The sequence below is a fragment of the Bufo bufo genome, chromosome 2, assembly GCF_905171765.1.
Source record: "Bufo bufo chromosome 2, aBufBuf1.1, whole genome shotgun sequence".
Classification (NCBI taxonomy): domain Eukaryota; kingdom Metazoa; phylum Chordata; class Amphibia; order Anura; family Bufonidae; genus Bufo; species Bufo bufo.
The window spans coordinates 551986994-552131172 of record NC_053390.1 but is presented as its reverse complement, the minus strand read 5'-3'; the positions used below and the strand labels follow the sequence as shown (position 1 = coordinate 552131172).

Here is a 144179-nt window from a genome sequence, read left to right as displayed (position 1 = left end):
CGTCCCGGCCCCCTCCACCGCCTACCTCATCTGCTCCAGTCCTGACTAGTCTAGTGTAGTGGGCGGGTGGTCCGCGGCTCGGGCCTGGCTGCCTGTGTGTGTGTAAATAAAACTTTTTTAAAAAAAATCAACAGAAGGCGGCCCGGACGGGCCCCCAGTGGCGTAGGGCCCCATAGCCACTGCTATGGTTGCTATGGCGATCCCTACGCCACTGCTGGGCAGTCCCTCTCAAGAGTTTGTGTAGCGGACCGGCGATCTTTGCAAAGCCCTTTATAAATCTTCGATAGTAACCAGCCAATCCTAGGAATGCCTGCACTTCTCAAAGAGTCTTAGGTTGTGGCCACTTACTCACTGCCTCTACTTTTCTCTCTGCAGGGCGAACTCCCTCTGCTAATACGATGTGTCCCAAATACTCTAGACTAGTTTGGAAGAGATGGCACTTCCTCGGTTTGATCTTAAGGCCATGAGCGCGGAGCCTACCTAACACTTGTCTCCTCAAATGTTCTTCAAACGTAGTTGCATGGACTATCACGTCATCCAGGTAGATAAGAATCTACTCAAAGTTCAGTTCACCCAGGCAGTGTTTTATTAGGTGTTGGAATGTACCCGGAGCATTAGTCAGCCCAAAGGGCATTCTGTTGAACTCATACAGTCCCATGGGTAGGATAAAGGCTGCCTTCTGTCTATCCTTCTCTGCCACAGGTACTTGCCAGTAGCCACTCGCCAAGTCCAGAGTTGAGAAATACTTGGCACGCTGTAGTGCCGTCAGTGGCTCTTCAATCCTAGGCAGGGGAAAAGCGTCCTTTACTGTGGCAGCGTTTAACTTCCAGTAGTCCACACAGAATCTCAAGGACCCATCCTTTTTCTGCACCAAGACCACTGGTGCGGCCCACAGCCTTTGGCTCTCTTTTACCATTCCACTATCTAACATCTGTGACAGCATCATTTTCACTTCTTGGTAGAGAGAGGGCGGAATCTTCCAGTACCTTTCTCGAATGGGGGGAGTATCCCCAGTCGGTATTTCGTGTTTGATAGCCGTTGTGCACCCGAAGTCCTCCTAACATCGGGAAAAGACGAATTGAAACTCTCATAGCACTGCTTCAATCTTCTCTATCTGACCGGAGGTGAACTGGTTCACATCAATCTCCATTTGTTCAAAGATCCGCCGGCCATTCCACTCAGATGTGGGTTCCCCCACAGAGTTCTGGTCCACTGCCAAAGTCCAGACATCATTTTCAGCAGCCCGTAGGGCGAACTGGCTACCTGCAAGTGGTTCTCCTGGCAGCACATACAACTCAGCCACCTTCTCTCCAGCATGGAAGGTAACTTCATGATCGTGTACGTTGACACACAGGACTAACACATGCGCCTCCGTGACTGTCACGATAGTCCTGGCGACCACTGGGCTCCGGCTGGCTTCCGACATGCCCAGGGGTTCTATCAGCATGTCTATCCCATTCAGTTTCTGCTGGCTCCCCTCACTACCGTGAGGGGTTCCCATTTAACGGTGGCTGTTCTGGATTCAGGGTCTTTTGTGGGCATTGACAGGAGATATGTCCTCTTTCTCTGCAAATCCAACTCTGCGGCCCTTCCGGTCTTTCGGAGGACCACACCTATGTGCATCTGTAGGTGGTGATGGACCAGCCCAGTGCCTGGGAGAGTCTCTCACTCCAGCCTCTGGAATAGTTAGATATAGAGGGGGACCCATGGGGGCAGCACCACTTTTCCAGTAATCGGAATGAACTGGGGCCATCGATGGAGCCTATAACTGGGCCAATTGTCTCTAAATTTCTCCCAGGGATACACTCAGTGCCTTCACTGTCTCTTGCAGATCCTTTTCATCAGAGGGAGTTTTTTCACTTCCTGCAGCCTGCATCCTTACGATGTAAGCCCCATAAGCCTCTTCCTTGTCTCGCGCCACAACCTCAGTTTGTATCTTCTGAAACTGCAACATAGCATCCACCAGGATACATTCCCTGAGAGCCTGGTGAAGAGGAAGGCTACGCAATCCAAGTACGAACTTGAAGAATTTCCAAGAATGTTAGTACCTTTGGCCTCTCTCTTCTGTTCATGTGACCAGATCTCCTGAGGGCGTTGGCAAACTGGGGAATAGTCTCATCCTCACACTGGAAGCGAGTGAAGAAACGGGACTTAAGGCTGTCGGTACTGGTCGTTTCTCCATAGATATACTCGAGAATCGAGGATATAGCATCCAGTGTCTTCCTTTCCTCTTCTGGACGTAGCATGACAGTGCATCTAGCATTCCCTTCCAAGGCTTTCAGTGCCACATCTGATTGTAAATCCGGAGCCAAGTTGTACAGCCTGAGGGTGCTCTTAAGGTATGCGGCCCAGTCTTCTAGCAGCATATTTTGGCCATCAAACTAGCTGATTCAATATTGCCCCTGCGGGCAAACACATGATCGGAGCTACTCCCATGGCAGGAGGGGTGATGGAGGCCACAGCCAGAACTGCCTCGGAACTGGTTAGGTTCTGCATGGCGATCAATGTACCCTGCTCGAAGCGCCAAATGAAAGAGGACCGAGGGCTGAGCCCACAGGTACAGAAGGTACCCGATGCCACACAGACACAAAAAACGGTTCTTTACCAGCAGTTGAGTTTACTGAACAATATAGTGAGCAAGAAGCTGAGAATATATAAAACAGATTGGTACACAGAGAATAAATCAACAGTAAATTTAACACAGCCTAACAACAAACCAGTAAATGTAATGTGTTCTCCAAAGTCTATTAAGCAGCCTAGCTGCACTTGTATGTTCATGGAGGAGTTCCTCGTTGGGGTGCATCCTAAGTATTGCGCAATACTATTTGTAATCCATAGGTAAATGTCTGTCTCTTTAAATCAGACTTTCCTATTTGTAATCCACAGGTAAATGATGCCTGTTCCTTTGATTGCAGCTGTAATCCTTACTCCAGCTCCCAGTATATAACACACTATGAGCAGGCAGTGAGATAGGAAGGTATCAGCGTATAAGTAGAGATGGCCCGAATAGTTCGCCGGCGAATAGTTCCCGGCAAACATAGCTTGTTCACGTTCGCCGCGGCGGGCGAACATATGCGATGTTCGGTCCGCCCCCTATACATTATCATTGAGTAAACTTTGACCCTGTACCTCACAGTCAGCAGACACATTCCAGCCAATCAGCAGCAGACCCTCCCTCCCAGACCCTCCCCCCTCCCGGACAGCATCCATTTTAGATTCATTCTGAATCTGCATTCTCAGTGAGAGGAGGGACAGTGCTGCTGCTGCTGCTGATTCAATAGGGAAAGCGTTAGCTAGGGCATTGTTCTGTGTCCACAGACTCATCTGCTGTAAGGACAGCATCCTGACAGCACCCCAAAAAGCCCTTTTCAGGGCTGGTACATCAGTCTGCTTTTTAATTTTTTTTTTATATATACATATATTGCAGTTGCCTGCCCGTGTGTGAGAGGAGGGACAGTGCTGCTTGCTGCTGCTGATTCAATAGGGAAAGTGTTAGCTAGGGCAGTGTTCTGTGTCCACAGACTCATCTGCTGTAAGGACAGCGTCCTGACAGCACCCCAAAAAGCCCTTTTCAGGGCTGGTACATCAGTCTGCTTTTTTTATTTTATTTTATATATACATATATTGCAGCTGCCTGCCCGTGTGTGAGAGGCTGCAGGCTCAGTCACAGACAGTACTGTGTGCACACCATTCATACAGGGTGTGACAGAAAATACATTGCAGATAAAAAAAATTCTATTTAATATTTTTCTGTGATCTAATCCCATTTGCAAGCCCGTGTGTGTCAGGCCTACACAGACTGTATTGTGGCCACTGGCTAGTGGCTAGACCTCCACTTATACCATTACAGGGTGTCATTTACTCACAAATACCTCGCAGATAAAAAAAAAAATTCTATTTAATATTTTTCTGTGATCTAATCCCATTTGCAAGCCCGTGTGTGTCAGGCCCACACAGACTGTATTGTGGCCACTGGCTAGTGGCTAGACCTCCACTTATACCGTTACAGGGTGTCATTTACTCACAAATACCTTGCAGATAAAAAAAAATTCTATTTAATATTTTTCTGTGATCTAATCCCATTTGCAAGCCCGTGTGTGTCAGGCCCACACAGACTGTATTGTGGCCACTGGCTAGTGGCTAGACCTCCACTTATACCGTTACAGGGTGTCATTTACTCACAAATACCTCGCAGATAAAAAAAAAATCTATTTAATATTTTTCTGTGATCTAATCCCATTTGCAAGCCCGTGTGTGTCAGGCCCACACAGACTGTATTGTGGCCACTGGCTAGTGGCTAGACCTCCACTTATACCGTTACAGGGTGTCATTTACTCACAAATACCTCGCAGATAAAAAAAAAAATCTATTTAATATTTTTCTGTGATCTAATCCCATTTGCAAGCCCGTGTGTGTCAGGCCCACACAGACTGTATTGTGGCCACTGGCTAGTGGCTAGACCTCCACTTATACCGTTACAGGGTGTCATTTACTCACAAATACCTCGCAGATAAATAAAAATTCTATTTAATATTTTTCAGTGATATAATCACAGTTGCAAGCCAGTGTGTGTCAGGCCCACACAGACTGCACTGTGCCCACTGCCCACCACTTATATAGGGTGGCACAGTACCTTGCACGCATAGTAACACTCATCTAATAAAAAATGACAGGCAGAGGCAGGCCACGCCGCAGGGGCCGTCGTGTTCGTGGTGCTGTGATTTCCACTGGCCCTGGAATAATGCCCAGTGTTCAGAGGCCACGTACCCTGAACCCAAAAAATTCTGAGAAAATAGTTGACTGGCTTACACAGGACACCCAATCTTCAACAGCTTCCGCTAAGAACCTTGACGCACCATCCTCCTCCAGCTCAGCTTTGGTCACCTGCTCTCAAGTTACCACTCTCCCGCCCGCCACCACCACCACCACTACCACCACAGCCACCACAACCGCTTCACTTGATCCCTCAGAGGAGTTATTTACACATCATTTGGATGAAATTAGTGATGCGCAACCATTATTGCCAGAGGATGGAGATAACAAGGATATGTCTCAGTCAGGCAGCATTACACACATGGACGTACAGTGTGATGATGATGATGATGTTGTACCCGCTGCTGCTTCCTTTGCTGAGGTGTCAGATACAAGTGAAGTGGTTGATGATGACGATGTGTCCGTGGATGCCACGTGGGTTCCTGCTCGAAGAGAAGAAGAAGAGGGGGAAAGTTCAGAAGGGGAGACAGAGAGAAGGAGGAGACGAGTTGGAAGCAGGGGGAGGTCGTCGCAAGGAGCTAGTGGTACAGTCAGACAGCATGTATCGGCACCCGGGGTCAGCCAGACAGCACGCCAATCAACACATGCTGCTGCCACCACCAGAATGCCATCATTGCAAAGCTCAGCAGTGTGGCATTTTTTTTGTGTGTCTGCCTCTGACAACAGCGATGCCATTTGCAACCTGTGCCAAAAGAAACTGAGTCGTGGGAAATCCAACACCCACCTAGGTACAACTGCTTTGCAAAGGCACATGATCGCACATCACAAACGCCTATGGGATCAACACATGATGACGAGTAGAAGCAGCACACAACCTCAAAGCCACCATCCTCCTCCTGGTCCAGCATCTTTAGCCACGTCAACCACTGCTGTCCTCCTTGCCCCCTCTCAACCACCCGCCACACCGCCTCTCACCTTCAGCAGTTCCATCTCATCTGCCCACAGTCAGGTGTCTGTAAAGGAAATGTTTGAGCGTAGGGAGCCAATGTCCCAGAGTCACCCCCTTGCCCGGCGTCTGACAGCTGGCTTGACGGAACTCTTAGCCCGCCAGCTTTTACCATACCAGCTGGTGGAGTCTGAGGCCTTCAAAAAATTTGTCGCTATTGGGACACCACAGTGAAAGGTACCCGGACAAATTTTTTTTTTCAAAAAAGGCAATCCCAAACCTCTACTCAGTGATTGAAAAGGAAGTCATGGCATCTCTGGCATACATGTTGGGGCAAGGGTCCATCTGACCACTGATACCTGGTCTTCAAAGCACGGTCAGGGCAGGTATATCACCTACACTGCGCATTGGGTCAACCTGCTGACTGCTGACAAGCATGGAATGTGTGTCTCTCCAGCGGAGTTGGTGACACCGTCACAACTTGCAGGCAGGCCTACTGCCACCTCCTCTACTCCTCCTACTCCATCCTCTTCCATAACCTCCTCGGCTGAGTCCTCTTCTGCTGCGGCGTCTGGCTGCACATCAACTGAATCCCCCCAGCTCCCCAGGGGCTATTCCACATTCCGGATACGACAGTGTCACGCTGTCTTGGGGTTGACTTGCCTGAAAGCAGAGAGCCACGCCGGACCAGCACTCCTGTCCGCCCTGAACGTACAGGTGGATCAGTGGCTGACCCCGCACCAACTGGAGATCGGCAAAGTGGTGTGTGACAATGGAAGCAATTTGTTGGCGGCATTGAATTTGGGCAAGTTGTCACAAGTGCCGTGCATGGCACACGTGTTGAATCTCATCGTACAACGCTTTGTGTCTAAGTACCCAGGCTTACAGGACGTCCTCAAGCAGGCCAGGAAGTTGTGTGGCCATTTCAGGCGTTCCTACACGGCCATGGCGCACTTTTCAGACATTCAGCGCCGAAACAACATGCCAGTGAAGCGCTTGATTTGCGACAGCCCGACAAGTTGGAATTCAACACTCCTAATGTTCGACCGCCTGCTCCAACAAGAAAAAGCCGTCAACGAGTATTTGTATGACCGGGGTGCTAAGACAGCCTCTGCGGAGCTGGGAATTTTTTTGCCACGTTACTGGACGCTCATGCGCAATGCCTGTAGGCTCATGCGTCCTTTTGAGGAGGTGACAAACCTAGTCAGTCGCACCGAAGGCACCATCAGCGACCTCATCCCATTTGTTTTCTTCCTGGAGCGTGCCCTGCGAAGAGTGCTGGATCAGGCTGTAGATGAGCGTGAAGAGGAAGAGTTGTGGTCACCATCACCACCAGAAACAGCCTTGTCATCATCGCTTGCTGGACCTGCGGCAACGCTGGAAGAGTAGTGTGAGGAAGAGGAGTCAGAGGAGGAATGTGGCTTTGAGGAGGAGGAAGACCAACCACAGCAGGCACCCCAGGGTGCTCGTTGTTGTCACCTATCTGGGACCCGTGGTGTTGTACGTGGCTGGGGTGAAGAACAGACCGTCAATGACATCAGTGAGGACGAGGAACGGGAAATGAGTAGCTCGGCATCCAACCTTGTGCAAATGGGGTCTTTCATGCTGTTATGTCTGTTGAGGGACCCTCGTATAAAAAGGATGAAGGAGAACGACATGTACTGGGTGGCCACGTTACTAGACCCCCGGTATAAGCAGAAAGTGGCGGAAATGTTACCAACTTACTGAAAGTCAGAAAGGATGCAGCAGTTCAAAACAAAACTAAAAAATATGCTTTACACAGCTTATAAGGGGAATGTCACAGCACAACGGGAATCTAACAGGGGAAGAGGTAAAAGTAATCTTCCTCCTACCACGACCACGGCGGCAAGGACAGGATGCTTTACAGATGTGTTGTTGATGGAGGACATGCAGAGCTTTTTCAGTCCTACACATCGCCACAGCTCTTCGGGATCCAGCCTTAGAGAACGACTCGACCGACAGGTAGCAGACTACCTCGCCTTAACTGCAGATATCGACACTCTGAGGAGCGATGAACCCCTTGACTACTGGGTGTGCAGGCTTGACCTGTGGCCTAAGCTATCCCAGTTTGCGATAGAACTTCTGGCCTGCCCCGCTTCAAGTGTCCTGTCAGAAAGGACCTTCAGTGCAGCAGGAGGCATTGTCACTGACAAAAGAAGTCGCCTCGGTCAAAAAAGTGTTGATTACCTCACCTTCATTAAGATGAATGAGGCATGGATCCCGAATGGACTGACAGTGGGGGATACGTTTGACTAACAAAGGGCCTGATGACATGCCTTGGCCTCAAAATGGTCCCCACGCTGCTGTATTTAATGTCTGCATACCGGATGACTTTCGTGAATTCTCCGCCACCAACTAGGGTTCAAGCCGCAATGTTTTAGTCACCTTTCTGCCTTGAAAACATCAAATTTTCCGGCCGCTGCTACAACAGCGGCTGCAACAATAACATTATTTTTCAGGCATGTGTAAATGCCTAATTTTTCTGGCCTCTGGTACTGCACTGTGGCTGCAAAAACAAAACAAAAAAAAAAAGGCACATACAAGTGTCAATTCCCCTTCGTGATCGTTACCTTGTTGTGGTGAAGGGGCTTGCATATCACAATGAAGCGATCATCACCTCTATGAGTGTGTTGGCAATGTTGCCACACCCCAGATGATAAGGCCATTGCTTCATTATGATCAGACCAAAAGCGATCGGCTGGATAATTTTTCATAGAAAAAACATACATTTTTTTATATTTTTTTTTAAGTTGTATGGGTGGGTTTTTAATACATAAAATAAAAAAATCATAATAAAATCTCTTAATAGTTTATTAGAAATAATGCAGACAATTTAAAAAATCCCCATCAATTCCAATACAAAGCAAGTACAAAGCTCAGAACTAAATTATTCCAGGATGTCGTAATGGTTCGTTAATTCGACAATGGTTAATCAATTCGACACACGTCCCCGGATAGGGGACGTAACAGGGATTAAACTGATAGGAATAGTACTAGTTAAGAAACCACTCATATAGGGTGTCACAGCACATTGCTCCGTGCACGCGCAGTACCCCAACTTGGGACTGAGTAAGAGGACCGACCAAGCTGCTTTTTCCATCTCCAGGTTCCTAAAATCAATTCATTTTGGTGTATCAGAGTTTGGTCTGTCACTGTGAAGGCAGTCGAAGGTACCCGGCCTAAATTTTTTTTCACAAAAGGCAATCCCACCCTGATATGGGACGTAACAGGGATTAAACTGATGAGAATAATACTTCAGAAAATACCACTCATATCCGGTGGGGCAGTAAATTGCACGGTGCAGACCCAGTGACCGTGGCGTGGATTCAAACAAAGGGGCAAAGGGGAGGGAGCCAGTATTTTTTTAACCATCTCCCCGTTCGAAAAATCTATTTAATAATTTGACCCCAGATTGGGGACGTAACAGGGATAAAACTGATGAGAATAGTACTACAGAAAATACCACTCATGTCCCGTGGGGCAGTAAATTGCACGGTGCAGACCCAGTGACCGTGGCGTGGATTCAAACAAAGGGGAGGGAGCCAGCATTTTTTTAACCATCTCCCCGTTTGAAAAATCTATTTAATAAATTGACCCCAGATTGGGGACGTAACAGGGATTAAACTGATGAGAAGAGAGAACTACAGAAAATACCACTCATATCCGGTGGGGCAGTAAATTGCACGGCGCAGACGCAGTGACCGTGGCGTGGATTCAAACAAAGGGGAGGGAGCCAGCATTTTTTTTAACCATCTCCCCGTTCGAAAAATCTATTTAATAATTTGACCCCAGATTGGGGACGTAACAGGGATTAATCTGATGAGAATAGTACTACAGAAAATACCACTCATATCCGGTGGGGCAGTAAATTGCACGGTGCAGACGTAGTGACCGTGGTGTGGATTCAAGCAAAGGGGAGGGAGCCAGCATTTTTTTAACCATCTCCCCGTTCGAAAAATCTATTTAATAAATTGACCCCAGATTAGGGACGTAACAGGGATTAAACTGATGAGAATAGTACTACAGAAAATACCACTCATAACCGGTGGGGCAGTAAATTGCACGGTGCAGATGCAGTGACCGTGGCGTGGATTCAAACAAAGGGGAGGGAGCCAGCATTTTTTTTAACCATCTCCCCGTTCGAAAAATCTATTTAATAATTTGACCCCAGATTGGGGACATAACAGGGATTAAACTGATGAGAATAGTCCTACAGAAAATACCACTCATATCCGGTGGGGCAGTAAATTGCACGGTGCAGACGCAGTGACAGTGGCATGGATTCAAACAAAGGGGAGGGAGCCAGCATTTTTTTTAACCATCTCCCCGTTCGAAAAATCTATTTAATAATTTGACCCCAGATTGGGGACGTAACAGGGATTAAACTGATGAGAATAGTACTACAGAAAATACCACTCATATCTGGTGGGGCAGTAAATTGCACGGTGCAGACCCAGTGACCGTGGCGTGGATTCAAACAAAGGGGAGGGAGCCAGCATTTTTTTAACCATCTCCCCGTTTGAAAAATCTATTTAATAAATTGACCCCAGATTGGGGACGTAACAGGGATTAAACTGATGAGAAGAGAGAACTACAGAAAATACCACTCATATCCGGTGGGGCAGTAAATTGCACGGCGCAGACGCAGTGACCGTGGCGTGGATTCAAACAAAGGGGAGGGAGCCAGCATTTTTTTTAACCATCTCCCCGTTCGAAAAATCTATTTAATAATTTGACCCCAGATTGGGGACGTAACAGGGATTAATCTGATGAGAATAGTACTACAGAAAATACCACTCATATCCGGTGGGGCAGTAAATTGCACGGTGCAGACGTAGTGACCGTGGTGTGGATTCAAGCAAAGGGGAGGGAGCCAGCATTTTTTTAACCATCTCCCCGTTCGAAAAATCTATTTAATAAATTGACCCCAGATTAGGGACGTAACAGGGATTAAACTGATGAGAATAGTACTACAGAAAATACCACTCATAACCGGTGGGGCAGTAAATTGCACGGTGCAGATGCAGTGACCGTGGCGTGGATTCAAACAAAGGGGAGGGAGCCAGCATTTTTTTTAACCATCTCCCCGTTCGAAAAATCTATTTAATAATTTGACCCCAGATTGGGGACATAACAGGGATTAAACTGATGAGAATAGTCCTACAGAAAATACCACTCATATCCGGTGGGGCAGTAAATTGCACGGTGCAGACGCAGTGACAGTGGCATGGATTCAAACAAAGGGGAGGGAGCCAGCATTTTTTTTAACCATCTCCCCGTTCGAAAAATCTATTTAATAATTTGACCCCAGATTGGGGACGTAACAGGGATTAAACTGATGAGAATAGTACTACAGAAAATACCACTCATATCTGGTGGGGCAGTAAATTGCACGGTGCAGACCCAGTGACCGTGGCGTGGATTCAAACAAAGGGGAGGGAGCCAACATTTTTATAACCATCTCCCCGTTTGAAAAATCTATTTAATAAATTGACCCCAGATTGGGGACGTAACAGGGATTAAACTGATGAGAAGAGAGAACTACAGAAAATACCACTCATATCCGGTGGGGCAGTAAATTGCACGGCACAGACACAGTGACCGTGGCGTGGATTCAAACAAAGGGGACGGAGCCAGCATTTTTTTTAACCATCTCTCCGTTCGAAAAATCTTTTTAATAAATTGACCCCAGATTGGGGACGTAACAGGGATTAAACTGATGAGAATAGTACTACAGAAAATACCACTCATATCTGGTGGGGCAGTAAATTGCACGGTGCAGACCCAGTGACCGTGGCGTGGATTCAAACAAAGGGGAGGGAGCCAGCATTTTTTTAACCATCTCCCCGTTCGAAAAATCTATTTAATAATTTGACCCCAGATTGGGGACGTAACAGGGATTAAACTGATGAGAATAGTACTACAGAAAATACCACTCATATCCGGTGGGGCAGTAAATTGCACGGTGCAGACGCAGTGACCGTGGCGTGGATTCAAGCAAAGGGGAGGGAGCCAGCATTTTTTTAACCATCTCCCCGTTCGAAAAATCTATTTAATAAATTGACCCCAGATTGGGGACGTAACAGGGATTAAACTGATGAGAAGAGAGAACTACAGAAAATACCACTTATATCCGGTGGGGCAGTAAATTGCACGGCGCAGACACAGTGACCGTGGCGTGGATTCAAACAAAGGGGAGGGAGCCAGCATTTTTTTTAACCATCTCCCTGTTCGAAAAATCTATTTACTAATTTGACCCCAGATTGGGGACGTAACAGGGATTAAACTGATGAGAATAGTACTACAGAAAATACCACTCATATCCGGTGGGGCAGTAAATTGCACGGCGCAGACGCAGTGACCGTGGCGTGGATTCAAACAAAGGGGAGGGAGCCAGCATTTTTTTAACCATCTCCCCGTTCGAAAAATCTATTTAATAATTTGACCCCAGATTGGGGACATAACAGGGATTAAACTGATGAGAATAGTACTACATAAAATACCACTCATATCTGGTGGGGCAGTAAATTGCACGGTGCAGACCCAGTGACCGTGGCGTGGATTCAAACAAAGGGGAGGGAGCCAGCATTTTTTTAACCATCTCCCTGTTCGAAAAATCTATTTAATAATTTGACCCCAGATTGGGGACGTAACAGGGATTAAACTGATGAGAAGAGAGAACAACAGAAAATACCACTTATATCCGGTGGGGCAGTAAATTGCACGGCGCAGACACAGTGACCGTGGCGTGGATTCAAACAAAGGGGAGGGAGCCAGCATTTTTTTTAACCATCTCCCCGTTCGAAAAATCTATTTAATAATTTGACCCCAGATTGGGGACGTAACAGGGATTAAACTGATGAGAATAGTACTACAGAAAATACCACTCATATCTGGTGGGGCAGTAAATTGCACGGTGCAGACCCAGTGACCGTGGCGTGGATTCAAACAAAGGGGAAGGAGCCAACATTTTTATAACCATCTCCCCGTTTGAAAAATCTATTTAATAAATTGACCCCAGATTGGGGACGTAACAGGGATTAAACTGATGAGAAGAGAGAACTACAGAAAATACCACTCATATCCGGTGGGGCAGTAAATTGCACGGCACAGACACAGTGACCGTGGCGTGGATTCAAACAAAGGGGAGGGAGCCAGCATTTTTTTTAACCATCTCCCCGTTCGAAAAATCTATTTAATAATTTGACCCCAGATTGGGGACATAACAGGGATTAAACTGATGAGAATAGTCCTACAGAAAATACCACTCATATCCGGTGGGGCAGTAAATTGCACGGTGCAGACGCAGTGACAGTGGCATGGATTCAAACAAAGGGGAGGGAGCCAGCTTTTTTTTTAACCATCTCCCCGTTCGAAAAATCTATTTAATAATTTGACGCCAGATTGGGGACGTAACAGGGATTAAACTGATGAGAATAGTACTACAGAAAATACCACTCATATCTGGTGGGGCAGTAAATTACACGGTGCAGACCCAGTGACCGTGGCGTGGATTCAAACAAAGGGGAGGGAGCCAACATATTTATAACTATCTCCCCGTTTGAAAAATCTATTTAATAAATTGACCCCAGATTGGGGACGTAACAGGGATTAAACTGATGAGAAGAGAGAACTACAGAAAATACCACTCATATCCGGTGGGGCAGTAAATTGCACGGCACAGACACAGTGACCGTGGCGTGGATTCAAACAAAGGGGAGGGAGACAGCATTTTTTTTAACCATCTCCCCGTTCGAAAAATCTATTTAATAATTTGACCCCAGATTGGGGACGTAACAGGGATTAAACTGATGAGAATAGTACTACAGAAAATACCACTCATATCTGGTGGGGCAGTAAATTGCACGGTGCAGACCCAGTGACCGTGGCGTGGATTCAAACAAAGGGGAGGGAGCCAGCATTTTTTTAACCATCTCCCCGTTCGAAAAATCTATTTAATAAATTGACCCCAGATTGGGGACGTAACAGGGATTAAACTGATGAGAAGAGAGAACTACAGAAAATACCACTCATATCCGGTGGGGCAGTAAATTGCATGGCGCAGACACAGTGATCGTGGCGTGGATTCAAACAAAGGGGAGGGAGCCAGCATTTTTTTTAACCATCTCCCCGTTCGAAAAATCTATTTAATAATTTGACCCCAGATTGGGGACGTAACAGGGATTAAACTGATGAGAATAGTACTACAGAAAATACCCCTCATATCCGGTGGTGCAGTAAATTGCACGGCGCAGATGCAGTGACCGTGGATTCAAACAAAGGGGAGGGAGCCAGCGTTTTTTTAACCATCTCCCCGTTCGAAAAATCAATTCAATTCACCTTTCGGGGACCCTTGGTGTTGTACGTGGCTGGGTGGAGGAAGAAACCTTCAATGACATCAACGGGACATGGCTAGCTTGGTATCCAACCTTGAACGAATGGGGAGTTTGCAGTTGGGCAAATGGACTGTTTGCGGTTGTTTGCGGTGCATTAAAAGGGGAGTTTGGTCTGTCAATGTCTGTGAAGCGGGCGTAACCCTTACACTACCTGATCGATACAACATCATACCTGATCGTATACACACACTGGATGTTTTAAACCACGTTGTTCAAAAAAAAATTGGATTGTTAGGTGATTTATGCCCTTTATGGATTAAAATCCAACTCTGCGTCAACTACATCATTTTCCATGGGAGTTTTGCCATGGATCCCCCTCCGGCATGCCACAGTCCAGATGTTAGTCCCCTTGAAACAACTTTTCCATCACTACTGTGGCTAGAAAGAGTCCCTGTGGGTTTTAAAATTCGCCTGCCTATTGAAGTCTATGGCGGTTCGCCCGTTCGCGAACATTTGCAGAAATTTGCGTTCGGCGTTCACGAACGGAAAATTTTATGTTCGCGACATCACTAGTAACCACTAAAGTATTTAAAATATTTAGTTGTATGTCAAGGGTGTCTATGGGCTTAAAGTTATAATTCTAAATATTGGGATGCATCTGTCAATGAGCCACTTTTCATAATATAGTATATAAAGAGTTGAAAGTTGGTGCTTGTAATGTGGTATAATGAAGCTTTTGCAGGTACAAGATGTTTTAAGGAAGAGTAGTAGTTAGTTATACTAAAGCATGTAATGTAGCAATCTATTAATGTGATGAAACTGTTTATTCTCTTTATATATTTGCTTCCCACAATATAGAGACCAGAAATATCTTTCCCAGCATTGTAGTATGATGTTTTCTGGAAAATGGTGTTGCTCAGTAATAGTGATAATCTTCAAGAACGCATGTAAAAAACATACGCCTTGCTATTTCATGTAGTATTTATGTACCACCACCTGGTGGCACTGCATCACTTCATCATAGTGCAATGCTATGAGTCAGTATCCAGTCTGATGGCCAACTGGGATCAGGAGGGAATTTTTTTTTGCTTTTTGAGGGCAGATTGGCTCATGACATACTGTATGATCAACAGGAGGAAACATGTATTCAAGTTTAGCCACACCCCCTCCATTCTACTGGATTCTCTCCATTAATTTCTTGAACTTGATTGACATATATCTTTTTCAACTGTACTATGTAACTACTTGTATGTAAGTAAGTAGAGGAGAACAGACCACAAAAAATGGCCAAAGATTAGCGCTTTATATAGTATTTGGGCAAGACCCCTTCTAGCATATTTGCTGATGATAAGCAATTTGCATTAGCTATGTAAAGTTCCCATGCCTCTTTTTTATATCTATTATAGGCATGGTGCTGAATCTCCACCCCAGTATAGCCAAATACCACAGTGCAGCACAATATACTGCCCCAGCAGAACTGAATACCATAGTGCATCACAAAATCATGCCGGAACAGAAAACATTTCCTTCCCAGTAGCTGCCCCTTTGAGGTGGACAGAGCCACCTCCACCTGCCACGTTCTGTCTTACAACTTGTTTCCTCAGAATGACAATACAGTTGAATTCAAGAGTTGGGGGGGGAGGGTGTTAACGTCAGATCACTACTTACCTGGCTGGCTATCTTGAGGAGTTCAGGTGGGCCCCTGGGCCTCGGCCCTCCATGAACTTTCCCTGTAAGGTCTGTGGCCAATCCGTTCTTGAGATAAGTCAATAACAGATCAGTGGGGGAACCGACTCCCGATACCTCTGCCGATCAGTTGTTTGAAGAGAAAGAAGCGCTCATACAAGCTTACGTACTATTCCTACTATATTACATTATGCAATTAAGTGTCTGCAAATCATGGGCTTCTTAAGAATTAGTGTATTTTTAATCTACGGACATTGTTGTTAAAATTCTTATGCCAATTTTTTTTTACATTTTCTATATTTTACATTTTCTATATTTTCTATTTTTAATTTTTCTTTGTGCATTTTTGTACATTTTACATATATTTTTATTATTTTAATAATTGTTAAAATGTACTAAATAAATAACTTTGGGTATTTACATATTGCACGTTTCCTTGCAAATCCAGATATCTGAGTGCCCTCCAGATTATCTATTTCTTTATACTATACCGGCAAGGGGTGTGCTATGGAGAGTGCTCCTAATCCGTGAATTAAGGCCGGCAGAGCCACTGTAGCTAATTATAATTTCCAATTTACGATACACCCAACAGTTAAGCTCCCTACCCGAATATCATGGATATCTGGAGCTGTATGGAAAATAAATGTAAGAAGGTAGAATCTTATGTTTTTGATCAATTAGGAGACAAACATTCAAAATAATTGACCAAGATCCACTATAGACACTTTCAGAGATTTAGAAAAGCTATCATATAGGCAACTTAAACAAAGATGGGAGATTAAATCACTTAATAAATATTTAGAAAGTGGAGTAATACCAAGAGGTTTATTAATCACCAAAGACCCAGCACAGGACTTATATAGTGACGAGTTCAACAAGGAATGGGTCAAATCTCCACATTAAGAGAGACAATTGACACATTACCACAAGATGATACCTATAACAGATGGCAAGGCACTGAATATGTAAAGGATTAGACACTTTAGAATGGGAAATTATCAATAAAAAAAATCTAAGAAATTAAAACAGAGTATACAGAAAAAAAAAAAAAAGAGCACGAATAGGAATCAAACATATAATCAATATAATGTCCCCACATCTAATCGTTTTGAGACTCTGTCAAATCATTTGTGCGTTGCGTGAAAATCGCAGCATGTTCTATATTCTGCGTTTTTCACGCAATGCTGACCCCATAGAAGTGAATGGGGCTGCGTGAAAAACGCATCAATGTGTATTTCACCCGCGCAAAAAAAACTGAACCACTGAACACAATCGCAGACAAAACTGACTGCAATTGCTTGCAAAATGGTACGAGTTTTCCTGAACGCACCCATAACACATCCGGACCTAATCCGGACCGTTCGTGTGAAAGAGCCCTAAGTCAGATACAATTATCAGATGCACAGACTAATCTTTTAAATAAAGGATAGAAATTTTCATCTACAACCACATTGGATAAACTTACCACCTATATAGGCATAGAGAAATTAGTTAGAAAAGTATGTTTAAAGAAGTATTATATGAAGAACCCAATAATACAAGAAACTACAAATTCGGTCACCTCTTATGACAAATATGTACATACAGATTTAAAAGAAAAATCTAAGAAATACCCCAAATCAGAAATATGACATGAAATAGCGACGTTTTGAAAAAAATTCGAAATGGATATAAGGAAATTGAAGAAGAGGACGGTATCTAATAATCTAACCAAACAAGAAATAGATGCTATTAAGCAGTTACAATTCCTGCACAATATTACCATTAGACAAGCAGATAAGGGAGGAACAATTGTAATTTTAGACATGGATCAATACGACAAAGAGTGTAGAAAAAAACTTACAGATCAATTAACTAATAATAAATTAAAATATGACCCCACTAGCGAATATCATAAAGAATTAATAAAATACTGTGATATAGGATACAGTAACACGCATAGGAAATCTGCTGTGGTAGTGAAATAATACTGTGAGTCAGTATGACATGCAGATGACAGGTGTCGCTCTTAGAATCACTGCACACTTCACTTATTTGGGCAGTCACGGGGCCAAAACTGACCAAATTACTCAAGTATGAACTCAGCCTTACAGGTCAATGTTAGCGCCAAGAAGAAGCGCACTCCTTTTACACAGTCATCAGCTGATTTCACATAGATGTCTACAGAACCTGTTTGATTAAACGCTTATACAAGTAGAGCCCCCCCGACAATGTGGAGAGGGTGTCAGCAGTAAGTTTGTGTTGACATCACTGATTATTTTGCCCTTCCTCTGATCCATCAGAACAATAACTCCCAAAAACGGATCTTGTCTGTTGAGCATCCGCCTTCACTCGGTCAGCATTTGGTCAGTAATCCATCCATCGCTAGTGCCAAAAAAAACAGGAGTGATTCCAAAACAGAGATGACACGTGAATGTAATATTTGCATGTCTTCTGTTTTATGTACCCACTCCTGCTTTTGGCTACCAAATCACAAGCCAATTCTGATGGGACCATACAGGCCTTACAGCTGCTACACAGACAGGATCCGTTGTGCGTCTAATTTTTCCTTCCATCTTACAGATCAGAAGAAGGGTCAAATAAATGATGATGTCAGCCAGGCCGAAAGGCAAAATAGTGGCCCAGTCATGAAGTGGGGAGGGTGGGAACAGCATGAGAAGTCCAGAGAGTGGCCCTATGACATAGTGGTGAGGTGGAAGCAGCATAAGGAGACCACAGAGTGGCCCAATGACAGTGTGGAGGTAGCGGCAGCATCAGGAGACCACAGAGTGGCACACTGAAAGAGTGTGGAGGTGGCGGCAGCATCAGGAGGCCACAGAGTGGCACAATGACAGAATGTGGAGGTGGTGGAAGCATCAGGAGGCCACAGAGTGGAACAATGATAGAGTGTGGAGGTGGCGGCAGCAGCATCATCAGGAGGAGGCCACAGAGGGGCACAATTATAGTGTGGAGGTGGCAGCAACAGCATCAGGAGACCACATGGTGGCAAGGTGACATAGTGTGGAGGTAACAGCAGAATCAGGAGACCACAGAGTGGCAAGGTGGCATAGTGTGGAGGTGACAGCAGCATCAGGAGACCACAGAATGGCAAGGTGACATAGTGAGGAGGTGGCAGCAGCATCAGGAGACCACAGAGTGACCCGATGACAGAGTCGGGAGGTGGAAGCAGCATCAGGAGACCACAGAGTGGCAAGGTGATATAGTGAGGTGGCAGCAGCATCAGGAGACCACAGAGTGACCCAGTGACAGAGTGGGGAGGTGGGTGGCAATACGAGTACCAGGTGAAGATGGTGGGTGAAAGAAGGAGCACTTTGCATCAGATGTGTGGCATCTGATGGAGGGCAGCATCACTATGGTAGCTGAGGCAGGTAGCCAGAAGATACCAGTCTCTTTTGTCAAAGTGTTAGTGTGGCACCATGGATGATCTAGTCTGATGCATCAGGCATTGGTGTGTAGAAATCCTGGCTGATCCACGCCTGATTTATCTTGACAAAGGTCAGTCTCTCCACATTTTGGGTGGACAGGTGAGTTCTTCTTGGGGTAACTATCGCCCCCGCCGCACTAAACACCCGCTCTGATGACACACTATTGGCCGGGCAGGACAGCTTTTCCAGGGCAAACTCTGCTAGTTGCGGCCACAAATCCAGTTTGGCTGCTCCAGGTCTAGCTGCTGCTGCTTGTGAGTAGTTTCTTCACTAGGCGGGTGCAGAAAGCTGCTCATCAGCAACTGTAGACTCAAGTTGCTGCTGATGGAGCTGGAACTGCTCCTACCCACACACCCTGCCACAGCAGCCATGGCAGATGAACTTGAGCGCAGAGGGCCACCATGGTCAGACCTGCGAGAGGATGGACGATAGTGCAGATAGGCAGCGGCCAACTGACTACATAGGATGTCTCTATAGTAGTTCAGTTTGTCCTCCCTCTCAGCGGGTGTAAAAAAGGACCCCATTTTGGACCGGTAGCGAGGGTCCAACAAGGTGGAGAGCCACAAATCATCCCTCTGGTAACAATTCGGCTGTCACTACCCAAGCAAGTGAGCATGCATTGGGCCATTTGTGCAAGTGACTCGGAGGGACTCCCTGCATCCATCTCCACTGCATACTGCCACAGTGTGTCTGGGTCCTCTGCCTCATCATCCTCATCGCCCTGTAGCTCTGCTGGCTGCTTCTGCTCCTCCTCTCATGTCACCTGTGTGTAAAAACTACCCATTTCGCTACACATTGTTTGTGCTCCAATGTCCTCCTCCTCCAGTTCAGCCCCCAGAGGGCTCATGTGGCTGTGAGATCTAGGCGCCACGTCTCCAGACCCCTGACCAGCCAGATATGCCAGCATCTGTTCCAGGGAATAAGGCAGTAGAATGATATTGTTCATTCCATAGTCCTGGCGACTGACAAATAATGTGGCCTCCTCAAAGGGCCTGAGCAAATGGCAGGTGTCACGCAAAAGCTGCCACTGGCTGACATCGAAGTTACACAGTGGAATACTCCTGTCCACTTGGATCATCAAGAAATCGTTTATGGCCTTTCTCTGTTCGTATAGTCGGTCCAACATATGGAGGGTGTAATTCCAACGGGTGGAAACGTTGCATATCAGCCAATGTTGGGGGATGCCGTTCTGCCGCTGCAGCTCAAGAAGGGTGTGCTTTGCGGTGTACGAGTGGCTGAAGTGCATGCAACGTTTCCTGGCCATTTTTAGGATGTCTGGCAGATGGGTGGAATACGCTTGACAACCAGATTGAACACGTGCGCCATGCAGGGCGCATGGCTCAGCCCTCCTGGACGCAGCGCCGACACATGTTCTTCCCGTTGTCGGTCACCATGGTTCCGATTTTCTTGATGAAGGACACGGAGCAGTTCACCCAGGCAAACTAGGTGCAGAACAGCGTGACACCGCCATGCCCTGCACATGTGGTATGCTGGAGGGGCACTGTGAATTGTCCTTGCAGTGGAGGCTGAGGACACAGTGGAGGATGAGGAGGCAGAGTCGGACATTGTCGCAGGACCAATGTCATATATCTTCTATATAAAAAGAATCTTCATATAAAAGAGCAGCCACCCCTTTATTAGTGACCTCCACAGTACCCCGTCTCGTTAACAGTGATTTCCACAATAACCCGCCCCCTTAACAGTGACCACTACAGAGCTCTGTTCCCTTAAAATCTGACCTCCACAACACCCCGCCCCCTTAACAGTGACCTCTACAGCACCCCCTCCCCTTAACACTGACCTACATAGCGGACCGTACCCTTAACTGTGATCTCTACAGTTCCCTGTCCCCTTAACAGAGACCTCCACAGTGCCCACCCCTTTAACAGTGACCTCCACAGCAGCCCGCCCCTTTAACAGTGACCTCAACAGCATCCCGCCACCTTAACAGTGACCTCCACAGCAGCCTGCCCCTTAAACAGTGACCTCCACAGCGGCCGCCCCTTTATTAGTGACCTCCACAGTACCCCATCTCCTTAACAATGATTTCCACTACACCCTGTCCCCTTAACAGTGGCCTCTACAGCAATCTGCCCCTTAACACTGACCTCCATAGTGGACCGTCCCCTGCCCCTAGGGTTGCCAGAGGTCCGGTTTTAGGCTGGACAGTCCGGCTTTCAGACTCCTTGTCCTCTGTCCAGTGCAGGGCCTGGACAGACACAGGGATGTTCTTTTGAACAGCTCACTCTCAGACAGCAGCACAGTGCTGTCTGAGCATGAGCTGCAGGGAGAAAGTCACCCTCCCTCCCACCCCTGCAGCTGACCGAAGTTGATTTTTACCTTCATTTTTTCAATCCCTGTCTGCTGCGGAGTGGAAGGGAACATGGCATAGCGGGACCTGGGGGCGGGGTTTTTAAGTCTGTGTTTTGAGGGTGGCCTGAATGGCCACCCTACCTGCCCCTGAACTGTGACCTCCACAGCACCGCTCTCTTAACAGTGTCGTCCACAGCGCCCTTTAAAGCTGACCTACAGCAGTGCAGAAAAATGGCTGGGTTGTTATGGAAACCTGGAGTAAAACTGTGTGTATGTGGAGACTAAGGGCCTGCGAGCTTCTATTGGCTGATAAGGGTCATGCGACCAGGCTTCTATTGGCTAATTAATTTTTGGGGAATATCTCACGCAGGGATGTCCTTTTGAACAGCTCACTCTCAGACAGCAGCACTGTACTGTCTGATTGTGAGCTGCAGGGAGAAACTCAGCATCCGTTTTCCCCCATGCAGCTGACAGAAGTAAATTTTTGCCTTAATTTTTTCAATCCCTGTCGGCTGCAGAGTGGGAGGGGGCATGGCCTAACCAGATCGGGGGCGTGGATTAGTATAACCTGGGGGCGGGTTTTTTAAGTCTGTCTTTTGAGGGTGGCCCTGAATGGCCACCTGCCCCATGAACTGGGACCTCCATAGCACTCCCCTCCCTTAACAATGTCATCCACAGCGCCCTGCCCCTTTAAAGCTGACCTGCAACAGTGAAGAAAAATTGCTGGGTTGTTATGGAAACCTGGTGTAAAACTGTGTGTATGTGGAGACTAAGGACCTGCGAGCTTCTATTGTCTGATAAGGGACATGTGACCGTGTGTATGGCAGTTGGGATATGAACAGAAAGACCTGCAGGCTTCTATTGGCTAATGTAGGTCATGTGATGTGCCATATTTTCATTTTTTGTGAATATCTCAGGAACAGTATGTGCTAGAGAGCTGAGACCCCCACAAGATTTATTTCCAGGTAACAAGGGATGTATATAGCAAGATTCATTGAAATCGATGGTTGCGTTTTTGAGTGATCGCGGAACATACATACAAACTTCTTTTTATATATATATATAGAGAGAGAGATGAAAGTTCAGGGCAGCACTCCTGGTAGTGAGTGTTTGGGTGCCAGCGGTGAAAACACCTTACCAAGGTGTATGATGTAGAGTGAATGAATGACACTGAGGCACATCCGTTGGTGAAGAAAAAGTGGAATCCTTTATTCACCTATGCGATGTTTCGGTCCGCTTACTGGGACCATTCTCAAGCAATACAACATTGTGAAAACTGTGAGTATTTATGAAGTCATAACCAATTAGCATACATGAGTGACAATTAACAAAACATACAAAAAAAGGTGTCTAAATACATCTCATATAAATATAAAAGTGACAGGCCCGGAAGATAACTAGAGTCAAAACCATAAATTGGTATATTCAGAGCTTCCAGGTATACACATTCAGTAGTATTACAGTAAGTTACAAAAGTGACAATCAACAGTGAATCATCATCACCTGCAAATGTGTAGACATAACAGGACCGGACGTGGAGTCAGGCATGCTCAATGGTGGGAGGATACAATGTTGCGAGTTGCACCGCATGAATACTGCGTCCCGGAACTGCAGCTGCGCATGTCCGTGATGTCACACTAAACGACTCACGTGATCTCACAGTGAGACATCACCTGACACGCAGCATTATACGTCACTTTCATAAAAGAATTGTGCAGATACATGCGTGCTAACAGAAAATTCTGAAAGTAAGAAAGTAATTAAGGATAAAACACCCAGGGTATAACGTCGGATGACGTGCTATCTTACGATGCACTGTCCTCCGGCGTGTGCGGGCAAAAAGGGGGAGGGGACAGCGGCAGCCATCGCCCTCCCACTGCGCTCGTCACAGTTTAACCCTTGTCGGGTGAAAATCCTCCACAGTAACTATACAGATGCGCATGTAGCAGTAATAAATATATGTAAATGAATACGCAGTAGTCAAGGGATGAGCTGCACATGTCCAAAAAAGCATCCCGCCTCCCGTTGAGCAAAGCCCTTCCAACTGAAGGTCCTGTAAGTGAAACAATAAAAGAAATATATTATCCAGATATATTCATTAAAAACAAAAGAACAAATTTTTCAACACATACACCGGCAGGAACAGAACAGAGGGAAATCATATGAAAAGCCATGGCCTATATTCTACATTCAAGCCCATCGGTCTAATGGTTTGTAGCTTAAAAATCCATTCGGACTCGCGTTTTTTGAGCATTTTTATGCGATCACCACCAGTCCACGGTAGTGGAACATGATCAAGGATCATAAACTTAAGATCTCCTTCAACATGGTCCATATTCGCGAAGTGGTGTGAAACAGGCAGGTCCTTACGTTTTTTCCGTATGGAAAAACGGTGTTGATTGAAACGGGACTTAAAGTCACATGTGGTTTCACCCACGTATAATAATTTACAGGGGCACCATAAAACGTAAATCACAAAACACGAATCACAAGTCAAATAAAATTTAAGGGGGTAAGGGATCCCTGTTTTTGGATGAATAAATTCACGTCCCTTCACCATGTATTTGCAATTTACACAGTGAAGGCTCGGATAACTACCACTGTTTTTCGGGGCCAAAAATGATTGGCATATGCTTTTTTGTGAGCCTATATCATTTTTGACTAATTTATCTTTTAAATTGCGGGCTCTCTTATAGGATATGAGCGGTCTACTGCAGAATTCGGGAATGTTTTTGTGTTCAATTTTGAGAATTGACCAGTGTTTATTAAGAATTTTACTGACATGTGGACTTACTTCACAAAAAGTGGAAACAAAGGGTATTCTCTGGAATTGGTCCCGTTTAGTGCCTTGAAATAAATCCCTTCTTTCTTTTTGATTAATACGTTTTAGTTGTTGCTGCAATATAGAAGCTGGGTATTGTCTTTGTCTAAAACTTTGTGTCATAGTTTCCAAAGTTTTATTTAATACAGAAGTATCGCTGACTATTCGTTTAGCTCTGATAAACTGGCTATAGGGTAATCACCGCACCATCGTCCGAGGATGAGCACTGTCAAACCTCAGGACGGTGTTGCGGTCAGTGGGCTTAGTATAAACCTCAGTGCTTAGTGCACCTCCAGTGCATCGAACATTTACATCTAGAAAGTGTAAAGTATTGGTGGAAAATTCCAAAGTGAACTGTATATCAGGAATCAGGCTGTTTAAGTAATTGTGGAACAAGTGAAGTTCAGAGGCAGTACACGTCCAAATAACAAAAATATCGTCTATGTATCTCCACCACCCCAGCACATGGCTGAAGTGGTGGGACACATAGACGTTTCTGTTCCTCCAAATGGGAGACTATCATGTTGGCGTAAGTAGGGGCCACATTCGTCCCCATGGCCGTCCCTCTGATTTGCATATAGTAATCGTCTCTGAAAAGGAAATAATTATTATGTAAAATCATACGTAATAGAGCCAAAAAGAAAGTTTGTGCCTCAATAGTATAGTCAGAGTTAACCAGGGCGGATTCCACAACTGCCATCCCTATGTCATGCTGTATAGAAGTATACAGACTGACGATGTCGAAGGAGGCCAAAATGGCGTCCCCCGGCATCGTCACGTCTGCTAACTTGGACAAAAAATCTGTGGTATCCCTCAAATACGATCTGGAGGTGACAATATACGTCTGCAAAGGGACACAATGGACTACACCACGGGCCACGTTTATAACTGGAATGAAAGTAACCGACCGAATCCAAATCTGAGTCAAAAAAGAACAAAAAAGCGGGATGATTCCAACACCAGCAATTCAGCCTTTTTTTAGGGCCTCCACCACACCAGTTCACGGAAAAAAGCTACAAGAAGGGGCGGTCGAAACAGAAATCGATACCGTAAAAACAAGGAGCCAAAAGATGTTGGGAAAGACCAATGCCTGACTGAACGAACGGTGGTAAATATATCTTCTCACATATTGACACCGTTACAATTACAGTTACTTGAAAAGGGTTTAAGTTTTTGTCCAGCTAGTGTCATTAATTGGTATGAGTTAGAAGCTAATCTACTGTATTTTTTTAGATTGATTAAACTCAAGATCCATTTTCAAGATGCACACAGTTCTACCATTCAGCCTATGCATGAGCTACGCTTATCTGATTGGGGGTTGAAGGTTAAGAAAGATTTTTCCCCCCAAATATCTTCCAAGGCCTTTGATGTGTTTTCTGATGCAGTGCTGGGTGATATACAAGAGTTAAAACAATCTGGACTCTTGGATCACATCCAGCACCCTAATGTTTCTAAACAGGAATTGCAGGCACTTGAACAGTTAATCCATGACCACTCCCTCACCATCAAGTCTGCTGATAAGGGTGGTGCGGTGGTGGTCATGGACACTGCTATGTATTTGACAGAGGCAGCCCGCCAGTTATCTGACTCTGCGGTTTATGTTAAACTCCAAAGGGATCCCAGATTTGACATACAACGTGAATTTAAGTCACTGGTCAATATCTATACACAAATAGGCCTCATCGATGAGCAACTGAGCGAGTTCCTGCAGATAGAACATCCAGTCACCCCTTTATTTTACTTATTGCCAAATATCCACAAAAATCTACAGTGTCCTCCCGGCCGACCTATAGTTTCTGGCCGTGGTTCTTTACTTAGTAATGCTTCTATTTTTCTGGACAAGATTTTGCAGACATATGTTGTCATTTTGGCCTCCTTCGACATCGTCAGTCTGTATACTTCTATACAGCATGACATAGGGATGGCAGTTGTGGAATCCGCCCTGGTTAACTCTGACTATACTATTGAGGCACAAACTTTCTTTTTGGCTCTATTACGTATGATTTTACATAATAATTATTTCCTTTTCGGAGACGATTACTATATGCAAATCAGAGGGACGGCCATGGGGACGAATGTGGCCCCTACTTACGCCAACATGGTCGTCTCCCATTTGGAGGAACAGTACGTCTATGTGTCCCACCACTTCAGCCATGTGCTGGGGTGGTGGACATACATAGACGATATTTTTGTTATTTGGACGGGTACTGCCTCTGAACTACACTTGTTCCACAATTACTTAAACAGCCTGATTCCTAATATACAGTTCACTTTGGAATTTTCCACCAATACTTTACACTTTCTAGATGTAAATGTTCGATGCACTGGAGGTGCACTAAGCACTGAGGTTTATACTAAGCCCACTGACCGCAACACCGTCCTGAGGTTTGACAGTGCTCATCCTCGGACGACGGTGCGGTGATTACCCTATAGCCAGTTTATCAGAGCTAAACGAATAGTCAGCGATACTTCTGTATTAAATAAAACTTTGGAAACTATGACACAAAGTTTTAGACAAAGACAATACCCAGCTTCTATATTGCAGCAAGAACTAAAACGTATTAATCAAAAAGAAAGAAGGGATTTATTTCAAGGCACTAAACGGGACCAATTCCAGAGAATACCCTTAGTTTCCACTTTTTGTGAAGCAAGTCCACATGTCAGTAAAATTCTTAATAAACACTGGTCAATTCTCAAAACGGAACACAAAAACATTCCCGAATTCTGCAGTAGACCGCTCATATCCTATAAGAGAGCCCGCAATTTAAAAGATAAATTAGTCAAAAATGATATAGGCTCACAAAAAAGCATATGCCAATCATTTTTGGCCCCGAAAAACAGTGGTAGTTATCCGTGCCTTCACTGTGTAAATTGCAAATACATGGTGAAGGGACGTGAATTTATTCATCCAAAAACAGGGATCCCTTACCCCCTTAAATTTTATTTGACTTGTGATTCGTGTTTTGTGATTTACGTTTTATGGTGCCCCTGTAAATTATTATACGTGGGTGAAACCACATGTGACTTTAAGTCCCGTTTCAATGAATGACACTGCGGCACATCCGTTGGTGAAGAAAAAGTGGAATCCTTTATTCACCTATGCGACGTTTCGGTCCGCTTACTGGGACCATTCTCAAGCAATACAACATACGGAAAAAAACGTAAGGACCTGCCTGTTTCACACCACTTCGCGAATATGGACCATGTTGAAGGAGATCTTAAGTTTATGATCCTTGATCATGTTCCGCTACCGCGGACTGGTGGTGATCGCATAAAAATGCTCAAAAAACGCTACAAACCATTAGACCGATGGGCTTGAATGTAGAATATAGGCCATGGCTTTTCATATGATTTCCCTCTGTTCTGTTCCTGCCGGTGTATGTGTTGAAAAATTTGTTCTTTTGTTTTTAATGAATATATCTGGATAATATATTTCTTTTATTGTTTCACTTACAGGACCTTCAGTTGGAAGGGCTTTGCTCAACGGGAGGCAGGATGCTTTTTTGGACATGTGCAGCTCATCCCTTGACTACTGCGTATTCATTTACATATATTTATTACTGCTACATGCGCATCTGTATAGTTACTGTGGAGGATTTTCACCCGACAAGGGTTAAACTGTGACGAGCGCAGTGGGAGGGCGATGGCTGCCGCTGTCCCCTCCCCCTTTTTGCCCGCACACGCCGGAGGACAGTGCATCGTAAGATAGCACGTCATCCGACGTTATACCCTGGGTGTTTTATCCTTAATTACTTTCTTACTTTCAGAATTTTCTGTTAGCACGCATGTATCTGCACAATTCTTTTATGAAAGTGACGTATAATGCTGCGTGTCAGGTGATGTCTCACTGTGAGATCACGTGAGTCGTTTAGTGTGACATCACGGACATGCGCAGCTGCAGTTCCGGGACGCAGTATTCATGCGGTGCAACTCGCAACATTGTATCCTCCCACTATTGAGCATGCCTGACTCCACGTCCGGTCCTGTTATGTCTACACATTTGCAGGTGATGATGATTCACTGTTGATTGTCACTTTTGTAACTTACTGTAATACTACTGAATGTGTATACCTGGAAGCTCTGAATATACCAATTTATGGTTTTGACTCTAGTTATCTTCCGGGCCTGTCACTTTTATATTTATATGAGATGTATTTAGACACCTTTTTTTGTATGTTTTGTTAATTGTCACTCATGTATGCTAATTGGTTATGACTTCATAAATACTCACAGTTTTCACAATGTTGTATTGCTTGAGAATGGTCCCAGTAAGCGGACCGAAACATCGCATAGGTGAATAAAGGATTCCACTTTTTCTTCACCAACGGATGTGCCGCAGTGTCATTCATTCACTATATATATATATATATATATATATAGATTGCTGATTCGCATCTTATATATGATACTACTCATACATACTCTATCCACCTAAAAAAACGCTGATTTGCCTTTCTTCCAAGATATACTATATGTTGACTTGATACTCAGTAACTACACTGTACTATTCCTACCATATTACATTATGCAATTAAGCGTCCACAAATCATTGGATTTTTAAGAATGGTACATATATTGTAACATTATAAGATGTGTATATAAACCTTCCTTTTCTAGTGTATTTTTAACCTACGGAAATTGATTTTAAAATTCTTATGCCTATTTTTTTACATTTTCAAATTTTTTTTTTTCTTTGTGCATTTTTGTACATTTTACATATATTTTTATAATTTTTGAAAAAAAAATTCTAAGAGTATTGTTAATATGTACTGGATAAATAACTTTGGGTATTTACATATTGCACGTTTCCTTGCAAATCCAGATATCTGAGTGCCCTCCAGATTATCTATTTCATTATGCTCATACAAGCGCTGCCTGCTCTGTACTGTTTACCTGCTCAGGATCGCAACCCCAGTGGTGAGCAGGTGTAATTACACCGAAGCTGTCCCATTCAGTTCAACGGGATGGCTCTGTAGCATTCACTTGGATAGGAGGGAGCTGTCCCATTTAGGTGATTGAGACAGCTAAGGCCGAGTTCACATCACTGTTTAGCTTTCCACTCTTCTGATCCGTCAGAAGAAGAGGAGAAAAATAAACAGGATCTTGTAAGAAAACGGCTCCTGTTGCATCAGTTATGCATATGATTGCATAGGATCCGGTATTTTTAGGCTACTTTTGCTGGATCCGGCAGGGCTCAGCAAAAACGCTTCTGTTACTGATAATACAACCATCTGCATCCGTTATGAACAAAACCGGTTGAATTATCTTTAACATACCCAAGACGGATCCATCATTAACTCCATTGAAAGTCAATGGAGGACGGATGCATTTTCTATTGTGTCAGATTGTGTCAGAGAAAACGGATCCGTTCTCATTGACTTGCATTGTGGGTCATGACGGATCCATCTTTCTCCACATCCAATGACATAAAGAAAACCACAGCTTGCTGCGGCTTGCTCTCCGGTATGGGAACGCAACCAAACGGAACAGAATGCATTTTGGAGCATTCTGTTCTGTTCAGTTTTGTCCACATTGACAATGAATGGGGACAAAACGGAAGCGTTTTTCTCCAGTATTGAGATCCTATGACAGATCTCAATACCAGAAAATAGGAACCCTAGTGTAAAGGTAGCCTTAGGGTACTTTCACACTAGCGTTATTCTTTTCCGGCACTGAGTTCCGTCCTAGGGGCTCTATACTGGAAAAGAACTGATCCGTTTTATCCTAATGCATTCTGAATGGAGAGTAATCCGTTCAGGATGTCTTCAGTTCAGTCTTTTTGGCTTTTCAGGACGGAGATAATACCACAGCACGCTGCGATTTTATCTCCGTCCAAAATTCCGGAACACTTGCCAGAATGCCGGATCCGGTATTTTTTCCCATTGAAATGCATTAATGCCGGATCCGGTCCCGAGTGTTCCGGCAAAACGGATCCGGCATTTCGGTCCGCGCATGCTCAAACTGCAAACAATTTGAAAAAAAATAAATGCCGGATCCGTTTTTCCTGATAACACCGGAGAGACGGATCCGGCATTTTTTCCCATTAAAATGCATTGATGCCGGCCTCCGAGTATTCTGGCAAAATGGATCCGGAATTGCGGTCTGCGCATGCTCAGACCGCAAAAAAATGTGAAAAAAATAAATGCCGGATCCGTTTATCCGGATGACACCAGAGAGACGGATCCGGCATTTCCATGCATTTGTCATACGGATCAGGATCCTAAACCGTCTGACAAATGCCATCAGTTTGCATGCGTTTTGACGGATCTGGCAGGCAGTTTCAGAGAAAAGTATTGCGTGCAGGACTTTTTTCCCCATCTAAAAAAACGGATCTTAGACAGAAATGGATGACAACTGATGCAACAGGATCCGTCTTTTTACAGGATCCTGTTTTTTTTTCTCTCTCTCTTCTTCTGAGGGATCAGAAGAACGGAAAGCCAAATGGTGATGCGAACTCGGCCTGATATGTATTTACACCTACTCACCGCTACGGTTGCGACGGCGAGCAGGTAATCAGTCTGGCTGTGACACTGCAGTCTTCAAATCTAAAAAGGTTGTATGTGTATTATATTTAAACTACTATGTTGAAGAATACTATTACTACTATTTTATTATTATTATTATTAATATTTGGTCATTTTCTCACTGTAGAATATAGAAAATTGGGCTCCTTAAAGAGTAACTCTGAAGAGGGTACAGTGATGCCAAGCATACAGCCTGTGCCAACAGGAGAGATAGTGGAATTGGCAGCTCAGAGATTCAAATGCTGATTAGCATCCTGGAGAATTAATGGAGAAAAGATTTGCTGGAGTCTAGCCGGCAGGTGGCAAGGTACAATTTATCTCTCCTGGGAGGGATGTGCCCGCTTAGGTATATGTGCAGTGCAGAGCCTGGCATCTCGCCTCACCCCTGCATGGCACACGTCTGAAGCAGCCTGAGAAGCATGATCTTAGAGGTATGCTGGTGTGCGGTGCCGCTCTTCATGAATGCACTAGTGTTTCCTGTGTGTATTCCCTGCAGGGGGCAGTTGCTAGGGTGACCGGCATTCCCACTAGGCTGGTTACTATTGCTTCTATTGTATGCAGACTGGAGGTGACAAGCACAGGCGGCATCCAATACACTCCGAATACTAACCACACGTTACACACCCAGCACCGCTTCACATTCAGCCATATCAGCACTGCTTCATGTCTCTATCATTTCCATTGGGAGCCGTCACACGTTGGGCACATATGCGAATATTTCTCCTGACGCTGGATTAGTTGCAGAGAATGCTGCAGTTCTGCACTGGGATCCTGTGCCAGCCATGGATTCTTCCTTTGTCTTGTGACTCTGAATGAAGGAGCCTGATGCTTATTAAGAAGCCTTAGGTAGGTGGCATGAGTGCACAGAACAGAAAAGCCTTCCCATGCTGCATGCTGCGTATGTCAGCCTTTCACTTCTACTATTGCATCTATAGCTAGTGATGTGGGTTCATTTTGCTACCTCGTCTCCATTCTGCTTGTCTAGTACAGACAGAATCGGAAGAATTCTCTTAGGCTACATGCACACGACCGTATGTGTTTTGTGGTCCGCAAATTGTGGATCCGCAAAAAAAAAAACGGATGACATCCGTAAGCCATCCGTTTTTGTTTTTTTTGCGGATCCATTGTGACAATGCCTAAAACGGACAAGAATAGGACATGTTCTATTTTTTTTTGCGGGGCTACGGAACGGACATACTGATGCGGACAGCACGGTATATTATGAAATAACAAAGTCGTTGTAATGTGAATAGACGGGATATCTTTAGTGAGGTTTTTTGAACATTGGGGGAAATGTATTAAAAACTAATTCTAGCACTAATTGTGGCTGAGGGTGGAGTGCAAGGGATGTGCTAAATGTATTACAGTAGGCGTTTTAGACACTTTTTGCGCCTATCTAGAAAATAGGGCGTAAATATGATTTGTAAAATTAGCAAAATCTATTAATGACAAACGCCATTTTTGACACAGCATATTGGTGTAACATCCATGAGCTGAGGCCGAAAGGGTCTAACACGTCTAACAATTTGTGTCAAATTTATCCTCATTTATCACACATTGTGCCATATTCTCCATCTCCTAAAATGACGCTCCTTAAGACAAAATGGATAGATTGTCCCCATTGTGTTTGTGTTAAAATGTATGGGGTAAATTTACTATGTATACTGTGTATTTTATATACAGAACAAGTACATTGGAGTAAAATGTGCCATTTACTAAAATACAGATTTGCTCTATAATTTATGGCAATTTTTGGCAAAAGCTATAGTAAGCCTAACCCTGAACATTTTTCTTGCTACTTTTCAATAGTGATGAAAGAAGTTAAAAGTCATTGCAAATTTTACATAGATAGATAGATAGATATGAGGTAGATATAAGAAAGATAGATATTGTACATAGATAGGTAGATAGATAGATAGATAGATAGATAGATAGATAGATAGATAGATCGATAGATATGAGGTAGATATAAGAAAGATAGATATTGTACATAGATAGATAGATATATGTAGACAGATAGAGAGATAGATAAATAGATATTAGACAGATAGATATGAGATAGATAGATAGATAGATAGATTATAGATAGATAGATAGATAGATATGAGACAGATAAATATGTAGATAGATATGAGATAGATAGATAGATAGATAGACATTAGATAGATAGATAGATAGATAGATAGATAGATAGATAGATAGATAGTAGATAGATAGCGATAGATAGATAGAGATATTAGATAAATAGATAGATAGATAGATAGAGATATTAGATAAATAGATAGATAGACATTAGATAGATGATAGATAGATAGATATGTAGATAGATAGATATGAGATAGATAGATATCTAGATAGATAGATAGATAGATAGATAGATATGAGATAGATAGATAGATAGAGAGATATTAGATAGATAGATAGATAGATAGATAGACATTCGATAGATAGATGATAGATAGATATGTAGATAGATAGATAGGAGATAGATAGATAGATATGTAGATAGATGTGAGATAGATAGATATAAGATAGATAGATAGATAGATAGATAGATAGATAGATAGATAGATAGAAGATAGATAGATAGATATGAGATAGATAGAGAGATAGATATTAGATAGATAGATAGATAGATAGATTAATAGATATGAGATAGATAGATATGTAGATAGATAGACATTAGATAGATGATAGATAGATAGATAGATAGATAGATAGATAGATAGATAGATAGATTAGATAGATATGGGGAGGGGTGTCATTAGGTCAAAACTTTCTGGGCTTGTCCAGTGCCCCGAATGTTATGCTGCCCTGGTAGCATTTTTTTTTTATTTGGATATTCCCCACCCCCCTTGTACTTGTTCTGCTACTTTCGGGCTGCGCGGGCATAAGTTCAGTCACTTCGGTGCGCAATCCCGTCCTGCGGCGCGTGATCCCACGAGACCCGCCGCTGTAGGTCACGGGTCTCACAGGATCACACGCCACAGGACGGGATTGCGCACCGAAGTGACTGAACTCATGCCCACGCAGCCCGCACGTAGCGGATCAGCGAAACAAGTACAAGGGGGGTGGGGGGATGATCTGTGGGGTTGCCCAGACGGCTAGGCCCTTCACAGTAGTTATTAGCCCCTTTCAGCAGTCCCCCATTCACTGAAGGGGGGACTGCTGAAAGGGGTTAATAACTACTGTGAAGGGGGGACAGCTGAAAGGGGTTAATAACTACTGTGAAGGGGGGACAGCTGAAAGGGGTTAATAACTACTGTGAAAAGGGCCTTCCCCCCCTCCCAGTGGCGATGGGGGCGTGGCTTCATAGGGTGGGGGCATGGCTTCAAGGGGGCGTGGTACAGTGGGCTTGTGCCCTGGATGTTTTCAGACCCTAGTAATGCCCCTGGATATGGGATAGATAGATAGATAGATAGATAGATATCCAAAAAAGCAAATGATGAGGCAGCACTCCAAAGTAGGAGAAGGGTGTCAGACCCGTTTATTTCTCCATTCGCAATGTTTCAGCTCAGCTCAATGAGCCCTTCGTCAAAGTCTTTGGCTTGACGAAGGCCTCATTGAGCTGGGTTGAAACGTTGCGACTGGGAAAATAAACGGGTCTGACACCCTTCACCTACTTTGGAGTGCTGCCTCATCATTTGCTTTTTTGGATATCATCTGTGGACTTTTGCCTAAAGTTCAGGAGGAATTGCACCCAACAACACATTAGCTGTGCTGCTGCTGCTTTTTGTTTGATAGATAGATAGATAGATAGATAGATAGATAGATAGACTATTGCCAACTGAGAAAGGTCTCCAAGATAACCTGAAAATACTGGAGAAGTTCAGTAACACGTGGGCACTGCCCATCAATCCAAAGAAAACCAACATCATGGTGTTCCAGAAAAGAAACCGAAAAGCAGCCAGGCGTCCTGCCTTCCTGCTAAACAACCGTCCAATTTCAGAAACCAACAGCTACACCTACCTGGGCCTAGAAATCAGCCAATCAGGGAGTTTCAAGAAAGCCATGGAAACACTGAAAGACAAGGCGAGCAAAACCTTCTATGCCATCAGAAGGCGTCTGTATCACCTTAAAGCCCCAGTGACCGTCTGGCTTAAAATCCTTGACACCATCATCGCCCCAATCCTCCTGTATGGCAGCGAAGTCTGGGGCCCAGACATATACCCAGACCGGGCAAAGTGGGACTCTGGGCCAACACAACTATTCCACCTAGAACTCTGCAAACACTTTCTCCAGGTCCACAGGAGCACCTCAAACAGCGCCTGTCGAGCAGAACTGGGCAGATTCCCACTCTACTTTGCTGTACAGAAGAGGGCGCTATCATTCAGAGCCCATCTTCATAGCAGCAGTCCCAGCTCCTACCATCACAAAGCCTTGCTACACCAAGAAGCATCAGAAAAACAAAGCACCCTGCAACAAGTCACCCAAACCCAGCCTGCCCAAGCCACCAACCAATATAGCCTGACAAAGGGCGAAATCCAGAGGACGATACCCAAGTACAAAGAGGAGTATATTAGCGTCTGGAGGAACGACATAAGAACATCCCAGAAGCTGACAGTATACCAGAGCCTGCAGAGGGAGTACAAACTGGCCCCATATCTGGAGAAACTCCCCAATCCAAAAGACCGACAGATCCTGAGCCGATACAGACTGAGCGCCCACAGCCTGCTCATTGAATCCGGGCGTCACCGACAGAGTTACATGCCCAGGGAGAGCAGACTGTGCCAGCAGTGCGACCAGGAGGCCGTGGAGGATGAGGCTCATTTCCTGCTGCGGTGCCCCAAATACTCAGCAGTGAGGGAGACTCACTTCAGGAGACTGTCTGATCTCTGCCCAGACTTCACCTCCATGGAGGAGGAAGAGAGACTCTCCATACAGCTGGGGGAAGAGGAGAACACAGCGGCCACAGCAGCACAATATATTACTGCCTGCCATAGACTGAGAGAAGCCTGATATACCATGGACTCCTATACCCCCACCCTGTATATAATTAATTCCCACTTGCTTTGGCAATGCTAAAATGTATTTAGTCCTGCCAATAAAGCGGATTTGATTTGATTTGATAGATAGATAGATAGATAGATAGATAATAGATAGATAGATAGATAGATAGATAGATTGATAATACATAGAGATAGATAGATAGATAGATAGATAGATAGATAGATAGATAGATAGATAGATAGATAGATAGATAGATAGATAGATAGATAGATAGATAGATGTAAGACATTCCTTTTGGGATTACTTCTCTAATAATAATATTTATTTATAGAGCGCCACCATATTGCGCAGCGCTTTACAATTGAGAGGGTTTGTGTACAAACCAAATTAGACATCACTGATCTGCGCTCTAATACACAATTCAGACACTAGAAGTGAGGGTCCTGCTGAGAAGAGCTTGCAATCTATGAGGAAGTAGGTGACACAAAAAGTATAAAGTGCTTGTTGTCTATAATGGTCCGGCCATCTTTCTACTAAACAGAGTGGTGCAGACAGAGCAGCATGAGCCAGCGCAATGACTGAGGAGATTACTGTTGGAGGACAGCATCCGCTTCTTCTTCTCTGCACTGGGACTGCAGACTGGATCTCGTAGACACCAGTCTAAGGGCGGTTTCACGCTACGCTTAAAAAAAAAAAAAACCTGGGTGTGATGTTTGTTCGGACATTTTCCTATATATTTCTCTATAACAAAAAGTCTGACAGTTTGACTAAGGCTACTTTCACACTTGCGGCAGAGTGATCCGTCGCCGGAACTGCCTGCCAGCAATCTGCATGCAAACGGAGAGCATTTGTAGATGGATCCGGGTGCGGATCCGTCTCACAAATGCATTGCAAGAATGGTTCCGTCTCTCTGGATGTCATCCGGAGAAACGGATCCATTATATATTTTTTTCAAAGGACGGATCCGGCATTGCGGTATTTTTAATACCGGATCCGGCACTAATACAGTTCAATGTAAATTAATGTCGGATCCGGCATTCCGGCAACTGATCCGGAATTTTGGACGGAGATAATACCGCAGCATGCTGCAGTATTTACTCCGTCCAAAACGCCATTCAGTGACTGACCTGAGGACATCCTGAAGCATCCTGAACGGATTGCTCTCCATTCAGAATGCATGGGGATAAAACTGATCAGTTCTTTTCCGGTATAGAGCCCCTAGGACGGAACTCAATGCCGGAAAAGAATAACGCTAGTGTGAAAGTACCCTAAAAAATACACCCCCCAAAGTCCAAAAGCCCACTTAAAATGCATGAATTTCATGGTATTTGTTATAAGCCAAATGTTGGTGTGGCATCACCATGAAAGTCATATATGGCTATTAATCTTTGGGGTTTAATCAATTTACATTGCCGTTAACAAACAAGGATTTGTATAATGAGAGAGCATTAAACACACAATAGAAAAAATCCGAAGCGAAGAAGGAGGACAGTTCTGCTGGTGAGCATTGTGAAGGCTCCGGTGCTCACAGGAGCACTGGTGCCTTCTCAAACAGCTGATCAGCGGGGTCCCTGGTGTCAGACCCCCACTGGTCAGATACTGATCATCAGTATAAAAATCCTGGAAAAACCCTTTAATTAATTTTTTTTTTTTAATGAATCAGAAATCTGGGACCTTGAGCATAGCATTCTGCATTGCCTGGGAGTGAATGCTAGACATGTTCTGGAAAAATAGGTGGGGCTGATGGGTCCGATATTACATTTTGCTGTGGGGCCCTATGAGAGTGGTGTACCGTATGGTCCTAACCAGAAGTAATGACGATACTAATTTCACTGGTTTCTATACTTATAGCATTCTCGTTACCTCAACATTCAACCTGCTCATTATAGTGGGAGATTGGTTGCAAAGCCTTCAAATATGATTCATTATAACAGCAATCTTGCAGATAATATATTCAATCGAAGACTCGGATTAGAGTCCTGCTGCTTCTTGTTATTGGTGAAATACAAGTTTTTATAATTCATTGTGGTAAAAACGTCAAAAAAGCTTTATGAGGTGGTAGAAACCGTAATCAGATGTTCGCATCTAGTACAGGTTTCATATTATACGATAATCTATTACATCGTGTAAGAAACACCATGTATAATCCATTGCAAGTCTTCATGAGAACTGACAACCTCCAGCATCAGTGACAGATTTATAGACACGTCTTGAGGCTTTCAGAAGCCGTTCCCACAATAGATCTCGTTTGTAGGGCCCATTAGGATCACAAACTCATGCGGTGACAACTGTATTTTGCAGACTCTTCTCTAAAGTTTTCATTGGCACAATGGAGAAGTATGAAAATCTTGGCCTGGTGGGAGAAGGCAGCTATGGGATGGTGATGAAGTGCCGGCACAAGGAAAGTGGTAGAATTGTGGCCATCAAAAAGTTTCTGGAAAGTGAAGATGACAAAATGGTTAAGAAAATAGCAATGAGAGAAATCAAATTACTTAAGGTAAGATCCTTTCTCCATATTCTGGATTCTTTGCATGAGCTGATATTTGGACTGCAGATATACAAGAGCATTGCCAGGGGTGAAATCTGCAGTGGATATTCGCAGCAGATGATGTGGACTTAAAATCTGCAATGCAGGTCCATTTATGCTGCAGTTTTTTTTTTAGCAGCGTGTGGATGAGAGTTCTTAAAAGATCATCTACTTTGCTGGTACTGTAAATCACGCAAATCCATGGTAGCAAATCCACAGCGTATCCTTCCTGCGTAGACATATCCTGAAGGAGTTTTCATGTTTTACATAATTTCATCTTAACCATAATATAATGAAGACTTTGTGAAACTTTCTAATGTATTTTGGGGCCAATTTATTAAGATGGTATATAGTATGCCAGACAGAATTCTATGATGGAATTCACCACGGAAGCCGTTTTGCATTCCGTCCTAATAGGAGTCTATGGGCTACATAACGGACCCATCTGGTTTCCGTTATGTAGGAGAGGAATTGTCCCAATCTACCACCAGTAAAGGAGTGGCATACAAAGTGGATTAACATCTCAAGACAGAAGTGTAAGACTTAAAGATGAACCAAATTTATCAAATGTCATGCAACATTTCACAAATTTGGAACAAATTGTGTGAACGTGGATGCTTGCAAAACTGCAAAAACTTCAAAAATTCCCCCCATTCCTCCCAATGTGTTCATTAGCGCTCTCATAGTGCAGAGCCTGAGAGAACAATGCAATCTGTTAATCCCAATATGTAATGACCAGTGATGGCCAGTTCGCAGTGTTCGCCAGCGAACACATGCGAGCTGCCATATTTAGTAAAGTAGACTCACCCGTCCGGCGATGCACAGGTAAGCCCTTACCTGTGCCTGTGCCGGGAGCCGGTCTGAAATCAAACGCAGTCACCGGGAGCAGGCAGTTCCGAGAACAGCCGCCGGGGGCCTTCATCGGGCTGTTCTAGGAACTGCCTGCTCCCTGTGACTGCGTTTGATTTCAGACCGGCTCCCGGCACAGGCAAATGTAAGGGCTTACCTGTGCATTGCCGGACGGGTGAGTCTACCTTACTAAAGATGGCAGCCCGCATGTGTTCGCTGGCGAACACTGCGAATTGGCCATCACTGGTAATGACTATGGCATTTTAATTGAAATATTATTGCAATTCACATGCAATAAAAATATTGTTATTTTTTATGTTCATTACATTTTCCTCTCTGGTTGCGCCCCCCGCTAATTATCCTTCTGGTCCACCTTCTCCAGCATTCAGTGGTGTACTTACCTGCACGCCGTGGATTTCTGACACCCGGCCTTTCCAGCTTGATAAAGGGCACCAAACTGGGCCATATGACAATAAGCCATAAATGCACTCTGAGATTGTACCACCGGTGAAATAAATATGGAATTGAAGCTATATCCCGTCTTTGGTGTGCTGTCTCTACATTATGGACTAAGATGATCAATAGCTTACCTGTTCCCCTCCCCTCAGTCTTGTCATATTGATTTCATAGTGAAGAGGTGGAGAGGGCTAGACACCAATTCATGTATTCATCATGTCTTCAAAATTCATAGAAATATACCTCTCTCTAGACTGTGGAGAAGGAAATTGTGGGGGCATCACATACCATATGTATCTCTATATGTGAGAGACTATTTTTCATGCAGGAGATGGAAGGGGTTAACAAAAACGAATTGAAATGCATCCTGGCACATGCAGGTGCCCGCCCACAGACAGGGAAGAAAGTCCTCCAGATAAGGTCTCATGCACACAACCGTTGCCTGTTTTGCGGTCAGCAAATTGCGTATCCGGAAAAAACAGATACTGGCTGTGTGTGCCAGATACAGATACTGGCCCATAATCGAACAGTCCTATCCATGTCCATAATGCAGACAAAAGGACATGTTCTATATTTTTTCTGATGCCACGGAATGGACATACGGATAAGGACAGCACACACGGATGCGGACAAAAAATGCGTTTGTGTGCATTAGCCCTAAGTGAGTAAAAAAAACAGTTTTAAACTTGTAGAAAAACCCCTTTAAATGTATTACGATTATAGGGGGCATTAGAATCGCCAGGACCCTACTACAATTGGTATTTCTCGCAGGAACAAGTTATGATTTTACCATTGCAACCTTTGTCTAACCCTCTGATAATTAAGATTGACCATGACCACAGGAATACCTCCACTTAGGGTACTTTCACACTAGCGTTTTTCTTTTACGGCATAGAGTTCCGTTCTAGGGGCTCTATACCGGAAAAAAAACTGTCAGTTTTATCCCCATGCATTCTGAATGGAGAGCATTCCGTTCAGGATGCATCAGGATGTCTTCAGTTCAGTCACTGAATGGTGTTTTGGACGGAGGAAATATTATCTCCGTCCAAAATTCCGGATCAGTTGCCGGAATACCGGATCCGGCATTAATTTACATTGAAATTTATTAGTGCCGCATTGCCGGATCAGTCATGCGCAGACCGGTAAAAATGTGAAAAAAATAGAAACGGATCCGTTTGTCCATATGACATCCGGATCCGTTCCTGCAATGCATTTGTGAGACGGATCCGCATCTGGATCCGTCTAAAAATGCTGTCCGTTTGCATGCAGATTGCCTGATCTGGCAGGCAGTTCCGGTGACGGAACTGCTTGCCGGATCACTCTGTCGCAAGTGTGAAAGTAGCCTTACCCGTGCACTTAGATGCAATAAAAAGAGTTGTCAGGTGGGATTAGATTTCAACTTGAATAACCTGTGCAGGTACATCAGGAAGATAAAATACCTGCTAGCCAGGCTAGTCTCAAGTATTGTATTATTAGATGATAGACTTTGGTATTCCCCTTAGGCCACCATTTTCCTTTAAAATGATTTTCCAAGTTCCTGATAGTGATGCCCTATCTTCAGGATAGGTCATTAATATACGATCAGCGAAAGTCTGGTAACCCGTGCCCTCACGATCAGCTGTTCCCTGTAGCCTCCATTGCCAAAACTAGCTCTTGAATGGAATAGCTCCGTTCAAAGTGTAGTGGTTGTGCTTGGTTACTGCAGCTCATTTCCCATTGAAGTGAATGGGAGCTTAGCTGCAGTACCCCAGTATGACCACTACATTTTGAACGGAGCTGAGCTTCCTGTTACATTCAAAGTGTTAGTTCCAGTGCCGGAGACTGCAGGGAACAGCTGATCGTGGGCATGAGTAATGCCTGGCACCTACGCCAGTTCTTAGCAGGCGTAGCTTTCAGAATATGGCACACAGACCAGCTGAGTTACACCAGGATTGTTAAGTGGAGTGCACCTCCATCTAATCAAGAAAACACCAATGACCACCAATGTCTACTTCATTGCATGTAAAGTACTGTTAACTATTATCATATGTTTTACTGCTACATAACAAGGTGCCCATATATTTTTCTTGAACAGGGGCCCTTCGCAATCTGTGTCTGGACCAGATATCCTATTAAATGTTATTGACTATATGTCTGGCATGTGCAGTGATCACAGAAATTACTGTGGACGTGCAGATGTCCTGTATACTCAGGGCCTTTTTCTCCTCTGGTGGGCCCAAGAAGCTTCAGTCCGACACTGTCAGGATGGTCACTTTGTTGTATTAATGTAAGATGTTGCATTAAGCAGGTTAAAACAACAGAGGTTATATCTGTAACATTAGTGTGAATACAGCCTTGAAGGGATTATCTCATGAAGACAACCGCTGTTCATATGTAAAAATTCCTTCACAGGTGGGAAAGTTGTTGCAGAATTCATGTGGTAGGTAGAAATCCATGGCCTCTCACCCAGTTAAGCCAGTATTCTCTGCTATGCACTGATGAGGGGCAATCACCCCCGAAACAGCTGTCTGCAGATGAGGTGCTGGCTTATTTAACCACCTCAGCCCCCAGTGCTTAAACACCCTGAAAGACCTGGCCACTTTTTACACTTCTGACCTACACTACTTTCACCATTTATTGCTCGGTCATGCAACTTACCACCCAAATGAATTTTACCTCCTTTTCTTCTCACTAATAGAGCTTTCATTTGGTGGTATTTCATTGCTGCTGACATTTTTACTTTTTTTGTTATTAATCGAAATTTAACGATTTTTTTGCAAAAAAATGACATTTTTCACTTTCAGTTGTAAAATTTTGCAAAAAAAAACGACATCCATATAGAAATTTTGCTCTAAATTTATAGTTCTACATGTCTTTGATAAAAAAAAAATGTTTGGGCAAAAAAAAAATGGTTTGGGTAAAAGTTATAGCGTTTACAAACTATGGTACAAAAATGTGAATTTCCGCTTTTTGAAGCAGCTCTGACTTTCTGAGCACCTGTCATGTTTCCTGAGGTTCTACAATGCCCAGACAGTACAAACACCCCACAAATGACCCCATTTCTGAAAGTACACACCCTAAGGTATTCGCTGATGGGCATAGTGAGTTCATAGAACTTTTTATTTTTTGTCACAAGTTAGCGGAAAATGATGATTTTTTTTTTTTTTTTTTTTTTCATACAAAGTCTCATATTCCACTAACTTGTGACAAAAAATAAAAAGTTCCATGAACTCACTATGCCCATCAGCGAATACCTTGGGGTCTCTTCTTTCCAAAATGGGGTCACTTGTGGGGTAGTTATACTGCCCTGGCATTCTAGGGGCCCAAATGTGTGGTAAGGAGTTTGAAATCAAATTCAGTGAAAAATGACCTGTGAAATCCGAAAGGTGCTCTTTGGAATATGGGCCCCTTTGCCCACCTAGGCTGCAAAAAAGTGTCACACATCTGGTATCCCCGTACTCAGGAGAAGTTGAGGAATGTGTTTTGGGGTGTCTTTTTACATATACCCATGCTGGGTGAGAGAAATATCTTGGTCAAATGACAACTTTGTATAAAAAAATGGGAAAAGTTGTCTTTTGCCAAGATATTTCTCTCACCCAGCATGGGTATATATAAAATGACACCCCAAAACACATTCCCCACCTTCTCCTGAGTACGGAGATACCAGATGTGTGACACTTTTTTGCAGCCTAGGTGGGCAAAGGGGCCCATATTCCAAAGAGCACCTTTCGGATTTCACTCGTCATTTTTTACTGAATTTGATTTCAAACTCCTTACCACACATTTGGGCCCCTAGAATGCCAGGGCAGTATAACTACCCCACAAGTGACCCCATTTTGGAAAGAAGACACCCCAAGGTATTCCGTGAGGGGCATGGCGATTTCCTAGAATTTTTTATTTTTTGTCACAAGTTAGCGGAAAATGATGATTTTTTTTTTTTTTTTTTTTTTCATACAAAGTCTCATATTTCACTAACTTGTGACAAAAAATAAAAACTTCCATGAACTCACTATGCCCATCAGCGAATACCTTGGGGTCTCTTCTTTCCAAAATGGGGTCACTTGTGGGGTAGTTATACTGCCCTGGCATTCTAGGGGCCCAAATGTGTGGTAAGGAGTTTGAAATCAAATTCAGTGAAAAATGACCTGTGAAATCCGAAAGGTGCTCTTTGGAATATGGGCCCCTTTGCCCACCTAGGCTGCAAAAAAGTGTCACACATCTGGTATCCCCGTACTCAGGAGAAGTTGAGGAATGTGTTTTGGGGTGTCTTTTTACATATACCCATGCTGGGTGAGATAAATATCTTGGTCAAATGACAACTTTGTATAAAAAAATGGGAAAAGTTGTCTTTTGCCAAGATATTTCTCTCACCCAGCATGGGTATATATAAAATGACACCCCAAAACACATTCCCCACCTTCTCCTGAGTACGGAGATACCAGATGTGTGACACTTTTTTGCAGCCTAGGTGGGCAAAGGGGCCCATATTCCAAAGAGCACCTTTCGGATTTCACTCGTCATTTTTTACTGAATTTGATTTCAAACTCCTTACCACACATTTGGGCCCCTAGAATGCCAGGGCAGTATAACTACCCCACAAGTGACCCCATTTTGGAAAGAAGACACCCCAAGGTATTCCGTGAGGGGCATGGCGATTTCCTAGAATTTTTTATTTTTTGTCACAAGTTAGCGGAAAATGATGATTTTTTTTTTTTTTTTTTTTTTCATACAAAGTCTCATATTTCACTAACTTGTGACAAAAAATAAAAACTTCCATGAACTCACTATGCCCATCAGCGAATACCTTGGGGTCTCTTCTTTCCAAAATGGGGTCACTTGTGGGGTAGTTATACTGCCCTGGCATTCTAGGGGCCCAAATGTGTGGTAAGGAGTTTGAAATCAAATTCAGTGAAAAATGACCTGTGAAATCCGAAAGGTGCTCTTTGGAATATGGGCCCCTTTGCCCACCTAGGCTGCAAAAAAGTGTCACACATCTGGTATCCCCGTACTCAGGAGAAGTTGAGGAATGTGTTTTGGGGTGTCTTTTTACATATACCCATGCTGGGTGAGATAAATATCTTGGTCAAATGACAACTTTGTATAAAAAAATGGGAAAAGTTGTCTTTTGCCAAGATATTTCTCTCACCCAGCATGGGTATATATAAAATGACACCCCAAAACACATTCCCCACCTTCTCCTGAGTACGGAGATACCAGATGTGTGACACTTTTTTGCAGCCTAGGTGGGCAAAGGGGCCCATATTCCAAAGAGCACCTTTCGGATTTCACTCGTCATTTTTTACTGAATTTGATTTCAAACTCCTTACCACACATTTGGGCCCCTAGAATGCCAGGGCAGTATAACTACCCCACAAGTGACCCCATTTTGGAAAGAAGAGACCCCAAGGTATTCGCTGATGGGCATAGTGAGTTCATGGAAAAAAAATTTTTTTGTCACAAGTTAGTGGAATAGGAGACTTTGTATGAAAAAAAAAACAAAAAAAAAAAACATCATTTTCCACTAACTTGTGACAAAAAATAAAAAATTCTAGGAACTTGCCATGCCCCTCACGGAATACCTTGGGGTGTCTTCTTTCCAAAATGGGGTCACTTGTGGGGTAGTTATACTGCCCTGGCATTTTCCAGGGGCCCTAATGTCTGGTAAGTAGGTAAATGACCTGTGAAATCTGAAAGGTGCTCTTTGGAATGTGGGCCCCTTTGCCCACCTAGGCTGCAAAAAAGTGTCACACATCTGGTATCTCCGTACTCAGGAGAAGGTGGGGAATGTGTTTTGGGGTGTCATTTTACATATACCCATGCTGGGTGAGAGAAATATCTTGGCAAAAGACAACTTTTCCCATTTTTTTTATACAAAGTTGGCATTTGACCAAGATATTTATCTCACCCAGCATGTGTATATGTAAAATGACACCCCAAAACATATTCCCCAACTTCTGCTGAATACGGAGATACCACATGTGTGACACTTTTTTGCAGCCTAGGTGGGCAAAGGGGCCCAAATTCCTTTTAGGAGGGCATTTTTAGACATTTGGATACCAGACTTCTTCTCACGCTTTGGGGCCCCTAAAATGCCAGGGCAGTATAAATACCCCACATGTGACCCCATTTTGGAAAGAAGACACCCCAAGGTATTCAATGAGGGGCATGGCGAGTTCATTGAAAAAAAAATTTTTGGGCACAAGTTAGCGGAAATTGATTTTTTGGATTTTGTTCTCACAAAGTCTCCCTTTCCGCTAACTTGGGACAAAAATTTCAATCTTTCATGGACTCAATATGCCCCTCAGCGAATACCTTGGGGTGTCTTCTTTCCAAAATGGTGTTATTTGTGGGGTGTTTGTACTGCCCTGGCATTTGAGGGTCTCCGCAATCATTACATGTATGCCCAGCATTAGGAGTTTCTGCTATTCTCCTTATATTGAGCATACGGGTAATGAGATTTTTTTTTTCCGTTCAGCCTCTGGGCTGAAAGAAAAAAATGAACGGCACAGATTTCTTCATTCGCATCGATCAATGTGGATGAAAAAATCTCTGCCAAAAAAAGAAAAAGGAGGGGAAAGGCGTCTGCCAGGACATAGGAGCTCCGCCCAACATCCATACCCACTTCAGCTCGTATGCCCTGGCAAACCAGATTTCTCCATTCACATCAATCGATGTGGATGAATAAATCATTGCCGGGATTTTTTTTTTTATATATACAAAGTGTTTGCCAAAGTATATGAACACCGCCACCTCCTCAGCTCATATGCCTCGGCAAACATATCTTTTACTGCAGAGGAGAAATCTCGTCTTGCAGCGCCGCATACACCGACTTGCGTGTAATCTGACAGCAGCGCAATGCTTCTGTCCGAATGCACATCAGTGCTGCAGCTGGTTCATCGGTTGGTCCACCTGGAAGGTAAAAAAAACAAAACAAAAAAGAAAAAACCAGGCCGCAAAGCAATAACTTTATTAACTTTAGAACAGAACATATTAACTTTTTTAAACTTTTTTAACTTTTTTACTTACCGGTAATTTTTTTTTTGTTTAGTTTTTTTTACCTTTATAGAACAAACCTCTCCTTCCCCATGGGACAATGTGCAAAGCGCAAATCGCCCAAAGATGTGGCGAAGTACGTTATGCACTTTATCCCAGGTGAAAGGAGAGGTTTGCAGCAGCTGTGAGTGAATGGGCCCTAATAGCCCTGTGTGCCTGTCCTGGTGAGATGTGATCCCTATGCTAGGTGTACCTGTGTGTGGTACTTCCGGAAACACTCTCCATAGCATAGGGCAGGGTGGTCAGCACAGTCAGGACAGAAATAGCGGGTGTCACGCCTTATTCCACTCCTGCTACAGACACGACATCTTTTTCGGGGTGACGGTTGGGTTGAGGTACCAGGAACGACACTGGGGAAATGTCGCTCGTGTAGACGGCTAACTACACTGGTGGATGGGGCCACGGAACCTTCTGGATACAGGAGGTTCTCGATGATCTCTTCCTGGAATTTGAGGAAGGATCGTGTTCTCCCAGCCTTACTGTAGAGAACAAAACTATTGTACAGCGCCAATTGAATCAAATATACAGACACCTTCTTATACCAGCGTCTGGTTCTGCGGGAAACTAAATACGGAGACAACATCTGGTCATTGAAGTCCACCCCTCCCATGAGCGCATTATAGTCGTGGACACAGAGGGGCTTTTCAATGACACGGGTTGCTCGCTCAATTTGGATTGTCGTGTCTGCGTGAATGGAGGAGAGCATGTAAACGTCACGCTTGTCTCTCCATTTCACCGCGAGCAGTTCTTCGTTACACAAGGCAGCCCTCTGCCCCCTTGCAAGACGGGTGGTTACAAGCCGTTGGGGGAAGCCCACGCGACTAGTTCGCGCGGTGCCACAGGCGCAAATCCGTTCTAGAAACAAATGCCTAAAGAGGGCCACACTTGTGTAGAAATTGTCCACATAAAGATGGTACCCCTTGCCGAATAAGGGTGACACCAAGTCCCAGACTGTCTTCCCACTGCTCCCCAGGTAGTCAGGGCAACCGACCGGCTCCAGGGTCTGATCTTTTCCCTCATAGATCCGAAATTTGTGGGTATAGCCTGTGGCCCTTTCACAGAGCTTATACAATTTGACCCCATACCGGGCACGCTTGCTTGGGATGTATTGTTTGAAGCCAAGGCGCCCGGTAAAATGTATTAGGGACTCGTCTACGCAGATGTTTTGCTCAGGGGTATACAAATCTGCAAATTTCAGGTTGAAATGGTCTATGAGGGGCCGAATTTTGTGGAGCCGGTCAAAAGCAGGGTGGCCTCTGGGACGGGAGGTGGTGTTGTCGCTAAAATGCAGAAAACGGAGGATGGTCTCAAATCGTGTCCTGGACATAGCAGCAGAGAACATGGGCATGTGATGAATTGGGTGCGTTGACCAATATGACCGCAATTCATGCTTTTTTGTCAGGCCCATGTTGAGGAGAAGGCCCAGAAAAATTTTAATTTCGGAAACTTGGACTGGTTTCCACCGGAAAGGCTGGGCATAATAGCTTCCCGGGTTTGCGGTTATAAATTGTGTGGCATACCGGTTTGTCTCTGCCACAACTAAGTCCAAGAGCTCCGCAGTCAAGAACAGCTCAAAAAATCCCAGGGCCGAACCGATTTGAGCCGTCTCAACCCGAACTCCAGACTGGGCGGTGAAAGGGGGAACTACTGGTGCGGCTGAAGTTGGTGACTGCCAATCAGGATTTGCCAGCACCTCAGGGACTCTAGGGGCTCTACGGGCCTGTCTGTGCGGTGGCTGCGACGGGGTAACTATTGCACGTGCCACCGTACCAGCTTCAACTGCCCTTCTGGTGCTCGCTACTTCACCAGGTTGTACGGCAGTGCTGGTACTAGGTCCAGGAAGGGCTGCGCTGCTGGTGTATGCCTCACCACGTGATCCGGCAGCGACAGCCCCACTCTGCTGCTCTTGAAGCGGATCCTGCGTAACCTGTGGTCTAGCGACACGGGGCCTGGTACGCCTGGTGCTATCAGGGACCTCCACCTCCTCGTCCGAACTTTGGGTCAGAGAGCCACTGCTTTCTACAGGTTCATATTCTGACCCGCTAGATTCATCAGATGAGGGTTCCCACTCCTCATCCGACTGGGTCAGAATCCTGTAGGCCTCTTCAGAAGAATACCCCCTGTTTGACATTTTGGACTACTAAATTTAGGGGTATTCCCTGAGACTACCCAAGAAAAAAAGCAAACCTGTCTTACAAAGGGGAGGCTAGCGAAGTACCGGAGGCTGCTGCGGTTGATAAAAAATATCAAAACTGATTTTTTTATCGCCGCAGTGCGTGTAAAATGAATGTGCAGTGATCAAAAAATATATATTTTTTGTCACTGCGGTGGGGCGGGCGTGGGTGAACGCACGTGTGGGCGACCGATCAGGCCTGATCGGGCAAACACTGCGTTTTGGGTGGAGGGCGAGCTAAGGTGACACTAATACTATTATAGATCTGACCGTGATCAGTTTTGATCACTTACAGATACTATAAAAGTACAAATGCTGATTAGCGATACGCTAAACAGCGAATAAAAGTGACTGCGGTGCGGTGGGGTGGGCGCTAACTGACGCTAACTACCTAACCAAGGGGCCTAAACTATCCCTAAAACCTAACAGCCAATACCAGTGAAAAAAAAAAAGTGACAGTTTACACTGATCACTTTTTTTCCTTTCACTAGTGATTGACAGGGGCGATCAAAGGGGTGATCAAAGGGTTAATTGGGGTGCAGGTGGGTGATCTGGGGCTAAGGTGTAGTGTTGGTGCTACTCACAGTTCAGTCTGCTCCTGTGCTGGATCCAACCGACGAAAAGGACCAGCACAGGAGCAGACAAGCCATATAACAGATCATATTTACTAATATGATCTGTTATATGACTTTGGATTGGATTTTTTGAAAATCGCCAGCCTGCCAGCCAATGATCGTTGCTGGCAGGCTGGTGACGAAATACTTCTTTGAATTTTGCCGGCCCGCGATGCGCATGCGCGGGCCGGCTTGGAGCGAAATCTCGCGTCTCGCGAGATGACGCGTATATGCGTGACTCTGCGCAGCGCTGCCACCTCCGGAACGCGATCCTGCGTTAGGCGGTCCGGAGGTGGTTAATATCCAAGTCATGTCTCAAGGCTTATTTTAAGAGCTGAACATTGACTTATAGGATAGCTGCCTTACATCTGGTGGCATTAGAGGCAGAGCTTGTTAAGAGCTAATTTGCATTTCTTCCCTCCCAGAATTCCAGAGGAGCATGTATGGCCTACAAGTCTCCTCACACTAATTAAGGTGCTCTCACCCTAAGGAGAGTTAGTTCCCCCCTGACCCGGACACAGGCCAGTTAAGCCAGTACTCTCTGCTCTGCACTGATGAGGAGTAAAATCTGACACTGGGAAAGCTGGGTAATAACTCAGTGATAAAATCTGACACTGGGGAAGTTGGGTAATAACTCAGTGAAGATATCTGGCACTAGGAAAGCTGGGTAATAACTCAGTGATGATATCTGACAGGGAAAGCTGGGTAATAACTCAGTGTACTGTAGATCGTGAATTATTATTGCGAATTTTCCATGCAAAAGGCTACACTAATAAGCTTGTCATAAGACTCATAGTCTAATATTCTTGTCAGAAGACTATGAAACCAATAGATGGTGCTATTGAGTTAAGAACAGCGCCATCTATTGGTTTTATTGTCTTCTGAGTTTACTCTTGTCATAAGAATGTGAAACCAACAGATGGCGCTGTTTATAACTCAATAGCGCCATCTGTTGGTTTTCATAGTCTTATGACAGCTGAAATACAAGGCAGATTCTACACATTTGCATTTCTTTCCCATATCCCCATGTTTATGCAAATTAGTTTTTACATGTTTTTTTACATGACAAAGGTTATTGAATATTATGTTAGGACAATCAGAAAACTTTTTGTTGCCCTAATGATATTGATCTAGGTGTGCAGGTCCACCCAAGCCATCTAACAGATGCAAAATAACTTTGAAGTATACTGGTTCTCAGTCAGTTGAGTGCTGGTTTGGAATAGCTCATAGCGCACAAGGCTGCCATTGTAAGGTATGCTAGCTGTTAAACTTATCTGTCTCATGGGTAGATGGATGGCTTGCACATACCTGGCTTTTGGCAAATAGCCTTTGTGTGGTTGTCTATTGTATGTCGTACATAATAGGAGTCTAGATGCATCCAGCTATTCTCTTAATGCTGTTTCTAACCTTTTTTTTATGAACCAGACACCCTCTTCTCCTCTGAGCAGGGGGGTGCCTGGGGTTCTCTCATTGACTTCCATGGTGCTCGGTAGAACACACGAGCACTTTGGTGCTCGCTCAACACTAGTAAACAGCAGCATCTGGATAGCTTTGACATAGGTGTGAAATTAGCCTAAGGCAAGGGCTACACGGCGACACCAATAACGGGTGAAAATAACTGACCAAATAATTGAAGTGTGAACTTAGCCTAAGTCAGTTTTCCTTTACACCAGTTTTGATAAATCTCCCCCATAGTGTGGCAGCAGCATTATGCCTCATGCACACAGCCGCTGTGCTGCCGTTCCGAGCATTGGAGACCGTAATTTGCGGCCCCCAATGCACGGGCAATGTCCGTTCAGCTGCCGGGACGGATCGAGACCCATATAAGTTGAATGGGTCCGTGAACCGTCCGCACTGCAAAAAAATAGAACATGTTCTATTTTTTTGCGGTGCGGAGGCATGGACAGAAACACCACGGGAGCACTCCATAGTGCTTTCGTGCCTCTGTTCCGCACTGCAGCTCTGGATTGCAGACCCATTCAAGTGAATCTGTCCGCATCCGTTATGCGGGTACCAAACAGCCGGTGCCCGCATATTGCGGACCCGCTGTTTACGGGTCGCAATACGGCCACGGCTGGGCAACGGGCATGTGCATGAGGCCTTAGTAGAGCTGACAGGTCCTCTTATTTGCATCTGAGTGAAGCTACTCAAGGAGCTGCAATCTGTCCATTGTTATAGACCATGTAATAGGAGAAACTTCACTACAGCTTCCAGTCACTTTTATCATAGCGGAATGAAATACAGTTGTCAGATCACATCTCATGTGTTCAAAAGATGTTTGCAATGTTTCCATTCATCCTAAATATATATCTGTAAGGCTACTGCTCGTTGTCACCGCATGGTTTTCACCTCTTTTGTAACCACTTCAGTAGAAATGGAGATGGCATTTACTAACTTGCTGAAGGGCTTCATTTATTTGCATTGTGTTCCAGCATTTAGGAAACAGGTTTATCCAGCCTAGCAGAACAATTGTTACTATATTCTAGTAGTGAGGAATACATTAGACAAACAAAGGATGACATGTCTGCCATTCTGTATGCACACTGGTAATGCTACTTTTGGGTTATTATATAAATACGTTTTTAATTGTATTTACATGGCGGAGCATTTGCAATTTACATTCCAAGACCTTATGTATATGTTGTTGGTATAGACAGGAACTGTGTACTCAGTCATAATATTGTATGACAAACCAGTTTTGTATAAATGTTTGATGTAATTATTATCTGATAAGGTTTATATTTAGTTCATACCATTACAGTAATGCGCTGTATAAAAGACTAAGGCCCCTTTCACACGGGCGAGATTTCCGCGTGGGTGCAATGCGTGAGGTGAACGCATTGCACCCGCACTGAATCCGGACCCATTCACTTCTATGAGGCTGTGCACATGAGCGGTGATTTTCACGCATCACTTGTGCGTTGCGTGAAAATCATCACAGCATGCTCTATTTTGTGCGTTTTTTACGCAACGCAGGCCCCATAGAAGTGAATGGGGCTGCATGAAAATCGCAAGCATCCGCATGCAAGTGCGGATGCGGTGCGATTTTCACGCATGGTTGCTAGGAGATGATCGGGATGGGGGCCCGATCATTATTATTTCCTCTTATAACATGGTTATAAGGGAAAATAATAGCATTCTTAATACAGAATGCATAGTACAATAGGGCTGGAGGGATTAAAAAAAATAATAATAATAATTTAACTTACCTTAATCCACTTGTTCGTGCAGCCCGGCTTCTTTTCTTTCTTCTTCTTTGCTGTTCAGGAGGAAAAGGACCTGTGATGATGTCACTGCGCTCATCACATGGTCCGTCACATGATCCATAAACATGGTGATGGATCATGTGATGAGCGCAGTGATGTCATCAAAGGTCCTTTACCCAGGCCTTATTTTACTAAGCATTCTGTATTAATGATGCTATTATTTTCCATTATAACCATGTTATAAGGGAAAATAATACAATCTACAGAACACCTAAGTGTGTCTAAGGATAGGTCATCAATATCTAATCAGTAGGGGTCAGACACCCAGGACCCCCGCCAATCACTCTGGTGAGCATCACTTACCACTAACCAGGTGCTAGTTTGTAAAATGTGGAATATTTTTTGTGGGACAACCCCTTTAAAAAACTGTCAACCTAATATTTGTTTGACCAACAATGATAGGTCATCAGTATGTGATCGGTGGGGATCTGACTCCTGGCACCCCCACCAATAAGGTGCTGCAGAACTCAAGAGAGCATCACCCCCACCAGTCACATAGTAATGACCTATCCTGAGAACAGGTCACCCGTATTAAACGTTCGGACAACCCCTTTAACTAGACAGTTTCCTAGTCTGGCCACTAGGCTACCGTTTTCAGTGTGGGAGCCAACACTATAAAAACTGTCTCGCTCACTGAAAGTGGTAGCCTGGGAAACAGAGCAGGATGATGCCAGGTTACGTGCAGCCCACAGCACAGACCTCAGCTGGTCCGTGCCAAGGCTTAACCCCAACATTCCCTGCTTATACACTGATTATATTGCAAAGTCCTGCACTAGATTAGCTTTTCTTGTTAAACTGGAAGTGCTCTCTAAGGTTCTTTACAGTACAGAATAGGATAATAATAAAATAGCAATTACGAAATCTATGAGCAAGCAGTATATCATACGAATGGCATGTGGGGTTATATATCCAATCATATAAGTGCACTATAAGAGTGCTGCCATAGTACGTTTTTCGAGCATTTTTTTTTTAAATTCATGCCGTTTTTACAAGGTGTTTTTGGGAGTAGCGTCTTTTAGTCACACACTTTTGTGGCGTTTCTTTTTTCAGGATTTTATTTTTCACATATAGAAGTCTATGCGGCAACACCTGAAAAAAACGCCACAACCAGAGGATGCTGTAATTCGAAAAAAATACAAAGGGGCAAAAAAAGCTTGGGAACTATCAAAAAAATCAAAGCTCATGGTGTGCTTTATATTTTACTAGTGCCCACCATATAATGGGCTTGTGTCACCTCAGACTTTGCTAGGATATGCCAGTAATGTCAGATAGGTGTGAGTCCTACCTCTTTGACCCGCTCCTATTTTAAACAAAGGGGCCCGCAAAGTGAAAGGAGCGCACACTGTGCATGCACAAAGCGCTCTCTATTCACTTCTATAGGAGTTAAAGCATTTTTCATTGCATTTTTTGCAATAAAACGCTGCATTCAGATGTTCTCACCTTGGGCATTGGTGGCATATCACTAGAATATGCCACCAATGTCAGATAAGTGTAGGTCCCACTTCTGGCACCTGTTCCTGTCTCCAGAACAGGCACCCTCCATTCACTTCTATGAGAGTTCTGAAAATAGATATACCAAAATATGTAGTGGCTCACCCGTCTAAACAGTTGGACTAGGTGCTCACTTTCACGGCAACACCCACTGCCGGTGAGAAAGGATACTAAAAACTAAGCATGAAAGGGCACTCAAAGATCAGGACATTAATGGAGTTAAAAAGTTCTGGATTTATTTACACTAACATACCGTGGCTAACCAATATATGGAAGTCACAATCAAATACGTAAAATAAAACAAGAAACAAATACTGCCAGTGAATAAAAATGGAAGTCAAGGTAGCACAAGAAAAAGGATTGTACTGATCTAGCCTCCAGTCATTCAGAGACAGATAACTTTGAACACATATGCAAACATAAATGTTAATAAAAAATATAAAATTAAACCCCTTACATGGTTAATATGTCCAATCCGGGTTAATGATATGGTTAATATTGTGTTTAGTGGTACATTTAGAGTGACAGATAGTTTTTCCTCAAAAGTAGAGTTTCTTTTCAGGAATCACAAGTTCCTTAAACCGATGTCACAATTGAGATAATAAACAGTTCCCCATAAAAGGTAAGGTTCAAAATAAAAGTTCCTCATCAAGGATATAAAATTCCTTATATAGGTATAGATCAGATGCACATGTGAATATAGATTACATGCACGTACCTAATGTCCTCCTGGACTTATAAGGAAAATGCCAATGTATGCATAAAAAAAAAAGAAAAAGTGGCCACTTATATAAAAACACAACCAATGCTGCAATAATATCAATTGGGTATGCGGTTTAAACTACGTTACCCCCTCTTTGGGTTCCCGTCTCGGCTGAAGGCAGTAATGCGATGTGGAAGGAGAATGCGCTGCACTGTAAAAGCTGGAGGTCTTAGTTGCGCTATAGAAGCCGGGAATCTTGGTGTCTCACGTGATGTGTTGAGCGGCGTCCCACATGGCGTCCCACGTGATCGTACGGTCCGCTGTAAATTAAAGTTAGTGCGGGAATATCCTGCTGAATTTCAGGAGGCAAGAGGAATTGTCCAAGTCAGCAGCTTCTTGGACACTTTCTCGCAATACTCATGACACTGCTTTTTCTTAATACCAAACGCGTTTCGGAGTATCGACCTCCTTCACTGGTTAGCAGTGAGTTGAGCCTTCTAACCTTTTTATAGGCTAAATCATCATTAAGGAGAGGCGGAGATATATTTTGGAATGTTCTGTGTTATAGAAAAAGTGATCTGGATCCTTTCATCAAGCAGAAGGGGGAAATTAACATTATTAGCAAGAAACATATCTAAAAGAAGGAATATTACCCCACATTGACGATATATTCTATAGTCCCTAATAACTTACAAAAGAAAATATATTATACACAATATAGCAAATAGAGTCACATATAGGGTGCTTTTCATAGGAAACGCAGATGCGTTTTCCATGCGTTTTCCATGTTTTTCCTTAAAAAGTGGTATTTCATTTGAAAATAGCCAAGCTCTGTCTTAGCTATTTTGGGAACTCCCATAATAGTGAATGGGAAGCTCACCACGCATGCACCCCCACCTCTCCATTCACCTCTATGGGACCTACTGTACCTATCTGACATTGAAAATGATATAAAAACCGCGCAGCTCTTAGATTAGCAATGGAGATTCTAGACTCTGAAGGCACACAGAAAATGTTTTCTGATACGATCGATCACTGGATTAGGACCTGGGCTTCAACATAAGTCAGTATTCTTGTTTCCTTAGTATTAGGAAAAACGGCTCGACATAGTGAAGTACCGCAAGTTCTTACTTAATCCAACTTCTTTATTCCACTTACAAAATTCTGAATATACGGCCCCTTGCAAAGAAGAACAAAGAAGAGGATCCCGGCTGTGCGATCAAGTGGATGGGGTGAGTAATGTTTTTATTATTTTTTAACCCTCAATTGACATTTGACTTTGCATTCTTTATTAAAGAATGGTATTATTTTCCATTATAACCATGTTATAATTAGTGATGGACGAACATCGGCCGGGACGGTTTGCGAACGCGACCGCGATCAAATGTTCGCGAACCACAAGTTCGCGGCGGGCCCCATTCACTTCAATGGCAGGAGAACCTGAAAAACCTTCAGCTCATATTTGCAGCCACCAAATTCTTAGTAGAAGTGTACAAATAGTCCCACAACATGGACAGTGACATACTAGAGGGGGATCAATGACAAAAATTCCAACAAAAATGTGTGTCTTAATCAGGGGACATTTTTATGCGTCTTAAAGGGAAATTCTCTGAAATGTGCCCTGTTGGAGCCTCAATTTGTTTTTATTTTAGGCCGGGGGAGTACGTTGTTCCAATGTCGTTTGTCACTATCTGTAGCTGAGGTAACGCAGCAAAACCGCAAACAAATGCTGCACTGCCCAAATGCACTATATAGAAAGTATATAATTGGTATATAACACCCCTGCTTCAATCAATAGCGTTTGTCACTCTGTGTAGATGCAGTTACGCAGCAAAACCGCAAACAAATGCTGCACTACCTAAATGCACTATAAAGAATGTATATAATTCGTATATAACACCCCTGCTTCAATCTGTTTTTTGGGGGGGCAACTGGTATATCACACCAGTAGAAAGTATTTGTTCCAATGTCGTTTGTCACTATCTGTAGCTGAGGTAATGCAGCAAAACCGTAAACAAATGCTGCACTGCCCGAATGCACTATATAGAAAGTATATAATTGGTATATAACACCCCTGCTTCAATCAGTTTTTTGGGGGGGCAACTGGTAAATCACACCAGTAGAAATTATTTGTTCCTATAGCGTTTGGCACTGTGTGTGGCTGCAGTATCGCTGCAGAACCGCACACAACTGCTGCACAATACAAATCCACTATAATATACTTTCTATGTTAGAAAGTATATTATAAGTATATCACACCCCTCAGTATGTCACACCTATCGATAGCACACCTATACCAGTCCTTAAATGGACTTTTGTGGCCCTATTAGCTAGCGTGTGTTGTCCCTAACAGTCTGTCCCTGCTCCACACAGCAACCTCTCCCTACACTGGCAAAAGACTGAATGTAAAATGGCGCCCAGATCAGGTTTATTTATAAGGTAGGGGGTATGTCCATGTGCTGAAATGTCTCAATTGGCTGTCCTGTACCACCTGATGGATGTGTCATGGGTCAAAGTTCTTCACAATGTAAAAGAATATGGCGGGTGCGAATATCGCCATATGTTCGCCCGTTCAGCCAACATCGAATGAGCAAAGTTTGCCGCGAAACGCGAGGCCATCTCTAGTTATAATGGAAAATAATCAAATCCACAAAACACCAAACCCAAACCTGAACATTCAGTGGAGAAGCCTGGGTTCGGGTCTGCATACAAAACATTCAGTTTTTTATAACGCGCGTGCAAAACGCATTGCACTCGCGCGAAAAAAACTGAAGAACGCAACGATTTTCCCTGAACGCACCCGCATCCTTTCCGGCCCTCACCCGCGATGCCCCTATGAAAGAGGCCTATGAGTCACATAGAGTTTAATCAGTCTTTTCAATCTGCCCTTATCTGCCATTGGTGGCAAATCCTAGCGATATCCCACAAATGTCCAAGGTGAGATAATGTAACTCCTTTAACATCTGAATGCAGCATTTTACATAAAAAAAAAAATGCAATGAAACACGCCACACAAAAATGCTGCAATTTAGCAAAAAAAATAATAAAAGATGTAGTATGACAACAGGCTACCTAACAATTCTTGGACAGTTCCATACCTATAGTGTGTAAATCACTGATGCTCAACTTGTGACCTACATGTTCATGATGTGCAGCCCCCAAGGGAATGCAAATTCATTACATACAATGAGAATACAGTTATATATAATGATTCAGTTCCTTGTTGTCAGTGAATAGAAAAAAAATGTATCACCGTCTAACAGAAAAACTGTCCTTCTTGCTCAAATCAACAAATAAGTTAAAAAGGGACAATGAATACGATAATGGGGGACTGACCGTGACCCCAAATGACTGGAGCAGCTGGTCGAGCATGAGCTCTGACGCCCCATTCAACCTCTATGGGACTGCAGGAGATAGACTAGTGCTGTACAGGACTTTTTCTGGCAGCTTCATAGAAATTAACTGAGCAGCAGTGTGAATGCTCAAACAGCTGCACCATTCATTTTATATAGAAATGGATGAAAAAAAATGCTTAAGAAAAAAGTATAGTTGCTACCTTTTTTAACTCAAACTTATGGTATACGTAAATGTGCCCTTTTTGTGCTTTTTCTATGAGATTTTTTTGTAGCAAAAAACACTATAAAACCACTGCAAAACCTCTACAATCTGTAACCAGCAACAATCCCACACTTGACCTACTGTAATCCTGTAAGGTCTGCCAAAGGAGGAGTATCCCTTCCAAATAGAAAGTAACTTGACGTAAATGGGTTGACCCATCTGGGACATTAATGGCATATCACTTGAATATACCATCAATTTAGATAGGTGTCTGTTCCACCTCAGGTACCTGCTCCTATTTAGAGAACGTCTGTCACGAGGGGCAGGCGGCGGGCTTCTCGTCCCCTGCGACGCCGACGGTCCCTGATCTCGCGGCAGCCAGGACACTCGCTGCGTCCGGCTGCGCTCTCCTGCTCTCGGCGTCCCGGTTGTCATGGTGACGGGGGACGCGGCACGTCCAGCCGCACTCCTCCTGCAGGAGCGGCCGGCGTTCCCCGTCACCGTGGAAACCAGGTGGGGCTGAGCGCTGAGCTAGGCACTCGGCACTCGGCTACTGTCAGGGCCACGCTGGCCACGTCACATGACCCCTTCCCTCCACTATTTAAACAGGCAACCTGCTGGCCACAGGTTGCCTGTGATTTTCGTCTCTTGGGCTGTGTGATTATTATTATTATCGCAACTGACCTCTGGTATTGACCTTGATTCGTTTCCTGACATCCCTTCTGCCTGCTCCTTTGATATTGACGCTACCTCTCGGATTTGACCTCGGCTCGCTCTCGAATTTGTCTCTGCCTCCTCCCTTGTACTGACGTGACCTCCTGGATTGACCTCGGCTAGTTGACCCGCCTTGCCCTTCCCATTTCTGGGTACCTTGTTTGTCTACCTCTCTATCTGCTCGGCTGCTACTTCTCGTTTGGCTGTCCGCTTACCTTGCTGTCTCTATCCTCTCTGCTTGCACTTACGTAGGTCAGGGACCATCGCTCAGTTGTGCCCCATCATCTAGGGCGGGTGGTGCAAGTAGGCAGGGACAGGGTTGAGGGTGGCAGTCGAGGGGGTGCACTTCCTCTCTATCTTCCTATCCGAAATGGGGAAGACATTACACAGGGTGATAGCCAGACCACCCTCAGTTCATCTTCTCAGCGCAAATTGGACGATGAAGAGGAGGAGGAGCAGGATACGGTTGCCTCCGCTACAGAGGGTAGTACGCATGGAAGTTTAATTCCATCTGTTCAGTGTGGGTGGGCAGAAGAGGAGGAAGAGAATGAGGAGATTGACAGTGATCCTCCTGCTGACGACAGCAAAGTCTTGCCTGTTGGTACTCTGGCACACATGGCTGACTATATGTTAGGCTGCCTTTCCAGCGACCTGCGCGTTATGCGCATTTTAGACAACACGGATTACGGTTGTTCACCCTTCTTGAACCCCGCTACAAAGAGAACTTCTCATCTCTCATTCCTCTGGTTAAGAGGATGCGCAAAACAGTGCATTACCAGAAAATCCTTGTTGAAAAATTGCTCCAAAAATTTCCAGCTGACAACGCAGGCGGCAGAGTCTGTACTTCCTTGGCCAACCGAGGAGGGGAGACAAGGGGAACACATAGCAGTTCCAACAGAGGCAGGGCAACACTCTCCAAAGCCTGGGACAGTTTCATGACACCCTGCCAGCACCCTCACCCTGATGCGTGGCCTAGTGTCACAAGGAGGGAAAAATTTTGGAAGATGGTGAAGGAGTACATAGCAGACCGTGTCAGTGTCCTCAATGATCACTCTGTGCCTTACACCTACTGGGTGTCCAAGCCATACACGTGGCACGAACTGGCGCTCTACGCCTTGAAGGTGCTGGCCTGCCCTGCCACCAGCGTTTTGTCTGAGCAGGTATTTAGTGCTGCTGGTGGCATTATAACAGTTAAGCGCATCCCCCTGTCAACTGCAAATGCTGACAGGTTGACTCTTATAAAAATGGATTGACCATGACTTCTCTACTCCACCAGAGGAAAGCGGCTGAACATAAAGGCCCTTTAAGGGTCCATTCAAATATCCGTATGTGTTTTGTGGATCCACGGATCCGTGGATCAGCAAGACACGGATAACGGCAATGTGCGTTCCGCATTTTGCTGACCGCACATCGCCGGCACTAGAATTGAAAATGCCAATTTTTTTCCACAATTGCGGACAAGAATAGAACATGTTCTATTTTATTCTTGAGCCGCGGACCGGAAGATTGGCGGTGCGCTCCGGAAATGCTTATGCGGAGAGCACATAGTGTGCTCTCCGCATCCATTCCATCCCCATAGAGATTGAATGGGTCCACATCCGTTCCGCAATTTGCACAACGGATGCGGACCCATTATTACGGATGTGTGAATGGAACCTTAATGTGGTTTTTATCTCGTATTAAATACACTGTATTCCCATGCACCACAAACAAGGGTATATGGTTGAATCTTCCTTTTCTCATCCTCCCCTTCCATGATATCAACATGCATATTCGTCGCATATAATGCCCTCGCATTTATGCCCTTCGCATATAATGTTTTACAAGGTCAGCTCAGTTGCAGACCCTCGCATATAATTTTTTAGAGGGTCAGCTCAGCTACAGGCCCTCGCATATAATTTTTTAGAGGGTCAGCTCACCAGCAGGCCCTCACCTATAATATTACAGGCTATATCTACTAGAGAGGGGTCTTTGATCCAGGGAGTTATTCTGATTGCCTGATTGGAGTCGGGAAGGAATTTTTTATTCCCCTAAAGTGGGGAAAATTGGCTTCTACCTCAGTTTTTTTTTTGCCTTCCTCTGGATCAACTTGCAGGATGACAGGCTGAACTGGATGGACAAATGTCTTTATTCGGCCTTATGTACTATGTTACTATGTTACCTACAATGTTTTACAGGGTCACCTCAGCTGCAGGCCTCGCATATAATTTTTTAGAGGGTTAGCTCACCAGCAGGCCCTCACCTACAATGTTTTACAGGGTTAGTTCACCAGCAGGCCCTCGCATATAATTTTTTAGAGGGTTAGCTCACCAGCAGGCCCGCACCTAAAATTTTTTACAGGGTCAGCTTACCAGCAGGTCCTCGCATATAATGTTTTACAGTCTCAGCTCCCCAGCAGGCCCTCGCATATAATGTTTTACAGAGTCAACTCACCAGCAGGTCCACACCTAAAATCTTTTACAGGGTCAGATCACCTGCAGGCCTACGCATATAATGTTTTACAGGGTCAGCTCATCTGCAGGCCCTTGCATATAATTTTTTAGAGGGTAGGCTCACCAGCAGGCCCTCGCATATAATCTTTTACAGGGTCAGCTCACCAGCAGGCCCTCACCTACAATCTTTTACAGGGTCAGCTCACCTGCAGGCCCTCACCTACAATCTTTTAAAGGGTCAGTTCACCAGCAGGCCCTCACCTACAATCTTTTATAGGGTCAGCTCACCTGCAGGCCCTCACCTAATTATACTTAATAGGCAATTTGTGCGCATGCTGCCTTGCTTGGAAGTGATAGTCGTAGTTGTTTTTCAGGCTCCCTCTCCGGAATCAAACACTGATTCCCCGTTACCCATGGTCACCGTGGTTCACTCTGAAAATAACATCGAAAGTTGATAGGACAGACATCCGAATGGATCGTCGCCGTCACGGGGACGTGTGATCGGGCCCAGGTTATCTAGAGTCACCAAAGCGTCAGCAGGCCCTCGCCCATAATGTTTAGATGGTCAGATCAGTAGGCCCTTGCTCCAAATGTTTTTGAGGGTCACCAGCAGGCCATCAATCATAATTTTTCAAGGCTGTGTATGATGCCCTCATTTATGTGTAACAAAGGGTGCATTGTAATGCCGGTTCCTTGTAATTTTTAGCAGCCCTTTCACTTTGTGCATAGGCTTTATGAGTATAGGAGTCCCTGAACTACCTGTACTACCTGAACAATTGTACCACAATGTGAATGAGGCCCTCCTTTATGTGATATACAGGTTGTATCGGAGTGCCTCTTCCTTGTAATTTTTGGCAGCACTTGCACTTTATATACAAGTAAATATACAGGAAAGAATGTTTCCTAACAATTTTTCCTCTAAAATCGATTTTATCTTCGGTTTTGTGCGTATTATTGTCAGTCTGTAAAAGTGGCGTGCTACTCTGACTACATCATTCCCAGCAGCGACCTGGGAGTCCAAGATACATCCAGACATCCTCCCCATGCTGTTCCCGAACCATTTCGGTGGTGTTTCCATCAATTTCTGACCTTTTCCTATGAACCAGGCACCCTCCCCTCTTCAGAGCAGGGGGTGCCTGGTTTAATGCTCGGGTTTTCCTATTGACTTCCATTATACTCGGGTGCTTGGTAGAGCACCCGAGCATCCCGATGTGTTCGGCCCGAGCACTATGTTGCTCGATCAACACTAATTAGCAGCTCTTTTTTATAAACTGCAACTTTTATTTTGAAACCACAGATGCATTTTTTTAGCCAAAGCCCAAAGTGTTTGAACATGAAAGGATAAATATAAAGAAAAGATGTATACTTTTCTCTTTCATATCCACTATTTCAAACCATATTGTTTGCTTCAAATACTGCATGAAAATCATCAACAAACCTTCATGTGTGATTCCAGTCCTATAGACATGGTGTTTCCTTAAAACAGGCGCCTGATCTATAGATGTATTATGTGTTTGTAGCTTGTGCTATAGTCATATTAATGTTGCAGAGCATTTATTCTAAGTACAACACTTGTGTGATTTAGAATGAGGTTTTTGTTCTGACCTGCGTTCCCTTGTCTTTTTTAAAGCTGTGTTAATTTCTTCTGTTGCACACCTCTTCAATAAAAGCTAGGCAACAGGTTCCAAATACATCACATCAAGCGTGACAGCAGTGGTTGTGCTTAGATGCACTTGGCATGGTTGATTTCTCAAGTATGTTGTTTACTTCCTTGACTGAAAAGAGCATTTAATAAGGTGATTTTGAGATTAATGTAATAAGCTGTAGACAGTTGGAGCTTGTTGAAGGGGGCACCATGTTACAAAAGTGAGAAGGCTACCTAATCACATTGGACACATGCCTGTTTGCCTAATGTATGACATGCAGTTCAAGTACCTTTCTGAAGCCCTAAATTAATTAATGATTCCAAGAAATCAACCAACCAAGGAGGCACTATGAGGATTAAAGGGGTTGGCAACTTTCTGGTTACTGTTGACCAATGTGTTTGTGAGAATATTATATGGCACTTAATAATATATACTTTCTTGAAATTCTGCACCATTTTCCAGATTTAATAAGGTATGGTCCCTGGAGCGGACTGGGAACTTAAAGTGGCCCTGGAAAAAAATCCTAAAAGTGACCCCATGTTGTAGGAGGGTCCAGATTTACAGAAGGTGGGGCAACACAAATGGAGTCAGCAATACCCTAATGCAAAATACCGTCCCACCAGAACCATATATCACAGAGAAGCACAATATTTTTCTCAAAAGCTGTCCCTCCGTGGTGGCCATCAATAGAAGCCATTTTCTGTCCTCCCCTTCTCCTGTTCTCTCTGATTAAGATATGGAGCAGGGAGCTTAAGAGGGGAGATGTGGGCCACAGCAGTTAAATCCTGGCTGAGAGGATAGCTTGGGTGGCCCTCTGAGCATCGTCCCACAGGGAAATTTCCCTGTAAGATCTATGGCCAATCCACCCCTCTATGCCCCCTTGTTTACAATGTCTTTTGCGCTGCCCACACTGAGGTCCTGTCCATAAGATGTCCCCTGCTGGAGGATCATGTGATCCTGCAAATCACCTCAATGTGATGTCTCATCTATTCTAATACACTGCACCTGCCATCTATACTTGTTCTGTTAGGAGTTAAGTGCACATGCAATTTATTTGAATGAAGGAGACATCAAATGGAGGTGATTTGCTGGATCACATGACCCTCCATAAGCAGCCATTTTATGGACAGGACCTCTGTGTGGACAGCACTAAAGACTTTGTAAAGAACGGAGTATACCTTACTAAATCTAGAAACTGGTGCAGAATTTCAACAAAGACTATATTATAAAGTGCCATAGAATCATCTCACAAACACATTGGTCAACACTAACCTAAAAGTGGCCAACTCCTTTAACTATACATTGACATGCCTCAGCATCTTCTAAGGCTAAGATACATTAAAGGGGTTATTCCATTATAAGTTTAAAAATTTTAAATTAGTTTTCCCTCCAATCAGCTGTGTAAAGAGGTTGCAGCACTCTGGAGAGCATCACTTACCACTAGGGTCTATTTCTATGAATTAAAATCTATTAGACTTTATTGATGATATAGGTGTTGGGCATCAAGAATAATTTCCTCTGGTGGGCCCCAGAAACCCCAGTCTGACACTGATAGTACCTGACAACCTCTAACAAAGCTAGAACCAGCAACGTGCCTCACATGGATCCATAGCTCTCCCCATTCATTGCTTCAATTGCTTAGCTAGATTTATTTCAAGCTCGTAGCTTAGAGGTGTGCCCTTGCTCAGGGGGCATGTTCTTTCTCAGGGGACATGTCCTTTTTGCTACAGTTCTTTCTCTCCCTGTAACTGTCACAGCATCTAGCAGGAGATATGGTTGGTGGCAGTTGAAGGTTGGAACTGAGCATGTGCAACCAGGTTAGCTATGTAGGAGCGTGAGGAGAAATAAAGAAAAGAACAAACAGCAGGTGACGCTGTACAGATACATTTTATTGAATAACTCTGTGGCTATACAAAATGTAATTACAAGCAATTGCAAAATTATTCAGATCCAGGTGCTGGTTTGTAAAATGTAGAGTATTTTTCATGGGACAACCCCTTTAAATAACTGTTAACCGGATACTTGTTTGTCAACAATGAGCTTCCCATACTCATGAACACTCAATAGGGAGAGGGGAATAAGCTAATACCAGGCACCTCTAGTGGCCGCTTATGACCCCAGAGAACAAAAATATGGCATGTTGTGCTATCCGTCTCCACTCTGGCTTCTGCTGTTAGGGGGAGTTGGTACACCCAATACACTTGGTCAGTCAGTCCTAGTGAAATCAGTGGGTTCGGCAGACACATTCATTCCATATGTATGGTCATTTATAAAACGTTAAACATGGTTAAGGTCACTGAACTTATTGAAGCTTTGGAGCTTAAGATTCTAATCCTAAACCAATTTTACTGACTGTCCCTGGAAAATCTATACACAGACAACTTATTGTTCCAGACATCGGCAGTAGTTAAACTGCAATCCAGATAATGGGCAACACAATAACAGCAGTAGTGTTATTTATGTACAGTTGGCATGGGAATGCAGAAAATCCAACGGTTTATTCTTGTGCCACACGTACAGTCACAGCATAGGGCTTGATGACTGAAGTGAGAGAAATGCCAGTTATCTGATACGAGGCAATGTGACAAAATGAGCAAAGTGCCAAGATCCTGCTTAATGAAATGGTGACCTAGACCTGAACTAGCTGTAGGCCTCACATTTGCTGCTATACAGATACCCAAGTCATAAAATAACCTGCATGAACTGCAAAGACAGAGTTGTCCTTATATATATGTTGCTAAATATGTGGTGTTACCTTTAACAACCTATTAGACATTATAACAATTTACAGCTAGAATTTAATTGATTGCTGTTTGCCCATAAAACCATCTGCGGAGAGATTCTGAGATTCTGGAAACATTCTGCCTCTTGAGAGCTAGTCATTTGGGGCAAATGTGGAACAGTATTACTACAAAACAGTTTCCAACCAGTTATACTACATCTGAATTACAGCACATATATTACTGTTTATACTAGTGGTTTAATCCCATTGAACATAATGACTATTATTAACTTTAAAGTTGCATTGCTTGCTATGAACAGTGTCAGAACAGCTCCGGCAGAGTCATATTGTGACTATGGTTAAAGCTACATGGTGATTGGGAGCGCGACAGCTGTCTTGCGACCAGGTTTGCAGTGTAGCCATGGAAATGAATGAGGTCACAGCACCACTCGTGGCTCCAACCCTGCTAGATTTTTTGTGATTCTGGGGTCGCTATCACAGAAAACTTGTGAATCGCTCTGTGATCCCATTCATTTCTATGGCTACACTGAGATCCTTAGTCACGCCCAAGATCGCCGTGTAGTCCTAGCCTTAATTTAACACTGTTCATGCTGATTGAACAGTGACAGAATGGCTCTTGTTTGTACCCTTCAACACTGTGTGCTAGACACTTGCCAGTTGTAAATGTTTTAATTAATTGGTATATTAGCCACACAAATTTACAGGGTTGACTGGGGAAACAGAGGCACATAAAAGTAAAAAAATATATATAATAATGCTCTGCAATCAGGGGGCATGGAGATATAATGGTATAGTACTAGTTAAAGTGTGCAGAAGGTGCAGTTTCTGTGAAACAAAACCATTGAAAGCCATGGAAAAAGTAAAAAAAAAAAAGGTTATTGCCACTGTTTAATGCATAAATGGACAGTGCAGGTGAAAATATGAAACTTTAAAATATACAAGGCATTTGGAAAGTCTTCAGACCCATTCACTTTTTTCATATTTTGTTATGTTGCGGCATTCCCTAATCAATCTGCACTCAAAGCCCCATAATAAGAAAGCAAAAACAGAATTTTAAAAATGTTTGCAAATGTATTAAAAAGGAAAAACTAAAATTTCACCTGGAGTAAGTATTCAGACCCTTTACTATAACATACCTGTAAAGAATAAATCAAGGCAACTGGACTTACTGTAGATTTCTTGAAAAAGTTTCACTCGTTCTTCCAACGAGTTTTCTCAATTCTGAGTGACTGTACAAGAATTCTCTGGGAATAAATATGTAACTGAATCAACATCTGGTAATTATAGCCAGCATGGGGTCAGAGGTCATTATACCCAGCATGGGGTCAAAGGTGTTGATTCCATTATCCTAATTGGATTCAGTAGGTGATAATGACCTCCCAGAAAAAGGTGTCAAGACAGCATTGTATGTATTTACTATAACACTAGAAATTTAGTTCTGAGGCCCTCCCATTTCTCTTGATCATCTTTGAGATGTTTTTACATGCTGACGGGAGTCCACCTGTGGTAAATTCAGTTGATTGGACATAATTTGGAAAGACATACCTCCATCTATGTAATGACTTACAGGTGACAATGCATATCAGAGAAAAGCCATGAGAAGGAAAGAACTGCCTGTAGAGATCAGAGATATGATTGTGTGGAAGCAAATACCTGGAAAAGGGTACAAAAAAATGTCTGTACTGAAAGTTCCGAAGACGTCCATGCCTCTATATTTCTTAAATTGAACATGTTTGGAACAACCAAGATTCATCCTAGAGCTGACCGCTCCACCAAACTAAGTAATAGGGGGGAAAGGGCCTTGGTAAGAGAGTGCTGAAGAATCCAGTGGTCATTCTGGCTGAGCCCTGAAGATCCTGTGTGCAGATGAGAGTATCTTCCATAAGGTCAACCATCACTGCAGCATTCCACCAATTTGGGCTTTGTGGCAGAGTGGCCAGAAAGTAGCCTCTCCCCTATAAAACATGCATGAACGTTTTCAAAAAAGCACCTAAAGGACTCTTAGACTGTAAGAAATAAGATTCTGTGGGCTGATAAAACCAAGATTGAATTTTCTGGCCTCAATTCTAAGGATCATGTTTAGAGGAAACCAAGTACTGCCCAATACCATCCCTACAGTGAATCATGGTGGTGGCAGCATCATGGGGTGTTTTTCAGCAGCTGGGACAAGATGACTGGTCAGAATTGAGGGAAGGTGGAATGGAGCAAAGTAGTACAGAGATATTCTGATTTAAATTCTGATCCAGAGAAATCTAGGCCTCAGAACAGGCCAACGGTTTACCTTCCAACAAGCAAATCGCCATTAGCGAACATCCAAGACAACACAGGAGTGGCTTAGGGACAGCTCTATGAATATCCTTGAGTGGCCCAGCCAGAGCTCTGACTTGAACACAATCAAATATTAGATCTGAAACTGGCTGTCTACTGACGGTCCCCATCCAACTTGACAGAGCTTGAGAAGATCTACATAAAAGAATGACAGAAATTACCCAAATCCAGATGTGCAAACCTTGTTGCTTCATACCCAAAAAGACTGGAGGCTGTAATCACTGCTAAAGGTGCTTCAACTAAGTACTGAGTAAAGGGTCTGAATACTTATGTCAAGTTTTTCCTTTTCAATAAATTTTGCTAAGATTTCTACATTCTGTTTTCCCTTCTCATTATGGCGTATTGAGTGCAGAATGATGAGGAAAAAAATTTACTTTTTTTATATTTTAGCACAAGTCAGCAACATAATAAAATGTGAAAAATATGAAAATGCACTGTATATTCAATAAAACGATTCCTCTTTCTTCACTTATTAGGCTCCCTTTCTCCTCCTTCCCCCACCTTGCCTCTAATTGTTCACCAACTCTGAATTCACTTATATAATCTCTAGAGATTAGATTACTTTGGAGATCACAGTTGCAAAGAAATCTATGGAAAAGGGAAGGAAACAGAAGACTAGCTGCTATAGTGTCTGCTAAACAGCGCAGACAGAAAAAAGGAGATTCTACTTCCTTATCTGTGTGTAGCACATACTCTGAAGCAGAAGCAATATGGAGGAAATAGTACAGTAGCACTCAGCAGTATAGCTGTGCATCCAGCACATGGGGTGAGATAGTACACTTATTTGAGCCTTCAGCACCCTTTTTGTGTGTGTCAATTTCTCTCACTCTGCAGCTACTTCCTCCTCTCCTCCCTCAAGTCAAACAAGGCACACAAACATCCTTGCATTGCTTCATGATTCTCACGTGCCTATTGTAGGCCGCTTTGATGATAGACAGAGATCTGCATGGGTACTCTGACCATTCTGTGGCTACATAATCCTGTACACAACAAGCTGCAGTGCATTGTGTTTTGCACCTTTCCTTCACAAGCCACAGTAGCTCTGTGGAATTGAACCAGGCAGGCTAGCCTTAGGTCACTGCACATCAATGTGCCTTGGGCATGCTTGAGCGCCCAAGACCCCTTCTTGGGCCACTATTGGTAACTGGTAACAATTGTATTCCAGAAACACCAGAACAACAAGAATTTAAGTTTTGGAGATGATCTGACATTCAGTCATTCAGATCCTTACACTTACCCATTTTTCTTGCTTCCAACACATCAATTTGAAGAACTGTTCAGATCCTGCTTAGTTCACATGCTGCTTAGTGTGTGTAAATATATATACTGTAAGTATAGTAAATATATATAGAAGTATAGATAAACATATCTATACTGGGGCAGCACGGTGGCTCAGTGGTTTGCAGCTCTGGGGTCCGAGGTTCAAATCCGACCAATGACAACATCTCCATAGAGTTTGTATGTTCTCCCTTTGTTTGCGTGCATTTCCTCCTGGCACTCCGGTTTCCTCCCACACTCCAACGACATATTGATGGGGACGTCTGTAAAGCTGTGGAATATGTCAGCGCTATATAAGTGCATTAAATAAAATAAATATATTATAAATATACTGTACATATTACATAGTAAACAATTTACAATTCTAATGTATAACTTACAGTATGTCTTCTATTTTCCTTTTTTCCCACAGCAATTACGTCACGAAAACTTGGTAAATTTATTAGAGGTCTGCAAGAAAAAGAAGCGCTGGTATCTAGTCTTTGAATTTGTTGACCGCACCGTACTTGATGACCTTGAACAGTTTCCAAATGGGTTGGATTTCAGCAGAGTTCGAAAGTATTTATTTCAGATTATAAGAGGGATTGGTTTCTGCCACAATCATAATGTAAGCATAAAACTTTAATGTCTGATGAACATTCCCACCCATGAAGAAGCTGTAGAGCTTCAGTTTTTAGTGTTCTTTGAACTAATCATAAAAATGTATCTGATTTACAAGGCTACTTTCACATTTGTGGGACAGCTCTCTGGCAAGCTGTTTTCACATTTGTGATACAGCTCTTCAGCACGAAGGTCCGGCATAGAATGACGGGAATCAGCCACACAAAAACTGTTGCGTGCAGTGTTTTTTGTCCAGCCAAATCCTGGCATATTTGTCAGGTAGTGACCAGATCTACGCCAGACCCCATTGTAGTCATTGGGGCCGGCGGGCATTCCAGTAATATCTGGATCCAGGGAACTCTACCAGGTCGTTCCCTGCCAGAACAGCCTGCTGGAGAGCTATGCTGCAAATGTGAAAGTAGCCTTACTGAAACAGCTAAAATCTTGTGGATCTTTCTAGATGACTGGCACATAGTGGTTTATATACTGTATACTAGGATGCTGATTCTATAGATGAGCTGCATAGACTGATAAGGCTTGTCCATGGAGTCAGCTGTATTGGCAAGTAGGAGTAGGCAAACAATACAGCCCAAGTAGAGACAGGCTAAAGTAATTCACAAACACACGAAACTTAAAAAGTGACTGTATGTGCACAGGGATCCCAGAAGATAAGATATGAGGCGCTGATTGTTGAGGTCCTCAAACTATAGGGCTGCTTTTAGCTGTCCCTGTGTCTGCCTACAAGCTGGGAAGAAAAGTGTGGTCATAGATAATATTTTTCCATGGCCAACAAATATTTAGCTTGCACGACTGCTATTTAGGGAAAGAGAATCACCGTCGACCACATTGTTCCTTCCAACTATTCTACATCTCTTCAGCACCCTACTAAAAATCTCCATATACCTCAACTTCCTGGGATTAACTGTGAATTACAAGGTTTAAAGGGGTGTTTAAAGGTAAACTCCAGTCAAAGCCACAGTTTCCTAATTCTTACCCCATATCCTTATGTCTCAAGCCACTACTGTTTTTTCCAGCATTCTACATAAGAATATTTGCCATAATTTCGTGTGAGCTGCCACTGTCATGGAGAACCTTTCCAGGCCATTTCATGTAGACATCTTTATCCTCCCACAAGTAGGGGTTCTATCCCTCAAAGTTGGTGCTAGTAAAAAAGTAATGATCCTGTTGATTTGGCTGTAGTGTTTTTATATCACTACTTTCTGAATATCTTCCTTTTGGCCATATGTTTGATTTTATATCGTGAAGGTCCAGTTTTTATCATATTGTGTACATACCTTTAAATGTAATGCATCTTCTAGATTATCCATCGAGACATAAAGCCAGAGAACATACTGGTTTCCCATTCAGGGGTGGTAAAGCTATGTGATTTTGGATTTGCACGGACACTGGCTGCTCCAGGAGAAGTATACACAGATTATGTGGCCACCAGATGGTACAGAGCACCTGAGCTTTTGGTGGGGGATATCAAGTATGGCAAGTAAGACCTTTGGATTATGAACTACAGTTAAACATTTTGCATTGTGTCAGGGCTGATAAAGGCTGTGGTTTTGTTCTTTAGGGCTGTTGATGTCTGGGCTATTGGCTGCTTGGTCACAGAAATGCTTACTGGAGAACCACTTTTTCCTGGAGACTCGGATATTGATCAGTTGTATCACATAGTTAAATGCCAAGGTAAGCTGCCTGTAAAAAGCCTAAAATGTTGGGACAATCATGTTGACGTTGTCAGTTGCAGATGCGTAAATAAAACATTTTGGTTTCTCAAAAATACCTGAATACCTAGTATTTGGGGTGCTGGAAAACAAATCTTATGTCATGTCTTTATTTTGGGTGATTCAGTGGATCTGAGCTGCAATACTAGACATGATCCATGGTCTAGTTTGGGGCTTTGTCTGAATAGAAACCCCTAGCATACTGTTCCTGCATAATGCTCTTCCACAGGAGAACAGGGTCCTATAGAAGTGTGTATGTTTACCCATGAATTAGCAATGAGTGGTACCAGTTGGGAGTGTGTCCCTGTACAGTCTGCCACTGCCAGCAGTCATTATATAGTGTCTGACTGTGCAGGGTTTTTATTTAGTAAAATAAACATGCCAGGAGAGGTGACAGGTCCTCTTTAAAGTATATACCATAAAGAGGGAAAATGTAATATCTAACGAATAGCCTCAATGTATGTAACTATGCCACACATCTGCATACATTGTCCATTGACTCAACCCTTTACATGTAGTCATTGTTTTTCAATAACAAAATATCTAGAAAAAAACAGTATGTTGATGCATAGTACAGAGCAGAGTGCAAAAAGGATAATAATAATCTTTATTTATATAACGCCAAAATATTCTGCAGCATTTTACAATCAGAAGATACAGGTATAAAGAAATCAGACATTACTCAAACAAGATTAGTGAGGACCCTACTCGTAAGAGTTTATAATCTATGATGAGAGAAGAATGGAACAAAATGCAATAGGGCTTGTGTTGTCCAATGGGCCATATAGGACATATGAAGCTGCATGAGCTGGACACAAGCCACTATCTGTGTATGTACAGATATGAAGTGCTGTTGGGTGAATAGGGTGTGGTGGATACTGTTGGATGAAGGCGATCAGGTTATGTGGAAAAAATGAATCAACTCACCAAAGGAAGCAATATTGATAATCACAATACATTAGTAAGTGCCTTGTATTAACTTTCTCTACATGATGAATGCCATTTGCTGAAGGGAGACAACCCCTTTAAAGAGGACCTTTCACTACAATAAAAAATCTAAACTAAGCATACAGACATGGAGAGCGGCGCCCAGGGATCTCCCTGCACTTACTGTTATCCCTGGGCGCCGCTCCGTTCTCCCGGTATAGGCTCTGGTAGCTTCAGATTTTCGGCTCAACTGGGAGGAGCCTGCCGGCGTCTCCTTCTCCCAGGCTGTAGCGCTGGCCAATCGCAGCGCTCAGCTCATAGCCTGAGAGGTGTTTTTTTCTCTCAGGCTATGAGCTGAGCGCTGCGATTGGCCAGCACTCGAGCCTGGGAGAAGGAGACGCCGGCAGGCTCCTCCCAGTTGAGCCGAAAATCTGAAGATACCGGAGCCTATACCGGGAGAACGGAGCGGCGCCCAGGGATAATAGTAAGTGCAGGGAGATCCCTGGGCGCCGCTCTCCATGTCTGTATGCTTAGTTTAGATTTTTTATTGTAGTGAAAGGTCCTCTTTAAGGAGCATTTACATTGTGCCCATTAAGCAGACAATTATCAGCAAGGAATAGTTGCCTGCTCATCAGTAGAGGTAAGAACTGCATTTACATGCAGCAATCACCTCCACTTTATGGGGACACTCAATTGCTGGGGGTCCCATTGCTGATATGTTTCTCCTGTTCCCAAAATAGATTCACTGCATTTTCTAGCAGCACCCACTAGGGTGCTCAGTGTACAGACATTATTTACAGCTTCCATTGCATTCAATGGTGACTGTATACAATCCTATGCAATGAGCTCCCCCTAGTGGTGGCTGAGGGCAGTTTTATAATATCCTTTGTGAAGGGAAGCAGAAGAATTATCAATGTATCTATGCTTGTTCTGTGTTGTCAATATAATAAAAAATATGGATTTCAAAATGAAGCACCTCGTCTGCTTTTTCTGACACAGAAGTTCGTTTAAGTCGTTAAATATTTTTATTATTGAAAATTTCTTCCACTTTATAAAAAAACATAAATTAGTCAAAAATCTGGGGACTCGTACTTTACATTTTCCATTGCCTGGGAGTGTTTTTACGCACACATATTGGTAAACCTGGTAGGGCAAGGCCTATACTAAGATATGCTATGGGGCATTTTGGGATCTGTGTACACCCCAGTTATATACATTTAGACCGTTTCCTGACGTATAAACCAGACATATAATACAAGCTTGGCGTGAATAGAGCCTTATCTTTACAACATTTGCCCTTTTGGCTGTGTTTAATGAAATGTGTAATTGCATTTGTTTTATATGTACCATAATGGCATTTGGCAGCTAATTGATAATGCCGCACTACAATGTATTGCCTTTATAAGCAATAATTTATCTGTTGTAGGAAATCTGACTCCACGCCTGCAGGAGCTATTCTATAAGAATCCACTGTTTGCTGGTGTGACTCTGCCAGAGATTAAAGAAGTTGAACCTCTTCAAAAGCGATATCCTAAACTCTCTCCTATTATATTAGATTTAGCTAAGGTAACCTTTGTCATTCATAAGTTCTGCATAACATTTTAATTGGCCGCTACAAGGGCTGGCTACAGTATTTCAGGTTATGGCATTGGTACTTCACTAGATTTATTGAGTCTATTAACCAATGGTGGGCCCACAAACCATGGATCCAAAAAATATGGATACAGGCCATATGCATGTATCCCGATAGTAGAGATGCCTATTCTTGTCCGCAAAACTGACAAGAATAGGACATGTTCTATAATTTGCAGGATGGCCAAGGATGGGACAGTCTGCATTTTTTGTGGCAGAAGAGAAATGAAGGGGTTTGTAAGCGTTCAGCAAAAAATGTGGATTGGTTGGAGAAAAATACAGTTGTGTGAAAGAGGCCTTTCCTATCAGCTCATAATCACTCAATATAGCTAAAGTGTTATCAATTTGATAACTTAAAAGGGTTTTCCTAGATTTTTTACTGGTGTGGGGTCCAACATCTGAGACCCCCGCCGATCCTGTGAGCGCCGCAGCCTTATCTCAGCTCACCCAGCTCAGCGCCGCACATAGTATATGGCTGTGCTTGGTATCGCAGCTCAGCCCCATCCACTCGAATGGAGCTGAGCTGCTCCTAGGCCATGTGAACAATGAGTGTGACGTCACTGGCCTAAGAAAAGCTGAGAGAACGCTACAGCAATCACAGGGGAGCTCAAACAGCTGATCAGCGGGGGTCCGGGAGGATAGGTCATCATCAGTAAAAAAAAATCTCATAAAAACCCTTTAAACTTAATGACAACTTAATTTAGTGTTTATGAGCTGTCAGGAGATAAGAGCTACAGATCCAACGATCAGAGCTCCTCTCTGAGGGATTCACTGATATGGGGGAAGCAATAGTCTGCAGATGCACTGAAAGTGACAGCTGTAGAGAAAAACTGGTTATGATTTTAGCCCAAAAGGAGTAGAATGCAATAATAAAAAATTAAAATTCGGATATGAGTGGCTCTACTTTGTGTGGAGGATTCTGGCTGGGTGCACGGTCAAATGTAAACCCCCGTTTACTTGGTAAATGCTAAAAGAAATGAAATGACCGGCACTCACAATATACTAGGGTCACGCAAAGAATGCTAATGTCAGATTAAAAATTTATTCACATCTATAACACACATAATAAAACGTCTAAATTGGCCAATACTGCTAAATTCCAATAAAAGTTACAATATAAAATACTGGACCACCTGAATCTACAATCGTAAAGTCTTAATGGCTAAGATAGATCACAATATACAAATGTACAAAATATTCGCTGGTTTGTTGCAAAAGTTCGTAATCAAACTTTGGTGGAGTAATAGATCAAATGGAAAAGTTGCTTCGAAAAAAATATTTTAGAATGAAAATATTCTAATGAAAAAAATATTTTCGAATGAAAAAGGGAGATGTATTGGGTATATGGGTGCACAATGGCTGAATACTTCCTCAGTGCTAATGTTCACACTCGAACCGTATGGCGGCGATAATTCAGATGAAGAGTGAATTCGATATGGCCGCTGGGTTCACTGCGGTAATTTAAATGGAAGGTAAATTCAATCTAGCCACTTGGTTCGCGTTTTTTTTCCAGATAAAAATCGGTGAAGGATCTTATATCTATGCACGATCTAACTCCAATGGAGTGATATTTTCGGATAGAGAGTACTTTCAATATGACCGCTTGAATGAAGCCAGCACAAATATCTAACTTGATGTTCAGTTCAAGTGCTGTTATACGTCAATATTGTGAGAGTTGGTATAGTACTCACGATTTTGCAGTCCTGACTCTCAGTCCGTTTGGCGCTGAATTCAAATCGCCTCCTGTTGCTAATATATAGCTTGATCCTTCCCCACGAATCTGTGGCGTCTTTATCACGAAAATTGTGTGCAAATCTCACTGTGTTATCACAGGTATCCTTTCGTCTCTCCACTTTATACAGCTGACTCTCCTTGAGCAATTTCGGAAAAACTTGCCCAGCGTTAAGTCGGTGGTTTCTCCAGGTGTTGACTACCGGTAGTATTCTTATGATTTCTTCTTCCCAAGGCACTGAAAAATATTTGCTTTAGACCAAACGCGTTTCGGAGTGTTTTTTTGGGGTCTTACTCCTTCATCGAATATTTTCATTCGAAAATATATTTTTCGAAGCAACTTTTCCATTTGATCTATTACTCCACCAAAGTTTGATTACGAACTTTTGCAACAAACCAGAGAATATTTTGTACATTTCTATATTGTGATCTATCTTAGCCATTAAGACTATACTATTGTAGATTCAGGTGGTCCAGTATTTTATATTGTAACTTTTATTGGAATTTAGCAGTATTGGCCAATTTAGACGTTTTATTATGTGTGTTATAGATGTGAATAAATTTTAAATCTGACATTAGCATTCTTTGCGTGACCCTAGTATATTGTGAGTGCCGGTCATTTCATTTCTTTTAATAATAAAAAATTGCCTCCAAAAGTGTTCATAGCCTTTAAAGGGAACCTGTCACATTGAACAGGGGGTCTAAGGTGCGGGCTCTATGTTAAAGAGCAGGAGGAGCTCAGTAGATTGATGTAGTTTAATGGGAAAAGATTCAGTATTGGTTGTACAGTATTTAATTTATTTAAATTCATCCACATTCTGGGCTGTGAAGTCAGTGAGGAGGTCCTATCAGTGATGACAGCCTTCCCTCTATGACTGTGTATACAGAGATAGCTGTCAATCACTGACTGAAGACAAGGAGACGGTCCTATCAGTGATTGACATCCTTCCCTCTATGACTGTGTATAAAGATAGCTGTCAGTCACTGACTTAAGACAAGGAGAAGGTCCTATCAGTGACTGACAGTCTTCCCTCTATGACTGTGTATACAGAGAGAGCTGTCAGTAACTGACTGAGGACAAGGAGAAGGTCCTATCAGTGACTGACAGTCTTCCCTCTATGACTGTGTATACAGAGATAGCTGTCAATCACTGACTGAAGACAAGGAGACGGTCCTTTCAGTGACTGACAGCCTTCCCTCTATGACTGTGTATACAGAGATAGCTGTCAATCACTGACTGAAGACAAGGAGGAGGTCCTATCAGTGACTGACAGCCTTCCCTCTATGACTGTGTATACAGAGATAGCTGTCAGTAACTGACTGAGGACAAGGTGAAGGTCCTATCAGTGACTGACAGTCTTCCCTCTATGACTGTGTATACAGAGATAGCTGTCAGTAACTGACTGAGGACAAGGAGACGGTCCTATCAGTGACTGACAGCCTTCCCTCTATGACTGTGTATACATAGATAGCTGTCAATCACTGACTGAAGACAAGGAGACGGTCCTTTCAGTGACTGACAGCCTTCCCTCTATGACTGTGTATACAGAGATAGCTGTCAATCACTGACTGAAGACAAGGAGGAGGTCCTATCAGTGACTGACAGCCTTCCCTCTATGACTGTTTATACAGCGATAGCTGTCAATCACTGACTGAAGACAAGGAGACAGTCCTATCAGTGACTGACAGCCTTCCCTCTATGACTGTGTATACAGAGATAGCTGTCAGTCACTGACTGAAGACAAGGAGAAGGTCCTATCAGTGATTGACAGCCTTCCCTCTATGACTGTGTATACAGAGATAGCTGTCAGTAACTGACTGAAGACAAGGAGATGGACCTATCAGTGATTGACAGCCTTCCCTCTATGAGTGTGTATACAGAGATAGATGTCAGTCACTGACTGAAGACAAGGGCACCGTCCTATCAGTGATTGACAGCCTTCCCTCTATGACTGTGTATACAGAAATAGCTGTCAGTCACTGACTGAAGACAAGGAGATGGACCTATCAGTGATTGACAGCCTTCCCTCTATGAGTGTGTATACAGAGATAGATGTCAGTCACTGACTGAAGACAAGGGCACGGTCCTATCAGTGATTGACAGCCTTCCCTCTATGACTGTGTATACAGAAATAGCTGTCAGTCACTGACTGAAGTCAAGGAGACGGTCCTATCAGTGATTGACAGCCTTCCCTCTATGACTGTGTATACAGAGATAGCTGTCAATCACTGACTGAAGACAAGGAGGAGGTCCTATCAGTGACTGACAGCCTTCCCTCTATGACTGTGAATACAGAGATAGCTGTCAGTCACTGACTGAAGACAAGGAGACGGTCCTATCAGTGATTGACAGTCTTCCCTCTATGACTGTGTATACAGAGATAGCTGTCAGTCACTGACTGAAGACAAGGAGGAGGTACTATCAGTGATTGACAGCCTTCCCTCTATGACTGTGTCTACAGAGATAGCTGTCAGTCACTGACTGAAGACAAGGAGGAGGTCCTATCAGTGACTGACAGCCTTCCCTCTATGACTGTGTATACAGAGATAGCTGTCAGTAACTGACTGAGGACAAGGTGAAGGTCCTATCAGTGACTGACAGTCTTCCCTCTATGACTGTGTATACAGAGATAGCTGTCAGTAACTGACTGAGGACAAGGAGACGGTCCTATCAGTGACTGACAGCCTTCCCTCTATGACTGTGTATACATAGATAGCTGTCAATCACTGACTGAAGACAAGGAGACGGTCCTTTCAGTGACTGACAGCCTTCCCTCTATGACTGTGTATACAGAGATAGCTGTCAATCACTGACTGAAGACAAGGAGGAGGTCCTATCAGTGACTGACAGCCTTCCCTCTATGACTGTTTATACAGCGATAGCTGTCAATCACTGACTGAAGACAAGGAGACAGTCCTATCAGTGACTGACAGCCTTCCCTCTATGACTGTGTATACAGAGATAGCTGTCAGTCACTGACTGAAGACAAGGAGAAGGTCCTATCAGTGATTGACAGCCTTCCCTCTATGACTGTGTATACAGAGATAGCTGTCAGTAACTGACTGAAGACAAGGAGATGGACCTATCAGTGATTGACAGCCTTCCCTCTATGAGTGTGTATACAGAGATAGATGTCAGTCACTGACTGAAGACAAGGGCACCGTCCTATCAGTGATTGACAGCCTTCCCTCTATGACTGTGTATACAGAAATAGCTGTCAGTCACTGACTGAAGACAAGGAGATGGACCTATCAGTGATTGACAGCCTTCCCTCTATGAGTGTGTATACAGAGATAGATGTCAGTCACTGACTGAAGACAAGGGCACGGTCCTATCAGTGATTGACAGCCTTCCCTCTATGACTGTGTATACAGAAATAGCTGTCAGTCACTGACTGAAGTCAAGGAGACGGTCCTATCAGTGATTGACAGCCTTCCCTCTATGACTGTGTATACAGAGATAGCTGTCAATCACTGACTGAAGACAAGGAGGAGGTCCTATCAGTGACTGACAGCCTTCCCTCTATGACTGTGAATACAGAGATAGCTGTCAGTCACTGACTGAAGACAAGGAGACGGTCCTATCAGTGATTGACAGTCTTCCCTCTATGACTGTGTATACAGAGATAGCTGTCAGTCACTGACTGAAGACAAGGAGGAGGTACTATCAGTGATTGACAGCCTTCCCTCTATGACTGTGTCTACAGAGATAGCTGTCAGTCACTGACTGAAGACAAGGAGGAGGTCCTATCAGTGACTGACAGCCTTCCCTCTATGACTGTGTATACAGAGATAGCTGTCAGTCACTGACTGAAGACAAGGACACGGTCCTATCAGTGATTGACAGCCTTCCCTCTATGACTGTGTATACAGATATAGCTGTCAATCACTGACTGAAGACAAGGAGACGGTCCTATCAGTGATTGACAGCCTTCCCTCTATGACTGTGAATACAGAGATAGCTGTCAGTCACTGACTGAAGACAAGGACACGGTACTATCAGTGATTGATAGCCTTCCCTCTATGACTGTGTATACAGAGATAGCTGTCAGTCACTGACTGAAGACAAGGACACGGTCCTATCAGTGATTGACAGCCTTCCCTCTATGACTGTGTATACAGAGATAGCTGTCAATCACTGACTGAAGACAAGGAGGAGGTCCTATCAGAGACTGAAAGCCTTCCCTCTAGGATTGTGTATACAGAGATAGCTGTCAATCACTGACTGAAGACAAGGAGATGGTCCTATCAGTGATTGACAGCCTTCCCTCTATGACTGTGTATACAGAGATAGCTGTCAATCACTGACTGAGGACAAGGAGACGGTCCTATCAGTCAATGACAGTCTTCCCTCCATGACTGTGTATACAGAGATAGCTGTCAATCACTGACTGAAGACAAGGAGACGGTCCTATCAGAGACTGAAAGCCTTCCCTCTAGGACTGTGTATACAGAGATAACAGTCAATCACTGATAGGATCTCCTTAACTGCAAAGCCCAGAATGAGCAGGAATTCAAATGAATCAAATGCAAGTTATCCTGAATCTTAAACTCTATATGAGAGTCCATTCACACGTCTGCAAAATGCATCCGGATCCATTCCGCAACGTTGCGGAACAGATCCAGACCAATTCATTTTCAATAGGGCCGCAAAAGATGCGGACAGCACTCAGTGTGCTGTCCGCATCCGCACTTCCGTTCCGCATCTGCACTTCCGTTATGCAAAAAATAGAACATGTCCTATTCTTGCCCGCAGACACAGACAAGAAAAGGCATTTCAATTTAAAGTGCCGGCCATGTGCGGTCCGTGTTTTGCGGATCCGCAATTTGGGGACCGCAAAACACTTGCGGACGTGTGAATGTACCCTAATTCTGCTCAGGTTCTTCTACTCTACAACATGCTGACTGCACATTACACTGCATTTTCATGGTGACAGGTTCCCATTAAGCCATGGCACTGCTGACAGATAATTCATGTTTGTGTTTGATGTGATGAAATATATGTGATATCAGCATTCCAACACAATTTTTTAAATGTTTCAGGTTTTTTTTAGGCTTTGTTCACAAATGCATTCGGGGGTTTTATCTAGTTTTTCTCATTATCAAAACTACTATAACTCTAATTAAAGTCAACAGGGTTCATCAGTGTGTAATACAAGGAGGAATCCTTCAGAGGGGTCATAGCTCCATAGCTTATCAATAGAAGCCATGATGCTACAGTTGACAATATTCATACATAAATGCTAGCTGTAAAGTTTGGTTCCATACACAGCTTAGGCTACTTTCACACCAGCGTGATGAATCAGCAAAAACGCTTCTGTCATAGTAATACAACCGCCTGCATCCGTTCTGAACGGATCCGGTTGTATTATCTCTAAAATAGCCAAGACGGATCCATCTCTAAAACCATTGTAAGTCAATTGGGGAGTCCGGACGGATCTGTTTTCTTTTGTGTCCGAGAAAACGGATCCGTCCCTATTGACTTACATTGTGATCCGTCTTGCTCTGCTTGCAGAGTTAGTCTGTCCACGATGGGGACCCAGCCAAATGGAACGGAATGCATTCTAATGCATTTCATTCTGTTCAGTTTTGTCCCCATTGACAATGAATGGGGACAAAATTTAAGTGTTCCCCCCCCACCCCCTATTGAGATCCTATGACGGATCTCAATAACAGAAAGGGAAAACGCTGGTGTGAAAGTAGCCTTACTGTGGGTTTACTTTGGGCATAGCAGTTGCCATCTTGATGGTTGCCCATTCTTGCCCTAAAATTTATATTTACATTACTATAAATCTAATGCAGCACAGCCTACAAACAGAACACCAGAAAATAAGTGATATCGTTTATGCTGTGCAATATGGAAATCTTGAAAATCTCACTAAACCTCTCAAAATAGTCTGCTTTTCACAATGTGTTCCTTATACTTGCTAAAAAAAATTAGCATCTTATTATTCTTGTAAAATCGTGTTGAATCATTCTGGTTAGATAAGTGGCATGGCGTTTTTATGTCTTACAATTACCATTGACATCTTTCCAGAACTGTTTACAAATTGATCCAGACCAAAGGCCATCATGTATGACTTTGCTGCAGCATGACCTATTCAAGAAGGATGGCTTCTCCGAGAGGTGGGTGAGAAGCTTATTGGTACATTGCAAATTCTGATACAGTAATAAGGCATGGATAATGTATTCGGTGGGGTCCATACCGCAAATGAATACCAGTCTAACCAGCTACACAAAACTTTAATGCTGGGATATCCACGAGGCAGTTGCAACGCAGTGGGTAAATTCTGCCCACCTTCAGAAATATGTGCTACAAATCTGCCATGTGTCAATATACTCTTAGAGCAGTAATCCCACCCTGTGGCTCCCTGGCTGTTGGAAAGTGACAACTCCTACCAGGATATACTGGGAGTTGTGGTTGAAACAGCTAGGAATGCACAAGTTGGTTAACACTGCCATAGGCTTCTTTCACACATTTATTTTGTGTTTGTTTGGTGGTATAAATTTATTTTCTTTTTTTTCTTTTGCGGTTTTGTCAAGTAAATCTTTACTAGGAAAATAAAGGCAAAGCACTTACTGGATCTAGCTCATGTGCATTTAATATAAAACCCAAAAGATAACCATATCAGTTTTTATGTTTTAACCCCTTCCCATTCTGTGAAGTACTGTACTATTACGTCACAGAGCATTGGAAGTTAAAGGGATGCACTGGAGAGGCCAATGATTGGCTTTGAAGCTCACGTTGTAATCATTTATTTTTTATAAAAACTCAATCCCCTGAGTTATCTGGTTGCCTTTTGAAACCAGACAACCCATTTAAAGCTCTGTGCAATAATAGTATGTCATGCAATGGTGTGGGCTCAAGGTCTGGGTCCACACCATCACTTGTAGGTGTCAGCCGTATTAAACGAGCTGTCACTGTTGAGATTGGAGAGAATGCTGATCCCAGCAGTTTAACCCCTCAGATGCTGTGGTCATTGTCCCTCTGTCCTCCAATTAGCACCTAGCAAATGTAATTGTGGGGCGCAGAGTAGTTGGCATGAAAGCTATGAGCCTTCTGAAGGCCCCCATGACTGCCATGCTCCTCTGAGAAGATGTAGATAGACTGCCTGTCAGAATCACTATGCACAGTAATACACAAATATTACAGTGTATAGTACAAGTAATCAAAAGATCACAGTTTCAAATTGTAAGAAACAGATGTGACGGAGAGTACAGAGTCACCATCTGGGACCACCAACACCAAATTCTAAATATGCTATTTGCCTTCATGTTAGAGCAAAATCCCTACTTCTATGACCTGCTGGGGTCCAAATCAGGTAAAGGTACGAGTACTCGGAAGAGATAAATGACACAGGCTCAAGGTTGTATCAGAATGATCTCTTGATATTTATACCCATTTTCTAGAACTCAAGCCAACACAGATATCGTCACTTACGTAAGCATCGCGTGGTGATTAATAATAATAATAACTTATTTTTGATGTTTGCAAATCAAGCACATTTAATTACAAAAAACCTTATCTTATCCTTGAGTTGTTCATCCTTGAGAAGTATCTAGAACCAGTTGTACTCCCAGAACATCAGACACACATAGTTCTGAGAACTAACAAGTAATTAACTTTGTTTGTCTCAAGTACACACGGTTCAGCAATTCTCCATTCTGACCTAAAATAAACCAAGCAAAATAAAATGGAATCCAGGATACAAAATGAAGGTGCAATCCCTCACAATTCCCCCATTTTAAGATATTTACTCATTGCAGGCAACAGGTACACATACTTCAGCCGGACATTCCCCTTTGCTGCTGGTTTACCAGATTCTGCATATCTGTACCTGCATGAGGGATAATCTCAATACATTTTAATAATCTCTCCTACTACTGGTTTTGTCTCACACTTTACTCATTCACATTAATGCTAGCTTAATCACAATGTAAATAAGTGCAATAATCAACAAATTCTGTATTATCTCCTCCACTATGCCCACAAGCCATCCACTAATATTTTTGAACCAATTTGCCTGACCACCAAGAATCTTTATCCGCACTATGTTCATCCAACCACTTATCTCTCATTTCCTTTATCTTTTTAATACATGCCCTTATCTGGAGGTTACCTTGTAGATCTACAGTATATAATGACCGCAGGTTGGTCCTATCACTTGACACATTCCTCCTTCCCTGGCAGTGAGATAATCCAGAACTAAAGTATGCTGGTTAGTGACTATGATTAACTGAGATTGTACATCGTTAGTTTGATTTACAAAGCCTAAGGCTGGGTTCACACATGAGCGTATTCGATAAGCGCTGTTTACAGGCGCTGTTTACAGGCATTTTTATCAGACGTTTTTGAGGCGTATTTTGGGGCGTTTTTGTATTTTGGAAACGCGCGTCGTACGCGCGTTCTTGCTATTGACCACAGAGGCGTACAATGAAAAACAGAGGTGTTCCGCGCGACAATACGGCCCAAAGAAGCTCCTGTACTTCTTGGGGCGTAGGGCGTTTTACAGCGCGTTCGTACGCGCTGTAAAACGCTCAGGTGAGAACCATGCCCATAGGGAAACATTGGTTTTTGCCTGTTGAGCGTTTTACAGTGCGTAGGAAAGCGCTGTAAAACGCTCAGGTGTGAACCTAGCCTTACACATCCCATATTTGGTCATCTAGATAATCTGTTGCCACTACTAGCTTATCCCACATCTGCATAATCTTTGGGTAAATAAACAGAGCACTAAAGAACTTATTTGCAATACTCATCTCTACTACATGAGACTTCCCATTTGGTCTGGGTTTGTTGTCTGCAGCTCTTTTATATAATGTATATTTAGGCACAGCATTTATATTAAGCTTATCATGTGACAGTATAAATGTGGCTGGAGTCAGTCAGATAAGAGTACAGGTTCGGTAAGCTCCAGGTGGAATCCACTTATATGCTGCCACTCCAGAAGCAAAATACAGATCACCAGTAAGAGTATAATTATAGGTTACATGATAAAGGAGTATATAAGCAACTGCATTCATTATATAAACACCATTTTTGGCCACCATCATTATCACTGCCTATTTCCCCCCCCCCCCCAAACCCCCCAAACCCCCCAAACCCCCCAAACCCACAGGAATAACTGTCATTAGTTTTAGGAGTCAATACAGCCCCAGGGTTGTCTTTACAATCATCACTATCCTTTATGGGCCCTTCAAACTTGTTGTTATGCTCCCATGACACGTTATGTAGAGTCCTTTGTATTGCCACTATAGTGACTCCTTCAGTCTGATCATATACCTGGACCAGTGTAAAAGAGACTGATACTGAAAAGTCAAAATCTCCTAGATGAAGCTTTCGTACTTTTATTCTGGCCCACTTCTGTCCATCAAAATCCCATACTCTGACAGTGTTGTCCTTTTTTGCAGTCACATTGGCCTGCCACCAGGGGGGCTCTACCCATCCAGCAATAGAAAGGGGCACTGCAGTAGAGTTAAACTTAAGACTTTCATTCTCTGATCTTCAAATGGATACAAAGTCTCTACAGTTTATGTTAGCAAGCTCTAACCACAGTACCGGGATCGCTAAATAAGGCATAGTCTTTGAACTCACAGGACTGTGAGTACAGATCCAACAGTTTTTATAATTGTCCGCATCTGTCATATTCTTTAACATGACCTGATGATCCCTAATAAGGGCATTGTCCCAGTCACTTTTTAGATTCACATGTAGAGCTTTGATGCTCAGAGTCAGGAGTAGCAGTACAAGGATCTCCATCCTCAGGGTTTGGCACTTTCTTGCAATGTGAGGTGTGAATCCAGTTAGGCTTTCCTTCCACCTTTATGGAGGTTGCAGTTTTCAACAGGACTTGGAAGGGACCATCAAATCTGGGCTCAAAGGTTTTCCTCACGTGCCTCTTTATCACCACCCAATCTCCAGGCTCAAGACTGTGTGTACCTTCTACTGAGTCGGGATCTGGAATGGAAGCAAACACTTGTTTATGAGTGTTATCTAACCTTCCAATGAGGGCCTTCATGTAACTGACCATACTGTCAGCCTGCAACTGCAACTGTTGCAGCCTTGGGGCACTGCCAAACAATACCTCAAAGGGGGACAACCCTGTCTTCTTGTTTGGTGTGGTTTTTATTGAGTACAAGGCTAGAGGCAAACACTCTGTCCATGGTCTACCTGTTTCCTGCATGGCTTTCTGAATTTTCAGTTTCATTGTCCCATTCAAGCGTTCGACACGGCCGCTGCTTTGTGGGTGGTACGCCGTATGGAAGGCTTGGGTCACCCCTAAAGCTTGCATAACCTCTCTCATTACTTCAGCTGTAAAGTGGGAGCCTCTATCTGACTCAATAACTTCAGGAACACCATACCTGCTTATCAGTTCACTGACCAGTTTCTTTGCGGTGTTCTTTGCATTTGCCTTAGACACGGGATAAGCTTCCGGCCACCCTGAAAAGAGATCAACACACACGAGAACAAACTCATATACTCCTACCTTAGGCAGTTGTATATAGTATATCTGCAGTCTCCGGAACGGGTAAAATGGCCTCGGAGTGTGCTTGCTTGGAGTCTTCACCACTTGACCTGAATTATTCAAAGCACAAATCATGCAACTTTCTACAAACCTGCTTGCCATGGTGGAGAACCCTGGAGCGATCCACCTTTTGGCCACAGTGTTGATCAAGGGACCTTTTGCCTGGTGCGTCACCCCATGGGCTTCTTGGGCCATCATCGGATACAGGACTCTGGGTAGGCAGATCTTACCTTGAACTTCCCATAGTCCCTGCTCATTTAGGGTAGCGCCTCTCTTAGTCCAAGATTCTTTTTCTTCTTCATCTGCTTGAGCAGACAGTTTTACCAAAACCTCCACAGACATCTCCTGAGGGTCAAAGGCATTTACCGGTACAGTCTCAGTGTCTCTGGGCTTGAGGGCGGCTTGTTTAGCAGCTTTGTCAGCCCTGTCGTTTCCTTTTGATTCATTAGTCACTTGTTTTGTGTGGGCTTTTACCTTTATGACAGCCACTTCTTCAGGTAACAATAGAGAGTTCATTAGTTTAAATATATAGTCTTTGTTCTTAATGGGCTGGCCTGCCAATGTCAAAAAGTCTCTGGCCTGCCAAATTGGTCCATAATCATGTGAAATACCAAAAGCATACCTGGAATCCGTGTAGATGTTCACCTTCTTGTCTTTAGCCATTTCACACGCCTCAGAAAGTGCCTTCAACTCTACCTACTGTGCTGACATGTGAGGAGGGAGTGGTTCAGCAAGTACTACCTCATGCTGTGTGACCACCGCATATCCATTGTGGAACCCGCCATCCTCTCCTATAAATCTGCTTCCATCTACAAAATACTCAAAATCAGGGTTATCAAGAGGTTTGTCATGAACATGTGAAAAACCAGAGGTCTCTTGTTGCATCAAATGCTCACAATCATGATCTTCTGTTTCCATTAACTCTGTAAGTAATGGACCTGGACCTGGACCTCCCTCCCCCATTTCTGAATCTGTGATTGGTAACAATGTAGCAGGATTCAGAGTTGTGCATCTCTTAAAGCTAATGCTATCTGGCATGAGGAGGGAACATTGTAACCTCAGTTCCTCAGTTGTCTGGCGTCACGACCATGGTCATGATCGTGACTCTTTGGGAGCCGCATGCATTTGCCCGCGGTCTGGTATTGTTGTCAACCACAGGTGAGGGCTAGTATCTTGTCTCACATGTGGTTGCCGCTGGCAACTTGTGGTTGTTGGGCAGTGGAGCAGCCTGAGCTGGTTGCTGGGCGGCTCGCTGTCCATGCATGCGGTTGTCTTTGGCAACGTGTAGTTTTGTGTATGCACTTTGTCTGTTTGTTGTGCACGAGGTTATGTTTGTATGCACTGTGACACCTCCCTTCACTTGCGGTTGTCCACGGCAACGTCTGGTGTTGTGTGCATGTGGTGGCAGTGTCTCGGCCTGCTGGCTGTTCCTCAGGACATGGTTGCCACGCATGCCGTTGCCGGTGGTAACAGGTGAGTGTGTTTATGAGCTTTTCCCTTTAAGTGGCTTCACTACCCTGCCTGGTGTAGGAAGGGTTAACTCCCTTCTTTCTGTGTGAACACTGGGTGTGTCTGTGTGTGTGTGTGGCCGCTTGGGTTATTTAGCTTCCTGCTGGATGGCAGAAGCTTGAGGGGTACTCCAGGCATGTTGCTGGAGTCGTCTTCCTGGTATCCTGTTACCATCCTTCCAGTAAGGGCCACCCTTCCGGTCATACTGTCACGGCTGAGGATGGGGGAAACCCTCAGCCGTGCGATATTCTGAAGATGTCCGGTCGCTACTCGGCCAGGACGACAGAATTAGGGAGCAGGTCACCTCCTTTTGCATCCCTAATCTGACCCTAACTCCTAGCTGCATGAGCCGACCTTGATGGTAGGAGGGCTCATGCTCTGGAACCTCGGATCCCTACTAACCCTCCGCAGATCGCTGAGCTAGGAGCTGGGTAGACAGCCCGTTCCTCCTGGACGCGGAGAAACAGGAGTCTAAAGTGGCCAAGCTGCAAGGGGATAGGAACAAGAACAGCCTATGAATATGACAGGCGAACCAAACAGTTCCACACTAACCTGCCACAGCCTTGCTGACTGGAACCCGTGCTCAGAAACGCTGTCCATACAAACATTAGACAAACAGCACACACATAAGAACACAGAGGAACCAGGACATCCATAGCTGCAATAAAAACCAAAAGCATAGGACATCAACTAAACATCAAGGATTTGGATTTATGACCGGAAGGGTGGCCCTTACTGGAAGGATGGTAACAGGATACCAGGAAGACGACTCCAGCAACATGCCTGGAGTACCCCTCAAGCTTCTGCCATCCAGCAGGAAGCTAAATAACCCAAGCGGCCTTACCCACACACAGACACACCCAGTGTTCACACAGAAAGAAGGGAGTTAACCCTTCCTACACCAGGCAGGGTAGTGAAGCCACTTAAAGGGAAAAGCACATAAACACACTCACCTGTTACCGCATACAAACATAACCTCGTGCACAACAAACAGACAAAGTGCATACACAAAACTACACATTGCCAAAGACAACCGCATGCATGGACAGCAAGCCGCCCAGCAACCAGCTCAGGCTGCTCCACTGCCCAACAACCACAAGTTGCCAGCGGCAACCACACGTGAGGCAAGATACTAGCCCTCACCTGTGGTTGACAACAATACCAGACCGCGGGCAAATGCATGCGGCTCCCAAAGAGTCACGACCATGACCATGGTTGTGACATCTGGCCATAGAAATGTGTTTTGGCTGTACTTGACTGAGTATGCCTTGAATGTCATGTGGTGTTTGTACCATTAGAGGGTAGTCAAGGACAATGTCAGATGCTTTTTCCACCATGAGCTGGAAAGCCGCCACAGCTCTTACACATGAAGGAGCTCCCCTGGACACAGGATTCAATCTGGCAGAGAAATATGCAAATGGTCTGTGCCTATCGCCATGTTTTTGAGTGAGTACTGTGTCCCTGGAGCTCTGAACAAAACAGGTTAAATGGTTGATCATAGTCTGGGATTCCTAACGCAGGTGCAGACAATATTGCCAGTTTCAGAGTGAAAAAGGACTTGATTGCATGGAGCATCAGACGGAGTCAGACAAAAAGGTTCTGATGACAGACAATCATACAAAGGCTGCATATGCATGGATGCATGCCTTATCCAGGGTCTGCAGTATGAGACCAGACCCAAAAACATCCTGAGGGGTTCTGGCCCCTGAGGGAGTTTTATGTCCTTCACCACTTGTTTTCTCTCCTCAGTCAGGTGCCTTGCACCCTCTGAGAGACAATGTCCCAGAAATGTAACTCTTGACTGGCAGTATTGCAGTTTGTCTCGGGAAGCTTTGCAACCACTTTCTGCAAGAAATATCAACAATGACAGTGTGGCTTTACTACAGTTTTTCCGGTTTTCTGCACATAGGAGTAGATCATCAACATATTGAAGTAACACAACATCATCGGGGATTGACCAACCAGATAAAACTGACTGGAGGGCATGTGTGTACATTGTAGGTTAACTCTGTGCTCCTTGGGGTAAAGCTGTCCATGCATATTGATTACCTTTAAATGTAAATGCAAACAGATATTGACAATCAACATGTAGGGGAACACTGAAAAATGCATTTGTCAGGTCTATCACAGTGAAGTGTGTAGCAGTTGGTGGTACCTGTGATAACAAAGTGTGTGGGTTTGGTACAATGGGAGTCTGCAGCACCGTGACCTTATTGACCTCCCTAAGATCATGAACCATCCTGTATGTTACTGGTTGTCCCTTTACTGGTTTCTTCTTAACTGGGAACAGGAGTGTATTTGCTGGTGAACTGGTCCTTACTAAGACACCTATTCTCTCATATTGTTTCACTTGGAAGGCTACTGACTGCTCTTTTGCATGACTCAAGGGGTACAGCTTAACAAGGGTGGTTGGCAACCTGGTTTGAGATGAACCATGAAAGGGGTAACATTAAGTTTCCCAATGTCTAACTTTGTGGATGCCCATAACTTGTCCAGGACTACCTGTAACTCCCCACAATCCTTGTAGTGTAATTGGCATCCAATCTCGGGCTCTAGGTACAGGGCCGTAACTTGACACAGAACCTCATGCGAGGCTCCTATATCTACCTGTGTGGTATTGTCCTCATTTAAATGAATATGTGCCCCCAGTGCCTGCAAAACATCAGTGCCTAGCAGATTAAAAGGAATATTTTCTTTGACCAACAACTGTGCTACCACCGTGCAATCTTTGATCTTCAACTTTATAGGCAATGTTTCTGGAACATAGAATACTTCCCCCGTGAAACCAGATGAGGGGAAAACGCTGTGCACTTATCTGCCATGGTTTAACATAATCTGGATTTATCACTGTTTTGTCTGCCCCCGTGTCTACCAGAAAGGGAACTTGTTAATTCCTCACCTGAACCGGTATTTGTATTTGACATCCTGCTTTTGCTGTTCTTATGGCAGATAAGGACACGGAGTTGCCGGCCTCCTATTGTGAACCCACAGAGGCAGGGGTGCGCGCAGGCCCCGGAGTATGAGGATCTTGGTCCTGTTGAGGCTGTTGGGGAGGGGAACGACAGTTTCTCAGACTATGTCCTGGTTTTCCACAATTGTAACATTTAAAATCATTCCTCCTCTGTCTCCCTTGCTGACCAGACCATGGTCTCTGTTGGCCCTGGACCATGTTTATCTTTGAGGGCTTGGAACTAGATATGTTCAGCTCCAGACCTTTAGCAGCAGCAACTATTTGAGGTAATGGTGTTACCCCCCACTCTGCTTTGCAGGCTTTCAATTTTGCCTGCAAAGCAGGTCTCAGTCCTTCCATGAAGGCAAATGTCAACAGTTTCTGTCCCATTGGTCCTGTCCTGTCCCATCCCATGTCTGTCCACACAGTCTGTAGTCTGGATTCAAATGACACCACGCCCTCCTTGGTCTCCTGTACTACATCCTTCATCCTTACCTGAGAACTCAGCCTTCTCCCAGTCACCCCATGCTAAATTTTGCTCATTCTTCACCCTCTCATTAAACAACTGCTCCTTAAGGGGGCTGTAAGAAGACTCTCCCATTTTTAAAGCCATTCAATTATTTAAGTCTGCCCATGTCCCTCTGTAAGTGACTTGAATCTGCTGTAACATACGGTGGGCGGGCATTGGTCTTGTCAGCGGGTCAGGGACCCTACCCAGAAGCCCCATTTGATCCTTAGGACTGCATGGTGCGTATGTTACTATATGCTGCTGGGCATACTGGGGTTAGGCAAGTGGTCCCTGAGGAGCCTGATTGTCCCCATCCCCACCACCAGCCGCACCGTCGGCCAGAAGTGGAGGCTGTGGGACAAAACCTGCTCTCACGGTTACTGGAAACAGTCCTGCATGATGTTGTCTGTGTCTTGGTGCTCCACAGACCCTACACACATCCGTCCAATCAGGGTTTTGAGTGTCATATACTTGGCATGTCCAACCGGCCAGTCCCTCAACCACCAAGCTGGTGGTGGAACGGGAGGTGCAGAGGGAAAACCATGCTCCCCCTTTTTTTTCCCTTGAGGATCAGACTTGGTATCGTAATACAGATTACCTCTAATATGTCTGCACACCCAGTGCTGATTGTCCACATGATTTGTAACTTTACACCAAGCGTTCACTATCTCCTCACATTCATGATCCTTAATCCACCCTCCATTTAACTCCTTAAACTTCTGGCATGTTATAGGGTTTAAATTTCCATACTTCATCCCAGCCTTTTCTAACATTTTCTCTGTCTTTTTCTTATCTTGTTTACCTTCCATATCCTCTACCACTTCATTAGCCAGTTTGTAGCCCTCAGGGATTGCATGGGAGTTTCCCATTTTACTTTCCAATCCCTTAACTGAATGCACTAATTATCTCCAGACGTCTGTATTTTTAATTCCCTGCTTGTCCCTTCCTCCTGGTGCTTCCCCACTAGACTTCCTTCCTCTAGTGTATACTACGTAGGACAGCAGAATAACAACCCCTACCTGCTTTCAGCTGTGCCTTAAGGGGTTCCAGGGCTCCTGATTGCCCTGTGCTGCATTCACTGTGATTCTATACAAAATCCAGAGGACTACTAAGACATATATCACAATACCAAGTGCAAACCCAAAGGTGTTCCAAAAAACAATATTATCCATACCCAGCGATCATAGGAATGACATGGTTTGGGTTCTTACCTCTCAAATATGGCTCGACCTTAAGTAGACCTTTTATACTTCCCCATAGTCCCGATCCCAGGCAGAAACGTAAAGGGGACACAGATAGATTTGTAAGAATAAGCTTCTTACCTTAACAGCGCTGTTTTTAGATCATCTGTGCGTCCTGGTCCCTCTCCTTAATTTGTCAGAGTTGTTGGGAGGAGTCCACTGGTCGAGCCCCACGTTGGGTGCCAAGAATTGTTAGGGCAAAACCCCTACTATTTTAACCTGCTGGGGTCCAAATCAGGTAAATGTACGAGTACTCAGAAGAGAAAAATGACACAGGCTCAAGGTTGTATCGGAATGACCTCTTGACTTTATTGGAAGGATACAAATATTTATACCCATTTTCTAGAACTCAAGCCAACACAGATATCGTCACTTACGTAAGCATCGCGTGATTAATAATAATAATAACTTATTTTTGATGTTTGCAAATCAAGCACATTTAATTACAAAAAACCTTATCTTATCCTTGAGTTGTTCATCCTTGAGAAGTATCTAGAACCAGTTGTACTCCCAGAACTTCAGACACACATAGTTCTGAGAACTAACAAGTAATTACCTTTGTTTGTCTCAAGTACACACGGTTCAGCAATTCTCCATTCTGACCTAAAATAAACCAGCAAAGTAAAATGCAATCCAGGATACAAAATGAAGGTGCAATCCCTCACACTTCACCACCTTGGTTAGTAGATCTAAGGCTACCCCCTAGGTATTCATTAGAGCCCGCTGCGAGGCCTGATGGACTTTGCTGCTAGGGACTAAGGTTACATCTGTGGAGTAAGGAAGCAGAAAACAGGTTCAAGCTCACTAGTAGCAGGCTTATCAGATACCTATGAGTAACAGGAGAGTAAAACAAGCCAGAGTCAAAGGCAAGAGTCAATAGCAGCCAAAACAACAGACAAGAAGTTAAGAGAGAAAATAAGCTGGGAAGTCAAAGCCAGGAGAAACTGTTACAGCCTTATCAGTAGTCAAGGGGTTAATCCAAAATCTAGCAACGGTCAACACACAGGAAGATCCAACAGAAGGGTAGCACTGTTCAGAGCACGCAAAACTCACAGAACCCTGGACAAAATCACAGGAAAGGATGGGAGTAAGCAACCTTTTTCAAACAGTCATGCACTGGATTATAGCTATGTAATTTCCTGACACAAGTCCGATAGATAGATAGATAGATAGATAGATAGAGAGCCCCCACATAGCTCTGTCTGCAGAAAAATGAAAAAAAAAAAAGATATGGGTGTCAGAATATGGAGACATGAAGCAATCTATTTTTTTCAAAGAGCTTTTTAATTTTCAAAAAGTATGAAAACATAACAAAAAACATAAACTGGGTATCAGCATAATCATACTGACCTGTAGAATAAAGTTAAAATGTCATTATTACCATGTAGTCAACACCGTAAAAATGAAATCCTAAAAACAACAAAAATTATGTTGTTTTTCACACTGCCACCCCCAAAACAATGTTATTAAAAGTACAACTTGTCCCACATAAAACAAGCCCTCATACAGATATGTTGATGAAAAAAACAAAAAAGTTATGCTTTAGAAATGTACAGATTAGGAAACAAAATTGCCTAATCTTAAATACCCAACTAGGCTGCATCCTTAAAGGGTTAATCCAGCAATGCACCACATTAAAACAGTTCCTAGCCTATTGGATATTCTGTCAGGCTATGATCTTTACTTTTTTTTTAAGTCTGCTTGGGAAGCGGAGTATCAATTCCTAAAGTCCCTGTTATAGTTAATGAGGTTGTCTACTTTCCAGTTGCACAAATTCCATAGATATAAACTTGAAAAAGTATGTGCGGAGTGGAAAGAAAATGATACATGGTTTTCAAAATTTTTAATAAATAAAAATCAGAAAAGTGTGGCTTGCATTTGTATTCAGCCCCCTGTACTCTGATACCCCTAAATAAAATTCAGTGTGTCCAATTGCCTTCAGAAGTCATCTGATTAGTAAATAGAGTCCACCTGTGTGTAATGTATTCTCAGAATAACTACAGCTGGTCTGTGAAGGCCTCAGAGGTTTATTAGAGAGCATTAGTGATCAAACAGCATCATGAAAACCAAGGAACACACCAGACAGGTCAGGGATAAAGTTGTAGAGAAGTGCAAAGCAGGGTTAGGTTATAAAAAAATATCCCAAGCTCTGAACATCTCACGGAGCACTGTTCAATTCATCATCCGAAAATGGAAGGTGCATGGCACAACTGCAAACCTACCAAGACATGGCCGTCGACCTAAACTGACACATGGTTATGGCAGCATCATGCTGTGGGGATGCTTTTCTTCTCTGGAACCCGTACCTGTCTCGTAAACAGTAGTGTTGAGCACGAATATTAGAATAGCGAATTTTTATTGCGACTATCGCCACTTCGAGAATTCGCGAATATTTAGAATATAGTGCTATATATTCGTTATATCAAATATTCATAATTTTTTTTCCATCTGAACACATGATTCCTCTCTGCTTCTTGCTTGTGGGCAAATGAGAAGGAAGCAATGTCAAGTTCACAACAATACTTAGTGCACCAATCAGTAATCTGTAGTCAGACCTGCTAAAATGTGAAGATGCACGTAGTGCGAAAAAATATTCTAATCACTGCCGATTAGCGCAATCGCAAATATATTGGAGCACTTGACTCTATCTGCATATAAAGCTATTCTAATGTGCTGCCGTGCCAACCATTTTTTCCAGTCTCAGGAAACTTATACCAGCTTGAAAAATGTAGCCAAAGTGACCCACGCCTGTATTTCGCGTTACAAAATCGCATTCCGTGACTTCTACATTGCCGATTTTTCGCATTCAATAAAATTATCTCAAATTCTTGAAATTCGCGAATATATGACGAATATTCTATAAAATATTCGTGAAATATTGCGAATTCGAATATAGCCCCTGCCGTTCATCATTAGTAAACAGAGCCTTGAAAGTAACGGAGGGCTCACCGCGCATGAGCGGTTGCACTCCATTCATTTCTGTGGGGCCTCCGAAAATAGCTGAGCGCTGGCTCGACTATTTCCGTTGGCCCCATAAAAATTAATTTGAGTGGTGGACATACATGCGTGGTGCGCCCTCCATGACTTTTAAGGCTCTGTTTACAAGATAGGTGCAGGTCCCAGAGGTGGGACCCACACCTATCAGACAATGGGGGCATATCCTAGCAATATGCCCCCATTGTCTGAGATGATTCAACCTCTTTAATGAAGCAGAGTGGCAGTTTTAGGCACAGCCCATGGACAAGTAGTGTGGCGCTGTTTCTGGGGAAGAAAAGCCATTTTTAAATAATACTGTAAACCCTTTTAACATAGACAGATTTCCTGCTGAGGACTACCATTTGTTACACTGACAATCAACATGGAGGCCAATCTTAGAGGTCTCTTCCCCTCAAATTACAGCTCACCGGGAGTATTAGCCCTCTTTAAAAAGTTTAGCATTGAGATATGATTGCTGAACATGGGTTTTTCAGACAGACTAGTTGTACTGTAGTTTAGATTTCACGCCCAAATTCCCCTATGTAAGAGCTACAGTATGATACTGTCCGTTTATTTCAATAGAATGGCGAGGGCTCCAGGTGTTACATCCGACGTGCAGATAGTTGAACGTGGATATTATAAGTCCATATGTCTTGATAGACTTTTTTGTAATATGACATGATCTTTACCTAGACATGGCCTTGTGTGTAGAATTGCATGAGTAGCAATAGAACAAATGTTGTATGATATTAACATGCAAAAAGTGGTCAATGATATCCCATTTTATAACTATGATCCACTTGTACTATGCAAGAATATTATATGTAGATCATTAAATGTAATAACACAGCAGAAATTTAGGATAGGAATGTCTCAATATGCAGAAGAACAATTTTTATGAAAAGATCCCAAGGCAGGTTGCATGATATGTACTGTAGCTACAGAATATAATAACTTCCATTACATTCTTAAAAGGTTCTCACAGGAAATCAGTGTCAAAGTCCAAAAGCTCTCTAAAGACAATCCATCACCACCCAGAAAAATAAAGAACTGCAAGAAAGATGATTACCCAGGAGAGAAGAAGGCATTGGCCATACAGGTATACCACATGAATGTACAGTATATATCTTTTATTGCAACACAATGTATAAATGTGTAAAGCAAAACGAGAACACAACTGGGTGCGTGGCTTTCTTCTGCTAAACCTCCACTTAAAAGTTATTCAGCTTGTTAACAGCTTTAGCAGTATATAATACTGATATTGAATAATGCAAAAAAAACTATTTATATTTGTGCACATGCTGTACCTCCTACTAGTCATCTGGGCATTGCCATGTCTATGCGTAGACACACTAGGTGTCAATTACGAAAATATATATGCCACTTTTGTGGCGTATATCTGGGGCAGATTCTGCTGCACGACATGTTTGGCCGAAATCTGCGACTTCTTCCACGCTCACCAGGGGCGTGTCATGGGCGAGGAAGGGGATGGGATGTCTCATTCATCATTTTCTACGCATAGGTATAAAAGAAAGTTTAGGAGTAGAAAATGATCTAAATGTTAGACATGTCACAAAAAGGTAGGGATAAGTGCAGTCCTAAACTCCACCCACTCCTCTATCCCTACCTACTTGCACAGTTCTCCTAACCCACGGGGTACAACTGGGCGGCAGTCCCTAGCTTACATACTTGCAGGGGTCTAAAAGGAAGGAAATAACGACGGAAGAAAACAAAAGACAAAGACAGAACAAACAGAAGCGCAATATTTCCCAGGCTGGGAAAATACCACAACAGGAACAACTGGAAGCCGAGGTCAAGAGCCAGGAGGTAACACAGGCACAAGGGTTAATACAAAATCAAAGTCAATACAAGCCGAGGTCAGGAGCCAAGAGATCGCGTCAGTACAAGGGGTAACACCAGGTCAAGGTCAAATACAAGCCGAACTCAAACAAACGAAGTCACACATGCAGAGAATGCTAGTAAGGTAATAAGACCAATCACAGGCAACCTGTGGCCAGCAGGTTACCTGTTTAAATAGGTCTAATTAATGGGTCACATGACATGGCCAGCATCATGTGACCCATGTCCAACAGATCTAAACACCTGAGCGCCGACTCATTGCCATCGGCGCTCAGTTCCCCCTTGCTGGTTGTCTAGGGGATGAAGGATGCCAGCCACGCTGAGGAGGCATGCCCGGCCGGGTCCTCCCTGCCTCCTTGTTACTATGGAGACGAGGATGCCGGCGGTGCTGCAGGGATTGAGCGTGTCGCCGGCTCCCCGTTACAAGAGAGCAAGGAAGCTGTCTTACATTTAGAATCGGTGGTGGATACGCCAAAGTTATGTAGAGGCCAGCGCCTCTACATTACTTTGGCGATCCAGCGCAGGGGTTTATTAAGACCAGAGTATAAAACGCACCCCGCAGTCCATGCTGTAATCAGCCTATTGCGTTGTCATTGACATCCCAAAGAGGCTGCAACTTCACCCGAATCTCTGCTGAAGTCATTATTACTCTGTGTCCTGCAAAGGGCACAGATGAAGCTGGAACAAGTATACCCCATTTCACTGTGCATGCTCTGAAAGGCATGCTCATTAGTGTTGATTAAGCACCAAAGTGCTCGTGTGCTCGAACGCTGTGGCTGAACTCATCTGTATGCTCATGTGCTCTACTGAGCACCCGAGCACAATGGAAGTCAATGAGAGAACCCCAGGCACCCCCTGCTCGGAAGAGAAGAGGGTGTCTGGTTCACAAAAAAAGGTTAGAAATTTATGAAAACCCCATCAAAATGGTTTGGAAACAGCATTAAGAGGATAGCTGGATGCATCTTGGACCCCTATTATCTACGACATACAATAGACAACCACACAAAGGCTATATGCCAAAAGCCACGTATGTGCAAGACATCAATCTATCCATGAGACAGATAACAGGCTTAGTCAGCATACCTTACAATAGCAGCCTTGTGCACTGAGACATTCCAAACCAGCTCTCATCTGACTAAGAGCTAGTAAGCCTCAAAGTTACTTCAGATCTGTTGGATGGCTTGGGTGGACCTGCGCACCTAGATCAATATCATTAGGGAGACAAAAGGTTTTCTGATTGTCCTAACATAATACTCAATAACCTTTCTATACAGGTTTGTCATGTAAAAATTATTTGCATAAACATGGGCATATGGGAAAGACATGCAAATGTGCAGAATCTGCCTTGTTTTTCAGCTGAAAAACCATTTGCATGGAAAATTTGCGATCTACACTACTCATGAACAGCACCATCTATTGGTTTCATAGTCTTATGACAAGAGTAATAGTTTTCTAATAAATAGAAAATCCACAGAACTCTGGTGAAAAGGCCGGTTACTTTATTGGTAACAGCAGCATATAGAAAGCAACGTTTCAACCATCTCTGGTCTTTCTCAAGCTATTTTCTATTTATTTGTAACCTTATGGGACCCCCAGCCAGGATCCCCATCTGCGGGAACCATCTAATCTATTTTTCAACTGGCAACTGTCCCCAGATTGGGACCTGGAGTGCTGCTTAACCCATTTTTTTTGTCTATCTAAGAGTAATAGTTTTGTCTTATGACTATGAAACCAATAGATGGCGCTGTTCATGAGTCATTACAAGCAGGGCAATAGTCCTCAGATACACTCTAGCAAGCTTATATTACCGCAGATAAAGTGCTAGAAGATGTGTGAATGATAGCAGCAATCCGATATACACCTCAGTGTTAGCGTAGGCTATTATAGACTGAGTGCTACACGGTGTGTGGACTCTGATGAGCAGTGTGCACCACTTACTAGTGCCCCAACAAGATGAACAGCGCCATCTATTGGTTTCATAGTCTTATGACATGAGTAAAAGTCTTGTCATAAGACTATAAAATCAATAGCTGGCGCTGTTCATGAGTAGTGTAGATTGCGAATATTCTAATCGCAAATTTTCCCAGCAAAAGGCTACACTAATAGTCTTGTCATAAGACTATGAAACCAATAGATGGCGCTGTTCATGACTCGTGAACAGCGCCATCTATTGGTTTCATAGTCTTATGACAAGACTATTACTCTTGTCATAAGACTATGAAACCAATAGATGGCGCTGTTCATGAGTAGTGTAGATCGTGAATTTTCCATGCATGTCTTTCCTATATGCCCATGTTTATGCAAATTAGTTTTTACATGACAAAACTGTATAGAAAGGTTATTGAATATTATGTTAGGACAATCAGAAAACCTTTTGTCTCCCTAATGATATTGATCTAGGTGTGCAGGTCCACCCAAGCCATCCAACAGATTTGAAGTAACTTTGAGGCTTACTAGCTCTCAGTCAGATGAGAGCTGGTTTGCAATGTCTCATAGTGCACAAGGCTGCCATTGTAAGGTATGCTGGCTAAGCCTGTCATCTGTCTCATGGATAGATTGATGGCTTGCATATACCTGGCTTTTGGTATATAGCCTTTGTGTGGTTGTCTATTGTAGATAAGAGGAGTCCAAGATGCATCCAGCCATCCTTTTAATGCTGTTTCCAAACCATTTTGATGGGGTTTCCATCAATTTCTAACTTTTTTTGCGAACCAGACACCCTCTTCTCTTCCGAGCAGGGAGTGCCTGGTTTGATGCTCGGGTCTCCCATTGATTTTCATTGTATTAAATTGTACTCGAGCACCCGAAGTATTCGGCCGAGCACTCGGATGTACCGAGCATAGCGATGCTCATTTAAAGGGGTTGTGCCACCATTAAAGGTTACTTTAATATCAGCATGAAAAACTGGTTACTTTTGTAATTTATTTTCTGTTACAAAATGCTCCAATTGCGAGATATTCTCTTTAGTTCATTGTAATGGCACCCCCTGATGTTTAATCCGTTTAGTAATGTGCACATCTACCTACTAAAGTGGTCACACATGCTCAGTTCTATTCTACAACTGCCACGAGCCATACCTACTGTTAGAAGCTGTGACAGTTACAGGGAGAGAGCTGTAGCAGAAAGGACACACTCCTGAGAAAGGACATAGCCTCTGAGAAATGACACGCTCCCTGAGATGCCAGCCCAAAATATTGGAGCAATTGAAGCAATGAATGGGGAGATCTCTGGATCCATGTGAGGTACAGGGCTGGTTCTAGCTTTGTTAGAAAGAAAGAGATTGTCATGTACTATTATACATTGTGTATGTAAGTATTAAAGTATTACGTCTAACTGTCATTTTTTTTTTTACATTAAACGTGGTATAACTACTTTAAAGTGGATTATACTAGATCATTTTTATCCAGATTGACATGTTTTAATTCTATCCATTTTTCTCCTTTTTTTGTTACAGGACTTCAACATAGAATGTAAAGGAAAAGATGCAAAGCCTTTAAAAGTCAAGATAATCAAAATGGATACAGATAAGAGTGAGAGGAACGATGCAGCATCTAATGCTAGTATTTTATTTAATGGATCAAATCAGAACAGAACAACCCCTTATAGCGCATTGAAAGAATCCAGCACCAGCTTAGATCATCAAAAAAGCCCATGTGGCATAATTCCGCCAATCAGTTACAATCTTACTGCCATCTCTCCTCATATGACGTCCTCCACCAATGCATCATCTATGTCAAGCCACATTAGCTTCAGGTACCCGGAGAGTACGCTTTTATAACTTACCAGTATTTCCCATACTACTGTACGTGAGCAGAGGGAATGTTGAATAATATAAAATACATAATTATATAATATAAAGGGTCAGTTCACACGGCTGATACACGTGTGAAAAATCAGAACTGAATCCAAGCAGATTTTTACACCTCACAATTAGTGCATTTTTTGATGAGTTTTTTACTTTATTAAATTCTATAATACTTTTCCCATAGGCGTTTTTGGGTGCGTTTTGTGGCGCATTTACATGTGAAAAAATGCGTGTATGTGCACATCTCAAATAGTGCATTTTTTTCTGCTTCCCATTAATTTGAATGGAGAAATCAGCGCTGATTCTGCCCCAAGATAGGACATGCTGCTTCTTTTTGTATACGCAAGTTCTGCTTCCAATTAAAATGAATGGGAGGCTGTTTTAAGGTGTTTTTGCCGCAGATTTGGAGCTGATTTTGAGGCAGAAACGCTCCAAAATTAGCGGAAAAAACTCTGTGTGAACTGACCCTGATAGTACCTTTTTTTGTACATCAAATTGGGTTCCTGTGGAATAATATCTAAGTCAAATAGATGTAGTAATAAATAATGGATGCGATAATATTGCACGTTTCTTTGTTCATATCTGACAGCTACTTTTCCAGACTCCACCATAAAAACGCATGCCTGGTTGGCCAAGCATGTCTGTTTATATCAATAGGGAGTGAGAAGGAACCTCCGTCAGCTGTTATCTCCTACTGGAACAAAGGATTGGCATGTTGAAAACATACATTAGTCTTTCTGTCCCCCAATACCTGCCATCCAGAGATGGTCGATAGCCTCCCATGCACATTAGATCACAACACAGTGGTTGCAAATGAGCTTTATCTAATGTATGGCAGGCTTTTCCATTATAGATTACAGTGTGCAGCATGCGACACCAGCAGTGCAATAAAATCTCTATATATTGCATAGGCTAAATTCACATATGTGCCAAAATTCCGTTATTATGTGCCAGCATAGGAATAAAATACTGCAATCACCAGATCCAGCATATGCATCCGTTATGTCACAATGACTATAATGGGATCCGTCAGGTTTTCAGCATGGATATAATTCTGCTGTCTTTAGTGAAACTGTTTTATCATGACACATAAAAGGGAGAGGGGAATAGTACAGTAGTTGAGGTACAGTAGGGTAGTGCTCTCGAAGGACCACGTGTTTGGTAAAAGCCACACAGTCCTCTCTGTTGAGATAATTATGAAATTACGGAACACAATGGCGTTCACTCTGACTGTGCATGATCCCGACCGAGCGCTAATGTCCTTTACAACAGGATGTTAGATTTCTCTCATGCTATTATCTGTCGGCTCTGTTACCAACTACCTAATAAGTTACCTTTTTGTTTACTTGAAGAGGAGAAGAAAGAGGGAAAATGTTTGTCAATTCTTTAAAAAAACATGGAGGAAAGCCTTCCCCCGGTTACAGACAGAACGTTACAACACTGGTAAGTTTGACTCTATAATACTTTTTGCATCTAAAAAATAAAAGCATATGTTGTATTTCACACCTGAGACAAGCATTCCATAACTGCAATGAAAAGTGTCTTCTATGGAGGTGGTCCTCGCAACGAATAGGCACATATACAGGTTCTTCTCAGAAAATTAGCATATTGTGATAAAGTTCATTATTTTCTGTAATGTACTGATAAACATTAGACTTTCATATATTTTAGATTCATTACACACAACTGAAGTAGTTCAAGCCTTTTCTTGTTTTAATATTGATGATTTTGGCATACAGCTCATGAAAACCCAAAATTCCTATCTCAAAAAATTAGCATATTTCATCCGACCAATAAAAGAAAAGTGTTTTTAATACAAAAAAAGTCAACCTTCAAATAATTAAGTTCAGTTATGCACTCAATACTTGGTCGGGAATCCTTTTGCAGAAATGACTGCTTCAATGCGGCGTGGCATGGAGGCAATCAGCCTGTGGCACTGCTGAGGTGTTATGGAGGCCCAGGATGCTTCGATAGCGGCCTTAAGCTCATCCAGAGTGTTGGGTCTTGCGTCTCTCAACTTTCTCTTCCCAATATCCCACAGATTCTCTATGGGGTTCAGGTCAGGAGAGTTGGCAGGCCAATTGAGCACAGTAATACCATAGTCAGTAAACCATTTACCAGTGGTTTTGGCACTGTGAGCAGGTGCCAGGTCGTGCTGAAAAATGAAATCTTCATCTCCATAAAGCTTTTCAGGAGATGGAAGCATGAAGTGCTCCAAAATCTCCTGATAGCTAGCTGCATTGACCCTGCCCTTGATAAAACACAGTGCACCAACACCAGCAGCTGACATGGCACCCAAGACCATCACTGACTGTGGGTACTTGACACTGGACTTCAGGCATTTTGGCATTTCCCTCTCCCCAGTCTTCCTCCAGACTCTGGCACCTTGATTTCCGAATGACATGCAAAATTTGCTTTCATCCGAAAAAAAGTACTTTGGACCACTGAGCAACAGTCCAGTGCTGCTTCTCTGTAGCCCAGGTCAGGCGCTTCTGCCGCTGTTTCTGGTTCAAAAGTGGCTTGACCTGGGGAATGCGGCACCTGTAGCCCATTTCCTGCACACGCCTGTACACGGTGGCTCTGGATGTTTCTACTCCAGACTCAGTCCACTGCTTCCGCAGGTCCCCCAAGGTCTGGAATCGGTCCTTCTCCACAATCTTCCTCAGGGTCCGGTCACCTCTTCTCATTGTGCAGCGTTTTCTGCCACACTTTTTCCTTCCCACAGACTTCCCACTGAGGTGCCTTGATACAGCACTCTGGGAACAGCCTATTCGTTCAGAAATTTCTTTCTGTGTCTTACCCTCTTGCTTGAGGGTGTCAATGATGGCCTTCTGGACAGCAGTCAGGTCGACAGTCTTACCCATGATTGCAGTTTTGAGTAATGAACCAGGCTGGGAGTTTTTAAAAGCCTCAGGAATCTTTTGCAGGTGTTTAGAGTTAATTAGTTGATTCAGATGATTAGGTTAATAGCTCGTTTAGAGAACCTTTTCATGATATGCTAATTTTTTTAGATAGGAATTTTGGGTTTTCATGAGCTGTATGCCAAAATCATCAATATTAAAACAAGAAAAGGCTTGAACTACTTCAGTTGTGTGTAATGAATCTAAAATATATGAAAGTCTAATGTTTATCAGTACATTACAGAAAATAATGAACTTTATCACAATATGCTAATTTTCTGAGAAGAACCTGTACACAGAAGATAGGTGAACTGAAATACTCTCATTGACGAAGGTAGCAGAGTACATTGTTCGGCTCCGTCAGTTCAATAGACTTTGAGTGTGCATGCTCAAACAGCACTCCATTTAAACTCCTCCTCATTACAGTCATGTAGCAAGGAGCAATGGAAGACCTTGAACACCCAGGGGACAGGTGATAAATGTTGATTCTGGGTGAACCCCATTTAAAGGGCATCTGTCAGCAGATTTGTACTTAAACTGACCTTTTGCATGTGTGCTTGGCCCTGTCAATCAAAGTGCAGAGAGCAGAGCCTCTAGGTGTAACAGTAACGCCCCCATTGCTCTTAGAGACTCATTTGCATTTATTAAAGCTTCATTTTTCTCAGCAATGTGGGCACATATAAACATGGGACCAACACAGATGCCTTCAGCTGCCAAGCACACATGTAACAGGTCAGCCAGTTTCATAGGTGTAAATCTGCTGACAGATGCCCTTTAAAGGTATAAGAAAAATGTTACTATGACAGGTACTGATAACGCATTTACATGCAGATTGGCAATGACAAGAACCCTTTGCAACTAAACAAGAAAAGATGGGAGTTCTCAAGAGCCGACATGAGACTACCAGAGCTCAGCTATGGCCACTTGCCAGAACTGAAGAGCACAGATGTTGGCAGTCTTCACAGCGGTGAGTAATTTTCATCATGGTTCTTTAAATCCTAAAATCTTAAATAAATGTTATATCACAAATATTAATGTTATCATATTAATCCTGGTAACCCCCCCCCCCCCAAAAAAAAAGTAGACCCTTCCAGATTGTATAGTTATAGATTAGTTATAGTGTACACCTATGTGAATTTAGGGTTTTGTGTGCTTTTAATGCATTTAGAGTGTCTAAATCAGTGTGCAACAGAGAAGTGGTAAATACTTACATGGCAGATGCTCTGGTTCATTAACTTTCATGGCACTGTAAATAAACTATAGAAAAAGAAGACTGGTATAGACGGAGAGTGGACTCTGCCTGGAAGAGCGTACCATCTACAATGGCAAGATACAGTAGGTGAGGTTAGAAGATGTTGTGTAGGGGAGGCAGAGTTTTTTCACGCTTTATAATTTTTGAAAAGGTGGGTTTTCAGGCTGCTTGTGCAATGAGCAGGAACGGGGTATGCTGACGCCACTTATGCAGTGGGTCAGGATACAGGTTGTTTAATATGTTCAGTATTTGTCGTGATGCCAATTGCAGCGTGCGCAGGGTACAATCACAGGGCCCTTTAAAGGTGTTATAACTCACGTCTCAGGTTAGGAATGCCAGAGTGGTGTAATGTCTCTGTATGGCAGTGGTAATTGTGTCAACGGTGTCTCCTAACTGGGTATGGCTGGACTCCTGGCTCCTGACTCACTAGCAATAAATTGAGTGCAGTGCTAGTAGGAGTAATAGAGGGATTTTGCTGCAGAAATTGAGATCCAGACCTTTGGTAAAGTTCAAACTTGTCTTTACTGATCATCCAAGCAAGATACAGCTTTAGTCTTAGGTCCCAGCAGGTTTTCAGCAATGGTTGGCAGGAATTTATCTTCTGCTCTATCAACCTGGAGCTTGCAGGAAAGGACGTCTGCTTGTAGCTCTATACTGTGGCAGGAATTTGGCTTCTGCACTCTCTATCTTCTGCTGTATGGGGACTGACTAGCTGAGGAGGAATATGGCTTCTCCTGAGTCTCTGGACTTAACTAACAGTTATCTTCTCAGGGTATGCTTTCTTCCTGTAACTGGAGGTTGTCTGCTTGCCTCATCCAGCTGAGGCTGCAGGGCTCAGGCTGGGGATGGGGATCAATGTCTCAGCCGAGACAAGATCCTGGTTTTCCTCTCTATCTCAGGGAGTTCCTACACGCACACCCTACCCCTAGCAGGGGGTGGGCTACACTCACTCTAACTTCCTTCTCTCCACATGCTGCAGGATGTGGGCACAGCCCACTCTGCTCACAGAGGGGGAGCTAAGCTGGAACGAACTATTCCAGCTTAGATGTACTAAACTGAACCTAAGTCCTTGCTAACACATTGCTGCCACCTGCTGGTGAACATGGAAATTGCAACAATATACATTTAACGTGGTTTATAATGCACAATTGTGAGGATATAATGTAAAATTATATCAGATGACAAAGTTAATGCTCTTAGGAGATTGTAGCGGGGTAAAAGAGTTTAGTAACACAACTCTGGGGTGTTACACTTGTGAAAGTATGGATAGTAAGAGGGAGTCTAAAGTGTTGGGGTAGTGAATTCCAGAGAAGGGGAGGCGGATTAGAGAGATCTTGGAGAAGATGACATGAGGATCAGACAAGATAAGTACAGAGCAGAGAAATGTTTTGTGAACACTGGAACCACGTAGGAGGGAAGTTTAGAGCAGAGATGTATGCAGGGGTGCACCACCAATGAGGCCAGGTGAGGCGATTGCCTAAGGCAGCACTAGGTAGGGGCAAGAGGGGGGCAGTGGAAGGGCCATCGTCAATGAGTGCTTTCATTGTGGCAAAGGGGTTAGGTTCAGTTTTTGCCTCAGGCAGCAGAAAGGCTAGGTGCACCCCTGGATGTATGGAGGGGAAATATTGGAGACTGCCATTGTAAGTGTTTTGAAATGTAAGTGGAGGGACTGGCAAAAACATTAGAGGTAGTAGAGGACTGAGGAGAAAGGTGGATTAACTGTACAGCAAGGTTGATTATGGATTATAGGGGTGCAAGTGTGTTAGCAGGTAAACCAAAGAGGATGATGTTGTAGTATTCTAGGTGGGAGCTGATATGGGCATGTACAAGAATTTTGACTGAAATTAAGAGAAGAGAGAGAGCGAAATGGTAGAAGCAGGATAAAGTAGAAGCAGCAGAATGTGACAAGGGCTTGAATGTATCTTCTGAAGGACAGGAAAGAATCAGGTTATGCCTTGCCAACGGACTTGTGAAGCTGGGGGAGTTTGGATTCATATTATAAAATTCTGAATATCACAAAGTGTCACAGACGTACCGAGACATACAAACGTCCCCGCGACAGTGAGTGTCAGGAGATCTTTGAGATTGGCAACACGTGGTTTGGTTTGACATATTTACCTTGTGGATCAATAGGCGTCTGTGTTGTTTCTGGTATGACCACACCATTAAAGGGGTTCTCCGGGAATTAAGAAAGTGAAAATACTTAAATATTACTTGATTATAAATACTTTTACAAATACCTTACAATAGCTATAATAGTTCATTTTGTATGGGAGCAATCATCAAGGGAAATAAAATGCCCACTGTCCTATTAGTGCACTCAAAACCTGTCCTGATCACCCAGGAGGACAAGTTACTTCACAACACTGAGGTAAAGAGCTGCCTCATCCTCCTCTCTGCTCTGCTTGTCAGGGATTATGATCCTGAATACAGATGATAAGATCTTTAGCTGAATCTCTGTTGGAATTGAGTTCATGAGCAGATGTGGCTAATGGGCAGCAGCTCTTGTATGCAGTCTACATTACCACAGCCTGTCCTGTCCATCCTCTCTGTACTTTATGTCTCCTCATGAACTCCATTCCCACAAAGATTCATCTGAAGAACCTTAACTGTATTCAGGACCATTACCCCTGACAAGCAGAGCAGAAAGGAGGATTAGGCATCTTTTTAACCTCAGTGTTGTGAAGTAACTTGTCCTTCTGTGTGATTAGGACAGGTTCTGTGTGTACTAATAGGACAGTGGCCTTTTTATTTCTCCTAATGATCGCTCCCCGGCCAAAACGAGCTATTTTAACTAATGAAAGGTATTTGGGAATATATTTATAATAAAGTAATATTTACATATTTTCATTTTCTTAATTCCCGGAGAATCCCTTTAACCTCCAGGTGTTGCTATTGTGGTCATTTAACTTTCCCTATTTATAGTTGTCTCTCCCACAATGCTGTGCAGTTTATAGCTTCAGTTGGACCTGTGGATAGCTGGTGTTTGGATCTCGGCTGAGTTTCTGGTGCTGCCATAGCTTTTTGGAAGTTAAGTGTTACCTTTCCCTTTGTATTTTGGCTTTTCTGTGTGTTTTGTATTAGACTTAGGGAGACTCACGTTCATCCTTCCTTTTGGATGAACAGGATGTTTCATTCTTGTCATTAGTACCAGGCTCCTTTAGGGTTAGATAGGACTTTAGGTATTCCTGTGTATGAACTCACCTACCTCTGGGGTCTGTTCATACTGGTAGTCAGTCAGGGCTCTGATTAGGGCTTTCACTAGGGGGTGTCCATCTTCCTTCCCTAGTTTTCAGGCTTTATTTCCTTTTCCCTTTCCTTACCATGTTCGGTGTGAGGTTTTCCCTCCCACACTAGAGCGTGACATTATAAACCGCCCAAACCGTTATATTTTTTTTTTTCTTGTTCAAGTGCAGCCATGGATCCAATTGCTGCACTGGCAGGACAGTTGCAAGGGCTGTCTTTGGAAGTAGCCGATCTCCACACGACCATCTCGCAGATTCAGAGACCACAGACTGTTGGTCCTGGTGGTGGTGCTGGAAACCCGGGCCTATCTCGAGCCTAAAGTTGCCCTCCCGGACAGATTCTCTGGGAGACATGATCATTTCATTTTGTTTAGGGAGTCATGCAAACTGTATTTTAGGCTACGTCTGCACTCATCTGGGGATGAGAAACAGCGAGTCGGTGTGGTTATTTCATTGCTTAAGGGGGATGCGCAGTCATGGGCTTTTTCTCTGCCGACCGGATCGCAGTCTCTCCGGTCAGTGGATGAATGTTTAAAAGCTTTGGATCTTATCTATGACGATCCGGATCGGACATCCCTGGCCGAAACCAAGCTGTGTTGCCTTCGTCAGGGACAACGTTCTGCTGAGATTTATTACTCTGAGTTTAGGAGGTGGGCTACGGATACTCAGTGGAACGATCCGGCTCTCCATAGCCAGTTTTGTCAGTGTTTATCAGGGAGGCTGAAGAACACTTTGACCTTTCATGAAACTCCTGTGTTTCTGGAGGCTGCTATGTCTCTTTCCATACGCATTGATAGACGATGCCTGAGAGAAAGATCTAGGGGCCCCCACTCTCAGGACGTACTATTACATGATGTATCGTCCTCCTCTGACACTTTGGTTGAAGATACTCCTGAGTTTAGGTCTGGGGACGAACCCATGCAGTTAGGGGGAGCTACTCCTTGACCCGCTTTTAAGCATACTGGTCGTAAGAAGGGAGTGTGTTTTTTCTGCGGACAGGAGGGACATTTTATCGGAGTATGTCCATACATTCAGCGTAAATAGAAAGGATGTTTAATTCCCATCTGACTCTTGGAGGGGTAAGAGGAGAGTCAGAAAATGTGCATTTGTCTTTGACTGGTAATACCCGATTTCTCCTGACTGCTGAGGTGGCGATAAAGTAAAAAACTGTGGGGATTGAGGTGTTTATCGACAGTGGGGCAGTAGTGAACCTGATTGATGCTCAGTTCGTCTGTATGCACGGGTTGTCACCGAGTGCATTAGAGAAAAATATTTAAATTTTTGCTATTGATTCTGCACCTCTAGCTCAGAAGTGTATATCACAAGTGGTGCATGATATCAGATTAAGAATGGGTGACTTTCATCAGGAATTTATCTCATTTTTTTATGTTGGAGGGTCTCCCTGCTCCGGTGGTTTTGGGTTTGCCGTGGTTGAGCAAGCACAATCCAACCATCGATTGGCAAGCTAGACAGATTCGGGATTGGGGTGAATATTATGTTGACAATTATCTTAATACATCTTTTTCTGTTTTAACTACTAAGGGTTTGCCTTCATTTATATCTGATTTTGCCAACATATTTTCTGAGAGTGGATGCCAGGATTTACCTCCACATTGGGAATATAATTGTCTTATCAACCTTATTCCTGGAGCTAAGTTGCCCAAATCTAGGTTGTATAACCTTTATGGAACTGAAAGACTGGCCATGAGATAGTATTTTACCGAGAGAGTTTGGCTAAAGGACACACAAGACCTTTCAAATCTCTAGTGGCAGCAGGTTTTAAAAAAAAAAAAAGACGGAGGTCTTCGGCTATGTCTGGATTTCCGTGAACTCAATCGGATTACTGTCTGTGATCCTTACCCCCATTCTTTGATTCCTGATTTGTTTAACCAGATTGTTGGTGCCAAGGTTTTCTTCAAGTTGGACTTAAGGGGGGCATATAATCTGGTCAGGATCAAGGAAGGGGATCAATGGAAGACAGCTTTCAATACTCCTGAGGGTCTTTGATAACCTGGTCATGCCTTTTGGGTTGACAAATGCTCCTGCGGTTTTCCAGCATTTTGTGAATAAAAATTTTCATCACCTGGTGGGGAGGTTTGTAGTCGTGTATTTGGATGACATACTAATTTATTCTCTAGAAATGGAGATACATCAGGATCACGTTAGACAGGTGTTGTAGATCCTAAGGGATAATAAATTGTATGCAAAAGTGTGTTTTTGCTGTACACGAGGTGCAATTTTTGGGATACTTGTTGTCTTCAGGCTTTCGAATGGATCCGGAGAAAGTCTCTGCTGTATTGGACTGGGATCGACCTGAAAATCTGAAGGCTCTTATGCGTTTTTGTAGTTCACCAATTATTACCGAAAATGTATTCAGAACTATTCGACAGTGGTGAAACCCTTAACTGACATGACAGGGACGGATGTCTCACTGTGGTCTGATTCGGCGTTGCAAGCTTTTTCTGCGGTTAAGTCTTACACATCTGTCTTGAGATGTTAATTTACTTTGTATGCCACTCCTTTACTGGTGGTAGATTGGGACAATTCCTCTCCTACATAACGGAAACCAGATGGATCCATTATGCAGCCCATAGACTCCTATTATGACGGAATGCAAAACAGGTTCCCTTTAAGGAGTGATTCTCTTCTGCCCCTATATTGGTGCAGCCGGATGTATCACAATCTTTCATTGAAGAAGTGGACGCGTCCGAGGTAGGAGTAGGAGAAGTTGTATCGCAGGGCCCTTCACCTGGTAAATGGCGTCCATGTGCCTTTCTCTAAAAAACTCTCTTCCGCAGAGAGAAACTACGATGTGGGTAACAGAGAGTTACTGCCTATTAAGCTGGCTTTTGAGGAATGGCATCATTGGTTGGAAGGGGCGATTCATCCAATCACGGTGTTCACAGATCACAAAAACCTGGCTTACCTGGAGTCGGCTAAACGACTGTACCCGAGGCAGGCCAGATGGTCTTTGTTTTTCACCAGATTCAATTTCACTGTCACTTATCGTCCTGGGGTTAAGAACATCAAGGCAGATGCCTTGTCACGTAGTTTTCCTGGAGGTGGTGATTTTGAAAATCCGAATCCTATTCTATCGGAAGGGGTGGTGATATCCGCCCTATACCCTGACCTAGAGGTGAAGGTGTTAGAGACCCAGGGAGACGCACCGGATTCTTGCCCCTCTGGGAAATTGTTTGTGCCATCGGAATTGCGTTACAAGGTGTTTGTGGAACATCACTGTACAGTGCTTACAGTACACCCTGGGAGCAGATCTACTACCGCCCTCATCTCTTGTAGATTCTGGTGGCTGGGTTGCGTAAGTGTGTTGAGGACTAGGTGTTGGCCTGTAGTGTCTGTGCACGCGCTAAGGTGACACATACTCGACCTTCCGGATCCTTACTTTCGTTGCCTATCCCATCCAGACCATGGAGTCATTTATCTATGGATTTTATCACTGATCTGCCTAATTCGTTAGGAAAGACAGTTATTTTGGTGGTGGTTGATCCTTTTAGTAAAATGGTGCACTTTATAGCGTTGTCTGGCCTATCTAATGCTAAAACACTTGCTCAAGTGTTTGTTGCTAAAATTGAGAAGCTCCATGGCATTCCATCTGAATCGGTTTCGGATCGTGGGACTCAGTTTGTGTCCAGATTCTGAAAGGCATTCTGTACTCGGCTGGGGGTACAACTGTCTTTTTCTTCGGCTTTTAATCCTCAGTCGAACGGACAGACGGAGCGCTCTAATCAGATCCTGGAGACTTACTTAAGATGTTTTGTCTCTGAGAACCAGGTGGTCCTTGTTTTTGTCTTTGGTATAGTTTGCCATAAATAATCGTAGACAGGAGTCCACTGGTAAGTCGCTGTTTTTTGGGGCATATGGGTTTCACCTGCAGTTTGGCACTTTTTCTGGTTCAGATACTTCTGGTATTCCTGAGGAGGAACGTTTTTCGTCATCATTATTATCTATATGGTGGAAAATTCAAAATAACTTGATTAATATGGGCAACAAGTATAAACATGTGGCTTACAGGAGACATATGAAGGGTCTGGACCTAAGAGTGGGTAATTTGGTGTGGCTGTCCACAAGAAACATTAAATTGAAGGTACTTTCTTAGAAGTTGGGTCCAAGGTTTATTGGTCCATATAAGATCCGTGCCATTATTAATCCTGTAGCTTTTCGTCTTAAACTTCCTCAGGTTCTGAAAATATATCATGTGTTTTATAAATCTTTGTTGAAGAGATATGTTGAACCTTTGGAGCCGTCTTCCTTGCCACCCACTCCTGTCATGGTGGACGGTAGTTTGGAATTCCAGATCGCCAAAATAATTGACTCTAGAGCTCTCCGTAGATCTCTTCAGTATCTTGTTCACTGGAAGGGTTATGGACCTGATGAGACGATGTGGGTACCGGCATCTGACGTAAATGCCAGTCATTTGGTGAAAGCTTTTCACAGGTCTCACCTGAATAAGGTCGGTCCTGGGTGCCCGGAGGTCACTCGTAGATGGGGGTACTGTCACGGACGTACCAAGACATACGGACGTCCCCGCGACAGTGAGTGGCAGGAGATCATTGAGACTGGCAACACGTGGTTTGGTTTGACATGTTTACCTTGTGGATCGATAGGCGTCTGTGTTGTTTCTGTACTGGCCACACCCTTAACCTCCAGGTGTTGCTATTGTGGTCATTTAACTTTCCCTATTTATAGTTGTCTCTCCCACAATGCTGGGCGGTTTATAGCGTCAGTTGGACCAGTGGTCGGCTGGTGTTTGGATCTCGGCTGAGTTCCTGGTGCTGCCATAGCTTGTTGGAAGTTAAGTGTTACCTTTCCCTTTGTATTTTGGCTATTCTGTGTGTTGCATTTCTTTGTTGTTTTGTACTAGGCCTTAGGGAGACTCACGTTCATCCTTCCTTTTGGAGGAACAGGATGTCTCATTCCTGTCATTAGTACCGGAGTCCTTTAGGGTTAGATAGGACTTTAGGTATTCCTGTATATGAACTCAACTACCTCTGGGGTCTGTTCATACTGGTACTCAGTCAGGCCTTTCATTAGGGTTTTCACTAGGAGGTGTCCATCTTCCTTCCCTAGTTTTCAGACTTATTTCCATTTCCCTTTCCCTCTTATGTTCGGTGTGGGGGTTTCCCTTCCACACTAGAGCATGACAGAAAGGTAGTATATGGGCAAGAGAGGTAAATTTATGTGGTATTGGAATGTGATTTTTTTTTTATCTGTCCACTGCCAGAATCAGAAGAGGAGGGCTCCCAGGACAGAACCTTAAAAGGTTTGTTGCAAGATTTAAATGTATCCCATATCCACAGGATAGGAAAAAAGAGTCTGACTGGTGGAGGGTCCAACTGCTGAGACCCCCCCTCATTGATCACAAAAATGGGGGTCCTGTGTCCCCGTATATGAATGGAGCAGTGGCCACACTGCCACTCCGTTCATCCCTATGGGGCTGCAGAAGGAAGAGATTGGCAATCTCAGGCAGTCCAAGATAGATGAATGAAGTGGCAGTATGCCTGCTCAACTACCAGTCTATTCATACGGATTGATGATCATGATTAGTGGAGGTCCCAGTGGTTAGACCCCATCTGATTGGATTCTGTGGATAGGGGATACATTTAAAATTTTGCACAACCTATTTAAGGATGAAAGTAGGTGGTGATTATTGAGTAGGATACATTAAAGTTCTGCTGATAAATACAGGAGAGGTCTGTGATGCCAAAAGGATCTGTAATAGAGGGATGTGGCTGATGTCTGGATAAAATAACAACTAATATACCATACTACAGCAACGAAGTGGCAGATGTGGTGACCAGTCATTGGCAGCTCTGATAACCAGTCATTGGAGGCTGTAGTGAGGTCAAATAAGGTCAAAACATCACTGTAAAGAGCAAGTCTGGTAGAAAAGAATTAATATAAGTGTGGACAAGGACTAAACTGTTGTTCTCCATGGTTAGACCAACACGTTGTCAATAGTTCTCCAGTTAAGGAATCGGATATAACTTAACCACAGCGTGTCTCCTTTGTTTGTGCATTGTGGCTCTCTTGGGATTAAATGTGTTATGTGGGGAATAAGTCATGCAGGTACCTATTAGAGGCCATTAATTAGCATGTATTCCCTCTTAGTGTAGGCAATGTGAGACATTATTCCACATGCAGATATGATGAGGTAATCATTTCCAGAGAGAAAACAAGCAAGCTTGATATCCAGAACATCGGCATTGCCTACCTACAGTATATAAATGTTATTACTAAAATATTTGTGATGTTAATTTACTTCTTATTTTTCTAGTCCGTAGCTCCAAGCTTGTGAGGAAAGAAAACAAGATGATACCAGAGTCTCGTATCCCTTCTCTAGCTATGATTGATCTACATAACACAAGCACAACCTTGCCACAGGTCAGATAACTGAAATGCCACTATTTAAAAAAGCTAAGAAATTCTAAAGAAATAGTGAGAAACGATTGTTCCTGTACCATTTTATGATTTTATGGTGTATTTGAAAGTGAAAAATGTTATATTTTAGGCTACTTTCACGCTGGCGTTTTGTCTTTTCGTTTGTGAGATCCGTTCAGAGATCTCACAAGCGGTCCAAAACAGATCAGTTTATCCTCAATGCATTCTGAATGGATAAGGATCCATTCAGAATGCATCAGTTTGCCTCCGTTCCTCCTCCATTCCGTTCTGGAGGCGGACACCAAAACGCTGCTTGCCGCCTGACGGATCCGTCCCCCATTAACTGTCAATGGTGTTCAAGACGGCTATGTTACAGATAATACAAACGGATCCATTCTGAACAGATGCATGCGGTTGTATTATCTGAACGGAAGCGTTTGTGCAGATCCATCACGGATCCGCACCAAACGTGAGTGTGAAAGTAGCCTAATACAAACGGATCCATTCTGAACGGATGCAGACCTTTGTATTATCTGAACGGATCCGTCTGTGCAGATCCATGACAGATCCGCACCAAACGCGAGTGTGAAAGTAGCCTTAGTTGTGTCGAATGTATTAAAGGGGTTTTCCTATGTTATACAGTGATATGCCATAACTTTATTATTGGTGGAGTTCTGACCTCTGGAATAACCACTGATTCAGACAATGAAAGGAACGCAGTGCTGGTTTAGCGCTACACTACTGCTAAGTTTTCCCTGCACAGTGGTGTACTCCGCCATCCAGTCTATCCTGTGAACTGCAGTCAACCCCATTCACTTACAGCATTAGAAAAAGGTTGCATCTGCACATCACCAGCAGATATGACTCCTGCTGGTCTGAATGGCAGTGAAGAGAGTGCCTTATCTCAAGGAGACAATGGTCTCTACATACTGACTCGGGAAGATGCCGCTCTGATGCTGTCTGGACTTGCTGAACAGCGTTACAGCAATGAGCAAGACTCCACCTCCAGAGATAAGTCCTGTAAGCACCACCTTGGCACACCATAGCCCTATATACATATAGGGCACAAACTGCCCCCCCTCCCCCCATCTCTGGAACAAGGGGTCATAAGACATAAAAATAAAATCAGGGTATTCATAGGATTGGCAGCAATTAAGGCAAGTGCATGGTTTACGTTTTCAAACTGGTGACAGGTCCTCTTTAAAAGAACTAATGGAGTGGTACAAAAAGTACTGCACTGTTGGAATGAAAATAAAAAGTCCCTATTCCCTCACATGTAACGTCCTGCTAGCACCCCAGAGAAAGGCCACTAAATGGTCTCTAGAGCCTAATGAACATAGTGAAAGAGGTCTTATTCTAAAGTTGTGCAATTATTAGGCCTCTTTCACAAGTCCATGTCCATGATGACATCCATGGCAAGATGGTAAATGGTTCATCCTTAAAGATGTCAACAAAGAATCCATGTTTGGTTCACTAGCCTGTTTTTTGCCCTCCATGTGTCATCCTTATTCCACGGACATTGCTAGGCCAAAAATGAATTTCCAAAACTTCTACCAATGGTCTGTGAAAACTATGGACCAAACACAGATGGCATGCGCGTTGTATGTGTGGTTTTCAAGGACCCATAGACTATAATGTGTGTAGAGATCCGTAATCACATGCAAAAGGCATGCTTCCGTGGTGTCACCACAGACCCATGGTCCTTGGAAAACCACTGATGTGTGAATACACACAATAAAGTCAATGGATGTGTGAGTGGTCCATGGAGATCATGGACAGCACACATCTGTGACTCACTGACGTGTGAAGAGCCCTTAGTCTTTAACATTCAGTTTATACAATTAATTTCAAGCTTATTTTATAATCTATTCCATTGTTATTATTTGCAGTTTGGGGGAAATTCAATGCAAGACTCTACAGAAGTTTTAGAAGCAAATTTTCCTCCAGTGGAACAGTAACAGAACATTTTAAAATAAGGACATGAGGCAACAACGTGACAAGATTTGTGACAGTCGTGGGACATGAGAGACTGAAGACACTCAGCCAGGATCAGTTTGGAGCCTTATCATGGACACCGTGTTACAAACTGCGGTTATGACAATACAGTACTGTATATTGCTGTAAAAAGGTCACCCACTAAGCACTGCAAACGGATTGCAGGGGTAGGATTTTAATATTGATGGCCTATCCTCAGGATTAGCCATCAATATCAGATTAGCAGGGGTTCAACACCCCACACTCCCGCCACTCAGTTGTTTCAGAGTAGCTCTAGGGCCAAAAGTCACACTGGAACTTCACAACTCCATGTATCCTGTAGTGGACAACTCTGTCCATTGTGTAGTGGACAAAATTGGTTAATGCAGCACTGCTCTCACTGATATGAATGGGAGCAGCACTGTGAGCTCCGTCCACTACAGGATACATGGAGTTGTGAAGTTCTGGCACCAGAGCTTTTGTCCAACTCCCCGCCAATCTGATATTGATGGCCTATACTGAGGATTAAAATGCTGGGCAACTCATGTAATTTTGTGTAATGACAGGATAACACATGACATGATCATTATAGCTTTACTGGTCTGGATATGAGACTGCATTAACTTTTCTATAACCATATGTATGAAGTGCTCTAATGGAGCTATGACTTTGTCAAATAGCAACTGATTCAATGACATTTGCACAATTAATGTGGGATTATTTCAGTATACAGTGGTATCACTGTATTTCATCATTTGAGAATGCAGCATGTGCAGTCAATGGGAAATCTCTTGACTATCTAAAAAATTATGTAATATAAGCAGTTTTTGAGAGGAGAAGCGGTCTCACCACCCAAATATTCAGAATAATCTGATAACCTATTTCCATCAGTTGGAAAGTATTACCCAGTGGGGAAGAATTACAGTTTAAAATAAGGACGATTGTTTTATATCACACTGACTCATATATTGTATTATAAAAATGTACCCCCTATGGTTTAATAAAAGACAGGCATATAAAATGTCAATGACTATTCTCTATAGAGTGGCTGCACTGACTGCGATCCCATAAGAACAAGTAGTACTATAGCTTGTCCACTGTACAATTCATGCAATTAAAGTGTATCGTCATTAAAAGCAACAATATAAAGGATCGTAAGGCCATGCAGAAATTTGCATCAGAAATTCATGACTGACCATCAGATTTCTGCTGCAAATTTGCAGTTTGATCACACATGGATAAACCCTGCGGATACACACATGGATAAAACCATTCGACTAATACGGCTAATCTGCATGTGGTAACCAGCTGCATTTTCTGCACCCGTATGAATGACAACATGGCTCCCTGTTGCATACAATGAGATGCAGATTTCACTTAGATCGGTGTGATAAACATGTTTTAATCATTTTATCATTGTCTTTACTGATAAGAGTTCATTTGTATTTTTTTTCCAAGGTGCAATGCCTAAAAATTTGTATACACACCTCACTGTCTCTCTTTACCCTACCCTGAAGTGCAGAGAAGTGAGATATAAAGTTTCCACCATGTCAGCGATAAAACAGGTTCAAAGCACAAGAGCAATTTAGTAAGTGTTTATCATGGGTTTGAGATCCATATTTAAAGTTGACAGTACAAGGATGAGTATAAAGAAACAAGAGATTAAAATAGAATTCTGAAATAGAACTAAGGGAAAACAGATTAACATTAGACATCAATGATTATATTATACAAAAAAATGCTAACAGCAGCACAGAAATGGAAAATTTTTGCCCCTGTCTACTAGTAGGACAGATGGAATTTTTTATTTAATCAAATTAATTACTAATTAATTAGAGACCCCTGAGCCTATATAAGGATACCTAGCCCCTCCTACCATGTGTTTATTATAAAAAAGTAACAGAGGGAAGCTTGTGCTGCTGTTAGGACTAAGGGAAACAGACTCATGTTTGAAATCAATGATTCCCTTACATCCTAACCAGCAGCACAATAATGGGGAATTAACAAGAAATATCCCCATAGGGAGGGCCCTCTAGTGTGGTGGAACTCAAATAGACTGCCACAGAGCAGCCTCTTCTGAAAACGGCAAATTCAATATGCAGTGTGAGCTCCATTCTACACAAAAAAATCTGCAGAGGTGGACACTGCGCTAAAAGGTGCTCTAACAAAATTAGATGGATCCTAGTTCTGAACAAAGTCAAAGTAGGACATAAACCATGGGTATGTATGGCAGCTCTTAAAGTCATTGTTCCTTCTGGAATTTAAAGATGACCTGTCACCTTTCCTGACTGTTTTACTAGCTACATGCATTTCCTATGTAATAACAATTCTGGAGCATCTATTTTTATTTATGTGTGTTGTGCCATTCTTTTATTATTCCTGCTAAAAGTTGGGGGTGTGTCCCTGCACAGTCTGACTCTATCCAATCAGTGCTGCCATTCTCAGATACACACCCACAACTGGTTAACACCCCTCTGTACCCTTACTGCAGACTGCTAAGTCTCCGCCTACTATAACCCAGTGACCGAAGATACCGGAGGGCATAGCAGGAGAATGGAGCGGCGCCCAGGGATAATAGTAAGTGCAGTGAGATCCCTGGGCGCCGCTGTACAGATCATGACACTTAGTTCACAATGTTTTGCAGCTCTGAAACACTAGGTCTCTTCAGAGAGACACAGCGCATCAGAGACAAGGAATGGCTCCCCCGATCACTGCATGGGGATGCTGGTCTTAACCCGGAACCACTAGATTTTGTTTTTTCTCAGACATTTAGATGCTGTGGTCACGTTGGCCATGTCATCTAAAGGGTTAAATGCCTGCAATCGCTATTAGGGTCCATTCACATGTCCGTGGTGTGTTGCGGATCCGCAACACACCCGGCCGGCACCCCCTATCGAAATGCCTATTCTTGTCTGCAGCTGCGGACAAGAATAGGACATGTTCTATCTTTTGCGGAGCTGCGGACCGCAAAATCGGGGCCGCGCTCCGCAAATGCGGATGCGGACAGCACACTGTGTGCTGTCCGCATCCATTCCATCCCCATAGACGGAACGGATGCGGACCCATTTGCGGACGTGTGAATGGAGCCTCATTGCTGGTCAAATACATTGCCCCCTGGCCTTTGCTGTTTGAAACAGCAGAGAATTGCTGAGCTCACAGCGCTGGGATTAAAGGGGTTAATATTCTTCACTGGGTATCCCCACATCACCACCATTTGTTTTTGTTAAGATCCAGCCCCATAAACTTTAACTATTTAGGATTACATTTATGTTGTTTTTTAAAATATATTGCGGCACTATGTATCTCCAAAAACCATTAGACTTAGCCCTATTTTGGTAAATCCGAATGCTGGTTACATAACTTAATCTACTGCAGCAGAAGCTGCTTCTGCTCATGTCAGATCCAGCTGCAGTTTTCCGGTTTGGAAAGTCTTGGTGTGCGTCATCAACAACACTGGATGGGCAGCTTTTAGGCATTCATGAAATCAATTCACAAGCACTGGTTCTGTCTAGAGCAGGGATGTCCAACCTGCGGCCCTCCATCTGTTGCCAAACTACAATTCCCAGCCTGCCTGGACAGCTATTAGGGCATGCTGGGAGTTGTAGTTTTGCAACAGCTGGAGGGCCACAGGTTGAGCATCCCTGGTCTAGAGTAATGATAGCACTGTACAGAGTGCATTTGCCAATGTTTGGGATGGATTTTTGGAATGTCTGTAGACTACCTGTTCAAATTAAAGGGAACCTGTCACCTCCAAAACCCATCCCAAGCCACCAGCAGTACCTGACAGTAACCAGTAGCGTGTTTCCGATGATAATTTTCTTCCTAAAGGCCGATGCGGCTGAAGCTCAGAAAACGTTCTTTTATCCCCTGCCGACACACTTCTCTAGTCATGCTTGAAGTCAAGGGGGCAGCGGCCTCGTTGCTACAAGTCAAGATAACCGCGCCCCCTTCCCTGCCCCTTTGCTGTGACTGACAGCTGGCAGTTCATCTGGCTTTGCCGAACTCTCTGCATAAGCGCTGTCAGTCACAGCGAAGGGGCAGGGAAGGGGACGTGATTATCTTGACTTGAAGCAAGGAGGCCGCTGCCCCCCTGACTTCAAGCATGACTAGAGAATGACTAGGCAGGGGATAAAAGAACGTTTTCTGAGCTTCAGCCGCATCGGCCTTCAGGAAGAAAATTATCGTCGGAAACACGCTGCTGGCTACTGTCAGGTACTGCTGGTGGCTTGGGATGTTTTTTGGAGGTGACAGGTTCCCTTTAAATTGCTGATGACACACCTCAAGATTCTCCAGGCTGGAAGACTGCATAGCCATGGACTTGACAGGAGTGGAAGAAGCTTCTGCTGCAGTGGATGGGATCATGTGACCAGCACTTGGATATAGCAAACTGAGTTTTACAAGTACATAAAGTATATTACAAAGGAACAGCTATAAACACAGTAAGACTACTGAATTAGATCCAAGGACATCCTGTGCCTATATAAGATTTACTGAGTCGTATCAGAATGTGAAGAGTTGAGAAAAGAGAGGAGGTAGAGGAGATATACTACCTCTAATTTGAGGTTCAAGCCAAAAAGCTGATCTAGGGGAAATAGGGGCTTTCCAACTCCAGCCACAATATTAGTATGTAAGTGAGTAAAGCAGCTTAGCGATATAACGTGAAGTCTGTAAATCTGTCTCTCCTTCTGATCTAGTCTAGATGACCCAATCATAGTGCAGCTAGCCAGCTGGCGTGGTGATGGTGGACAGGCCAGGAGTGGTGGCGGTGGCAATGAGGGTGGTCATAGTCCTCACGCTAGATAATCTTGCTCCAAAACTCCACCAGGCCGCACATGCAGTGGATGGAGAGGCGCAACCCTTCTTGCCCTTGGGGCACATTGTAAACTTTTGGGGGCTCCTGCCTGATGGTGACTGGGGTTCCGTTAGGTGGATGGGTAGCAGGGTGCAAGGCAGGACAGCAGGCAGATGGGCTGGTGATTCTGTGGAAGCAATGACCAAACCTGCTTGGTTAAAGCAGATAACAGTCCATTTACTGAGGATGATTGATATCACAGTGCAATTAGAAGTAGTAGGCACAGTTTTCAAATATTTTGCAAGGCAGTTGTTCTCCAGAAGGATTGGTATAGACTAGGCAGTATGAAAGCCTCTCTCTATAGAGATCATGCAATTTTCCCAAATAACTAAAGGCGTGCAAATCCTTTCTCTACATATCTGCAGTGGGCTCAGGTCTAAAACAGATGGCCAGTCCGTCTCAAAAGTATGGCAAGAAAATTTAGACTAGAACCTTCAGAATCACAGGTGCTTATCCATGAAGCAAACATAATTACAAAAAACAAAATGGCTGCACACCGTTATATATACAAACAATAGAGCTAAGAAATGGGGGTCATTCTAGATAAAAGTGGTACAATACCGACTATAAATGAGTATAAATGAATAATGGAAGCTCTTAGCGCACATACGCGTCGGGCTCATCTACCAGGCGTCAAGGTGGCTTCCGCAGATGGGTCCCTATCACTAAATATACTACCTCACTTTGGACTTACTTAAGCCTACAATATTCAGGGCAGTGTAGGAACCAGCTGCGGAAGCCACCTTGACGCCTGGTAGATGGGCCCGACACGTATGTGCGCTAAGAGCTTTCATTATTCATTTGTAGTCGGTATTGTACCACTTTTATCTAGAATGACCCCCATTTCTTAGCTCTATTGTTTGTATATATATAACGATGTGCAGCCATTTTGTTTTTTGAAATTATGTTTGCTTCATGGATATGCACCTGTGATTCTGAAGGTTCTAGTCTAAATTTTATTGCAATATATTGAGGGTAGCACCTCTTTTAGACTGAACACGCCCATCTACTTGGGACTTCTGAGCAGAGTACGTTTGCAGCTGGTTCCTACACTGCCCTGAATATTGTAGGCTTAGGTAAGTCCAAAGTGAGGCAGTATATTTAGTGATAGGGACCCATCTGCGGATGCCACCTTGACGCCTGGTAGATGGGCCCGACACGTATGTGCGCTAAGAGCTTCCATTATTCATTTATAGTCGGTATTGTAACACTTTTATCTAGAATGACACCCATTTCTTAGCTCTATTGTTTGTATATATAACGGTGTGCAGCCATTTCGTTTTTTTGTCAAAAGTATGGCAAGCGCCAAAAGCAATTAACCCTCCCCACATGCAATAAAGTCGAAAGCCGTATGCGGGCATTGTCTTTACTGTCCAAGCACTGTCCCTTTAAAGGGGTTGCCTCATTTCAGCAAATAGCATTTATTATGTAGAGGAAGTTAATACAAGCCACTTACTAATGTATTATTATTATCCATATTCCTTCCTTCGCTGGCTGGATTCATTTTTACATCACAAAATACACTGCTTGTTTCCATGGTTATGACCACCCTGCAATCCATCAGTCGTGGCCCAGCTTGCACATGATAGGAAAAAGTGCCAACGTCTCTGGTGGCTGGGACCGTGGGACCGCACATAGACTAGTGCTTTTTCCTATAGCGTGCAAGCACGACCACCGCTGCCTGCTTACAGGGTGGTTGTAACCATGGAAATGAGCAGTGTATAATGTGATGGAAAAATGAATCCAGCCAGCAAAGGAAGCAATATGGACAATCACAATACATTAGTAAGTGGCTTGTATTAAAGGAGTTCTGCAGTTTTTCTCTTACTGATGATCTATCCTCTGGATAGATCATTAGCATCTGATTGGCGGGAGGCTGACACCTGAGACCCTCACAGATCAGCTGTTTTAGAAGGTAGCGGTGCTCAAGTAGCCCTGTTCACTTGAATGAAGCTTAGCCGTGCCGAGGCCGGGGATATGAGTTGTGACATCACTGGGCCTGTGGTAAACAGAGAGAAGGCCACAGCGCTACTGGAGCACCACTGCCTTCTCAGACTGGATGATCTATTCAGAGGATAGATCATCAGAAAGGAAAAGCTGCAGAACCCCTTTAACTTCCTCTACATGATAAATTAAAGTTTGCTGAAGTGAGACAACCCCTTTAAGTCCTCAACCATCTATAGAAATTCAATGCTTCTTTCTTCAGAGGCTGATCCTCAGCAGAGTTGCTTTTCTGGCAGGTTTTCCTCTCAGGGATGATGTCTCCCCGGAGAAGAGTTTTTTTTCTAAGCCTACTTGGGAGCACCACACTGTATCCTGACTTGCTAGGAACTCTCTTCTACTCTAGCCAAGGCAAGATCGGGCTAGCCCATCACCTGACAACTGTTACCAGCCTTTCTTCCAGGATGTGCAGCGAGCCACAGGGTAGAGGAGAGCAGACAATACGAGTGATAGTGGTGTTGAAGCTGTTACTCATTCTGATGCTCCCCTGGACCATGTAGTGATGGGAAGGGAGCACCTTTATAACCTTCAGAGCATACCCTGGTTGTAAGGTTCTCCTGCCTGGTGTTGGTTCAGGGGGCCTTTGATGGTAATGAATTGTGATGTGCAAGGCAGAGTTCCCTGCAGCGGTGGAGGCAATGATGATGCAGTTTTGAAGTAGCACAGTTCTTCTTTACTGAAGAATTAATTTCAAGCACATCAGTTAAAGTTCTCAGCATGCATGGACTGACAGTTCTTACACAAGATGCAAGATCAAAATTCTCACAGATTACATGGCTACAGTAATAGTTAATAGGCCAATATGTTTCTTTAAAGCAATTTGCCTCACATTGCACTTCTCTCTCAAGAATAAGCATCCAGAATAGGGGTGCAACACTTCTCTTTGCATGATGCAACCACAGGGCGGACTTCAATGTCAGACTAAGCTCTTAACCTTTTGTATGTACTCAGAATACCTGTCACCAAGGTTTTCTCTGTGTGATGTATTATAGTGGGCATATCTGGGTTCTGCCTAAGGGCCAGAAGCCTTTCTCTTGCAGAACAAGGCTTTCTGTAGAGTGTATAAGCTTCTGGTTATCTCCACAAGGCTTCTACTCACACCTCATTTTAACACTGGAATGTTTTTGGAGCTTTCTACAGTTTTTCTCTTGCCTTGCTGCAGTTAATCTAGGACTGGCTTTACTCTCAGCTCTGACACTTAGCATCTGCTCTACTCACTCCTCTGCCTAGACTTCTCCTAAAGGTCAATGAAAAATCCTCCCTCTAGTTCTCTTATGCATGTCTGACAAGCTAGAAGGACTGCAGGACACAGAATGTGGGCTCACAGAAGAGGAAGAGTTACAAGATTAATGATATAATGAAATACAACCATAGATAACTTACATAACCAAATATAACAATGGCCACTAGATGACAGAAAAGTACATGACATAATACAATTAAGGCCACTTTCACACTGGCGTTTTGGCTTTCCATTTGTAAGATCTGTTCAGGGCTCTCACAAGCGGTCCAAAACAGATCAGTTTTGCCCTAATGCATTCTGAATGGAAAAGGATCTGCTCAGAATGCATCAGTTTGCCTCTGTTCCGTCTCCATTACGCTTTGGAGGCGGACACCAAAACGCTGATTGCAGCGTTTTGGTGTCCGTCTGATGAAACTGAGCCAAACGGATCCGTGCTGACACACAATCTGGCACAATAGAAAATGGATCCGTCCTCCATTGACTTTCAATGGTGTTCAAGACGGATCCGTCTTGGCTATGTTAAAGATAATACAAACGGATGCGTCTGTGCAGATCCATGACGGATCCGCACAAAACGTGAGTGTGAAAGTAGCCTAAATTAAATTTACTTGAGAGACCATTAGCTGGGACAGCACACAAGTAAATGTGTCTCCTGTCATTGCTCTGCGGTGCTTGTGCCTGTTCTGCTAGATTATTAATGAATTTATTTATTTATTTTTTCTCCATGATCATGACATTATACAAAGCTCTGCAGTACGCATAATATACACACACAGCAGTGCAGTACACACATTATACACACGCAGCTCTGCAGCACATACATTATACATACACACAAACACAGTATATAAACACACAGCTCTTTTGCATGCACAGCTGACATATATGTACACATGCAGCTCTGCTGTATACACACCTGACAAACAGCTCTGCTACACAGTTGATATATGTGTATATTTTTAGAGCTCTGCTACACAGCTGAAATATATACACACTCACACAGTCCTGCTACATACACACTTGACAAACACAGCTGACATATATACACACACAACTCTGATGCATACACACCTGACAAACACAGCTTTGCCACACAACTGACATATACACACAGCACTGCTGCATACACACCTGTATGAGCGCCTTGCTCGATCATTAATGAGGTAATGTAAGCCGTGTACTGGGGTGGGCTCCCCAGGATACAGTGAAGTCACGAACGAGGAAAGCAACCCAAATACCAGCTTCTGCCAAAACAGAGTTTTACTTAAATGTGGCAATAAACACAACTACAAATGCTGGGAACATACAATCAATTTACATACACCCAGCCCGAAGGCTGAGACCCTTGTGCTGCACAGCACGCAGCACGGCGCCCTCCGATGAATGAAGGAGGATAGAGCAGTAATTTACCTACTGGCGGGCACAACTAATCTGCCACACCTTACCTGTTATTACCCTAAAAGAACAAGAATCACTGTATTGGTGTGTGGTACGGGCTAGCCTGCGGTGCAGCACAACAGCTTACAATCTTACACAGATCTACAGTATTCCCCCTCCCATAACTGGTCCTGTAGCATGTGTCTGAGTATTCCTTCTGAGCAAAACGCCAGCCTGGCTTGAGTTTGCAGGAATTTTATCAGCTCTCCAATGTGAAATGTCACTTTAAGTTATGGAGTCCTTGCAATTAACAGTAGTAACACTTGTGGCCTGACACAAACAGAAACCCTAACTATCTAACTACAGACCTGATCTCAGTCTCTAGGCGCCAACACTGTAATGAGGTGCGTGCACGATCTTACCGATCTGGGTCTGCTTTGCATCCGCTGGTGACTCTGAACAGAACAAACGTCTCTCCAACAAGCATGCGGTAGCGCAGTGTATGTAGCTTTGCTCCTCAGCTCTCATCAGCGTTCCTGGAAGCAATCTAAACTCAAACTATAGTATCCTTAAACACGGCGCATCTATCCTCTAGCGGTATAACCACATGTTTTTCTGACTACAGCGTCTGCACCCTCGTGGCTTCCTTTCTTAAAAGCAGCATTAGCTGCAAGTACTACCTTCAAGTACTACATTAAAGTACAGTGAAGAGATATTGCAGGAGATAGTCAGGAGGTAGGCTGGAAGGTGGAAACAATACAAAAAAAAGGTAAGATTTGTTTGATTTAAAAAAAAAATTATTTTTTATTTTTCTTTAAAATGGCAGACTTGGTTCAGTGCAGGAATTGTTGTCCATTTATTTCATGTTCCACTCTTTGGAGATTCGGATGCTGTCAGATCTGTAGACAGTTCTCCTTACTGCAGCAGGAAATTGCATTTTTGAAATCTGAGATATTTAAATTATCTGTTAAACAAACTCCAGCTAGGACTGCTACAATGCCACTGCCACAGAGGACCCCCAGAAATGGCAGATGGGTTACTGTAGGTTCTGGAAGACTTAGAGTGGTGGATAGAAGACATGTCCCACAGTCGGTGGTTCTCCATAATTCATTTGCAGCACTCTCAGAATGTAAGGACAACATGGATATGGACTCAAGCACAGAGGGTGAGAAACCATCGACTCCTATGTCTAATGTATGCAAGACTGCAGCCAAGGACAAAAAAGATAAAGTGAAGTCTCAAAGGAAGCAGCTGTTGCTGGGTGATTCAATCATAAGAAGTGTGGAGCTTAAAGAAAATGGTTTTGTGAGATGTCTCCCTGGGGCTACTGCTAGAAGAGATAGAAGACGTATTATTAATATTGTTAAGCAAGCAAAGCAGGAAGGAGACGTGGATGTTCTTGTCCATCTAGGGACAAATGACCTGGCTTGCAATGAAGTGTCAGAGGTGAAAAAATCTTTTATCACACTTGGTAATGACGTACAGGATTTTGCATCCATCATTTTCTGAAGTTCTGCCTGTGCATAATGTTCAGAATGATAGGCAGAGGCGCATAAAGGAGTTCAACATATGGCTTGGTAAATGGTGTCAAGAGCAAGGATTTGGCTTTGTTTCTCATGATAGCTCTACTTGGAATAGAAAGGAACTGTACAAAAAAGATGGTTTGCATCTTTCTCTCAAAGGAACAAATGTACTTAGTGAACAACTCCAAGAATTTGCAGAAGAGTATTTAAACTAGGAAGGGGGGGCAAAAGAGTGAAAATAAAAGAGTCCAATTGCCCCCCGAAACAATGCCAGAACAGGTCAGAAGCACAGAGGTTAAGAAATGATAAGCTCAGAGTCCTGTCTACAAATGCTCGCAGTTTAGCTAAAAAAATCAATGAACTTGGGTCAATAATGGCATCTGAGAATGTAGATTTAGTGGCTGTTACGGAGACATGGTTTAATGAAAGAAATGACTGGGACATAACCATACCAGGGTACTCTTTATACAGAAGAGACAGAGAAGGCAAGAAAGGAGGAGGAGTGGCCCTGTATGTGAAAGATAGCATTAAATCTAACCTAATACAAGTTAGTGAGGCCAACATAGAGTCAGTTTGGGTTACGTTGCAGTTTGCTAACCATGCAGTAACTCGTGTAGGTGTGATATATAGATCACCTGGTCAAGTTAAAGAACTAGATGATCTACTAGTTGAAGAAATAGCTAAAATGACAATGAAAGGAGAAGTTATCATTATGGGAGATTTCAATCTCAGATTTCTCAGATATAAACGGGAAAACCAAAATAGCAAGTTCTACCAGGAGTACAGATATTCTAAATTCCCTACTGGGGTTATCTCTACAACAAGTGGTTGAGGAGCCAACCCGGAGGGAGGCCATTTTGGATTTGGTATTCACAAATGGGGATTCGGTATATGATGTCATTGTAGGCGAAACCTTGGGATCTAGTGATCACCAGTCAGTGTGGTTTAATATAAGAACTGTGAAAGAGTCCCACCACACAAAAACAAAAGTTTTAGATTTTAGAAAAACAGACTTTTCAAAAATGAAATTAGTCATAAATGAGTCCTTATCAGACTGGAACGGATTACATGGAGTCCAGGAGAAATGGGACTACTTAAAAGGTGCATTATTGAAGGCAACAGAAAATTGCATTAGACTTGTCAGTAAAAGCAAAAAAAGGAAGAGACCACTGTGGTACTCAGCAGAAGTGGGCCAAATCATTAAAAATAAAAAGCTAGCATTTTGTAATTATAAAAAAAAACAGAGCAATGAAGATAAGGAAATCTACAAGATTAGGCAGAAAGAGGCCAAGCAAGTTATAAGAACTTCTAAAGCGCAGGCAGAAGAAAAACTAGCTCAGTCTATGAAAAAAGGGGATAAGACATTCTTCAGATATATAAATGAAAAAAGGAAATTAAAACAAGGAATAACTAAATTAAAAACAAAGGACGGAAGGTATGTAGAAGAGAATAAAGGGCTAGCCGACTGCCTTAATGAATACTTCTGTTCAGTTTTTACAAAAGAAAAAGAAGGAGAAGGACCTCCACTAGAAAGGATGACTAATAAATTGTTTGATGCATGTGTCTTTACAGAGGAAGATGTTCTAAGTTTGCTGTCTAAAGTGAAGACAAATAAGTCACAGGGGCCTGATGAGATACACCCAAAATTATTAAAAGAGCTTAGTGGTGAGCTGGCAAAACCGTTAACAGATTTATTTAACCAATCATTAGTAACAGGAGTCGTCCCGGAAGATTGGAAATTGGCAAATGTCGTGCCCATTCACAAGAAAGGTAGTAGGGAGGAATCAAGCAACTATAGACCAGTGAGTCTGACATCAATAGTAGGCAAATTAATGGAAACCCTATTAAAGGATAGGATTGTGGAACATCTAAAATCCCATGGATTGCAAGATGAAAAACAACATGGGTTTACTTCAGGGAGATCATGTCAAACAAATCTTAGATTTTTTTGACTGGGTGACTAAAATAATAGACGGTGGAGGTGCAGTAGACATCGCATATCTAGATTTTAGTAAGGCTTTTGACACTGTCCCACATAGAAGACTTATCAATAAACTGCAGTCATTGAGCATGGACTCCCATATTGTTGAGTGGATTAGGCAGTGGCTGAGTGACAGACAGCAGAGGGTTGTAGTCAATGGAGAACATTCAAAACAAGGTCATGTTACCAGTGGGGTTCCACAGGGATCTGTACTGGGACCAATTTTGTTTAATATCTTCATAAGTGATATTGCAAAAGGCCTCGATGGTAAGGTTTGTCTTTTTGCTGATGACACAAAGATATGTAACAGGGTTGATGTTCCTGGAGGGAAACGCCAAATGGAAAAGGATTTAGGAAAACTAGAAGAATGGTCAGAACTCTGGCAACTGAAATTTAATGTGGATAAGTGCAAGATAATGCACCTGGGGCGTAAAAACCCAAGGGCAGAATATAGAATATTTGACACAGTCCTGACCTCAGTATCTGAGGAAAGGGATTTAGGAGTAATTATTTCAGAAGACTTAAAGGTGGGAAGACAATGTAATAGGGCAGCACGAAATGCCAGCAGAATGCTTGGATGTATAGGGAGAGGTATAAGCAGTAGAAAGAGTGAAGTGCTTATGCCGCTGTACAGAACACTGGTGAGACCTCACTTGGAGTATTGTGCGCAGTACTGGAGGCCATATCTCCAGAAGGATATAGATACTCTAGAGAGAGTTCAGAGAAGAGCTACTAAACTAGTACATGGATTGCAGGATAAAACTTACCAGGAAAGGTTAAAGGACCTTAATATGTATAGCTTGGAAGAAAGAAGAGACAGAGGGGATATGATAGAAACTTTTAAATACATAAAGGGAATCAACTCGGTAAAGGAGGAGAGCATATTTAAAAGAAGAAAAACTACCACAAGAGGACACAGTTTTAAATTAGAGGGGCAAAGGTTTAAAAGTAATATAAGGAAGTATTACTTTACTGAGAGAGTAGTGGATGCATGGAATAGCCTTCCTGCAGAAGTGGTAGCTGAAAATACAGTGAAGGAGTTTAAGCATGCATGGGATAGGCATAAGGCTATCCTTCATATAAGATAGGGCCAGGGACTATTAATAGGATTCAGATATATTGGGCAGACTAGATGGGCCAAATGGTTCTTATCTGCCGACACATTCTATGTTTCTATGTTTCAATCCTCATTCCTCCAGACAGGATCAGGGTCTTGAACATGATCAGCTTCACTTAGCTGAAGCTCTGGTCACTCTCACACATGGATGCCGTCGGATTCAGTGCTCACACAGTTCCTCAGAGTCTCTCACAGCCTCACACTAAGATGGCTGCCTTCCTCTCCAGGCACTGTGTAACCCAACCTCTCTCATTAATATGGAGATATATTGGCTCTACTTCATAGACCGGGATGGCAGGGTCTACCCTCCTCTTCGCCGTGTATGGGACCGCCTCCCGCCACCCATCCAACTTCCCAGATGGCCACTTGGCTTTGACCATCACTCAATCACCCGGGGCATACCCATCCCTCTGCACACTTGGGTTAGGGTGTACCACTTGTCCTAGATGCTCCCCCACAACCTGGTGGATTGCTCTCAGCCTGCGGTGATGCTCTTGTACCCATGCAGTGGTATTTCTTAGTGGTGGCTCCATCGGATCCGGCATGTGGAGATCGTCAATCTCCAGTCCGGATCTCCTAAAAATGAGCATATGTGGGAAGTATATGGTGGTACTGTGTACCCTGTTGTGATAGGTCCACATCAGTTCAGGTAGGTACTCTGGCCACCCAGTCATTTGGATGTCCTCCAGAGTCCGCAGCATCTGGAGCAAGGTGCGGTTGAATCGCTCGCACGCCCCATTTCCCTGGGGGTGATACTGGGTGGTGCGGGAATGTTCGATCCCATACAGTTGGTACAACTTATTCATTAAAGTACCCTGAAAACATTCCCCCTGGTCCGAATGTATCATCCGTGGATACCCGAACACCTGTATAAAATGTTTGCAGACCGCTTCAGCGGCCGACTCAGCTGTCTGGTCTCTGGTGGGTACAGCCACCGCATACTTTGTGAAGTGATCTGTCATGACTAAACAATATGAGTGTCCCAAGGTAGAGTACCCAATCTGTACATAATCGATTATAAGGAGCTCTAGGGGCACTGAGGTCCAGATGGCCTGGACAGGAGTCCGCTGTTCAGTACGCTTACTGTCTACCAAATCTGGACAGTATACCAGCCGTTGGAGCCACTTGAATGTTTTATCGCTCCCAAAATGGGCACCCCTCTCATGGGCTTCCCGGGCAGCCTCCAATCCCAATGACATGGGGATGACAATCTGTTGCCGATACTGCAACTCTGATTGCAAGTATGTGGTCCGACACAGGAGGCCCTGGGTAACAGTCAGCTTATCCCACTGCCTCAACAACTTTTGGCCCTCTGAAGTCAGACGGGCTCACTCTTCTGTCCAAGGCTAGTTCTTGGTCCGGACCGATTCTTTCACTTTCCACAGGTCTGGGCAGCCACTCTGGACCCTCTCCCAATCAGCCAACATCTTTCCTAGCACCATTGGCATCCCGGATGCCACCCCACTTGAATGTGCCACGTCCTGATACACGGGTAATCGACCAAGGTCAGGAGTTTCAGTGTCCTCTAGCTCCTCATCGGCACTCTGAGCCAACAACCCCACAGGGACTCGGGAGAGTGAGTCGGTGTTGCCGTTCTCCCTACCTGACCGGTACTTGATGCGGTATTGGTACTTAGAAAGGCGAGCCAACCACCTCTGATCAAGCGCACCGAGCTTGGCATTCTCCAGGTGTGCTAATGGGTTGTTATCCGTCATCACGGTCACCTCTGCACCTGTCAGGTACTCCATGAACCTTTCAGTCATGGCCCACACCAGTGCCAGTTGTTCCAATTTAAAGGAGCTATAGTTGTCAGGGTTGCGCTCTGACTCTCTCACGTCCATCCTGGACTTGGGATAATACGGCCCCCAGACCATGTAAATTTCCATCAGTGTACAGCAGCAATGGGGTGTCGAACCGCACATAAGCCAGAACCAGGGCACTGGTCAGCGCCTTTTTCACTGCTTCAAAGGCCTCCTGCTGCCGGGGTCCCCACTCGATGGGACAATTCTTCATACCCCCCGCAGTGCCCCTTAATAACTCATTTAACGGGCCCACCAAATTAGCAAATTTGGGAATAAACCTCCTGTAGTAGCTAGCCATTCCCACGAACGCCCGCACCTCTCATGGTGTACTCGGCTGGGCCCACTTCTGGACGGCCTCCACCTTGCTGGGGGCCGGCTTTACCCCCTCTTGGGTGACCAAATGTCCAAAATACTCTATCTGCTGTCGAAACAGTTGGCACTTCTTGGGCTTGATCTTGAGCCCATGGTCTCGCAGCCGTCTTAAGACCTGTTGCAGCTTCTGGAGGTGATCCTCAAAGGAGGCCCCAAACACTACTATGTCATCCAGGTATATCAATACCGACCCGAAGTTGAGATCTCCCAGACAGTGCTCCATCAACCGCTGGAATGTTCCAGGGGCATTGGAAAGGCCGAATGGCATCCGGTTGAACTAGTAGAGTCCCATAGATAGGATGAAGGCCGTCTTGGCTTTGTCCTTCTTGGCCACCGGTACCTGCCAATACCCACTGGCCAGGTCAAGAGTCGAGAAGAACTTTGCATGACTCAGGGCGGACAACGACTTCTCAATCCGCGGAAGGGGGTAGGCATCTCGGACGGTCTGGGCATTCAGCCTCTGATAATCCACACAGAACCGGAGACTCCCATCTTTATTCCACCCCAAGACTACTGGAGCAGCCCAAGGACTTTGACTCTCTTGGATCACCTGGTTTATCAACATGCTGGCCATCATATCCTTCACCTCCTGGTACATTTTAGGTGGGATTTGCCGGTAACGTTCCCTGATCGGTGCAGCATGGTGGGGATCTCGTGTTCGATGGCAGAAGCACACCCGAAGTCATCATCATATCTCGAGAATGCCTCCTGAAATTCCCAAAGGGTGTCTTCCAGCAACTTCTGTTGTCCTGGAGTCAGGATCTTGCAGTCCACCCCCATCCAGGCCATGATCACTCAACCATTCCACTCCGCTGTCGGGGTCTCTGTTAAAGGAACTATTAATTATTAATATTTTTTGTTAATATTAATAATTAATATTCATAAAAAGGCGTGAGTCGTCTAGTGATGACTCTGCCTATTTATACTTGAAATAATAACTACCTAACTAAATTTCCTTGTTGCACTTACACTTTCCCTGAACTACGTGCGTTCACTATGTTATATACTACGGCGCTTACCAAAAATACTATACACTGTATTATGAATAATAAAGTATATTTATTAACACAATAACACGTCTAGCTACAGTCTAATTATTGCTATAACTATATATATATTTATATCAATAGACATATAAATATATATACTTATAGTCGCACACAGTAATATATTAACAACACTACAATACACCTAAACTACGCTACACACAATACAATATCTTGCAGAACTCAACCCCAAACTCTATCTAAAAATACACTTAAACACACGTACACGTTATTTAGCAGCAGCCCACCCAACCAGGCTATATTCTGTCTCTACGGGGTAAAAAGGGGTAAAACACAATATGGCACTACAAGGGTTAATAAACAAATTGACAGCACTCCAAAATTGCAGGTGAAATATTATGTGACTTATTCAGCCGGACATAATTTTAGGCAACGTTTCGGGCTGAATAAATCACATAATATTTCACCTGCAATTTTGGAGTGCTGTCAATTTGTTTATGCAACAAGAATAGGGTCCCATAGGTGGATTAGGGGACCCGCACAGATGAGCACCCTGTGATAAGCCAGCAATTAGATAAATGCTGTGATCAACCGTATTGGAAATACTACAAGGGTTAATCGGACGATGCAGGGCAGAGATACAGTTGGTGACAAGGTAGATTGCAGGGGTATGCAGGACACCAGTGAAGGGGTAACTGCAGGGGTATATACTGTAGGATCTGTGAAGCTCCTTCATCGAGGAATATCCCCTTTGGACACATAAACTTGGGCCAGCAAGGTATTCCCAGGAACGGTTAACTCGCAACATTGAGGCAGCGTACGGGCACACATCCATCCTTCACAATAGCAAGGGCGAGTCTGCGTTTCCTCTTGGTAAGCGGGCTCGATCAGGACCTCCAGTCCATTCAGTTGTCGTCCAGCCCCCACCGGCAGCATCAATATTTGTTCTTGTATAGGTGGGATCTTCACCAGGGTCCTCCCCGGCACCTGCACGTGTCCAATGGGCTGTCCGGACATGTTGCTCTTTTGCAGACTACAGCTTTTCACCATCTGCTGTAGACCCTTCTGGGTTGGCTGGTGTGTGGTGGCCCATTGCCAATACTTCGGCCCTTCTTTGGCATAGAGTTGATGGTCTAGGTCTCTCAGCACGATCATACCTAACGTCACGTCCATCCCTCTCTGGGACGATTGGTCCACCAACACGACCCCCTTCTTGCCGATGTCTTGCCCAAACAGCCGGACCTGCATCCAGACTATCCCTCGGACGTCCATCTCTCTGTTATTGGCAGCTGTTAGCCTGATGACGCTCCCGTCTTCCGGCTACATCATATGTCCAAAGTGTCTTTCGAAGAACTCCAGAGGCATAAGGGTGCACTCCGACCCTGTATCAACTAGGCAGCGTACCTTCTGGCCTTCCAACTCGGCTTCCATAACGGGGCTGCTGGCATACAGGTGGTGTTCCTCGCACATAGGGCTTAGCTTTTGTTGTACCGCCGCAGGACCCCCAGCTACTGCGGCGGTCGGAAGTTTAACCTTACCTCAGACTTCATCTGTTTGGGGCACTCTCTGGCCATATGGCCGTACTGTCGACAAGCCCAGCAGAGGGGCCCTTTTTTGATGAGCCCCTGCACCTGAGTCATCCTGGGTGGAGTGGTGCGGGTGGCTGGGGTCATTTCTGGAGGCCGGGATTATCCTGACTTCATCTGGGACACTTCCAGCCAAAGTTCTCTCAATTCTTTCTGCAGAGCCTGGACCACATCCTTTAAGGACTCTGAATCTTCAGATGCAGGCTGACCTCCTGTAGCATGGGTGCCACTCACTATTCTCGCTGCCACAGGCATGTACTCTTCCTCTCTCTCCACGGCGGCTAGTGGACGCTGTAGAATGTCATGCTGGGCATCGTCTGGGTCATCTCTTGCAATTTGTCCTGTAAGAATTTGTTGGAGAGCCCCACTATGAACTGTTCTCATAGTAGCCGGTCCACCTCCCGTAAAGCTCCCATGGCCTATGGATCTCGCCGCTGTATTTCATTTAGCGTCTCCTGTAGGGCATTGGAATACTGCATCAGGGTCTCACCCTCTCGCTGTGGTCAGTTGAAGAAGTGGCGCTGTAGCTGCAGTACTTTAGCACGCCCCCCTGGGCTCTCTTCAGCAGGGAGAATATTTTCTCTAGGGTGTCTCTCTTGGATTCGGGCCTTACCATCACTGTCGGTCTGACACCACCCTCTAGAGCCCCCAAGGCAACCTCAGCCCGCAGCTCGGGGGTAAGGTTACACATTCTAACCGCACTTCGCACCCTTTCAGTCCAGTCCTGCAACGTCATATTTTTACCATCAAATTTTGGCAGATGACGCAACAGCGCCCCCATGGGGATGTACCCTACTGGTACGGGCATGGTGGGGGCAAGCTGCATCAGCGGTGTTGGGGAAAGTTGGTCTTGCACTGGCGCACCCTGAGTTGGGTCCTGGACCAGCGCCATTGGTGCCAGGGGAATATCTCCCGCTGCGTTCCTGTCCATAACGGTTGCTGTATCCTGCCGACTATGCCAAGTTGTAAACCATGTACTGGGGTGGGCTCCCCAGGATACAATGAAGTCACGAACGAGGAAAGCAACCCCAATACCAGCTTTTACCAAAACAGAATTTTATTTAAATGTGGCAATGAACATACAATCAATTTACATACACCCAGCCCGAAGGCTGAGACCCTTGTGCTGCACAGCACGGCGCCCTCCGATGAATGAAGGAGGATAGAGCAGTAATTTACCTACTGGCAAGCACAAGTAAACTGCCACACCTTACCTGTTATTACCCTAAAAGAACAAGAATCACTGTATGGGTGTGTGGTACGGGCTAGCCTGCGGTGCAGCACAACAGCTTACAATCTTACACAGATCTACAGTATTCCCCCTCCCATAACTGGTCCTGTAGCACGTGCCTGAGTATTCCTTCTGAGCAAAACGCCAGCCTGGCTTGAGTTTGCAGAAATTTTATCAGCTCTCCAATGTGAAATGTCACTTTAAGCTATGGAGTCCTTGCAATGAACAGTAGTAGCACTTGTGGCCTGACACAAACAGAAACCCTAACTAACGAACTACAGGCGTGGTCTCAATCTCTAGGCGCCAACACTGTGATTAATACTAGAGTGGTCTGTAGGGCCAAGAATCCATTTAGGGGTCCCTAACTGATATTTAAAATCATATCTTTATTAGTTAATTTGTAGACAAACACACAAAAAAGGGGGAAACAATTAAAATTATCAGTATTCAGTGAAGTGTGAGATAATTTCTATTGCTGCTGGTTGCTGCCAACAACCTTTTTTGCTCCTAAATGTCTATGGGATGCATAGGGAACAATATATTCCAATTGGAATTATAGTGGTCTGTTCACATTTATTCTGTGAGGGCCCCTAGTTGGTTTATCTCATCCAACTAAATTCATTGGGATGGTATTCACTCTAATATTATGATGTTATTGGTGCATACTGGTATACCCTTGTTCTGGGCTCCTCCACCTGTATAGTGATGGTGTCAAACCTAAGAGAGCCTCCCCTGTCTGACCCCTATACAGAGGGTTCCAATTGTGACGACAGTGTTGCTGCCCCTTTAAAGGTTGCTGCTGGTTATGCCATTCTATAGGTCGACACTATACTCAGGAGCATGCTTGCTTCCCTAATGTGACTATACTTCTGGCCTCTATTGCTTTTATTAGAGGTCAGTGTAGCACTACTAAGTAACTTTCTCCCTCACTGTGTACTAGGGTTGTCCCGATACCACTTTTTTAGGACCGAGTACAAGTACCGATACTTTTTTTCAAGTAGTCACCGATACCGAATACCGATACTTTTTTTAAATGTCATGTGACCGTTTTCAAACCACAATACAGACTAAGGATATTTTCTTTAGAATTATGAAGAACTCTATGAACTCAAGATTATCTTCAGTTCTTAGTCATGAGAGAAAGGCAGCCCCCCTCCCCCTGGGCCATGCTTGCTGAGCTGATCAAAAATGAACTTTGCTTTTAAAAAAAAAAAAACACACGGATCTAAAGTATTACAAATTAAAAAACATACATTGATCAATTTCTTTTACAGTACACTACACTTCTATTTAGAACAACTACATTCCGAAAATACAATTGATAAAGCACAGAAAGAACATGCAATGAGTGACAATTAATTACACATAGATTGCAACAGTGAATGTGCATTACTGTGCATGACTAGACACTCATTATTCATTCAGCTTGCCTTGAATCACTTGACTGTCTCACTCTAATCTTACCTGCTCGGCGAGGGCTGCCTGCTTCTGCGATGTCCGTCCTGCTCGTACTGCTCTCCGCCTGCTCTCCTCCCACTCTCCTCCCACTCTCCTCCCTCTCTCTCTCTCCTGCCCACTCTCCAGTGCCCTCTCATCAATTAGCAGCACAAGGTGAGGAAAATGCATGCTAATTGGATGATCTTTGGCGCTCTCCTTCTCAGCCGCCCACCAGCCAGCTCGAGGGGAGGAAACAAACAGTAAGTAATACCCAGTCACATACCAGCAATAATTATCGTTGCCGGCTCTCTCCACCCCTTCTCAGCTGCCGCTACATGCCTCCTATAAGCACCCGCTCACCAGCCCGCTCGAGGGGAGAAAACAAAACACATGGCATCACTAATTATTACAGTTACACACATGTACCGCTCGTTTCACCCCTTCTCAGCTCCCGTTCACTGCCCCCTCTATGCACCGCTCACCAGCCCGCTTGATGTAAAAAAAAAAAAAAAAGTATTCTATTTATGTATCGGGGCGGGGTATCGGCGGCTGAGTACCGCCGAGAAAACTCGGAATCGGTCCCGATACCGATACTAGTATCGGTATCGGGACAACCCTACTGTGTACCATTCCAACTGTCTATGCCGCTGAATTTGCGTCCACTAGACTCTTCCTCTCCTTCACTCAAACTGCCTAAAATGAAACCGCACTACACCAGGGGTGGATGAGATAAACCAACTAGGGGCCCTCACAGAATAAATGTGAACAGACCACTATAATTCCAATTGGAATATATTGTTCCCTATGCATCCCATAGACATTTAGGAGCAAAAAAGGTTGTTGGCAACAACCAGCAGCAATAGAAATGATCTCACACCTCACTGAATACTGATAATTTTAATTGTTTCCCCCTTTTTTGTGTGTTTGTCTACAAATTAACTAATAAAGATGTGATTTTAAATATCAGTTAGGGACCCCTAAAGGGATTCTTGGTCCTACAGACCACTCTAGTATTAATAAATAATATCCCGAGGGTCTCTAAAAGGGACTTTGTATAACACTGTGATTAGGTGCGCACACGATCTTACCGACCCAGGTCTGCTTTGCATCCGCTGGTGACTCTGAACAGAACAAACGTCTCTCCAACAAGCATGCGGTACCGCAGTGTATGTAGCTTTGCTCCTCAGCTCTCATCAGCGTTCCTGGAAGCAATGCTCGTTCCTCTGGACAGGGTCTTGAACATGATCAGCTTCACTTAGCTGCAGCTCTGGTCACTCTCACACCTGGATGCCGTCGGATTCACTGCTCACACAGTTCCTCAGTGTCTCTCACAGCCTCACACTAAGATGGCCGCCTTCCTCTCCAGGCACTTTTTGTAACCCCACCTCTCTCATGAATATGGATATATATGTGCAGTCTGTAGCTGTGTTAGGAAAATGCGGCATCTTGTGGCCAAACAGCAGAATGTCAGTCCAGATCATTTAACTTCATTTAAACAAACACAATGTTCAGACAATGAGAGCTGTTTCCCCATCTCATAGTAGTCAGGGGGTCTGGCACTGCTGGACTACCCTGACTGCGGACTATAAAGCCTCATTCACATGTCAGTGTCCGTGCTCAAATACGTGAAAAGGTTTTCAGTGATGCCGCCGTGAAGATGTCCTTGAAGGATCAGTGTGTGGTCCGTGTGTCCGTTTTTTGCTGTCCGTATGTCATCCATGTTTCATGGACACTGTGCAGCTGAAAATAATTTTCAAAGCATCTGTTCCTAATGATCCGTGAAACACAGATGGCATCCGTGTTGCATCTGTGTTTTTCACGGACCCATAAACTATAATGGGCATGATGGATCTGTGAACACAGACAAAATAGAGCATGCATCCATGCTAAAACCATGGACCCACGGACCGTGGTAAAACACAGATGTGTGAATACACACATTAAAATGAATGGGTACGTGTGTTGTCCATGGAGAACATGAACAGCACATGTATGTGGAACACTGACCTGTGAATGAGGCTTAAAGGGGTTATTCAAAGTCTAACACATGCCCCCCAATGCCCAGGCCCCTCATATAAATTATACTTACCCCGCTCCCCAAGGCCCGCGTCGTCAAAACATCTGGCGACGGGGGAGCAGCCAATAGCAGGCTGCAACAGGGTTGAGCCTCCCTAGAATCGTGGGTGACGCTAGGGAAGCCTGCTATTGGCTGCTCCCCCCATCGCTGGATGTTTTGATGCACTTTTTTAAACACTTGCTATGATCAAGTATTTTTTCAGGTATCTTTCTTATCAGCATGGCTGTATGCCTGGTTTAAAATGGTTGATCATGCTGACAGAGGTGATGATGATCGGGGATGCCTGGCCCTGTCAATCAACTGGAGGGGGAGTGGCTAGCGAAGCAGAGTAGAGGAGTTAGGTGACTTTCACATGACGGCTTTTACAGCGGAATTTTGGCGCATACAGCAGTGGCGAAATTCCTCCGAAAACTCACTGGCGGCCCACTCCTTTCTGCCTCCTATACATCTTAATGGGAGGCAGGAGCGGAGGCTAAAATCCGCTACTGCGCCTATAAGCCTCTGCTCCACAATCCTCATTGCTGCCTCCCATTAAGATCTGTGGGAATCAGATAGGACGCAGATGTTTTTTGGCGCAGCTGCCCGCGCCACAATTACGCTGTAAAAGCTATCACGTGAACGTCCCCTTAGGGTGCACCAAGTGACTTGGGTCGGTCGTTGATGCATTTTAGACCTCATATGCATCTAAAGGTGGATTTATAAGACTTGATGCAGGAGATGATTGTTGGGGAAGGAAGTGTTTCTTCCCGACAGCTGCCTGCTCGTCAGTGGAGGTGAAGCAATGATCCCCTCCACTGTATGAAGATACTGCCATAGATCATCCCCATACAAATTCACTGTTTCTGTTTACACGGCACAATGTGATGCCCAGAAATGATGATTTAGGTGTCCACATGAAAGATTTTTGCTCTTTTATCCCATGATCTGTGACACCTTTACACGTGAAGATTATGAGGAACAAGCATTTGTATGAATGTCTGTCCCTGATAATCTGCCAGAAAACTGGGCAGTGTAAATCCACCTTTCAGAAAAAGCACCGGATCTTCAGAAAGCAGCCATAAGCAGTGATGGTCAGTTTGCAGTGTTTGCCAGCGAACACATGCGGGCTGCCATCTTTAGTAAGGTAGACTCACCCGTCCGGCGATGCACAGGTAAGCCCTTACCTGTACCGGGAGCCGGTCTGAAATCAAATGCGGTCACCGGGAACAGGCAGTTCCGAGAACAGCCCGATGAAGGCCCCGGCGGCTGTTCTCGGAACTGCCTGCTCCCGGTGACCGGATTTGATTTCAGACCGGCTCCCGGCACAGGCAAAGGTAAGGGCTTACCTGTGCATCGCCGGACGGGTGAGTCTACCTTACTAAAGATGGCAGCCCGCATGTGTTCGCTGGCGAACACTGGGAACTGACCATCACTGGCCACAGGTTGGGATAAAACAGGTAATGATGTAATCTGCTAAGGCAGCCCTGCCAGGCACGGTCTGACTCGGATGCCTTGAGCCCATCAGAGGAACTTATTCTTTGGGCCCAGCCCCGATATATCCTCAGAGAAGCCTAATAGCTTTTGATTCAAAGAAATAGACCCCAATGTCAAGTTTTTGACTCCAAATGTTTTTTTTTTAGTCCTGGACCTTTGGGGACCCACTGTGGTATAAGAGCCAGGATCCTCTGGTGGGCCACTCAGGCACTGCTACCAGGAACTGTTTCTTGTGACAGTTTCCCATTAACTTGACTTTTGTTGTGTCACGTATGAAATTAAAGTTTGCTGCATCTGTAGAATGTTAGTCGCGCTCATCGGTCACAATTATGATAAGCTATATATGAAATACCCATGGCAGCAAGTGATAGGCTGCAAGTTAGCATCAAATGGAATTATTTTCTGCTGGGCCTTGTTGCGATTGCTGTTTCATGGACCTTGGCCACCAAAATGATCCATTGGTACTCTGGTGGCATAGTCCAATCTCGGATATAAGTCAATTACATTGGTAATACAAATGAATTCAACATCCTTTGGGAGAGGAGTTCTTGGATCCTCTTGTGTTGTAGTTATCAGTAGGGAAATCCTTTCTGGTGGCTGCAGTGGTATAAGGACATTCCAAGCTTATACATTTATGACGTATCCAGGGAATGAAGGTCAAGGGGACCCCGACCCCTGTACCAACTGGTGAGGTGGAAAATGGGAGCTTTTTTTTTTATTTAGACATTGCAGGAGTTGTGTGAGATTTGTAATGATCACAGACAAGCCCTTTAAGAGCTCCTTTTTGTGGCTTTCAGTCATAGGCGAGTGTATACATGGAATGCTCCAGCTGGGTGCACCCGGTAATGGGTAGTTATAACAACCGCTGTCGCTGCCTTCTCAGCCATCATTAATTCACTCTGTTCTTCTTAAGCCAAGTTATTAATTTATGAAGTTATCGTTTTACAGGGCATCATAAATCTCAAGCTCAGCATTGATTATTATCTATTCACTTCAGTGATTCCTTATGTTTTCCAGGTGAATATAAGGCCACCTGTACACGTTGAATACGTGCATTTTTTTCCACGCAGAAAAACCGCAGCATAGTACAGTACCGGTAAAATGTACACTGCAGATTTTCAAATGTCCATTAGGTTTGCCGTTTTAACCGCAGATTTCCCCCTTTTCTAACGGAGGGTGAGATCTGTGACAAATCTGCAGATTTTGGTGCGGATATGGTGCAGAAAGGCACATAAATCTGCATGGAAATTTGTACGGATTTAATGTGCGTTCGCCCACAATCAAGTGCAGGAGGCCTAAGGCAGCCCCCTCTATGATATCCCAATACAGTCTGTAGTTGATTACGTAGGACAGAATTCTAAGGTTCTGTTCACATCTGCATTATGACTGACAATTCTGTCACTTTTGAATGCAGTGCTATTCTTGCCATCGAAAGGATGGACACCACAACGTAGTCCTGGCAGACCCCATTATGAACTAAAATGGAAGCCCTACCACAAGTGTGAACATAGCCTTACTGCTATATTATTTCTCCAGTGTCACTCGTTCATTATGTAAACCGTGTTCTGCCCTCAGAAATTCCCACTGACTTGAACCCAATCTAACATCTCCGGAGATCTGAAAATGGCTGTCCACGTACGTCCCCACATGACAGAGCTTGAAAGGATCTACAGAGAAGAATGGCAGGAAATCCCCCAATCTAGTTGTGCAGGTGGCATCATACCCAAGAAGACTGGAAGCTGTAATAGCAACTAAGTACTGAGTAAAGGGTTGGAATACTTATGTTAATGAGACAT

General features: G+C 43.8%; 1 protein-coding gene and 1 long non-coding RNA gene across 3 annotated transcripts; one reads left to right on the top strand and one right to left on the bottom strand.

The window, feature by feature from the left end:
• Window positions 1-31144: 31144 nt before the first annotated feature.
• On the top strand, window positions 31145-118538 carry CDKL2 (cyclin dependent kinase like 2). 2 transcript variants are annotated; one of them, XM_040418117.1, is made up of 13 exons: window positions 31145-31216; window positions 38037-38232; window positions 69958-70152; window positions 71465-71643; window positions 71725-71837; window positions 74229-74368; window positions 82203-82291; window positions 96848-96971; window positions 101187-101485; window positions 102890-102980; window positions 105269-105404; window positions 115227-115333; window positions 117220-118538. In XM_040418117.1, the coding sequence occupies exons 2-13, from the start codon at window positions 38065-38067 to the stop codon at window positions 117286-117288; spliced, it is 1710 nt and encodes a 569-aa protein (XP_040274051.1). In that variant the 5' UTR covers window positions 31145-31216; window positions 38037-38064; the 3' UTR covers window positions 117289-118538. The 2 variants fall into 2 exon arrangements, with proteins under 2 accessions (XP_040274051.1, XP_040274050.1); XM_040418116.1 differs by lacking the exon at window positions 31145-31216 and adding an exon at window positions 31278-31631.
• LOC120989793 lies at window positions 85919-93066 on the bottom strand. Its single transcript, XR_005776321.1, has 3 exons — window positions 92978-93066; window positions 86545-86603; window positions 85919-86120 (listed from the first exon to the last, which is right to left on the bottom strand). It is a non-coding gene; the product is annotated as an uncharacterized LOC120989793 (long non-coding RNA).
• Window positions 118539-144179: the final 25641 nt, after the last annotated feature.

Excerpts from the sequence above, each read along its gene's own strand:
- CDKL2 (XM_040418117.1), top strand. The coding sequence starts at position 38,065 with ATGGAGAAGTATGAAAATCTTGGCCTGGTGGGAGAAGGCAGCTATGGG. Across the intron at positions 101,486-102,889 it reads TCAAGCCACATTAGCTTCAG|AGGAGAAGAAAGAGGGAAAA; the intron begins GTACCCGGAGAG and ends GTTTACTTGAAG. Across the intron at positions 115,334-117,219 it reads CAAGCACAACCTTGCCACAG|TTTGGGGGAAATTCAATGCA; the intron begins GTCAGATAACTG and ends TATTATTTGCAG.